At 38.1% G+C, this 130,382-nt stretch overlaps 1 protein-coding gene and 1 long non-coding RNA gene across 2 annotated transcripts; both read left to right on the top strand.

Moving 5' to 3' along the window:
* Positions 1-4,368: 4,368 nt before the first annotated feature.
* chst3a (carbohydrate (chondroitin 6) sulfotransferase 3a) lies at positions 4,369-17,968 on the top strand. The gene is made up of 4 exons (XM_041790304.1): positions 4,369-4,792; positions 8,076-8,241; positions 9,049-9,600; positions 12,334-17,968. Exons 2-4 carry the CDS (start codon positions 8,162-8,164, stop codon positions 13,028-13,030), a joined length of 1,329 nt encoding a protein of 442 aa, XP_041646238.1. The 5' UTR covers positions 4,369-4,792; positions 8,076-8,161; the 3' UTR covers positions 13,031-17,968.
* Positions 17,969-42,038: 24,070 nt separating this feature from the next.
* LOC121511330 lies at positions 42,039-125,459 on the top strand. The gene is made up of 4 exons (XR_005992035.1): positions 42,039-42,271; positions 56,905-56,937; positions 95,111-95,165; positions 123,081-125,459. It is a non-coding gene; the product is annotated as an uncharacterized LOC121511330 (long non-coding RNA).
* Positions 125,460-130,382: the final 4,923 nt, after the last annotated feature.

Below are 130,382 nucleotides of genomic sequence, written 5' to 3'. Positions count from 1 at the left end.
ATTCTTTAATATTTTTCCATTTTTTCCCCACACAACTTAGCATTTTTCCCTTTGATATACACCAAAATGTGCTAAATAAAGTTTAAATTCTTGTCGTTCGTGCTAGAAGAAGCATGATTTAGAATTTAGGGCAGAGAATGACTCGTGCCCTCGTCAGTACCTGGCATAATTTAGGCACTCCAATGTTTTCCTCTGAAACATGTGGGTTTATGTGTATAATTACAGTATGCTGTTGGACTTAATGGCACGTTTTTGGACTTTTATCAAGACAAGATGTTGACTAAGAGATCTGCAAGTAGAATTAATTTTGCTCTAGTCCAGTCCACGTGAGGGTCTGTAAAATTAAACATGTTCACAACAGAATAGCAGTTAATCGCTAAGACATCAAGAACATTTGGGACTATAAGGCTCTCACACAAAAATATATAATAAATTATTTGTCCTAAATATCTATACACTGGCTTACAGTAATTGTTTTACAGCAGTTTGCATTGTACACTATATAAGTAAAACAAACAGAGTATCATGTTTTGTTTTCTGGATAAAATGCAGCCATGGCAGATCTATGTGATTCTCCTGCCCTCATAAAATGAATCAACGTCAGTCTATGAAAAAAGACAATCACTAGGTCAAAAATAGAAAAGGAAACTTTGGATCATTTGAGGTCTACAGTACTTGTGTCACTACTGGATCACTCTGTCTGTTCGGGCACCTGTTGTCAAGATACCCAATTCAGCTTTGCCATTTTGGATTATTAAGAATAATCTCCAGTGTGGGGTTTGCCAAGGGCAGAGGTTTGCTTTTAGTCCTGGTCCACTCTAAAACTAGGTCACTCCTTTAATCCCTGCATGTAGAGAATATTGTAGGTTAACAGCCTTTTCATTTGATAAAGCTCAGTATGATGGCAGAGTGAACATGAACTGAGAAAAATCTCAAAAGTATGAGATATGACTTCTGTGAGGATCAGCAGGGGCAGTAATGACCACCTAGGGGGCCTGTGGTGTTAGTCCTACAGCATGAGGCATCATACAATTGAACAATCTTTGCAACATACATGATGCACCTTAAAGAACATAAATTCACTGCAGATGTTGAACAAAATATACACATACGGATACACTGAAACTATAATATTCAAGCAAATCAAGACATCATATAAATCTAAATATAAGATGTGATTCTGAAGTGTCAAAAATTGCCTAGACGGAAACAAAGTCTGGTTGTGTTTGTCTTATTTTCAATGATTTACTTCAAATAACCATTTTACTGCTTAAACCTAGTTTGTGCCATGACAGTCAGTCCCGCACTGATGCAGCTCTAATACCCTAAATCCTCTACAATGCTGCCCCCAGGTGGTGAAAAAGTGGTGGTGGCTTTCACATACTAAAATGTTACTTTAATTATTTGTTGTGCCCAGAAAAGCAACAGGTGCTACTAATTATCACATTAACAATGACTCCCCAATCTTGAAATGTGCCAGTAAGTGGCCAAATGTTACACTGAAAATATCTGCACAATATTAGAATCATAAAATGAACGAAGCTCAGTGGGATTCAACCACGATACTTTAACGACATCCAAAAATCTGTTGAATATTTCCATAAATAGGCATAAAAGAGAGAATGCATGCCTGTTCAAAAGAGACTGGAGACTTCAAGGTTCTTCAGTTCAGTGCCAGAGGGACTGAGAAACTCAGTGCACATTTTTGGAATAGTTGTTGTTGTGTGCAGTGGTGAGTGTATCTGTCTGGCACATTCTAATGACAAGGGAGGTAAAGGGGTGGTGAGAGAAGAAAGCTGCAGTTTAGTCCAGAGTATACGCTGCTGACTTCACCTGTATGCCTTTGGTAATGGTGCTTTTACTGCATTTACTGTCTTAGCCTGGTGTGAATATACAATGTAACTTTTCTTCTAAGTTTAAAATATATCTGAAATCTCTCTTTAAAACTCACTTTTATTGCATGGCTTTTTCTTAACAGTTTGCTTTACATCTCTACCAGTCTTTGTTGACATGTGTTCAGTCATTATGTGAGTCTTGTTTGCATGTGTATTTGCTTTTATTTATTTATTTATTAATGATCTGTCTACTTGTGTATTTTTTCTATTATTTTGCCCTGTTCCAATTGTATAGCCCTTGTACCTTAAAAGGGTTATATCAATGTAAAAAGCTACTGTATTATAAAACAAGCTATTTCATGTTTAAAAAGAAAAATTAGTGGCAAAAATGTTGAAAATTGAGTAACAAGATCAGAAAGTCATTCTAAGTGTAATAAAAGTGCTACTTTTAACTTTTTTTAATGCTTTAATTATCTCAAGATAAATATGTTTCTTTTTTGTTTATTAAAATGAGATGTTTATAAAGGTCAATGGAAATTTGCAAAGTACATCTTGACCTCAGTAGTGATCTGACAATAGGGCTGGGCAATTATGGCAAAAATCAAAATCACGATTAATTGAACTTTTTACCTTGATTACAGTTAATGAATGATTATTCTACCCCCAACCTTTGACTCATTTTGTTCTGTAAATCATTGTACAATTTCAAAACAAATAACTGAAAGGCACAGCCACAAATGAACAATTTATGGTTCTTTATTGAAACAGCTGAAATCAAAACACACTTCAGCTGAAATGAAACTAATGTTCTTGTGTTTCAAATACATGGGCCAGATGTAGCCATCGAATAGGCTTGGTGGATCTGCACTGTGTAGTTCCTAGAGTAGTTTCAGCAGCTTTCAGCAGCTGTTGTTTAAAAAGTAGAAAATAAATCTGCCGCTCATGTTGCATAGTTAGTTGAGTTTTAGCAGAATGGATGGAATGATGTCACATGACTAGTACTTCTTCTTCTCTTGGGTTTCCAGCAGGCTGCATGCCTTGAAACACCTGGCTTACTTTTTCATTTCAAGGTCAAAACATACATCCCTTTATCACAGTCACAGAGTTACTCTGATGACCAATTAACAGTCACAGAGTCACTCTGATGACCAATTAACAGTCACAGAGTCACGCTAATGACCACTCAAAAGTCACAGAGTCATGCTGATGACCACTCAACAGTCACAGAGTCACTCTGATGACCACTCAACAGCCACAGAGTCACTCTGATGACCACTCAACAGTCAAAGACTCACGCTGATGACCACTCAACAGTCACAGAGTCACTCTGATGACCACTCAACAGTCACAGAGTCACTCTGATGACCACTCAAAAGTCACAGAGTCACGCTGATGACCACTCAACAGTCGCAGAGTCACTCTGATAACCTCTTAACAGTCACAGAGTCACTCTGATGACCACTCAACAGTCACAGAGTCACTCTGATGACCACTCAACAGTCACAGTCACGCTGATGACCACTCAACAGTCACAGAGTCACTCTGATGACCACTCAACAGTCACAGAGTCACGCTGATGACCACTCAACAGTCACAGAGTCACTCTGATGACCACTCAACAGTCACAGAGTCACGCCGATGACCACTCAACAGTCACAGAGTCACTCTGATGACCACTCAACAGTCACAGAGTCACTCTGATGACCACTTAACAGTCACAGAGTCACGCTGATGACCACTCTGCATTCACAGAGTCACTCTGATGACACTATATGAACTTATGCATACCGTATATATAGTTTAAAAACTTCTCTTTTCTTGATACATTGTTTGCATTTGTGATTTCCTTCTGTTAGACTTCTGCTCCTTGTTTTTGGTAAGGTTGCTGCTCTCAGTGCCTTGAACTTTCCCCCTGGGGACAAATACAGTTTTTGATATTGAAGTTCATTTAATTAAATTTATGATTATGAACTCATATTATAAACAAAGATAATCATCAAAACTAACCAAGTGCTAAACTTACACACCAGTGCATGCTTTTACCTTTGGCTTTCGCTTTGAATGTTAATCTTTAAAACATTATATTTTTTCATATTCCCAAGACAATATCACAAAATTCCGTTAAAACTGTAGCTCTTACATGAGAACTAAAGGAGATTACAGTACAGTAACAGTGTTCAATGTTAAAGGGGAAGAGGGAGCATGAATGACTGATGGAGTTACTCAGAACCTGTTTCTATCAGCGTAGTAAATTTGTTCCAAATAAATATTACTTTTACCAAATATTATTCGTATCTAACCTTATCAAATCATTTCAGTAATCTACAGTGGTCTATTGGCGTCACAAAAATTAGGCTACAGCAGGTCTCTTAAACACTTGCAGTGACTAAACAGTATGTAATGTATAGGCAGCTCCTCAGACAGGGGGGTCTTTATACAAAATTGCAGGGTGTTTGGGGATCACGTGACCTCCTCGCCGACACAGGATGTCCCACACACGGGAGCGCGGTGACGTGAAGTGTGGCTGCAGTCAGCTCGCTCATGCAGAGGTGGACTTCAGCGAATTGGAAAAAGTTTGACAAAAAGTTTTGAATACACAATACTTTTAATTTTAGGGATTATGTACCGTTACTTCAAGTGAAAAGACAGGGAAGGGATTTAAAACTACGTGTACCTCCTGACCGCTGTTTTCTTTATCAGATATTTTAATTGAAATACAAACATTTTCCTCGCTCGTGCTCCCTTCGGCTCCCTCTCATGTGGAACTTTCCGCGCGCCGTCCGTGCCTCCGCGCTGCCTCTCATTCATCCTACAGAGGAGAGGAGCCCGCGTCCGAGGATACAATGAAGCAGTGTGTCCATGTCCGAGACAATGCAGCAAGATGCAACGAAGGGACCATACCGTTTCTCACAAGAACAGGAACATTTTGTTCGATGGCAGAGGCGGACCAGCTAAAGGTTTGTTTCATCCGCTACCCGAACACCTCAACATCTTCTGTAATGTGGCAGGAAATGACTCAAAGCGTAGAAAACAACCGTGTAGATCCACCGGCGCACGGTAGAGCTTGTAAACATGCTGCTGCCACGCGCGTAAAACACTACACACGATGAATAATGCTAATATCTTTCTCTATTTCCACTGCCGTCTAATGATTCGTGTGTTTTCTTACGGGATACACTATAAATGATGATCTTGCCACGATTGGCAGTCCACTATGATCAATAATTCTTTCTAGTAGCTATATAGACGTGACTTGGCCATTAAACCATTATTCTAGATTTACTTTTAAATGTTTGAGGGGATCATTTCCTCATATCAGAGCATGAGGGATTAATAGTATGCAGAAGTATTCATTAGCTTGTATTCATTCTGGTTCAGTGAGGGGGATGTTAGGAAAAGCTCAATTGAAAGCCCCCTCCCCCCTAAATGATTGCATTAAGTGGCACCACACTCACATAGAAGGGGGGAGTTTTCTCTATTTCCAAATGGCAAATGACGTCAGCACTAAAAATCAATCAATCCTACAGCAACCTCTATCTGCACCTAAAAACATCTACTGTTTTTAATATCCCCTCTTTGTTTACTCTCACACCCCTGAATGAACAGCAAAACCTTCAGTGGGAATTTAGCTTCCATCCCCTCCCTGAGATGCTGTTTGAAGGCTTTGAAGGCAGCCATTAATGTAATTTGTAGTGAGATGATAAACAGAGTGATGTGTGTTTCTGCTTGAGCAGAGAGTCAGATTTGCCAAACGCTCCAGTAACTCTTGAATATGTAAAAGTGCTCGGCTCAAGCGCTACCAGTCTGACAGTTTGACGGCTATGGCGTATTAAGCTCAGATAATTGGGTGATATTTACTTACAGAGCACACAATCACTCCACAACCGCTTGGAAACGGTGTCTTTTTCCCCCCTTAATGATATACTTTGTAGAAATTATTCACTTTCCTGACAGCTCCAAATGGCATATGTGTGTATTTCTTTTTCGGTAACAGAAAAAGTCACAAGACGAGTTAAAAAGTCAAAAAATTTGCTGTGCTAATTAAAGTTTCCAAATTTAAAGTCAAAATAATTAATTTGTTCAAAAGTATTTTTGGAGAAGCAATTTGACCCTCGTTGTTGCATCACTTCATAAATATGGGTCATATTCCTAATTGATCGCCTGAGAAGTCTTGAGCATAGCATTGTAACTCAGTACTCCCAGAGGATGACAATTATACAACACATGATGCACGTTTGGTTTAAACATGATCAAGCTCTGCTCTTTTTTATTGCTTATAAATGGTGAACATCACCACCAAACATAAAGTGATTGTCATGTGCCTCAATAATGATTGTATGTTGTTTAATCAAAGAATTACATGCAATTTTCCATATATCATTTGTGCAACTCAGCAAAAAGTCAAACTTTCTCATATCTGAAAGCGACCTTTATGACAAGAAATGATGTTAAAGTCCCATATAGTCCTGGCTGTACCCCCTGCTCTCAGTACCATATGGAAGTACTCCACTATGTCCACTATGCTGGCATTTAAAACCAGCCCTGTGCACATGAACTCCTCCCAGTCATTTGCTTTTTTTCTTCCACCCTTAACCTCAGCCCCTACAACAGCTGGTTTATTAGTGGTTTTAAGGGATGAGGCAAACAAGTTTACTACACGTGCATCCCATGAGGTTTAACAGCAGCAGATGTGATGATGTTGCTACTTAAGTTAAAGGATGTCTCTTATACTTGGGTGGAGGTTAATTTCTCTGTTCTTTTTGTGCTTGTGTCCAGTTCTATTTATGATAGTCTATGTAAGAGGTGTCCAAACTTTTTTCACTGAGGGCCCCATACATAACCATGGAAAGCTGACAGAGCCACTTTGATAAAGCTTACATTTTGGTTTATAAAAATTAGTAAAATTAATCTAATGTAGGTTCAGGTATGCTTAGTAACGGAATATGCTTAAAATGGCAGTAGACCGTTTCATATTTCCATTTCATGGATATATTTTACTCTTTAATCCGGGAAACCTCCCATACAAAGTGTTAGGGAAGGACAGGACTTTAAAAAGTGAGTGGAAGAATGTTCTGTCACACTCATGATGGGCTGAACAAGACTAAATGAGGTAGCAGACATGCTCAACTCCAGTGCTAACCTGAGCTACAGTGCTGCTATGGCTACATCCGAACCCATTGTACATGACTACTCACTCGCAAACTCATGCTGAAGCAGGTCGGCAAAAGAGCAAACACATCCTTTGTGTCGCGAAAAGCTTTCAGAGCTGTTCTTTGCTCTTTATTTAATACCAGGTCCAGCTCTGGTAAAACTGCTGCCATACTATAGCTACTATCAAGGTAACCACTTCACCGGAGGCAGCAGTTGCTAACAGGTCACAGTACAACTTAACTGCGCCGTAGCTACCACCTTGGAGCTTTTCAAGATGGGCTTGCCCGATAAAAGTCTGGGAAATCCATCTGCTCTGCAAGGGGAGCCTCTTAATAACTGATAAGGCAAATAGCTAATCATTGTTAAAGATTTTTAGTTGGACAACTAGATTTTCAGGAAGCCCTGGTTATTGCTGGATACACCCCTGGTTCTGACACAAAACAAGCAAAGTGCACAAAGCTGCTAAACTTCATTGAATTGTTGGTGCCTGAGGAAGATTAACGATGATGATTTGTAAACTGAACCTTGAGAAGGAGTAAACTACAAAGTAAAGAAGTGCCATTTGTGCTGCTATTTGCTGCCATGATCCTTTTGTTTTTATATATCAGGCTTTCATGAATGGAGATTTTATTACTTTCGTTGTCAATATTTATACCCCTTACATTGTTGTCTAAATTAATCACATAAAAAACGTGTCAGTGAATTCTTGTCAAAATGTTTGTTTACAGAATCAGCACATCCGTCTGCTAAGTATTACAACTAGGAATTACAATATAGTCAAGCACAAGCGCCAAATTCCAGGTCATATGTGATTTTAATTGTAGAATTTGCTACAGACCAATTAATATGGCCCCTGGACTGCAGTTGGCCCTAGTCATAGTTTGGATATCCCAGTTAATAATCTAATGTAAACCTTTTCTGTTTGATTTTATGCTTGTTTTTGATTGTTAACGCCCTTTTTTTCACCTTCAGAAGTTTTCTCAAGAACCAAATAGAGTTAAAACCAGGATTGTGATTCTATACTGCTATTGTAAGTCATTAACATACTCTGGTTTTACTGTTTTCACAAGATTACCTTTATTATTACAGAATGAAGCTTTATCCTCTGCCTGACAAGCTATGACCAACACACAGACTAGACTCTAAATGTCCAGTGACAAAGCCAGGGCTCAAGAATGAAGACCAAATATGCAATTGTCTTCATCTGCATCGTGGCTCTGGTCATCATCGAGAAGGAAAGCAACATCCTATCAAGGTAAGAGAATGGAAAACTATAGCTTGACTTTGCTGTAAAAATGCTGTCAAAGGGATTCATAATACCTCCTGACAAACCTAAGGAGATTACTCCAGGACTGAGCTTTGCCTTTTGTTTCATTCAACCTTTCTCTGTTTTGCTTGATTTTGATAAAAAAAAAATTCTGTCTGAAAATCTTAGGTTTTTAAACATTTCTGGTACTTTTGACACCACGGACCATAAAGCAATAGAGATGCTGCCATTTTAAAACACATAGTATTTGAAAGTATTGAGGAGTTTAGAATTCTGACAATCTAAAAACAGACTAAACTTGCATTATGATTTTTTTAAGCCAAGGGTGAAACATCCTCGAATAAAAGTTATTGTAGATGTAAAGGTTTCAATTACCACTGTTTTGTAATGTTAATCAGTAGTAGTGGTAGCACTGTAATACAAAATTCTCAAAGCCTGTTTAAAAGCCATGAAAGAAAAAAACTAAGAAAAAACACAGAACAGTACAGGTGCTGATGGTGAGGAATAGGTAGAGCAGGTAAACCCTGTCATGACTGAATTATTTTACTCTTCACATACATTTTGACAAATTTAATGTAGTATGACCAGGGTCCTCATCGGCCAGATATTGGCACTGGTAGGCTGGACTTGGCCTAAGTGCCAACATTTGGGGATCACTGCTTTGAAGGGAAATTAATCCAGGCTGAAATCTTCTGAAAGTTTCTCACACATATCAGCTCTATGTAAACATGTCAGCTAAATGCATCTAATCTGTTTTTAATGATGTCTTATAACTAAGCCTCTATATCTCACCAGGGTCTCTGATAAGCTGATCCAGAGGCAGACTCCTCTACAGACCCCACCGACCCCACTGGATTATAGCAACACAACCCAAAATGGCTCCCTGACGATGCTCAAAATGCTGCTCTCTAAACTCACGGGTACTCAAAGGAATTACTCAAGTCTCTCTGAAGAAGAAGAGGAGGAAGAGCTAGATGATTTAAACTCATATAGCTTCAGCGGTGGCCGTAAGCACGTATTACTCCTGGCCACCACACGAACAGGCTCCTCGTTTGTGGGGGAATTTTTCAACCAGCAAGGAGAGAACATGTTTTACCTGTTTGAGCCTTTGTGGCATGTCGAGCGCATGCTGACCATGGCTGGGGAGGCAAACAACGGGACAGTGTTGGCAGGGATTTACCGGGATGTGCTCCAGGCGCTTTTCCTGTGTGATTTCTCCCCTCTGGAGAAGTTTATCTCTCCTCCACCTCAGGACCATGTCACTCCGGCTCTTTTCCGCAGAGAATCTAGCATATCGCTCTGTGAAGAATCTGTCTGCAGTCCTGTACTCAAAGATGTTTTTGAGAGGTATTATCAATCCAATAGATATATATTGTAATTGATCACGCTTACAATCCTGGTATGAAAATTGAGTTAATGTTATGCTCTTACATATTTCAAAAAAAGAGAGGCTGTTGGTTCTGGAAATTTTTTACCACTCTCAAATGTTTTAATTTCAACAAAGAAAGCTCAGTGACAGAGTGTTAAAAATATGTTAAACAGAATTTTACTCCTAGTGGCCACTCTACCTGTAACAATGAGTATTTAGGTTGTAAAGAAGTCTATAGTATGACGACCCTACTTTTTTGCTATGTTAACACTGCAGGCCTTAATGCTCAATTCTAATCTTTTGTGATCTGATTTTTTGTTTCACAGCTCACATTGCGGTCAGATTTCAAAAGATCAGATATGTATCTGATTTAGTACCACAAATGAAAGTGGCCTGAATCTGATGTAAAAAGATCAGATTCAATGGGACTTGTGATGTTCACACTGTCAGAAAAAGATCAGATCTGAGTCACATATGAGCAAGAAAACAAAAGAAAAACAGATTTTGGTCCCTTTTAATTAGTCAGTAGACATTTTACTAATGTGTGTTTAGTCCAAATCTAGTCTGAAACTATGCCTCACACAGCCTTAAGTTATTTATTTTTTCAGATATAGCCCCATTAAGAACTAGAAAAGGCAGCTCAGCCCTATCTCCCAATAATAAAGAATCCTTAAAAAAATCCTGGATCCAGACGGTGATCCGGATCACTTCCAAAATCTTATCAGTTCTACCTTATGCCATTTCTGACATTTCCTGAAAATTTCACCAAAATCCGTCCATAACTTTTTGAGTTATGTTGCTAACAAACAAACAAACAAACAAACAAACAAACAAACAAACCCAGCTGATCACATAACCTCCTTGGCAGAGGTAATAAAACAGCATAAACTATACATAACATGGATGTAGTTTCAGTGAGGTTTCTAAGGCAGACTTTTGAAACCATCAGTGTAGCTCATATTCCATATTGGAATGGCTGTCTCAAACTATAATTAAGTAACCCTAGGAACAAGAAATAAGCTGGAGCTGAGGCAGGCCTTTGGCTTCTTTTCAAACAGCCATGACGGACCAACCTGCAGCCACATCAACCATGCTCCTGACTATGCACAAAGCATGCCCTAAAAAGTCCAATTGCATGAGTTATTGCTTTACTGTACATGAAATCACTCCTCAAACAGTGATTGCAGTTAAATACATGAGCTATTCAGAATCAAGTTGTTTTTAAATTATGCTGTAAATATAAGTTGTTTTTCTTTTTTGCTGTGAAAATTTGCATTGTTTTCAACAGGCTACTCCTCACTTTTGAATTTATTTATTTAAATTTGATATTTAAATGCAACAAAAGATCTAAAATTAACCACTCAGTAAAGGCTTCTTCAATCAGATCAGGCCATTTTACACTCTTCAGGCTTGGGTGTACATGTTTGTCAGTCTGCTGCTGTCCAAAACTAAGGAGATTTTAGTCTTGAATTTTATTTCATTTTGGTTAGTTTTTCTAACCACAGATTTAAGTTTTAGTTTTTTCTTTGTTTAAAGATCTATTTTTGGGCCTTTTCATGTTTTTATTGGATAGAGGAGGACAGTGGATAGACTCGGAAACAGGGATGAGAGTGGGGATGAGACATGCGGCAAATTGCCACAGGCCAGATTTGAACCCGGGCTGCCTGTGTACATGGTGTGCACCTGAAACCACTCGACCATCTGCGTGCCTCTAGTTTTTCTTTTTTTGAAAAGCTTGATTTCTATTTAGTTTCAGTAAACTAAAATGATTTTTACAGTTTAGTGTTAGATATTTAGTTAGTTTTAGTTAACTTTAATAACCTTGGTTCCATTGCACATCTATGGCAACGCCACTGTTTGCCAAATTTGTCACTTCACCATTTGTCACATGGTGACCACCAAAATGCAGTGTCACCTTTGCCTTTAAGCCAGTGTTACTCACTCTAAATAGAAACTCATGGAGCTACTTAAAATGGCTTCAACTGGTAACAAGGACTTGAATTAGGTTTATTTAACTCAAGTTAACAAGTGCAAATCAGGCTAACTTCATGCAACTTGTTAAACTGTGTTGAATAAGCTTAACTCAGTTGCTAGTTGGAGCAATTTCCTTAAGTACATTCATGATTTTCTTTTTGAGAAGTTGACAGTCCACAGAGTTATTGAGGAGTTGTTCTTCTTGCCCTTTGTAAGTCTGTTATATCAGTATTGTCCTTCAACATATAACAGAGAAGTTCAACTTACTGACTGAATAGCACAATTTTATTGCTTTGAGTTTTAATTATACCACACCTCACTGTTGTACTGTCTATTAAGTTCATTAGCTAAATGTTTCTATTTTTAGATTTATAGCATGTTTTAATTGCAGTGGAGAACAACACACGGCAGGAAAGTTATTGGTTTTGTCTAACAGTAACTCAATAAAAAATGCTTAAAGTAGTTTTACGTTCAACTCGGACAGCTGTTTAATCATGAGAATAACTGTTAGAAAAAGTAACCGTTTTGATTACAACCCTGTAAATGTCATAGACTTGTCTTAATGTTTCTTTTGAAAATACCTAGCTGAAGTTAAATCTGTTATCCTCCTTCAAGTGTATCTCTAGTTCTGAGCCTTTGTTAATGGAAAAAAATACAGTGAACAATACACTGATTTGATTTTCTGATCACATGTTCAGACTCATTTTACGAAAAGGTGTCTCTCACTCTTGCCTCAGGTATCACTGTAAGACTCGCCGCTGTGGGCCCCTGAACCTGACCCTTGCATCAGAGTCCTGCCTTTCCAAGCAACACCGTGCCATTAAGACTGTCCGCGTGCGACAGCTGGACACATTACAGCCTTTAGTAGAGGATCCTCGCCTGGATATCAGAGTGATCCAGCTCGTCCGAGATCCACGGGCCATCTTGGCGTCCCGCATGGTGGCCTTCTCTTCCAAATACCAGACGTGGAAGACCTGGGCGCAGGACGGCCAGGTGCCAGAGGATGACGAGGAAGTGAAGAGGCTGAAAGGAAACTGCGACCACGTTAGGATCTCTGCAGAGGTGGGACTGAGCCGACCTCGCTGGCTGAGGAGACGATACATGTTGGTACGTTATGAGGATATTGCTCGCTATCCCATGCAGAAGGCAGAGGAGATGTACAAGTTCACGGGGATACCTTTTAGTCCGCAAGCTAGGGAGTGGATTCTGAGGAACACCCAGACCACACAGGAAGCAAGAGGGATTTACTCCACGCAGAAGAACTCCTCAGAGCAGGCAGAGAAATGGAGATTTAGCATTCCTTTTACACTGGCACAGGTGGTGCAGAGGGTGTGTGGACCCACCATGAAGCTGTTTGGGTACAGATTTGTAGAGGATGAAAAGACACTGACCAACAAGTCCATCAGTTTGCTTGAAGAGAAACTTTTCCATTAATCAAGAATTGAACTGTGAGTCTGTAAAACACTGCACATGACAGGAGTCAAGAAGCCATTATTGCACGGACCAAAACATGCAGAGTTGCCATAAAAGAAATTGCCATTTAAAATGTCCATATTCACCAATGATGTGCCTCATTGTGAAATGAAGAGCAACCTTTTAATGTATTTATTGCAGACTGTGTTCACAGAGAAGCCTGGTACTTCAGCTTTATGTCATGCTCTGTATTTTATATTTAAAATGAAATAAGCAGATAATGTCAAGCTTGACTTGTGAGAGATGATTATCTAAAGCTGTTTTCACACATTCACTTCTGAAAACTTCAGACAGCCTGCCTGTGAAATCTTCCTGAGTTGACTATTTATACATTGCTCTCAGCAGACAGGGAGGGCGCAGTCTAAGGATGCAAGCTGTGACTTAATAGGGATGCAACACAATGACAGAAAAGCAGCTGAGTCCAAGACTTTCAGTATATTTAAATATGTGAATGCTGCATTTAATTGTATTCATGGTATTAATAAAAAAAAGTGAAAAAAAGAACACAACACAAAATGAAGCAGCTTCATTACATGAAGATGGCAGTGGTCTTGTGATAGCAACAACCCTGCCTCTTCCCACTCTCTTGCAACTAATTTACACAAATATTTCCAGCTGTGTTGATACATCAGTTAAACCCAACATTGGGGTAAAAAAGTTTGTGTTCACACATGCAGCTCAATTTAAATTTTCACAGATTTTTAGGGGAAATTTCCATTTGTGTGAAAATGGCTTTAGATTGCATTCAGTGGATCATATTATGATTCAGGGAAAAGTACAGTGTTGAAGTTGTCTGTTTTGTTTGTGTGTGAGGGAAAGAATGTTTCTGTTCATACCATTTATGATGCAAGCGCTTAATACTAGTTGTAAAGCAGGCTTTAGATCTGCATTAGACTGATGGAATCACTTTAGATTCACTTGAACCGTCGTGCTCTTATTGGCTTTACAAATCCAACTCAGGTGACATGAATGTAACATTTTATTTTATGCCGTCCTCATGAAGAGTATGCAGTCCTTCCCAAAAGAGTGTCAGAGGTATTTTATTTGACAAAATAATCTCTAATGAACTCAATCAAATCTCATTTAGAACATGTATCTAGTACTTTTATTGCTAAGTTGGAACAGTGCAAGATAAAAAATGACTAATCAAGGTTGGCTACCCACGAGACAACTTTAAAATGGAGATCCTTCTGAAGTAAGGATAGTTTGAACAGATTTTTGCATTAGAATTCTCTGAATGGACACACACTAGAGGAATCAGCAAGTCCATGAGACCACACCTGCAGTTTAGAATAATGACTTCACAGATGAAATTCCACAGACATGAGATCCCCAGAACTTCACATGATCAAACGTGACTTTAGAAGATAAACGTATTTAGAGCAACCAACGTTTTATCCCGCTGTCTTGGCATGCGTTCTGTTTTGGAAAAAAAAGAAAAGTAAAATCCTGATGAGAAGAAGACATCGCTTTGTTTATATTTGCTGACATGTTTGCGAGATGTAAAATATGCAACATGTTGATGCTACCAAATATGCTTGCTCTCATTGGCTGCTGGGGAGTCAGCATGACCTGGCATCGAGAGTATCAAACATGCTTGATATTTATGATCCAGATTAGAGAGGCAACCATCTTGGTAGTCTGCTCAAATGATGCCTGGTCTCTTTCTGGGTGAAAACTTGGGTCTTTAGCAATTTTAAAGCTTAACATACATAACCATACAGTTTAATTGTTATTGAGAACCTGAATCCAACAGTAGGACTTTACCTTTGTCACAGAGTGATTGCTGGCTTAACCCATTAAGACCTGAAGCTAAATGCTTTGCAAGGTTAATAAACCTTAGGATTATATGAAAAACTGCACATTTACAACATTAACAAATATCAAAACATAAGGGAGCTTAGACCCTTGATTTTAGCTGTTAATAACTTTCTTTCTAATGTTTAACATTTTTTAAATAATCAAACCAAAGCCATCAGCATCCTCCTCTTCAACCATGACCCTAACCCACTGAGCCTTGGATTGCGGAGTACTTATATTTAAAAACTCGTCATTCTTCAACTTTTCTGCGTGGCTAAAGAGGCTAAAATCGGATATTTTAATCCCATCTGCCTCACAGTAGGCATTTTCCAAAACATCATCCAAAATGCACTGACATCATATCAGGTCCTCAAGGTAGAAGGACACAAATGTTATATATTCAGAGGTGTAAAATAACGTATTACATTTACTCATATTACTGTAAGTGAGTAGTTCATTTGGGTACTTGTACTTTTTTGAGTACATTTTGAAGTCAGTACCTTTACTTCCACTGAAGTTTTAACCAGAGTAACTGTACTTGTACTTGAGTATAATACTCTTGTACTATGTCCCCCTCTGTTGACTACACAGTAGCACATAGTGAGAGAATGATCCCACATCACATCCCAAAGCAGCCATTCTATTTCACTTTATTATAAAGGTGGGGCTTTATCTGAACACCCTGGTTGATGATCCATATTCTCTTGTTATTTTACTTGAGTGCAGTAGTCCTGTACTTTTTCCACCTCTGGTTAAATCAGGTCTAAATGGGTTAAAGTCAGTAGGAACACAACACTAGTCCCACTTTTGACCACCTTACTTCTCCCTAGTTTCTGCCCAACCCCAAAAAGTTCTTCTTTAAGATTTCTTTTACTTAATGGCTTTTTTTAGTTACTTGAAGCACAGAATGCAACACAAATAGTGTTTAATTGTGTCGCCAAAATCGCCATTCACTCTTGGGGCTTGTTCTCACCAGAACAGGACCGTGGTCACCCTGAAGAGCTGGGATTGACGTTGGGTTGCTCCACACTTGAGGATTATTTGGCCAAGCCTCAAATCGGGTCACTGCCCTCTAATTGTTGTTTGGGGTGAAGGTGGCCTAAAATCAGGTCTTAAATCATCTTGTGTGTAGCCAGCCTTACACAGACATAAAGTACTCATACGGTTATGTTAAATGAAAAAATAGAAGAATTTATTTATACTTGATATACTAGCATGTGTCTTAAACATGAATATGTTTTTAAAGATACAATAGCCATAGCTGTAGTGTTTCTCAGTCATGCTTATACTGCTTCTCCTGTGGCAGGACACTCTGAATAGTGCAGTGTTACATCAGAGCTGATCTATTGGTTTTATACAGGTGTGTTCATGAACACACAAATGAAACTATCCAGAGCAGTCTGAAAAACTTAATAACTCAGCAAAATAAAATACTAAGACCTTCAAATTTAAACAGAGCTATAGATTGTGAGGTTTGTGTAAGTTTATGATTTGTGTTTATTCACTAATATATAAAATGTCTATTGAGTTTGTGACTGTATTAATGTGGCCTATCACTTTAAGTGAAACCCAGGTGCTGTTGCATTAACTGTCTCTCTTGATGGTATATAAAGGTATCCACTGTGACTCTGCTTCAATGGCAGCATTGTGTTCAGCTTGGCTGGGGCACAGCTGAAACTGCCACGCTGCTCAAGGAAAGGGATATGCATTAGAGGTACATATAGTAGTGGGTTTGTGCTAACTTGGTATTTAAAATATAAATATGAATACATTATAAATAGCTGGCCTCAAGTTTCTCGAGGACTTCTGAGAAATTTCAGCAGAACTACTGTGAAATACCAGGCGCAGCTGAACGAACGGGAGGTTTTAGTTTGGGGTTTTTAACTACTTCATACACAGAGGATGGCAATAATCATTGGGGCTGAAGACCATAAATCCACCATAAAGATTATTTTTTCACTTTAAGAATTTGGTGCTTCATCCATTATTATCAGGTTCTCTAGCTTGAATGTTGTGTTTCAGTCAAATGATAAAGCCTAAATTTAAAGTAAACAAATACATCCCACTTCACTGTGAAAATGTCTGAGTCAAAACTCTTTCAGTTATGTGGAAGTCTTTCCTTCCTCTGAAAGCTTTCTGTTAAAAAGCCATCATACCTTGACATCTTTTTCCAAAGCTCTGTCAGTACAGATTTCTGGATAGCTGAGATGTGTCCTATGCCTAATTTCTATTCAGGATGTATCATTCTATATGGCTTAATTTTCCAGGTAAAAATCTGCAGTATATTGCTTGAATGTCATAGTGCAATTCTTCAGCTAGTATCTTGCCCATTTTTTTTACTTTAATCAGGTACAATCCCTCGGCTCCAGTCAAAGGAAACTCCCCCTTCCCTTCTTTGCTCAGTCTGTTAATTGTGCTGCAATAATTGCAGTGCTTTTATCACCCTTTTCAAAACCGATGACAACTGGCCTTCAGTTGCTGAGCACACAGATGGAGAGTGAAGTGATATATTTTTAGGCTGCAGGTGATGTTGGAGAAATTCTTGCATGCCTACATACCTGAGGGTTATCCCATTGTAAATGAGATTAATCCAAGCTGACTCCACTTGTTCCCTGTGAAGCAGCACTCTATGAAGCGCAGTGTTTCCAGAGAAAAAATCGCTGTAAAGACTCAAACAGGGGACAGGTTATGTATGTATGAACTGCTATCAGAGTTATGAAACAGTTGTTTTTCCTGTTACGCTCTTGTTGTATTTACAAAGGAAACCAAGAACCAAAGCACAGATTCTGCTGTAGCAACTACAAAAATATCAAATGTATGTAAATGCCAGAGTTACTTTTATTAAATGACAAAATGTAACTTGTGTTGTAAAATTGTATTTGAATTGATTTTCAATGTGTAAATGCCCTCTCTCAGACAGAAAATCATCTTTGACATGATTTTCATGCAATCTCATATGACACAAAATAAAATTCCTCAAATATTTCCTGCATTATGAAAACAACATCAGCTGTCCAGCAGAGAAACTAGATGCTTCCAGGGAATTAGCATCAGGAGAGCCGCATACATTAACCACATCCATTTTTGAGAGGGGCGGAGTCAGACAGCTCAGAAACATTTAAAGCCACAGACACAGAAATGGCTCGTTCTGAGCAGAGCTGAAACAGATAGGTTTTTAGGCATGCAAAAATCCAATACTGGAGTGTTTTTTCAGCAACAGATTTCACAGGCAGGTTTTGGGGACCTCTGAGTCCAATATAAACTTGTCTTAAAAGGGTAAAATATGTCCCCTTTAAACCACTGGTTTATAGCATTCGTAGTATATGCTATGGCAGTGATTAGTGTTTACTTGTCATTTATGAAGTTATCAGCTATTGTGTTGTCTGTAGACTTATGTTTATATTTGAAATATTTTCCTTTTTTTATTCAGACTGCCTGTTTGGTCATTTTAAAATCTGTAAATACAAAGTGCATCTTAGGAGAGGTACACACTACAGGATAATAGGGCTCATTTTGGGACCCCTTTGATTGGCCCATTCTGACCAAGGTCAGCAGTCAGCAAAAACCGATCATCTGATAGCTCTTAAGATGATCTTGACTGATTTCCCTGTGGTGTGGGGTGTGCTAAGAGGGATTTTACCGTCCCTAATCTTTTTGGAAGATGATCTACTGCCCAGATCTGAAATCAGAGATGTTGAACATGTTCAATGCCTACACTCAGAAATCCTGTTGTGTGGGAGGAACACAGATGAAAAGCCAAGCACTTACTTAGTGAATTGTAATGTGGAACAGCCAATCAGGAACAAGCTGATGATAAAAAGAAGCACAAACACAGCCATGGTGATAGTAAACATGAAGGATTAAGTTAGATGGACGTCTGAAATGAGAGACCAACTTGTTGATTTATTGTGATAACATGTTTATACAATATTCCCAGTAAAAAATACTACAATGGAACTGACAATAAGAGAAATTTGACCTAAATTACCAGCTAGCCACATTTAGATTCTTTACCTTACAGTGGCTTTTGATGGCATGACATTAGGAGTTTTGAGGGTGGAGACTCTCTGGTTGTTGGTGAAGGAAGCTGTTAAGCCTGGCATGCACTAAAGATTTTTAAAATCTGAATTTTTTTTTAAATGTTAGAGACCCCACACACGCTGACATACAGCATAATGACAGATTTAAGCTGCTCTTATGGTGTGTGGTATTCAACAAGACACCCAACACAGCAGACCACACACTAACAGTCATTTACCAGAAACCAGTTGCCACTTTTCAAAACTCCAAACATTTAGCAGTCAAAGGCAACTTGAACGTAAGCTGAGCGTGCTAGCTGTTGGCTAACAGCTTCAATCACTGTCAAAGCATTCAGTCCAGCTCTCTCCCATGTCAGTTTGTTAGTGGTATTATTACTTTTTTTACAAGATAAGTTTTGTAATTTTTATTTTTTTTTATTTTCCTGATAATCCACCAAAATCAATGAATACAAAGGGGGGGGGGGGGGGGGTTCTTTGGCTTCACTGTAAGGTGTGTCTTCCCCTCTGGCTTTTTTCACTTTCTGCAGTCTTAACTTATACCCTGTACCCACAACACCATCTGACTGGCTTGATATCGCACAAATACCAGCCAATCAGCACTGTGCAAAGAGTGGCACTGACATAGTGAGTGTACAACATTACATCCTGTATCCTGCTGGTATGGTGTTGCTCTGTGCTGTTTCTCATGTTGACAGAACTAGGGCTCAATTGTTTATTTTCCTTATTTTTTTTAACATGAAGTTTTACTTTTTCCACATTAAGTACATTTTGTTTTTCATTACAAATACATATCAGTCAGATGCACTGTGAACAATCGGTATTGATGGCTGTCCTAGGAAACTAATAACAGTCAACCCTTAATAAACACTCATGTTGTTGCTACAAATCAACAAGTTGGTCATCCTTTTCTGACATCCATCTAACTTTATGCTTCATATTTACCATTTCTGCAATAGCTGTGTTTGGAGTGCTTCCTCCTTAAGACAATATCCTCCTTGATTGACTATCGCACACACTTACCACACCACACATGACAGGATAATCTGTCAAGATAATTTTTAGAGCCATTCAGTTATTGGGCCTTTACTGATTTGATAGGGGGAATCGGGCAAATCCTCAGCACAATTATCTTCTAGTGTGTACCTGGCTTTAGTGTGTGGCGTGCTGTGTCACTCATCTAGTTGGACACCTCGCACTAAAACAGGGGTGTCAACCTCATATTGAGTCCGGGGCCAGATTTGCTCCAATGAGACGTCCTGAGCGCCAGACTATTTAGGCCAGGATTGTGAAAGTCAATCGCGGATTCTGAAAAACAAGAAAAAAAGTTAAAATCATAAGTTTAAGTCAGAATTGTGAGATGCAGAATTGAAAATATGAAATGACGACATTAATTTTTTTTCTCACCTTCCTGACTTTTGGGCCAGTTATAATAGAAAGAGCGTATGCTCTTGCGAGCCAGATAGGACTGTACCACGGGCCAGATTTGGCCCCCGGGCCTTGAGTTTAACACCTGTGCACTAAAAGAACAACGCTGTGAAATCTATCATTAATTGTGTGAGGTCTTACATTTTCCAAATTGGCAATGGTCTGAACAATCTTCTAGTGTGTGCTAGGCTAAATATCTGCATTTTCTTAAAGAGCTTTCCAGTGAAAAAAATCAACCAAACCCAAAGGAAAAAGAATGAAAAAACAGCACACAAGGTCAGTTCTTTGGTATTCCTCCTCCACAGATTCTTCAGCTGACATTTCTGCCTTCTTGTCATTTTTTAAGTATGAGAATATATGTGGGTGAGGACAACATGGATAACATGAGGATTAATGTGGGAGTGTTTACTCAGTTGCATTCTCTCAGCTCCAAATTCAAATGCATGCTGTTGCCAGGGATCCCCAAAAGGCTGAGTGGGAATAGTAAGAGGAAAAAGGCAGAAACAGGGACCCCATTCAAGTCTACATTCTTCTGTTTGTTTCTCGCCTCAGCGTAGAGAAAGCACTTTGGAGTTCACAGCTGTTTGCCAAGCTGATTCTGTCCCAGATCGTTTTGCTAATGCCGATAGTCCTACCACAATGCAGCAGATGTTCCCATCCTAAAAAAGAGGAAATGTCTTGGTAAGCCCCACAACAGCCCTGCCTGGCTTGGTGTCAAGGTTTCTTTTGGTGGTGTTTTAAACTTGGGCTGATGCTGTGAATCACTGAGCTTGATAAGTGGGAGTTTTACCAGCACATACGCAAGGATGCACATGTTCACTGTGGACTGAAATTACATTACACACTGCAGACAAGGGTAAAGGGGATGAGAAAGATATGGAGGTTAATGTTAAGGTGTATAAATTAAAATCTATCACTAAGAGTTTTACATGGCCCTGTCCAGACTCTGACAGGCAGACTGGAAATCCAGTCTGTCAGTCAATGCAACTCATAAGTGGATAAGAGTCTTTTTGAAGAGGCAACATGAAAGTAAAAAACACTTCCCTTGCAAGCACAAGTCGATTCAGCTGAATCAATGTCAATGCCTTCTTGGTGATACAGCCGGACTTTAGACCTGCACACATGTGGTAAAAAAAACAATGGACAGGCTGAAGTGAGGCTGTTCACAGCCAGGCCAGAGTTTAAGCAAGCTGTCGCTGGGAAAATAATGTCTTTAAAATACAGAGTGATGACTTCAGCCAAGGTCAGACCATGCAATTTTTTTCTGTTATGATGCTGATTCTCTGAGACTAGCTGGAACATCCACAGTTTTGTGCAAGCAGTGCTGCAAAAACACTACTCCCCTGACTCTTTTTCACATCTCTTGATAACAAAAGTGACATGGTCCATATTCTGTTAATGAGAAAACTGACCCAGCTAGGAATAACCTGGCAGGTATAGCTGACATGGCGTCATAGTACACAATTAAACTTTAATTCATATACTTACATTTGCTGCTTGTTGAATACTGTCTTCATATTTTGCCTTCTTCATTTTTATTTAATCTTGTATTATTGCCATGTACTGAACTAAACTAGCAGTTAGCATCGTAGACAACGATTTCATCCAAAGGATTAGAACCTACCACTCAACATGCAGCCAACGTCAGGATCTCTTGTGTCACTGAAACATTATTCTGTAAATAAAACAATAAAATGTATGACTTATTTTAGCTATATAAATCCACGTCTATGTATTCTCTTTATCATATTAATCCATTCTTTTAAAAAGTGCCTTTAATTTTCCTGCATCTGCCAATGTTTAAAAGGCAGGTGGTACCAACCGTTGTCTCCCCCTCCTTCCCCCCTCCAAGTGGATCAGTCCAAGAGATGTAAGAGGTCTGGCGGGAAAACCGTTATGATACCAAGAAGTGCTCACTTGAGTGAAAATACAAGCAAAACATGTTAAATACAATAAGGAAATCGAAAAGAGTGAGTGGGAAAAGAGGGAGAAAGAGAAATATGAAGAGGCCGACCTTCAAAACAGTTTAAAATTACGTATTTATGAGTCAAAATTAATATCTCGCTGATGTTAGCAGTGCCAAGCACACCTTGCCAGCTTAACAAAACAAAGGTTAAAGGACAGAAGATGCGGAGAGCCTGGAAAGGTGATAAACAACAAAGAAAAAAGGAGGCCAGAGCAGAGGAGCATCGAGCAGGTGACACAGGTAGGCCTACAGAAGCAGAACAGCTTTCAAATAAGTGCATTTCTTTTCAGTGCTGTTGGCTTTCATTGAGTGTACCTGAACTGTAAGCCTTGACTTTTGAAATAGTTAAACCCATATTATATGTTTTATATATATATACAGTGCTTAACAAATTTATTAGACCACCTGTCATATTTGTCTCAAAGACCATCCAGCATCATGAAGTGCTTTAATGCGGACTCTTTCATTTTCAGTCAGCTCTCCACGTTTTACTATTTTAAACAGGAATGAGGGATTTCGAACTGAATTCACCCTATTCCTTGTGCTAACATGTTGGACATGGAGCATGAGTTGTATGACTTAGAGCAGGGGTCATCAACTTCATTTTCACTAGGGCCAGCTTTTTCTTGACTAACGCTGTGGGGAACGGACAATGAAATAGCTCAAGCTACAAATGCTGTGGTGTGTGTCAACGGTTTACTTGCTTCATACTTGTCTCTGTTCAAATACACATTAAATAAATATATAAATAAACGGAAATAAAAATAAATGTTTCTAATTAACATATAATTGCAAAAACATTTTCTTCCAAAATCAATGCAACTTTAATCCATTAAAGCCTGAAAACACAAATTAAAGCCAGAAAATTCTCATTTTTTGAAACTGAAATGTTTATTTCACTTAATACTGAAATTCAAAAAATCCAAATTTCCATAAAATTTAACATATATATTTTTTGTCTCTCATTTGATGCATTGGGTGTTTTTGGTAGCTGATAATCCACTTGAGGGCATTATTATCATTTATCAGATTGTATTCAGAATTTTTTTTTTTGGTAATTTATTGATCCTATTGATGAGATAGAGGTATCATAAAAGTATGCATCAAATATGATACAACAGGCTTTAAGGGGTTAAGCCTTTAATGGTGAATTCAGTCCTTAGATCAGTCAGCCATAAGTGGGTGATTGAGATATTTAAGATATTTTAGCCACATATTTCTGGAGCTCTCATGTTGTTTAGCACTGAGTAATATGGTGGGACTTGATTGGCCAAAAAACACATGCAGGAAACAGATCTTCTGTCAAGATTCTCATATGAGGAAACTGCACTCTCAAAGAGCCTTATGTGGAAAACTGATGTGAAAAACTTCAGCTTTAATCAAGATAACAATAATAAGCATGTGTTAACCATGGCAAAATTACAGAAATACTAGTGTGCTTCTTGTTTGAAAAGTCGACAGGTTGAAGGTTTTATTTAAACATCAAGAAGAAAGGTTGAACAATAGCATGCCATATTTTTGCCCTTTGAAATTTTCTGAATTTAACAATCCTCTGGGGGCCGGATGGGCAGCCCTGGGGGGCCTGATGTGGCCCCTGGGCCTCCAGTTGATGTTCACCGACTCAGAGGATGTGCATACAGCCTGGATATTGAAATTCACTGACTTTGTGACAGTTTTGTACTACTGTTTCCATTGAAAAATCAAAGGAATTAGCTTACAGTGCGGATGTTTTAAAATTTACGAGGTATTTCTGTGGTGACCTTGATTTGGTCACTGTTGTGCTCTTTTTGTCTGCATTTGATTTGTTGAGGCATAGTTATTTTGACCATACAAACATTAACTGAACAAATCTTTGCTCTGTCTTAACCATAAATCATATGTGTTAGTGGCTCTGGTTTTATACTATGAAGTTACCTCTTTATATTGTGCTGCATCCCAGTGTTTTGTTCTTTGTTTACTAGGTCTAAGAATGGAGGCCTATTTTTGTCAAGGCTCCCCTCTTTATGGTCTGAATGAGATGACTCATCTGCTCTTGTGCCCTTTATTCCCAAATGTCACCTAGATGCTTTGCATTTTTGTTGTTTAAGAAGTGAAAAGTGCTGAAACTCTGCTTTAGAGTTTTACTTTGATGTTTTACGATGCTGCACTACCTGAGGAATTAACAGAAACCTTTAAATGTGGTGTAGTAGTCTATGCTGTTGAAACCTTTAAAACAGCATGAAACCATGATAATTAAAGCTGTACGGTGCAGTGGATCTGTTCCTGGGGCTTTTGGGCTTTTGTGGCAAATGACCTTTTTTCTCAAAATGTTTGCAAACTGAAGTTTTTCCTTTTTATTTTTTGAATTCTCTAGACAGCAGAAATCATGTTGCTGCAGGCTGGGAATGTACATCATTATTGGCATGATATCAGAAGCGTCAGATATGAAAATTCCTGCCAATTTATGCAACTGATATATTGGCTATAAATTTCTGTGAGTATGAACACGGGTTAGACGAGGTTTTGGCTGGACCAACAGACCTACATCAACTGAAGTCCTCTTTATTCATCATCATTCCTTACATTTATAGTGTGTTTAAGGACTGGAATTTCTCAATTTGTTCATCCTCAGACCTCTGAACTACTACACTGAAATATTTGTATCAATATCAGCTATTGGATACCCTGCTACGGATGAATCCATTCACCTGCAACCTTTCAAAAGGCGAATAACTTGCTTTAGTAATAAGTGAATATTTGGCAAGGCTTACTTTAAGGGTGACACAGGTTTAGACCACATGCTGTGAAACTGTGTGCCCACAAATACACACAGTGTCCTTGTATGCACACAGAGATTGAAGGACTCTGCTTGTGCTTTTAAGGGAAAGGAGAAGGCTGAGGAAACAGGAAACCCTCCCCCCTTATCAACTTTTTTGGCTCTCTTCCATATTCCTCCTCTCTTAAACATCCCCTGCTGTCTTAACCTTGGTCTCCTTTCACTCGGTGATGTTGACAGTAAATAGTTGTGGATTGGAATGATAAACAAATGCAGGTTTTGTTGATTTTTTTTCTACCTGATGGAATGTGTGTTTTTAGGGTGAGTGACTTGGTTTCAACATCTTTGAGATCATGACATCCACTTTCTATCTTAAGCTATCCAGTATCGCACAATCACTGCACTACTCAAGTCCAGCTCTCCACCCCTCAAGCAAACACACACACACTCTTTGCAGCCCTACCTTTCTCTAAGCACACTCCATCTCTTCTTACTGGCTGGCCCTCACTGGAAGGTAAATAAATCCTGTGGTTAGGGTGGAACACTGAGTGCCCTCATATGCCTCTGGAGCAGCTCTGCCTGAAAAGGGCCTTGTGTTCGGCTCTGTAAAGCTCCTCCACTCATCCGTACCCTGGTTGAGCACTTATAGGCTACTCCTTGGAGCACCCAAAACTCCAGTCACTTTAAAAATATGGCTTAAAACTGCTAATGTAAATTAGATAGGACAAAGTTGACCTGAACTGATCTTTTTCTGTCTACATCGTAAGATATAGCTGCTTTAGTAGTTACCCCTGATGATGCTTTAATATAAATCTCCCCCCAAAAAAGGACAGCAGAGATATGACTTGGAAAAAGGCCTGTTAATGCTTGCAGCATGTATTTCTTGTATGTCCTGCAGAGGGCAGTAGACCCCACAGGATAACTAAGAATCCCATGTCTCCTGTCTGTGTGTTGTTGTATACAGAGAACATATAACTCTGTACAGTGTGTTTTCCGTGTGCACAGGGGCATGCAGAGATGCATATATGTATCTTCTATATGCGCACAGACATATGTGCATTTGCATATGTGTGGGGCCCCTCTCAGGTGATTGCTCACATGTGCAGTGGTAATTGTTGTGCCGTTTTATCTTCCTCATTACAGGAAGTTTTCCTGCAGCTCGAGACAAAGCAGAAAATGACTCCTGCTTATGCCCGTTCTTCCTCAATCCATTGTTGGTCTGCCGCTGTACCCTTCACCGCATCTGCAGAGCTCAATGGGACGGAAGTGTGAAAGATGTCCACATCAAAGAGGGTGCAGGCCAGGACTAATCCACAAATAATGACAGGCATGGACTTAACACACATGTCTCCTCACTCACTAATCTTGAATGGTGTCGAGCAGTCCAAACACCTGCACTATAGACAAAGATGAACTGGAATAATCATGACACAAAATAATAAAAAGAGACAACTTAATGTTTATTTTTTTTTTGTAAGGAGGAGGACTGTAAAGAAGAATTTTTCAGATCACAAGTATCAATTTTCTCTCCATGAGCTGACTCGGACCAGAGTAGTGGACACCCTCTAGTGGGGAAGGACCAACTGTTTATAAACTGGTAGTCAGAGTACTTTGATACCAGTTGCTTTAAAAAATAAACAACTTTCATGAAATGTTGAGTGGTATTAAAATATTTATTAAATCTTCCACAAAAGCCCCCACCTCTGCCCCCTAAGTCCTCTGCTCTTTGTTTTGTCCATAGAGCCCCTCGCAGAGGCTTTTAGAACAGACCCTGACATCAGAGGTATTAAGGTGGGTCAGGAAACACACACAATAAACTTATTTGCAGATGATATCTGTTTACTTTTGTCATATCCAGCACTTTCACTAAGAAAACTTCTTATACTGCTGGATAAATACAGCTCATTTTCAGGATACAAGGTTTACATGGAAAAAGTGAAATATTGCCTTTAAACAACCTAGATGATATAAACTAAATTACCCAGCATTAATTCAGAAACTAGAGAATGACTTAAGTCAAAGGACTGACCTCCCATTATCTTTACTTGGAAGAATAAGCTGTATCAAAATGAATGTTCCCCCAAGATTAATGTATCTTTTTCAATCTCTGCCTATACCCCTATCTAAACCTTTTTTCAAGCACCTGGATAAAATAGTAAGAAAATTCATCTGGAACAACAAGACCCCAAGAATGGGATTAAAAAAAATTAACATGGGATTATAGACTTGGAGGCCAAATTTCAAAATGTATTATTGGGCATCACAAACTCAGTTTGTTTTCTCCCTGTTCCTAACAAACACAGCCCCCTCATGGATTCAGATAGAAATGCATGATTTGGGTGAGACCCTGGCAAGTAACATGATTTACAAATGGAACCCTAAAACTTTTCCTGTTAAAACAAAGAACCCCTTTACAATACACCTAGAAAAATCTGGTATGAAATTTGTAAATCTTTTAGTCACCACACAGATCTGTCGCATAAGTCCCCTCTGGCAGAACATGCTCTTTCCAATGTTTTATAACAGTAACATTTTTAAACTTTAGTATGAAAAAGGAATAGCACATTTAGAGACCTGTTACACAGGGAACACACTGATGTCATATGAGCAACTTAAGGGTACCTATAGACTCTTTAATGAACATTTTTTTGCATATCTTCAACTAAGAAACTTTCTCAGAAGTACTCTTGGGATCAAATGTCCTTGCCAGGCCTTTTTTCTGTTGAACAACTGCTCCATGACAATCAATGCACCTCAAAATTCATTACCAGAGTTTATTCAGTGTTGATGCAGAATTCCCATACATCACATACAGATAAATCCAAAGAAAGATGAGAATCAGATAACATAAAAACAGATGTGTTGTTGTGGCAAGGCTTATGCAAAGATAGTGTGTGTGCAACCATTAACTCAAGGTTCAGAACAACTCACTACTATTACCTTCATCAGCTCTTCTACACTCCTCAGAAGCTACATAAATACAACAACTTAGTGTCTGAAATATGTTTTAGATGTGGCATCACAGAAGGAACTGTTCTACATGGCTATGTATTAAACTTAAAAACTTTTGGAAGGATTTGTGTGATACTGCGTCTTCTATTATGGGGTTCCTTATCCACTTGCTCGGATATTTTACCCATTTCAACATTAAAAGTAATTCTGCAAAATTTAGCAAGGTTGCACTTGCAGTTGCAAGAAAATGTGTAGCATTAACCTGAAAATCTGACTATACTTTATCCCTGTCAAAATGGTTCTCAGAAATGAATAAATGTATCCCATAGGAGAAGATAACTGACAGTCTAAGGAACAAATACCAACAATTTGTCAGGATATGGAAGCCATACAGTGATCACATGGACACTCAACAGATAGACCCAGACTTGATGTAGTTTTACTGCCCTGGAGGAGACTCATCAAAAGCCTCACCTTTGTCCTTTATTGTTATTGTTATTATTTTAATTTATTGTATTTTATTTGTATGTGTGCGTGCTCTAGTCTTGTTTTGTTTTGCTCACCCCATGGATGTGTCTGGGTAGGTGGGAGGAGGAGGGTTTAACCCTGTCTGAACTGTCTAACCAACTGTTGCTGTTGTTGTTTTAATTTGTAAATATAAAGTATTAAAAAAAAAAGTTAAAGAAAAGTTTCCACAAAAGCCCAGATTTTCAGTCATAATTTAACCAAAAGCTGCCACAAGAGGAAAAGAGAACAGTGCCAGGCCAAGTCTCTTGGATCCCAGAAGTTACTACTTCTCAACTTACTCAACCCCTTTTCAACCAAAGAGCACAATTGTTGAACAATACATTTGCAAGAGTCACCATCTAAGAAGTAAAGAGTGGCAAAAAAGGGTTACAGTGGCAATAAAAATAAGTTATTGACCACAAAGTGGCAAAAAATGGGTGTAAAGGGGCAAAATAGGCCATAAATTGCAAAAATGGTCAAAAGTGTCAAAAATATAGCAAAAAATTAGTGAAGTCTGACTAAAATGGGCAAAAAGCAGCAGAAAGGTGGGAAAAATAGGAAAAAGCAGAAAATAGTTGCAAAAATTGGAAAACATTAGCATGTAATGGCAAAAAGTGGCTTAAATGGGCAAAAAAGGCAGAAAAGGGAAAAAAAATTGCCAGTAGCGAAAAGCAGGTTTAAAGTGGCAAAAACTTGGCAAAAATGGCTAAAAGAAATGGCAACAATGTGTTTAAAGTAGCAAAAATTGATCAAAAGTGGCAAAAATGGGTTAAAGTGGCAATGAAAATAAGTCAAAGGTGGCAAAAATGGGTTTAAGTGGCAAAAAAGTCTCAAAATGTTTGAAAAGGGGCAAAATAAACGTAAAATGGCAGCTTAAATGGGCAAAAAAGGGAAGAAATAGCAAATTGTAAAAAACAGGTTTAAAATGGCAAAAGAAAGTGGCAAAAATGTGCTAAAGGCAGCAAAAATTGATTAAAAGGGGCGAAAAAAGGGCCAAAAAAATGCAAAGAAGGGCAACAGAAATAAACAGACAAAAAATAAAGATTGACAATTACGTTTCACAAATAAAGCCTGCTGTAGAAGTGTGGTAAACAAACTGATTAATGTGACATGCAGTGGAAAATTTCTGTGGTCAAAGTTTCCTTTCTTAAAGGTATTCTGGGGGAAAAGAGCCACAAAATCATCACAAAAGAGCCACATGTGGCTCAAGAGCTATGCGTTTAGTAACACTGATTTACAGTATAAAGGATTTTTGGTAAATATACACAAAAATGACCAGTTATTGGACATCTCAGACTTATATTTTAGTTGTTGTGGTATTGAAACAGGTATTGGTATCATTTGATTTGTACTATATTGAACTAAGCTAAAATTGTGGTAGTGCAACAACTTTAGATCCTGCACCATAAGTGAAACAAAGCTTGTATTTTTGTAGTGATCGCTACAATAAAGGCACACACATACACAGAGCTCTTACCTGTCAGGTGGGCAGCCCTGGAGGGCAAATTCTCCCAGACTCACCTGTACCATTGTTTCCTGAGCTCTTCCTGTGTGAGGAGCCTCTGTTGTTTGAATACAATGGGGTCAGGGAAATCACAGCACCTGTCAGACAGACACTCCATCATTGTGACACAGAGTGGACTGTCAACAAGTGGCACAAAAAAGCCAGCCCCGTTTTGTGTTTACTCACTGATTTTATGGTGGAGCCATTACAGTAAATTGTGTCTGGACCTTAATTTGAAGAGTCAGTGTTTTTGTTGTTTTATCTCTGAATGCCACACAGCTTTGCAGTATTGTTTCTTTCAACTCTTCGGTTGTGATTCATTGATGATGCTAGTGCGTGTTTGTTGGGTCAGTAGCATTAGTGGTAGTGTCCTGGCTAACAGTTACTTCATTTGGAACCCAAAAGTGTGTCTATTATTGGGTTCTGATATTTAAATTAATCATCTGTGCTTCTTTTTAACACATTTCACAACTTTTTCTGGCCATTATTGTCACTTCTTTTTTAGTGTTTTGACTCCTTTGTGCAGCCTCCTGCTCATAATTGCCTCTTCTGTTTGCTGCTTTATCCTGTTTTAGTCACATTTTTTTGCAACATTTAACTAATTTTACCTCTTTTTTCTCATGTGTACAATTTTTTGCTACTTTTAACCAATTTTTGCTACATGTAACCAATTTTTGCTATTTTTCTTTGCCACTTTTAAACTGTTTTTTCTTTGTTTTTTTTTTACCCTATCTTGCCATTTTTAACCTGTTTTTGCTGCTTTTTGCCAAATCTTTGCCATTTTCATTTGCCACTTTCACTCATCTTCCACTTTTTGCAAGTTGATGCCAATTTTGACCACTTATTGCCCATTTTTGCTGAAGAGTGCATCAAACAATTATTAGGTTCCGATATTGAAATTATTTAATAATGCTACTTTTAACCTGTTTCATAACTTTTTCTAGCCATTATTGCCACGTCTTTTTGTGTCTTTTAACCCATGTTATAGCTTTTTGCCCATTTTTCCCTTCTATTTTTGGTAATTTATCCTTTTTTGCCACTTATACCTCATTAAACCAGTTTTTGACACTTTTTGCTGATCCTAACAGACATTCCCCCTTTTGCCTCTTCTTTTTGCCATTTTCAACATTTTTTCTTTTTTTTTTTACCTTATTTTTAAATATTTTTAGTTTTTAATTTTTATTTTTAACCCTATTTTGCCACCTCTAACCCTAAAACCATTTTTCCTGCCTTATGCCCGTTTTTGCCACATTTTGCTTTTTTTTTTTTGCCACTTTCACCCATTTTTGCAAATTTATGCCAATTTTTTTTCACAATAATTCAGTTCTTTTACATTAAGGTTGTCTCAGTTTCTTCCTTTTTATTTCCTGGCATCCTGATGTTTGTGCACATTATGGCCTAGTTATGAGGTTGACATATCTTTACCTTTCTTAGTTCAGTTTGCCCATCCACATTGTCAACATACCAGTAAAAAGGGAATTCTGTTTTAGGGGGTTTACATTTTAAAGAAGGCTGTATTGTACCAAACCATGAATAAATTAAACTATTTTTTTGTTGCTTTGATACAAGTTGCTATTATTCAGGATAAAAATTAGGCTAAATATGGTTATCACAGCTTAAACAATGGACCATGATTTTGTTGACCTTCATGGGCCCCCAGTTTGGCTAAACCTCAGAAAGCTCTCCCCTTTATCCCCCCTCGTGGGCGGGCTTGTGTATGGGCTACTGAACATATTATTTTATCATTTTTAATTCAATTGATTTTGACAGTATATTTCAGTATGTAAATGACCTGAAACTGACACTACAAAACAGACAGCAGCAGCATCTTCAACATAATATGACATCATGACATTGTAGCATGGAGTCAGTAATGCAGAGCCCCCCCATTTACTCCGTAATCTCCCTGTGAACTTAAGAGAAGCAACCAGGTAATGTCCAACTGACATGAAACAGAAGGAGTGCATTGTTGCAGCTAAAGATCTTCTAGCTGCCAAACCCCATAGGAGAGGTCTATCTATACGTCAAGAGTTGAGAAAAAATCCCACTGGGAATGTGGGCTTTGTAAGAAGATAAAGTCTGATCAACAAACCTTATTTAGATATTAGAAGGCTACCAAACAGTGGCTTTTATCTAACTACTGCGTCGGTATCTTGTAGGATTGTCATGATACCAGATTTTTAACGTTTTATATTATACCTAAAATACTTAATTCATCTTTTTAACTGCTCAAAAATACAGGCATGTGCTTTCACACTGTCTAAACTGCACAAACACTTCAGTAGCTTTTCTTTTTAGTACCATTTAGCTATCACGCTTCATCCAAATTGGTTTCTTTTTTGCAAAATACTGCAATGACATCTATGCCTGAATTTGATTATGTGTTAGCTAACTTAGCAATCATATGTTATAATTTAGCCTTTGATTTTTAAACTGAAAGGCCTTTATTTGTCTAAAGCTGGGTACAAGGAACTAACACTGGCATGCTGTCGTCATTCTTTCCTTTAATTTTGCTGGGGGTTTTCAGTTTACCTCTGTCCTATGAGTGATGGGTGAACCCTGTCCAGATCAAACCATATGAGCCCCCATAGAAAAGTCTTTAGAATTCCCTGTTACCTTATCCTAAGTTGTCTCCTCTGCACCCCGCTGTCCGTCACTCCACTCGTCCAACCTTCTCAGGTTGCATGAGCTATGATTAGCAATTTCTACCATTATGTATCCTCCCTGCATAATTTATACCCCCAGTTCTTTTTGAAAGTTCCCTGGAGAGAACACGAGAGGGGAATCCCACCCTGTTCTAACAAAACCCACAGGGCTTGTCTAGTGGTGGGAATGTAAAAGTAACGTTGCATTTTTAATCATCCAAACATTGGAAGGATTTATAATTGATGAGGAGATGATCGAAGGAGCAGGTTTGCCCCTCCACCACCAAGGGGATGAAATGGTGTGGAAAGTGTTGGGTCATTAGGCCGTTAGGGATCGGGTGCTCTCCTGATCCTGAGACCAAGTATGACAAAGCGGCAGAGAGGAGATCCCATACACTGACCAAAGTGGAGCAAGCAGTTTCCCTCGCCTCATATCAGCCTGCCATTGTCCAGCTTTGTTATTATGCTGAGCGACAAGGAGGTCTGTCATTGAAGAAGCCCACTCTTGTTCACTGCAGGACGAAATTTAAGAAATTTACCCCTTGGAGAAGAGTCAATCACTAAATCATCACAGATGAGAGTTGGCTTTTAATAGTTAAAATATGTGGGCCATGTCAAAGTTGAGACTCATTAAGCATTTAGAACCATTTAAAGATCTTAACTCTGCAAAACCTAGTTAAAACAAAAATCCAGTTTTGCTGTCACATTAGTTCTTCAAAAACATGTAGAAATGGTAGATCATACTGACAACATGTTCCTCTTTTGGTTTATATTTCCCAGCCTCCACACAGTAAAAATGTGGTAATCAGGACATTTTATTGCAGCCTTTAACACTTTGTTTGTGTCTTCTGAGACTAAATCAGAGTTTTTACTCGGTGGTGGCTACTGAAGGTTTTTCTATGTATCAAAGTTAAAAATGATCATTTATATTCATGATTAAAGTCAGAACCCTCTGGTAGTTGGCATCAGCATTACTAGTTGGTTACCTAAATCTTAAAATTTTCCAATTATTGTCAGTGCAGACAGACAATCCTGGTCAAATGCTCTGTCTAAGCAGTCACACAGCTGCCTGCCTCAGTTGCCAATGTAGCTCTAATGCCTTGATGCCATAATCCTCTTTCACCAGATGTAAACAATGCTGAACTGATAGCACCAGTAGAATCTCGAGAAACCAGAACACTTTAGCACTTTTTAATCTGCAAAAGGGTGATAAAGATGTATGTAGACAGTGTCAGGTTATACTGCTGGTAACATTCAGAACAGGCATGTGAATGTGAAAAAACCTGGTTAATGCTGTACTGTCACTAAGGATGTAACACACTTTCCAATACAGTTTAAAAACATATATAAATATGGACGATTTTAATTGATTTGACAAAATACCTGTTGTGTTAGTCTTTTCAACCAGCAGAGGGCACTGTCTCATTTTGCCTGATATTGTTTGGTTTCACTAGCTGAAGCCTTTGTATTTAACACTTACACTTTTGGGCTGGGCTGGTAGGGACAGTGTAGAGTGAAGGTAATAGATTACAGAGGCTGCACTCGCAAAGGATTCGACATGAGCAGTTGGCTGTAGGTGTGAATGTGAGCGTGCCTAGTTGTCTGTCTCTACGTGTCAGCCCTGCGATTGACTGGCGACCAGTCCAGGGTGTGCCCCGCCTCTCACCCAGTGACAGCTGGGTCAAGCTCCAGCCCCCCATGATCCCCAACAGGATAAGCGGTATAGAAAATGGATGGATAGATGGAGATTAATTTCATTAATAGTGATTAGTTAAGGCCCACAGTTAGTGCGCTGTTTTTTAATTGCTATGAATTGCATGATTTATTGTCTCTTTCAGCACAGTTTGGTAAAGCCACTGCTACATCATACAGCTGCAGTGATGTAGAATAGGTACACCCCTGCTCCTTTATTTCTCATTTTAGTTTAAAAAACTCACCGACAGCTCAGTGATCAAATCAAAAGTCATCTACACCTTGTGTTATCAAACATTTACCTTTTTACTTTTCCCTTTGAATTGAATTTTCCTTTTAAATCCATAATAAGTTCCCTTTTCCATGGTTAAGTTTGTTGAAATCTCCAGTCTAAAAGCAGGTCTGTAACCAAACAGGAAGTCAGTCACCCTTTGTTTAAGACAGGAGAAAAATCCAGAATGATGGAAAAACAGTTTTGAATGCATTGCAATGCAATATAACTGCAGTTATAATTGTAATGTTTTACAGCAGTAAATTTACACAATGCAAAATTGAAAAAATTACATATATTACCGAAGAAACATAAGGAACAGGGAGATTTTGCAATTTAGTTATCACAGAATTTAAATCAAATCTTAATTGTTTATAAACTGACTTTGATGTAAAGTCTTTTAAAAATGTTTGTATTGTATCATGAGCTGAGTGTATCATTACATATGTAATAATCACAGAGCTAAACTTCCTCTGGTGACAACCAGTACCTGAACACCTCTGACTAAACTCCCACAGTCAGCCTTCTCTGATACTCAGTGCTATTGGATGTCAAAAATCAATCTCAGAACTTCATCGTGGCTGGGGGTAAGATCCTTGTAGCTGCCATAATTATATTCCTTTGGTTTGCTGAATTAAATTGTTTTGGCTTTAATCATGCCTAATTCTCACACAATGTCAGGAGGAGTTTAAAAAAATAAACGTTGAATTAAAAAGAAATATCTGATCATATTAACTGCTTAGTATTGTTACATTAAGCTTAAATTTCAGGGTTGTAAGTTTTTTGTAAATCTGTGTTTCTTAGTCACTGTAACAGATATCCCACAAGTGACAAAAAATGAATATAAAATTGGACAAAGAAATACCCAAAGTATTAAGTGAAATTGTTCCTGTCTTTGAGGGCAGGGGGTTATGGGTAAGCACTTTAGAAATGGTCATGTTTTCCTCCGAGTAATTCTTAATCGCTGTGTTTTCATCTCCAGGCAGGACAGTAATGACCGATTCTGAGTGACTGACCATGGGAATGGGCACAGGCTTAAATCCGCTCTCTGTGTGTACTTAAGTGCAGCTCCCAAACTCCACACACACACATAGACATGCACGCACACACTCAGGGTTACAGAGTTGAGTCTGCTTTATGGTGTAGCCACCCTTTGATTCACCGCTCAATGAAACTTGTGACTGTTTTAATTAAGGGGAAAATACACTGACAGTGTAGCACACGGAAATCCGCCACCATGCACATAAAGGGCGCTAATGCTTTTCTTCCTGTCGACGCAAGGCTGGCCCCCTTTTGTCAGACTGACCATTCACTTCTCATTCATTTTCTTTTCCTCTCTTTCTTCTCTTCTTAAGTTTGGCATCGCATGAGGTCTGCAGCTAATGACAGGAAAAACATATTCAGGGCCCAGCCAGGTGAGAGGGCTTCTCTGGGCTAGTCTGGACTGATGTTTCGTAAAAGCCCACACATTTGTTACGCTGTTTTCTGTTCTGTCTGTGACAGGAGTGCTGCAGGGGCTACCAAAGGAACAGGGAATACTTTGCCCTCTTCTGTTGTTTGGTGTGCCTCAGGGCAGGAAGAGTTCACCTCCACTGTCCTGCATGAAAAACAACATTAAGTTTTCTGATGCTTTACATTTTCAGAATAATTGAATACTTTCTTATATGATAAGTACTACTTTTGGGCCCATTTGTGCTTCTGAAACTTCCCACTCTTTGGAAATTGTTAAATAATGGAAAACATTTGTACTCTTTTGCCATCAACCAGCATTCAAAGCAGCTGACAGCTGTCTGTGGGTTCCCATGTTAGTCACAGAGGTACAGTTCTCTGTCGTCTTGCTATTTTGACAGATGTTTCTGAGAGGTTTGTGTATGCCGGTGTGTGACAAGTCCTCTCTTCCTCTGGGGATCAATGTCTGTCCTGTTCTCTCGCCGATCTGATGTTTATCTGCTGGTGATCAATCACAGCGGTGACAGCATGAGGGCTAATGTTACCTTCCCCACTGCCTCTGAGTGGGCGTCAGAAGATGGAATACAAAGGAGAGGTGATACCTAATAAGAACACAGTTATTAGCTGAATATAGCCACTATTTGAGCCTTCATGTAGTTTAGTTTATGAGGATGGAGAGCAAATTTGATCCCACTTCATGTCTTCAAAGAAAATGCTGCTCTATTATTAGATTTTATTTTTGTTTTCATTCGCTTTATGAATGAGTCTTCTGTATGCAATATTCAGTTTTTTGATTCAATTAAATAATGAGTTTCAAAATGGTAAAAGCTATTATTGTAGTCATTGATTCCATCAAAAAGTACTGATACTTTGAAAAACGAGATTTTCAGCAGTATTTTTAAACAAAAGCTGCTGTAAGCCAAAGAGAGAGCACGGTCTTGTTTGCATGACTGTGTTGGTGATATGTTAAGACAGCACGCTGACATTTTCCTGCATTTTTGATGATTAAAAATAAGCAATTCCTAATATTTGGTGCTAAATACTTGTTTCCTTTGTACAGTTTTTTTAGATTTTTACTATAATAGTATCAAATCTGGTAATGTGCAAACCACAGTCGATTCTATGAAGATAATGTTTCACTACTTGAAAATATTAATACATAGATGACATTTCTGTAAAATCCAGAAACAGACAAGGTTTTTAGCCCTATAAAGAGATCAGGGTTTAGACGACTGTGGTGGGATTCTAGCAGAATTGTTCACTAGAAAAATAGAAAAGCCGTTTAATACTTCACAGGCCAAGTTTCTAGTATCCCAAGCCCCAAAATAAAGACCCTACAGTGAAAATGGCCTCTCCACACAAATGATTGATGATGACTCCCCACTCACAGCAAATAGGCCCAAGTCAGGATTTTCATCCTTAATGCAGGTGTCAGTAATCCTCCTCTGCCTCTTCAAGTGATGTTTTTAGCCTCGGGAAATGCTTGACCAGAATCCTCCCTTACCGCGTAGAAACAGTGTAATCTCTCAGTCCTTGACACAGCAAATAAACACAGCACAGAAAGAGAAGACTGCAACTTTATCCTTTACTTCCTTCCACATTGTCTCGCTGACAAGTTTCAGGGGGGAACCTCACTGAAGAGAGAAAAGGGGAGACATATTTCTAAGGTAACAAGCCCAAAGGGGCTGTGGCTGGGGACTGAAGGTTAAGTGCATGTACTAATACTCACAAAAGAGAACTTAACACCTTTGGTTATATTAACGATGCTTATACTTCCTTTTTGGTGCTCTATTTTTTCACTATCTCTTCCCTAGAAAGAAAAGGTGCCTTGTTGCACAACAAGGGAAGGGAAATTGAAGCTAAGATCCCAAAATAAGAAAATATACACGAGTTATCTTTAATTTTATAATCTGGTGAAACAAATTTTTAAGAAAAAGGTGATCCAGCTCCAAGAGAATCTTCATTTAGGCCCTCTTTGAGTCCATGACATCACTCACGTTTCTGTAGCCACAGCACCTAATTGGAGGTTAATGTCTTTTAACCTCTCTCATAAATTATTCCTTAAGATACCTGAACTCCTCCAGTTGCCCACCCCTCATCCTAATTGGACAGGACATCTTTTTCCCAGGAGATGACCGTACTGAGGCTTCAAACTTTTAGCTGTAGACCTTTACGGTGGGACTGGGTCTCATTTAGCTGCATGTCGTACAGCTAGACATCTAAGGTCATCTTGGATGAGACATAATATGAAAGTATCATATAAAAGTAAATCCATGGACTGCATACTGGATAATACCTGGACAGCCTGTAGATACTGAATATAGCTTATAGATGAGGAGTGGATACAATAGGACAACTCGTAATACGAGACAACACGACACAATATGATACGATACAATATGCTATGCTACGATACTATACACTAAGGTATGCTACGATGTAATACAATACATGGCCTACAATAACAATAACGCCACAATGCAGCAATTCTGTGACTATTAAGAACTGTACGAGAGTAGATTAGATTAGAATGAAGCATTATCTGCTGAACTGAAGAATAGGAAAGTGCAGGACCAATCTCCATAGTTCTACTGCAAGGAGAGATGAAGAAATGACACGCTGTGTCATATTGGAAAATAAACATGTAAAATATCAATATTTGATGCTAGAAATATAATCACTGTATTGCATGAGTCAGGGCAATGTCATATTGCTGCATAAATATTTTATCCTACCCCAATTTTACATACTTAAATCAGGGAGACAATAGGGTGCAGCATTCTGAGTTTCTCACACCCTTTTTTGAAAAGGTCAATGAATGTCAGAATTTAAATAAAGGCTTTGATTTAAATGAATGAATGAAAAACCTCCTGAGACAAACAAAATATAATTTAGTGATTGATTATAACAGGATGTAAAAAAAAGAAAGCAACTCAAGAAAATAAAAGAGGAAAAAAGGCGAGTGTACTAGTTTTTAGCACTAGATATGTATATGTACTAGATTTGTTCATATCCTGAACAACAGTGCTGAATTGAAGAGACAAGAATTGAATTGAATGCCTCTAGGTGTCAGTGTATAACACAGGGCTTCCCAATTTTTTCAGCCTGCGACCCCAAAATAACAGTCCTAGAGAATGGGGACCCTCACCATCCCTTGCGGTGGTTAAAGTGTACAATTTTGGACAAAGCATCAGATTTTTACATTTCAGGGAGTTTTGTACACAATACTAGATTTAAGCACAGATCTCACCCAATAACTGGTTGTATTTTAAATTTTACTCATTTTAAAGGTATGTTGTACAAAATGAGTTAAATATACCACTTTAAATCATTTGAAATTTCTGTGTTTTTGGGAAAGCATCCCTCAGTGCCCCTTCAGTGTCTAGCAACCCACTTTGGGGTCCTGGCCCCCACTTTGGGAACCACTGGTATAACAGGATACATCAAAGTTACAAGGACACACTTGCATACAGTTAAAAAAAATTACATGGACACATTTCTTGAAAAGAAATAAAGAAATCAGCCCACAAGATCTTCTATATCATTCCCCACCAAAGTGAAACCAGGTCAACTGTTATCATGCTGTTGTTGAAAAGCTCCACCTCAGATCTTGAAAGCTACTTTTTCTGCCCTTTAGCTGTTCCCAAAATATGAACTTCACTCTGTACTAATACATATTAGATAAACAGGGTTCCTGCAGATCCTTGAAAGTCTTAAAAGGTCTTAAATTGGACTTTTTAAATTTCAGGCCTTAAAAAGTCTTATTTTTACTTGTGAGAGATCTTAGATTTTAGAACGCACTTTGGCTAAGTTGTTTCTTTATCGAATCTTAATTTCTAGCAACATTTATTAGATTTTTTTGCGTGAATGCATGTTGCGTATGTTATGATTCATTTCACTGTCTGTTATATTGATAGAGGAGAGGCATTAAATGTGCCACAAATAATCAAGTTTGGGTTTTATGTCCCAATAATGTATCAAATCAATTGTGATTTCACTAACAGTGTATTAAATTAGAAAACTCAGCTCTCAGGTGTACTGAGAAGTCTCGCATGCCTCTTGATTTTGACTGCTGACCAAAAAGTGGTATCAATTTTTCTCAGCTCAGGTCTTAAAAAATCTTAAATTTGATTCTTAAAAGTGTGTAGGAACCCTGGATACAACAGCACTTCTGAAATGTTTTTCTTATTGTACCCAGTTTTATGAATTTAAAGTACTTGCGTGGCAGGACTTAGAGCTCAAATGTCAGTAAGTCACACAATATACTAAATATAATTGCTCTTGCATATGGAGCTAACAGCTTTCATGATAGACAGAGACCATACAAACAGGTTTACAGTGTTTAAGTCATGCCAAAGATAATCATCCTTGTGTTTCTGTTAGTATAACCTTTTGTTAGTATATCTGCGTCAGCTCGGATCATGACTGACAGCTTTAGCTGATTGAAGTGTGATATATCCTGTAAATAGACCCTTAATAACTCCTCTTTTCTAAATATTCAGGATTTTAATTGTGGCTTCATACAGGAGCTAATTTTGTCAATCGCTTTTGAAGTGACATTTTGTGCATTGCTAAAGAAGTAGCTAATTTTCTAAGAGAAATTACTTGAAATTTATTGATGAAAATAATCTTTAAATGATGCCATTAGAGGATACGAGCTAAAACTTTTAATTTGGTTCATGTTGATTGTAATTCATTTGTATTAAGAGGAGAATATTTTGCAGTTACCCCAAATTGGTTTCATTACAATCTTGATTTAGTTCATTAATGGGAGGTTTTATTTTTTGCCTTTTACAAATGCAGTCAAATTACTTTCTATTTTAATGTCACTGAATTAAGTTTCTTTTTTTAAAACATTAAAAGGGGTGAGAAATGTTCATTTTGATGCCAAAAGGGTGTATAAATGTAATGGACATTATTTAAGTTAAACAGAAAACTGCATTTTCATCTTTGTAGCTGTGCTGCTATGCTGCCTGAGTATTACCCCTGTAGGCACATTAAAGCAGTAGTTCTGTTAGCTGAAACACAAATGTAACTGTGAAAGGACCCTGAGGAGGTTTCTGATCTGATCTTTCTCTGTACGACCTGTAAACAAGATTGTTTACCTCTGCTCCCAAGAAAATAGATTGGAGTTGAGCAGACAAGGCATGCAGCAGGTTTGATAGAGACACAACAGATCCTGAGGCCCAAGATCAGCAGCACTAATGGGATTAGATCTGCCACGCACACACCAAACACCCAGCCTGGAGCTGACTGATACACTCAGGAACAACACAACAACTTTCACTGGAAATCACAATAATCCATCAGTGTTATTAAGTGAAAAGTGAAGAATATTTCAGTCTTTTAGAGTCATAAAACAGATATAATCCTGTTAAATAAAGACTTCCTTCCATACTGAGGGGACTACTCAAATTCTTCTCTCTCTTTCCACCCCTAAGGGGCAGCAGAGGCCTGCTTTTACAGGCAGGTCATCTTTGAGCTGTGACTGTCAAGTGGGACCCACAACCAAGAAAACAGCAGCGGGGAACAAAAGAGCAAAGTTCACACCAACTAAAAATCACAGTAGGCCCCATACAGGTAAATGTTTTCGATCTTTATTTGTACTTTTTCTATTAATTTTGACTAAGGCATAGGTTTCAGCGAGAAGACAAGTCAGATAAGTTTAAAGGAAAGAGCTAATCCTCCCCTGCAGACACTTCACACACATGCACATACTCACACTCTTCATTCGCCGAGCTCGCTTTCCGTCTTTCAGCAAACAGGTTGATACGGTGAGACAGGGCTGCTGGGTGGGCTCCTCTGCAGGATAGTGGAGGACCCTCGCTTCAAGGCTATCAAATGAAGTGTTCTTTGATAACGGAAAAAAAAAAAGAAATAAGGCAAAAGTTTAGCGATAAGTGAAAAGCGCGGCTGGGGCAGAGCTCAGGGTCGGGCTGTGGGATGCGACAAAGATTAATAAAGAGAGCAGGTCTGAGGAGGGAGAGGGTGACGGTGAGGTTAGCCGGAGGGCCAGACGGCGCGAGATGAAAGTGGGAACTCTCTCCCACAGCTGTCAGCAGTTTTTAATGCAAACTTTGCTATTGATTGGCAGAGCCGGCCAGGTTTCCACCACCAAACTTTTCTAGTTTGGCAGCTTTTGTTGTGCTTTCTCCAGTGTTGGATGGATTGTGTGGTTAAAGGAGTCCAGTGTCAGGTTTGTCATCTTGAGAATGTATTTTCACTACAGCTGGGTTTGATTCTACTAACAAAATTCCCCTAAATCATCATGAATTTACGTATTTACTTAAAAGAAATGTATTACTTTATTTCTGTTGTTACAAAATTTGAGCTAACTGGAACAATCCTGAGTGTTTGCTTGTCCTCAGTCTATTTAAAGTGCCTAAAATCAGCTCCTGTATTTATACCATATGTGTACAAGTGAGGTTCCATGTTGAATACAGTAATCTTTAGCCTTTACACAGCACTGTAATTGAATCAAGCCATGATCTTTCATCCCTGTAGTTATTTTAAGACATGAATGACACAACAAAAATTGAAATGCGCCCCCCTCCCCCCTTTCCCATTTCAACAAAAGGTCAGAAATTCAATCACCACCGCCGCTATTGCTATAATAATATATGTATGGGAAACAGCCACAGTTACTGACCGCCAAATTCTTGGGCTGCCTGTGGTCATTTTGTCTTGCTTAAGAACAGAGGCGTCTCTCACTGGAGTTATCCATTAATCCCAGCAGGCTGTACAGGCGTACCACACTGACTGATTCTTTGATTCTTTACTGTTTGTAATGAGGTTTGGTGCATTTAAATCCCAATACAAGCTGTGAGTAAGAAGTGAAATTATGATGCTATTGTATAAACTCTGTCTAATTTCTTGACTTCAGTATCAAGAATTATTTGCAGTATTTCTAAATGGAAATAGCTGTTTTTATTGTGCATTATGATAATATAAAGGGGGATTTTTACGTCTTTTATGCACTTTTATAGGGAGTTGTATCACTTTTTGATTTAGCAGAAAAACTTGGCAATAAAACATACTTTGCGTAAGATAAATAAGCACTCACAAAGGTCTCATCTTGTTTCCTTTTACACACAGACCAAATGTAACTTTCTGCTCCTCCAAAAAATAATGTGACTGCAAATCCCAGCAGCTACAGTGTTTCAAGGTAAAAAATTCAGCATAAGAACGAGCCAGTAAATATAAAAGTATTTCTCAGAAGTCAAAGATAAGACGCTGAAGGAGTGGGTGTAATGTTAACATCATGATAAAGTACGCAGGAGTGAGGGAGGAAATGTGGAGAACAAAGTGAGTGAGGTAAACGCAGGAAGTGGAGTCGAGCTGAAATAAGCAGCCTCATTAATGCACTGTCACAGCTTTCATTAGCCTCCAAGAACAAACTGCACCGATGTAAATCAGACAGAAAGAGACATAAAGAAATAACAAATAGATTCTCCTAAAGACAAAGCAGATTAGACAAAGAGATCAAAGTAAATCTCTGCTGTGTTTGGCTGTATGATTGGAACTGAACTGTTGTGTTTCTTAAACAGAAATTAAGTGAATCTTTCAGAAACTTGACAGCATTTTTCTTACAAATTAACCGCCTCCTTACTGACTCTTTGCTCAGTCTTCTTCAACTAAAGGCAAACAATAGAGAAAATATGTCTCATTTTGTGTCTTTAAGCTACATTTTGCAGAGCAACCCCATCATAAGCGTGCAAAATTAGTCATTTAATTTTGAAATAGGCAGATCACAGATTAGTGATGCATAATGCTCAAAAGAATGACGAGTATTGGTTGTAAAATGTCATTTTTTCTTTTTTTAAATCTACATTTGTCCTCGTTTTATTTGGAAATCTATTGCAAACACGATATTCCTGTTGCAAAAAGGATACAAATGTTCCCTATTGTGATGCCTTTTTGCTCGTGTGCTGGCTGTTTCTTGCAGCAGGCATTTTTAAACCCTTGCATCTATTACCTTTCACCGGGTAAATACCTAATGCTGGAAACATTTGTCAATGTATGCAGCTGGCTGAACAGAATAGATTATTAGGAAGTGAGGGGAAAAACACACTGCTTCTCCAAACGGCACAGAGTGTGTCTGCCTACCTCAGACGTAAAGAATCCACGGAAATTGCAACAATTGGTAAATGTGGAAATGAATTGGAATTGATGCTAACTAACTTGGCTTTTAACAAACCTTAAAGGGCCGAGGCATAAAGAGCTCATTTGAATTGTATTCATGTGTTAGATGTGTGTCCTGTAGGTGCTATGTAAAGGCTTCTTTTTTTTTTTTTTATTATTGTTTTAAGATTTATAAGCCTGTGCGCTGCAGCCCCTTTGATTGGAAATGCAGCTGGAAAGGCTAAAGTGCCTGCAAACTAATTGTGAATTATTGAAGAACTATGGAAAAATTATTAGTAATACTTAGGAGCAAACTGTGGTGATTACTAGAAATGGAAGCTTTGTGAAAGATCTGATGACTGTGTACACTGGTTAACTGAAAATAAGATCTGAACTTATTCATTTTTTTGCTGAAAAAGCATTTGAGCCACTGTGATTCAAGTTTCTGTTAAATTTAAGTCTATGATGTGTGCAAAACAGCAGTTAAAAACTAATCATTATTTCCTCTTAAATGGAAATATAACTAATGCTTGAAACAGCAGGAGAAAACAGAAAAAAAAGTGCTACATGCTGTTTGAAGCACACAACAGGAGCCACACAAGATGCAGAGATATTCTTAGAGCATTTCTAAGCATCTAAAAATATTCCAAATGCTCAGCCACCAGCTCTAGTTTCCTATAGAGGCTCCACACAGCTAGAGAGTGTTCTGCAGTGGTAAAGAAAATGTAAAAACATCAATAGTATACTGGCCTCCTGTTTGGCTCCTGTGGCCAGCGTTGTGCAAACAGCAGAAAGTTGCGGCGTGTGAAGGGTAATGGGACATCCAATGCCAGGGGACAGCAGGCGGCAGAGTCACACACCGCTGCCGAAAGAAAGATGAAGTAATCTCAGGAAACAAGTAGACACACTCCACTTCGAATTTTGCCCCAAACAAGATTAAAGTGACATTATTCTATGAGAGTGTGGCAAGAGTATTAATCTTACACATAGAGGCAGAGGCTAGACAAACACACGCGGGCTGCAGGAGTATGGGAGCACATTCTTTATTTTGTCAGGGTGTGGGGAGCTTCAGAAGTGGGCGAGAGAGAGAGACATCTAGTTTTCAGATGCACTATAATAGCGACAATTACTATTGTTTTGAAATTGTTTTGATTGCAACTCTTGTGTGTAAATGTTACAAAAACTTTGTTCTGTTGTGCATTTACTGCAATTTTATATCGGTTTAAGTTGACAGATTCTCTTCTTCTTAGTTTTCTCTCTAACAAAGATGAGATAGATTTTTCAGAACTAAAATACTCTAACATCAGATTGTCATGAAACAAGGATTTAAACTTTATCACTGCAATCGCAGTAGTTAAATGCTTTTGATAACTGTTTCAATACCAAACCAACATAAATACAAATCCTTGGCATCCAATATTTGGTAAAATGTCGGCAAGCTCCAGCATGATGTTGAAATTTCACAAATATTGGTAGTGTCTCATAACCAAAACATTACTGATTTATTTGTGCAAGTTAGAACATATTATCAATCATAGTCCGTGGTGAGCCAACCGGTAAATTTAGTCAAACTGCTGCTATTCTGTTTTTCTCATAGCAGCTCTAGATTAAAGCCTGCTTGGTGATCAGGAGTTTTAAAAAATTTTCCAAACTGCTCATTTCTGCATATGAACTGCTTTTAATGTCACTGAACCTGAAATATTTATTTTTACTTATTAACTTTAAATAGGAACCCGCTTAAACAAATTTTCTCCACATTGGAAGAAGTACACCAGATTACCAAATGTATGGTCCTATTTAATCCAAAAACACAATCACCTTTAAATAGCATGCATATTTGTAGCGTATTAACCCTTTCTAAGTCCCAATAAGGCACATAATAATGCCTTGTCCCTAAAAACTAGGAATGCATGACTGTGGATTTTTGCCAGTGTCTGATATTGCATATTCGTTTAGCCAATACCAATGTATAAATGAAGCTCAGCCTAGGGATGCACAGATGCATCTCTTTAACGCCAGTATTGGCTGTCATCGGCCTTTTGACAAACATCGGCCATCAGCAGATATTGTGGGCATGAACAGTTGCAGATGTTGATCTGTTGGGTGTTAACAATTTAATGGCAGCATTTGGAACACCTAACATCTGATTTCAGAGAAGATTTGACCTGTTACACTGATAGAAACAATGAAAAAAAGCATTTAACCACAGTATTGGTATCAGCCCTGGTTTATACAGTTGGGGCATTTTTAATTAAGACCAAAACTTCAGTCCTTAGAACACACTTTAACGTTATAAGAATGAGAACAAAAAAAACTTTTTTTCATCGACTAAAGCTGTGACTATAAATGTTTGTCGACAGTCTTTTTTTTCCATGACAAAAACTAGACTCAGACTAACAAAAATAGATCTTTGATGACTAAAACTGACAAAAAGTAAATTTAGTTTTTGTCAGGATGACTGAAACTAGACGAAAATGTAATTAAGTTTTCATCGCACATTCAAAATCTGTGATATTTCTCCACTGTGAGTAAATCTGTCCAAAAACAATGCATCTGTATCTCTTCTGCCTCTCAGCAGTAGAAAGCAGGGACCCCAGGTTTGGCAGAGTGCATAGAACCCACTACCATGACTTGTACCAGATTTAGACAAGAGAATAAATACTTGGACAAAAAGTAAAGACTCAAATGTGAGGACTTTTTATGGACTAAAACTAGACTAAAATATTTTGAGTTTTTGTTGACTAAAACTAGACTTAAACTAAAAAGGATAGAAATGACTAAAATGTGACTAAAACTAAAAGATATTTCATCTAAAGACTAAAATTAAAAATAGCTGCCAAAATTAACACTGCAATAGAAGACTTCAACTGACATATATCTGTTGGTCCAGAGTATATAAACTTATTTGTACACAGCTGATATTATCCATCCGTGTGGAAATACTACCCCTTGTACTTGAAGTGACACTTTATAACATGCTTTATGAGTCATGCACTTCATTCAGCACAGTTAACATTAATTTTGTTATTGTGTTTTTGCACACTGTTAGCGTTGTTGTTCTGTCTCTTTATGTGTTAGGACTATGCATGTAAATTAGCAGTTTTGCTAACTCTGACATGTTTACATTTGTCTTTTATGCTTATGTTCATTAATGTGCTCTGTCCCATTTTAATAAATAAATAAATATTTACAGCTGATATATCGGTTGTCAATTTCGGCAGAAATTTCATACTTGCCAATATTGATAATCAACTTTTAAAGCTCCTATCTGCTGATATCGTGATGATTTTTTGCTTCCCACTAAAAACACCCAAATCACTGCTCATTCATGGTGAGAAATAATGCTGTTTTACATCTATTAGGATCTTTTTCTATTATCACCATGCCTACTCTAACCCATGTATGACCCAGACTGAGGAAAGCATTTTTGGTTTCGTAATCACATTTTCCTAAACGCTATGAATAATCAACTATTAGGAGGCAGCACTGAGAGAAAGCTCCAAGTTAGAGATTATTTGTTGTAATGTATTGTCAAGCAGAGTAAGGCTGCTCATATGATTAATAATGACTTATAAAGAAGCAGTATCTATGAAAAATATGCTTATAAGCACAAATAGTGAATTCTATGTAAGGAAGCACAATATTATCAGCAGATTTCAATATCAATAGATGTTAGCTAAAAATTTTAATAATACGCTGTAAATACCAGCCATATTTACAAATCATTTGGTTGATTTATAAGATGGAGCAACAGACCAAAGTCACCTGAAGTTTTATTATTTGTTTATCCTAATTCCTTGATCCGTAAAGAACTGAAATTTTAGGTGGTCTGTGTAAGTTTTGCTAATACTTTATCTTTAAGTCCATGTAAGTTAAGCTAAATTTCCTTATGTTTGGGTCTGTGTAAGTCTGGCTAATACTTTATTTTTGGGTCTGTGTAAGTTTGGCTAAACTCTTTATCTTTGGGCCCATGTAAGTTAAAGTAGATTCTTTATTTTTGGGTTGATGTAAGTTTTGCTTGGGAACCAAAGAATCTCCACCCTCGCAGTTTAGGAATTCATCACTTTCAGACCTACTAAGTGAGCGTTACATTGAGGTTTTGTTTAGAACCTGTTGCATAAATAAGCTGGTCTCTAAAAACCCCACTGAGAAAGACAGAGCTTTAATGAGTGGGGTTTAAGCCCCTCCACCCATCTACTCCACCACCCTCAGCTTGGTCTCCTAATGAGCCATCATCATGCAAAACTGCCAGCTTGATACACATTAATTGGATTTTCACTTTTTCACCAATTAATTGACCAGCATTGTCATGTTGGCCGGCCTCCGAGGGCTTCAGAGAGAATGGGGCAGCTTCCCCTTTTTCCTCTCACTGACTCTAATAGCCACTGACTGCAGAGGGGAAGCATTTTTCTTTTCTTTTCTTCTCTACTACAGAGATCAGCTATCTCATTATAGGCTTATGACATTTGTTGGAGCCAATCCCTTTGTGGAGAGAAAACAGTTTGTGTGCTGCTCAGTTGAAGCCTTTACAGTTTGTTAACCTGCTTCTGCCAGTGCCAGGGCCCCCGGGGGGAAAAGCCTGATGTGCAGTGAGTGACTCAGATTCCTCGCACCCTAGAGGACAGACCACAGGGTGAGGGAGAGCAATCCCACGCAGCCTTGTTCAGCAAGCACCAAAACAAGGAGTGAATGCAGCCGTGGCATTTCACAACGGTTATTTGATATGTTGACACATCAGTGGTGTTTCAGATTCTGCCAGGGGCCACAGTTGTCCGCATGGATCCTTGTAGTTCAAACCCACTTGGTCAAAGTGCTGTAGAACTAAAAATTTTAGGCACCCTGGTGGATTTAATATTAGGAAATAAAAGAGCAAAGAGAAACGGTTAATCATCTACCCAAAGCTGATATTTGGATTGCAGATTCTAGTTACCTTGTTGAGATTGTGTCATGACTTTGGTTGTTTAAATATTAACAGAGACTTAATTCTGTTTACAGTTGAGCTCAGTGGTGAGAGTCTAAAGGGAAAGTACCACTGACGAGTTATCGCTGTTTGTTCTCAGAATAAAGAATACTTTAAAAGAAATAATGTTTATCCCATGTAATTTGCTTCTAACTTTGATTACACCCTTTTACAGAAGTAGTTTTATTTATACACACAAAGCCGATTGGAGCCACTGCAACTTAAAAAGGTTAAAACTTAAGATGCCTTTATACAGTTCTTGACACAATGTGTTTTAAAGTGATGAAATTTAATTTTTTAAATCATCAACAGTAGGGATGCATCAGTTTATCATTGGTAATGGCTGATAAGCACCAGCCATCGGCCAAATGATGTGGCATTAACAGGTATCAGTAATCAATGTTTATCTGAAATGTCCAATCAGTTTTATGCTGGCATCTGGAATATCTAGCTTCTTAGTGAAATACGAGATTTTTTACAGGGCAGAAGTGTCCTGTAGGACAAACTCTGATCTATTTTCGTGGTCAAACATGAGAGAAAATATCTTTATTATTATGTTAAACATTGGTTAATTTTCACAATGGGTGCATCTCTAATCAACAGCAGGTGTAGGAATCTGTCATATCTCATGATTCAGTTTGATTCTGATTCTGTGGGCCATGATTAGATTCAGAATCGATTTTTGATCAAACAGATTCCTGATGCACATCACATTCTCTATGAAGGCGGTTTATGCCGATCGTTGTCTAGATCAGCGTCCATGAAAACACTCCATCTGATCGTCTCTCCCTGTTTGGGGGGATTTTTGTCTTACAGCACATGTCTGCCCCACGTATCATGATTTCTTTCTGCTTTGTTATTTTCATAACAAACGGAGACATGGCGGGAACAAAGCAAAACTTTTTTGACTCAAAACTTCTAAGAGAATTGTTGATCTTCTAGTGTATCAAAAAATCTTTGCCCTGAAGTGCAAAATACAACAGCAGAAAACTAAACAAAACAAGAACAGCAAAAAACACAACATTATTCAAATGGAAGTAGATGCAGGAGATATGCCCTTGGCAAATTTTTGGTAAATGCTACCAGTGGGACGTTACGGCTCATGTCAGAGCAGTTTTATTCAGATCAAATCTATGATACATGAACACGCACATCTGACTTTGATCGCATCTTTTAGCGTCCATGTGAACAGAGGAATTTAAATGTCTGATCAGAATAAATGTAATTGCATTGTGAAAAAAAATGCTTATGTGACTGCAGCTACTGAGAGCTAGCACTGCTATTGTTAGCAGCAAGGCTAACAAGCCAGCAGTGACAAACTTCTGCGTCGTCCGTATACCCACGAATATGGAGACAGAGCACGGAGACAATGACAGCAGCAGGTTTGCTGTGTACAAACTACCTGTGCTGAAAAATATGATTAGGATGGAATAAAGTACAAAAACTATTGATTATTGGGCATTTCAAATTGAGTCAGAACTGTAGAAATTATTTGTGATTTTGATGTGAATCGACTTATTTTTTCATATCTGATCAGGAGTATCAAAAAGTGCGTAAACTTCAAACAAGTGTTCATCTTGAGTCATGTTTTAATCAAATAGTTAATTTACACAGAAGAGAAAGAACACCATCTAACATGCAAAGGTTTGCCTACAGTTTTGCCTTTCCAAACAAGAAATAACTTAAAATTGTTTTTGTATTTTTGCAGCAGGGAATAAATAAAACTCACAGGAGAGATCAGGATGTTGCTGATCATTAATCAGATTTTGCTCATATAGGGGAATTCCTAGGGGTGATCATAGTCTGACCACATTATACGTTATTAAGCCTGATGATCAGCTTCAGGTCATGATAGTTTGAACCACTGATTGGTGCATTTTGTTGATGCATTGCTTATATAGACAAACACCAGTTATGCTGTGATTACATTTCCAGTCAGTATATTTGTGAGAAAGCTAAACATGATTGAGTGATTTTACAACAAAACAATACAATTCTTATATCAAATGCACCTTCATGCTCCAAACAGAGGAAATAATTCATATTTTATATTGGCAGCACAAATAAACAGGGTATTATTGTGTTGAGTTACAGGATAGGAAAGTTTTTGCATCAGTAGCTTTCAGAGAACAGTGAGTGTTATTGATCCCTCACTTCATTTTGACAATTATTTAATGTAATAGTTGTCTAAATGGTTGCACCGTGATGTTTTAGCTGCCCATTCAACCTGAGGTGTTCAAAAACAATAAGCTGCTAAAGCTCTCTGGGGTCAATGAAAGGACACTTTGTCAGCACATGTTTTTAAAGGTAATGTTGTTCCAGTAGCTGAAAATAAAGCATTCCTCTTCGATCAATATCCTTCCAGTCAGAGAAGGTTGAAGGTTAGAGGTTGAACCTGTATAAAACCTTTGATTGGATAATCAAGGGCAATAGCCTTAATTAATCGATTGGGTGCTCATGAGGGGGAGTGGTTTATAACATATAATGTGTTGGTTTCCCTAACCATGAAGGATTCCATTATTTATCTAAGAGTGTCCATTATGTCACTTTGGAGAGAAAAACTAGGCGTTTTTTTTTTTTTTTAATGGCATCAACATTTAATCAAGCAGAACTTCATTAATCCACATAATTAATTGAGCAGGCTTCACGATGCTCCTTTTGCTACCTTTACTTTCTGGTCGGACGGACATGTTTCACCATTATTGTTGTCCCATCCCTCCAAGGGTTGTGAGTTAATCTGCATGACCCAGCACCTGTCACATACTAATAAACACAGAACTAATTGACTTTGTTGGCCCACTTATCAGCTGCCTCAGTCAGAGCAACCTCTGAGATTTTAGTTTATTTACAGCAGGACAACCAGGTGTGTTTCATCAGCTGAGAAAAAATAGGGTTTATTACACCAGTTTTATAGGGTCATTATAGGAATGAACCATGTGTCAAAAAAGTTGGATAAAATAAGATAAGTTCGTCAAAGTTACGGCATATTTTACACTTTGTATCCTGGATGTCATCTCCTTATTGTGCTGTACACAGACAAGTTCTCAACCAAGGAGTACACACAACAAAACCAAAAAAATATAGATGCATGTGTCCATAAAATACACCCCAACATATGGATGCACATGTCCTTATTATATACCCCAAAATAATAGTGCATGTGTTCATAAAATACACCCCTAAAATATGATTTCACGTTCTTGCAGCACAAACCAAAATATGGATGGATCTCTATTTAGAGTAAGCCCAAACCCCAGAATAATGCTGCATGGAATGTGCACTTAAAATACACCCCACAATATTGATGAAGAGGGGAAATTTAATAGGACAATCAAAGCACAAAGTTTAGAGAAAGGACTTCCTATTATTTCTTTACTTTACCATATCAGCTTCACAAAGGGTTCCTTTCCAAAATACCTGCCATTATCTATTTGTTTATTTATTTCAGAAATATGAACTGGGAAATTGTTACAGAGTTATTCCAACACTTTTGGCTTTTTACTAATTCTCAAGGCATATTGATATCTGCTTGTGCCCCTGTGACGAATGAAATTTGCCCAACGAAAGGTTATATGAATTGTATTTTGAATCTTAGTATTTTTGAAAGAAATAGTAGACATATTGCTGGATTTTTCATGATGTAGTACACACACTTTACTACAGTGGGACTTTCTTTGGACCTCTCAAGAAAATCTGTCCTGAAATATAGGGATTGACCATTACTGGTTTTTCAAAGCCAATACAGAGTATTAGTAGTTCATGAGACCGATAACTGATATTTGGAACCAATATGTATTTGTTTTGATGTACAAAATTCACTTAATGTGCCAAGAGTAAAATTGCATGATAAATGAAGGAAAATAAACAATTTAGCCCTAGCTCTATCAGCATGAGTAACAGCACAGAGCACCACAGTAGCTGCAGGAAAACAGGAACAACTTACCTTGCAGTGGAACCAAAGTAATGCACATTTTGATTATTTAACTTTATAGTGTATGTGTAGAATAAAACACCCTTACCAATAGTTGGACGAATATCAGCCTGATAATAATATGATAATATAATATCGGGTCAGACCAATAATTGGTTGACCTCTACTCTTTCACATAAACTTAGTTGCAGCCTTACTATGAAATGTCCTGAAATAGAATTAGTTTACTTTCATGCAATGTTTTTGATACCTCAGTACTTAGATACCACATGTTGTAAAAAAACCATCTAGCTCTCTTTAAATTTTGTTTAAACACAGCATCAAAAAGTACATAAGCACAAAAATCCCTCAGCATTTCTGCCTGATTTTTTCGTTAAGTGTTTTTTTGTGTGTATTCTTGTACTGGGGCATAAACATATGTAGAAGGTCAAAATATATAACAATAACAAGGTTTAATGCGTAGCCAAGTTACACCAGATTTTTATGCCAAATGATAAACTGGAATTCATCTCATAGAAACAATCTTGCTAAAACTGCAAGATGAAGGTAAAACAGTGTAGTGAAAATAGTCATGTTGTAATGCACATGTACAGTTCATCAGTTTAAGTGAAAATTGCATTATCATTAAATAAAGAAAATTTTCTCAACTACATTTTCATCTTTGGCACGGTGTATTTGTCGACGTAGAACAATCAAAGCAAAAGTGTTCCAAACATTTCTGGAAAGGCTACGCTTGTCATTTGGTGTCTTGGGTGCATTCAGGGTCATGACTATCGTGGGTGTCATCGAGCTGCAGAGATGGAGGCCTCTTCTTTCACTCAGGGGGCTGAATATGCTGCCAACAAAGATGAGTGCTGACCACGTAAAACTACGGCTGAGTGTCCTACTTATCCAGAGACACAGCAGAGGGAGAATGAGCCAGCTATATAGAGAGAAAGCACATGCCACAGTGTGATCCTGCTATACGCTACTCTCTCTCTCTCTCTCTCTCTCGCTGTTGCTCTTGTTGTCTCTTCCCCTTACACACTTACATGCACTCATGCAAACGCACACACAAAGGCCGTTCAAAGTTTTTCCAGGGTATTTCTCGGTTAATTAACAGATTAGTGGTGTGGGGCAGCTCTGAAGTTCACAGGTCAAGACTAAACCCTCTAACTGGGAGGATAATCAGTGGCAGGTGGGTCCACACTTCTCCTGTTGCCCCTCACAAACCCCCCCCCTACCATCCTGACTTGACTTGTGGCAAAATAACCACCCTCCCCATCCTCCCTTGGTACAGGCTACCAACACTCTTGATTTCAGTGGCTGTTAATGCACCTGACAGAGAGAAGAGAGATGGTGTGAGGGAGAGTATCTGAAAGAGCTGGAGGAGGAGAGTCCTGCATTGGATAAGTTCTGGAAATGTGCCATCCTTTCATACACACTGCCAGCACCCATATTTACTAAACTGACCAGGGGGATCCTCTGAACACAGTCTCACTGAATGGAGCATGCACTATAGGACCACAGGCCTGGGTCTAATGCTATAAAATAGAAATACAAAAGACAGACGGGTGCAAAGAGAATGAGAGCTTGAGTCTGATTTTTTTTTTTGTCTCCATTCACTCCTCCCATATTCCATTCCAGGTTCTGCTTGGTGGAGATCTCCATTGTGAGCTTGTGAATGGGAGACTTTGGGAGTGTCTCTCCTTCTATTAATTAGGACTGGCCAGCGTTTCCGCTCCCCTGTGAGCCCCTTCATTATTATTTCTTCACATTCTTTTGCAAAAAGTTAACCCCATTCCTTCTTTCCCACTTCAAAGACCTCTGACAAAGATGCAGTCTAGGGATAGAAAAGTGAAATATTGAATCTCTAATTTTACAGGATCCGAGAGCCACATTTAGCAGAAAATGTTTATATGACACAACATCAAAATACTTGTGCAGAAAAGATAATCCAATTCTTCTTCTGCATTTTCAAGAACCATGACAAAGATGCAGTCTAAGGAAATAAAATAAGCAAAACTTTGATCTGTGATTTGACAAGATCTAAAACTCACCTCAGTTTTCTACAAATATATTTGATATATACAACAACCAGAAAAAAGGCCTTTTGTGTTGCAAAAAAAACAAACAGATTCCTTCTTTTGAACTTGAAGGACCTCTGACAGAAATGTATTCCTAGGGAAAAAGTAAGATTTTAATTATTTTAGTAAATCTTAAATGTCAAATTTCTCAACATTTTGAAATTATTAGTGCAAAAAGGGGGAAAAAATCTACAAATTTATTTGGAAGCCTAGTAGTGGTGTTAAGATAATCTGATATGGATCGTCAGCGGTCTGAGTGGATCGGTCCACAGAGCCCTGGATCGGTAAAAACGCAGCACGAACCAGTTTTAACGCAAGAGATCGGTTCATTACGGTTCCGCCATGCCCTGTCTCAGCGTTTGCAATCTCACGCGACCCGTTGTGACCTTTTACCTTTAAATGAGAGTTCCATTCGCTCTAGATGCTTGCTAGGTAGCTGGATGTGTTCCACCAGTTGTCGCCAAAACGGCTTTCAGTTACAGTTCTGCACCCCAGGAAAAAGTCATGTGGACTTCATATGAAGGAAGGATAACTTTCGAAATGTCTGCCCATCTGTACGCTAGAGAGAAAAGCAATTAAGAACTACAGCAGCTCATAAATCTCACCTGTTGAGATGGCGGAGCTAAAGTTTAGCTAAAATGCTAACGCTGACCCGAACATAAACACTTTCCTGAGTTGAAACTCGGAGACCGATATCTGTACCCAGTGTAGTTCAGACCTAAGACTTCAGTCCTGAAAACACAAAATTTAAAGGTTAGGGATGAACAAATTAACAAAATTCAGTCCTTAAAACTCACTTTTAAAGTGTAAGTGATGATGGTGAATAAAGAAAAAGACTTCAACTGAAATAGGTCGGTTGGTCCAGCCTAAAACTCCACTTACTCATTTTTTCTTACAGCCAATAGCTACAGCTGATACAGGCAGTTTTTTATAGGCAAGTTTTGGACGTAGAAATCTTCATATCTGCGATACGATAATTCACTTTATAAGCTAATATCTGTCGATACTGATATCATCGTTGTTTTAGGCTACATTAGTTCAGCTCATGTAGCGTTACCTGTGTAACCAAAACTTTCTGGGTTCCCTGGATTAATGTACTTGGTAAGAAATAAGAATAAGTCAGAAAAAAATAAACTGTACTCAGAGGTACAGCTGTAGCTTTGACTGTATTGACACAGTGTGTCAAATTACAGCAAGAATAACTGCTTTATGTCACCTGTGGCAACTCAAATGGGATACATTTGACAAGCAGAACAGTCCGTCACATAAACACCACATGAGCTGTTAGCAGGAAAAGTGACACCTGGAAGTAAGGTACATTGATTGAAAGAGTACATATAAACTTACAGAAATACCAACATAAAATACACCCACCGTCTGAGCTGAAGAAGAATATAAATTCACAAAAAAAAACCCAACGAAGCATTAAAAAGTATGATTATTCATAACAGGTTTAAAAAATACCATAATGACCACAGCTGTACAAATATGTGCTATTAAGGTGCATTTATTCTTTGGGCAAATAGGCACGTATAGAAATACCAACCTAAAATACACCTCCCCTACATCTGTGCTGAACATCAGCAAGTAAAGAAGTCCTGGGGTGCATTCTACCTCTGCCCAGTGGGCATCCATTTGGAGGAAAAAAAATCACTTTGCCTCATTAGCTACACACACTCTTAGTTTGTCACAATGCCTTTGCGTGAGTCCTGCTAACAGAGACCCCCCCTCTCTCTCTTCTCTTTCTCTAGGTGGAGACTTCAGGGGCCAGAGGCACAGTTTGGGTGAGTGAGGCCTTTTCTTTCTAGCCCTCTCCTAGCTGGTTTAAGGGTTGTAATTATCTTTTGCTGGGGGAGGCTGTAAATTGGATTAAAGTGGAGGGTCTCGGCTGAGTGGCGCACCCCCCCCCACCTCCACCCCACCCAACTCGCTATCCCCCCCTTCCACCACCTTCAGCCCTCCACTTCCCCCGCCATCTCACCACTTGGTGGGCCACACGCTGATAAAGTGCGGAAAACCGGATTTGGATTCAGCCTCAGTATTCATGGCGTCCTGCCGGAAAAAATGAAATTTTCCAACAGAAGGGGCCAGTATGCCTGTGGTATCTGTCCGTGTGGTGTATTTCATCTGGCCTCACTCTTCCAGAAACACCATTACCTACGTTATCAGTGTGAACCGACTCAGCCTGACTGGACGAGGAAGCCGGGCCAACTGCTACCTATACAGTCTCTGACCGGCTCAGTATTATCGTCGCTCTGTGCAGTGCTGGAGGGCTGAATTATACTTCATATTATTTAATGGGCATTTGTTTGCTGCAGAATGTTCATTTTTGAACATATGACTCTTAACATCTCTGTAGGCATTTAAAAAATATGCCATCAAGTATTTATGGTGGTTACATAGGCATTTAACATCAACATTTTGGGGGTATTGTTAGAAAAGCTGGTAGGGAAAGGATGATTTTTAGGGACTTGTCGTTGTGATGGTAAAATTCTAATCCCGTCGAGGAATGTCTCCTGGTCTTTACGGATTGCCGGGAAACTGGTGCGTGAAATGGCAAGTCTACCTTTCCAAATGATGTGAACCCTGTTTTCATTGAAACTGCACAAGCTTTTACAAGTCGTGGCAGGTGCAGCATTTGCATTGAATGGACGTGTCTGTGGAGATTGGTACCCATGACTATATCTGAATCCTGCAAGATGAGCGAAACTTGGCCACAACTTTTTTACCCCTGCTCTATGAATTCATGATGGGCCTACAAAATGTGATAAATGTTTTTGTTATCCCTTTATCTTCAAAGATAGCTGTATTTAAAGTAATTTAAGCTCCTGTGAGGAATTTTTGTTAAGTCCTAAAGCATCTGGGATTAATATTGGTGCCTCTTTGTGAGCTTCAAAAGCAAATTACTTTCTGATAAAGAATATTTCTTTATACTGTGAAGTGCTGTCATGGTGAAGGTGTCAGATAAAGTGATTGACAATGCAGAAACAGATCAAGGTTGTTGACGGAAATCAGAGTGGAATATTTTTTTGTCATAAAACCTTCAAATGTTTGTTGACTACCTTTTTTAAATGAGAAAAATAATCTAAAAATAATCTTTAATGACAAAAACTCAACTCAAACTTTCATCACTGAGACTAAAACTAGACTAAAATGTTGGTGCTGAACTCTTTGACCTTACAAAGTTAATGTTATTCTTCCACTGTGCATATCAGGTGTGTGTGTGTTTTCATCAGTGCATTTTAAATTAATTTGTAAAAAATAGAGCTATATTTACCTTGTTTTAGCTAATATGTATGCCCACTTAAGTAGAATATACCACTGGAAAAATAAACACAGTATTGTCAGACTTGTGATTTTTGCTTTTCTAAGTAAAAACCCAAGTTGACATTTTCTCACCTTTAAAGAAGGTTTTTGTTATTGTTTTTCCCACTTTTCAGCTATACAAAGAATTGCAGTTTTTAGGGAGATATATGAAGGTAAAAAATTGTAAAGAAAAAGTTGCAAAGAAAAACAGGGCTGTGACAACTTGGAATGGACATTAATATGGTAGTGCCGTATCCTTGGATATTTAAAAATAGCCGGGGTAATGCTTTAATTACAGTAATACAGACAGTACTGTGTTATGTGCACACATTTATAATAAATTCCTGAAGAATACATGTCTGTTTCCACCCACAGCACAAATAGCTGTGTGAAGATGCTTTAAAATTGATGAATGAACCCCTGTTAATGATGTCAGGTAGGGGGAGGGAAAGAATTGATACAGCATAGTATCGCAATATTTTGCGTGATGATATTTCGTATCCTATCTTTCACCAAGTATCTTTTTTTTTTTTTTTTTTTTTTTTTTTTTAAAATTTATTGCTCATATGAACTGAAGTCCATGATACTGGATAAATAGCATCAGTTGCTTTTCTGTCCGTCTGATAATGCTGTTGCGCCCTTTGTCCAGTGAGGTCGGCAGAGGTGACGGTCATAGAGCAGGAGAAAGTTAGTACAACCAATATGGCCGCACCAGGGAAAGGACATTAGGAATGCAAGCAGGGCGCAAACAACACGGACATGACACATGAGGTCTGTAAGGAGTGCTGCATGACAATAAAATACTGTGGTTGTACGATAAAAATGAAGGCAAGGCTAGTGCTAACTCAGCTAAACAGTTGAAAAAAAATAGTATAGATGGCAATATATTGCAATATATGGTATCACAATACTCTATGTATTGCGAAATGTTTCAAATCGCAATAATATCGAATCGTGGCATAAGTACCGTGGGGACACTAGGGATTCCCACCCCTAATGTCAGGCCATTTTTGGCAAAAGACTAACGCACACATGTGTACCGGCAAATAAATACTCGCACACCATGGCTTGGCACGGTGCTGGCACAGTAATGGTCTTCTCTAAAATCAAACTTTCACCAATGGATGTTAAATTCCAGCGCTCCTGTAAACACTGCCTTATAAATGTGACTTTTTACATTTGAGGAATTTTGATAAAGGATTAAATGAAGAGCTGTAGAGGCGTGTGCTACAGTTGCTGTGCTTTCACTAGCATGCCGACAAGTGCTTGGATAATTTGTTTTTTCAAAAACCTGGCGGTACTACCATATATGACATATGATATGATGGTATTAAAAAAATAGAAAAGCACTCGGAGAGCGCAGACCTCCGCCATTAGCCCTTTCTCCCAATAGTGAAAAATTTCTGGATCTGTCCCCATGTGCCCCCCACCACGATTACTCCCTCCCCAGTGGGGAGGAAACACGGTGAGGCAAAGCATTAGCTTTGCTATGAACTGTCATGGTGGAAGCGTTGCCTGCTGCTGCCAACAGACGCACTGACAGTCTCACCCATGGTCTTACTAGACGACTGGAAGTCATGGCAGAGGGTGAATATTCCTCTATTCCTCCCAGCATTGTGAGTATTGTCGCTACAGTTCGCTGTCTTTCTCTCTGTTACGCTCTGACTCGTCTCCTCAACTGGGCGTGCGTCTTTCAAACTCTATAAACTCCAAAACTTTGAATAGAAACACCCCAAAATGCTGCTGGGATCGAAGTTACTCATGTCCGCCATCTCCTGGTGTGAAGTGGTAACAGCGCAGAGCTCCGCCATTAGCCCTATCTCCCAGTAGTAAAGAATCCTTAAAAAAATCCTGAATCCAGACGGTGATCCGGATCACTCCCAAAATCTAATCGGCTCTTCCTTATGCCATTTCTGACATTTCCTGAAAATTTAATCAAAATCTGTCCTCAACTTTTTGAGTTATGTTGCTAACAAACGAACAAACAAACAAACAAACAAACAAACAAACAAACCCACCAGGTCACATAAACTCCTAGGTAATAATGAATACTACCCAATCCTAGTGACAGCAGATAGACAGTCAACACAGCGTATCTGCCTGGTATAAACACAACAGCAGCATGAGCCCAAGTTAACATGCACTGCAGCTGTCATGCCGGAAACACACCCTGTCTGAAACAGGCTTAATATATATAAGAGTCTATTCTGCAACATGGAGAACTTTTGATTTTGTAAAGAATATGATTTATTCTTCCTTTTACGTAAATAACCCCTGAATACAAGGCTTATTCAACCTAACATAAACCTTAACATCAACCGGAGGCCAGGTGGCCACATCAGGCCCCCCAGGGCTGCCCATCCGGCCCCCAGAGGATTGTTAAATTCAGAAAATTTCAAAGGGCAAAAATATGGCATAGTATTGTTTAACCTTTCTTCTTGATGTTTAAATAAAACCTTCAACCTGTCGACTTTTCAAACAAGAAGCACACTAGTATTTCTGTAATTTTGCCATGGTTAACACATGCTTATTATTGTTATCTTGATTAAAGCTGAAGTTTTTCACATCAATTTTCCACATAAGTCTCTCAGAGAGTGCAGTTTCCCCATCTGAGAATCTTGACAGAAGATCTGTTTCCTGCTTTTTTTTTTGGCCAATCAAGTCCCACCATATTACTCAGTGCTAAACAACATGAGAGCTCCAGAAATATGTGGCTAAAATATCTTAAATATCTCAATCGCCCCCTTATGGCTGACTGATCTGAGGACTGATTTCACCGTTAAAAGCTTAAAGTTCCCTTGATTTTGGAAGAAAATAATATTTTTGATTAGACAGAAAAACTGATTTTTATTTCAGTTTTTTTTTTAAATTTAATGTTTAGTTGTACAGGGAAAAGTATGAAGCAAGTAAACAGTTGCCACACGCTACAGCATTTGTAGCTTGAGCTATTTCATTGTCCAGCCCCCACAGTGTTAGTCAAGAAAAAGCTGGCCCTAGTGAAAATGAAGTTGATGACCCCTGCAATATGTGGTTAATTCTAAATTCATTTTAGCCAATATTGATACCATTATCTAAATATAGCTCAGACTACAGTTTAATTTAATTTGAGTCACAATTTTGACCATCCCACAATCAAAAGGACACAATTGTTGGTGAGTGCTTTTTTAGTCTACAGTGTTTACTGTTTCGTTGAAAAAATTAATCAGTATCTGCCTTATTCCTAGTCCCCATGATTCTTTGTGTAAAATATGGGTGCAACTTCCGGTCCCTTTTATCTAAATGGGACTTTGCAAACGAGATGTGAAATGTGATTATTAGAGCAATTTGTAAATTAAAATATGTAACGCTCGTCTGCTATACCTCAAATGGGACAATATTACTTTTTCTCCGCCCTCTACTAAAATATTCAAAGTGACGACATTACCTCTGATAACCTAGACAAGCATATTTAGCTAACTTTATTAGCTTCATATCAGTATAGTAATAGACAATCATTTTTTGTTAAAGGAGTTTTGACACCAACTTCAGATAACATTTCTAGTTTGTGGGGTCGCTGAAATTCTTATTCCACCAACTAATCCCTCTTAACACGTGGGAATTATATTGATAAAATTATCCATGACTAAAGTCGTCAGCTCTTCAGTTTGGTAGATGTCAACTTTTGAATCAATGATGAATTAATTTTGAAAGAATTACATACCAGATGCATTTAAACAGTGAACAGCATGTTTAAAACACTGTTGTTAAAGACATATATTTAACTTTGTCACGTAATTAGTACCACAAACAAAGCAAGAGGTACTGAGCATTACATAAATTATAATTTAAACATTCAGCTCATTTAACTTTGTTGATTGAACAAAAATGAACCGGTGTTTATTACAGCAAATATTTATTTCAGAACAACCACTGTTGACGCTAAATCACTTTAGTAAGGTCTTGGAAGAATCGTGTTTTGCTATTATTGTTACGGAAGTTCCATCCACATCGATAGCTACAATAGACCCCCAGGAATAAGGTGGTATTCACCTTATTTACTTACAGCTTACAATACAACTAATATGAACATGTGATTAAAAAAATATATCAATATTTACAAATTCGGAGTGAATTCCTATCGAAACAACTGTCGTTCTTAGTTAGCATCTATCGTTAGCTGCTGTACTAGAATACGTGTATTTAATGTACTTCCGCTTTAGCACTGGAAGTTTCGCCCACATTCAGATTTACAGTAGCGGCCCCAGGAATAAGGTGGGTAGACACTGAAATAACTCACCTCACATTTAAACAGTTTTATTCCACTGTAACGTGATCCGAAAGAATTGAACATTAACTTTTGTTTCTTTTGCAGTATTTAAGGCACCGCTATAACTGCTGATAAACTGGAAGTCCTTTGTCTTTCAAACTAAGAGCAAACTGGAAGCAAAATAAACTCTCATTCTTAGATGAGGATTTATACTGAACACTAGGATGTATTCTTTAAAATTCACTAAGTACTTGGTCTCACACTGGGTGACCTAACAGTGGAGCAGTGGGGCCACTGCTGTGCCATATTTGACCAAATTTAGGGTCCATATTACCAGAGCAGGATTTATGTCTCAGTCTAGTCCTCAAAAGAGATTAGTAGCAGGGAGGTTTCAAAACAAAAATATGCATTGAAAAAAAGGCATATGAATGAACAACTGATCGTGCAGCCCTGGGTCAGATCTAAAATTTCATTCCTTAAAACACACAATTTAAAGTTTGAGGATGAACAAATTTACAAACCTCAGTCCTTAAAACTCACTTTAAAGTGTAAGGAATGATGGTGATGAATAAAGAAAAGGACTTCAGCTGACATAGGTCTTTTGGTCCAGCCTAATACTCTCACTAAATGACTATATACTGGCAGAAATGTTTCATATCTGCAAGTACTGATAATTCACATTTCAAGTTAGCATCTGCCAAAACCTGTATCATGCTAATATTGTGCATCCCACCTTATCTTATAACTGATATTGTACTGTACATGTGTGAATGTGTTAAATGAAAAAAAACAAAAAAAAAAAACATCCTACTTTCTTTTTCCACGAAGCTCACAAAGAGGTGTCTGTGTTAATTTCAGTCCGTTTAAAACAGCTCAAAACTGCTTACAGGAACTTTAATAAAGATTTAATCTAAATGTTCAGAAAATCTCAACAAATCCGCTGCAGTGTTGGATTATAGCTTTTAATAAATCTGTTATAACTTCATAGTAACTGCTGTATTCATGAAAAAAAATTACAGCATGCATTATCAGACATCATCTCTCCAAAACTCAAGCTAGTAAAATGATCAATGATGCTTACACCCAGAAAACATCCTCACACACCCAAATCCTGTCATTGAGTCACAAGTTTATGTCTCTCACGTCCGAACCAAATTTGTGAATGTAGTGAGTGAAGTAGCATGAGGGTTTTCTCAGAGGTAATACCAAACTAGGTTGAGTGGTCCCCTATTGCGGGTATAATGACCTGAAACCTGAAGAGCAATGAAAGAGAGTCTATTGAGGAGGGTTTTTCCATTCACGCAAAATGTCAATGCATTTTCCAACAGACACTTACAAGGGATCAGTGGACCCTCAAGTGTTCATGAAGAAAATAACCTTTCACTACTACACAGGGATGCTACTCGCCAGAGCCATTCTACGACCATAACACCTCTAATGACTTAACAAAATAGCTTTGGCATTTTAGGGAAGAAAAAAATATAAACACAGGAAAACATCAGCAGCCGTTCAGGGTTTACTTATGCCTTCAAGCAATCTGCATGAAATGATGGAGCTAAAGGCCACATAGAGTGCAATTGACTATCTACAATCCTGCTTCTTGGGTTTTAGTTACCAGCGTGGAGTTGTTTTTTTTATACGTCATAAGAAAAACAGAGCTGCAGTATTCTGTGATGCTCTTCTTTTGATGTTTTCTCACCCGCCCGGCTTGTGCTCTTTTCCTGCCACAGAGATAAATGGGAGGGAGTGTTGTTAACAGGAGATTCTTCAGCACAGTGGGAGCTCAGGGTTGTCACTATGAGTGTTTGTCTAAGATATGGGCTGTTTGTAGTACTCCCCACCACTAATTCATTTATTATTACACACAAGAAATATGCGCGGGAAAAAGTGTCTTTTCTTCTTTGTACATCATGACAACAGAAAGTCCCCTTTTTGGTTTCAGGTAAAGAAATATGGCAACAGCTGTTCGTTTATTTAAGAATGCCCAATTTCAGAAAACGAAATATTCTGAGGGCCATGCAAACCTTTAATGTCTTAATTTATGATCAACTCAAGATTAAGATGAAGTTGTTTACCTCACATTTGTAAAACAGAAAAACTGTGTTGTAAATTGTATTTGCTCTAAATTCATAACCCATTCACATGCATATGTAAAATGTAAAATGTATTATTATTATTATAAAATAAGCCCACTGAGTAAATTCAGTGGTAGAAATCAAGAGCTAAGAGTTTTTATTGTAAACAGCTTCATGCTGCCAACCTGCAGTGCATTTTTTATAAACAACAAAATTTTTTATATCTAAAAGTAAAAAAAAAAACAAATAAAAACATATGAGTAAAATGCAAATTTAATCCAGCCAAATTCACAGAAAGATTAAAAAAAAGAAAAATAAGGGTGTCAATTAAGTTGCAAAATGAATAAATAAAACCTTTATTCCTTTTGGTTGTGAATGACCTCATTGGTCCTAACTGCAGTACCTCTGGTGCCCACCAGTGGGCCAGGGCATATGGCTTAAAACAGGTGATTTGACTGTTTCCTAATTGATACAAATACATTTATTTTTTATTGCATTCATAAAACATTCAGTGATGGATAAGGTATGTAATGATTATGTAAGTTAGAAGACATACAATTTGACATATCAGGTGTTTATAACTTCAGTGTGATCCAAATACTTTGAATTAAGCAGATTTTAATACCAGATTTTGAACCTAGGCACAATTCTTGTGGCTATCAGACAATATTGATACCTATTTTGATACTGTATCAACAAAAATGCAAGCCATAAGCACCCATTATTGTTTTTTTTAACCAAAATTTGCATGCAGTCTCTGTCAAACTGTCTGACTTTCAAAAATGTTCAACATTTTTGTACAGTTCAGACAGTACTCTCTCTCTCTCTCTCTTAAGCAGCGTTGGTTTGAAATAATATTTCTCTTAAAAATTCAGTACTTTTGCATAATATAGATCAGTAGTTCTCAACTTGATTAATGTTGAGTGAACAAATTATGAGTTATCGGGCACACTTTTGATAACTTGTCAACTCATTATACTGTGTTTTTTGAATTTGGTAAGGTATATTGCAAGGGAACTTAACGGTTTAAGTTGAGCCAACATTTTGAACTAAAACAGTTTTATAGTATGTCTACTAAGTGGCAAGATGAAGTATGAAATTAGGCCCCTCACCTTAAAAAAAGGCTGCAAAATGTGTATAATGTATGGAAGCCATAAGAGGGAACATATCCAATCATTTTATTTTATAATTTCTTCATGGTGGCAAATAAATTTGTTTTTTTTAATCTCATTTCCCATATATAACGTATAAATTTCCCAAAATCAAAAATGACCAACATTTGACATGTTTATCACTGGGAAATAGAGCATAATAAGACACATATAGCCTACTCTTTTATAATCATGTGTTTTCAAAACATATCCGTCCTGTCATTATTCTTTGTTTAGTTACATTTTTTCAAGGGTCCAAATCAACCTTTTTCACTTTATACATTTGAGCAATATGATTGTTTTTTTTTTATTTTTAATTTTCCAGAACTTTGGGTTACAGTGTCTCATTACAGAGGTCATGAGGCTAGACCTGTTGAGAACCACTGCTATAGATCATTAGATTAACAGGGATTTAGGACTCAAATGGCAGATTTACAGAGACTACAGTCCTTGCCACACTGGTTGCAGGACTGAATCCTGATTCTGGTGCTGTTTGGTGCATGTCTTCCCCCAGTCTGTCTCCCCATGTTTCTCTTCAGCTGTTCCATCAAAGTAAAGACAAAGCTCAAAATATGTTCTTAAAAGAAAAGATTAAATGAAATAGCAGGGGCTGTAGCATCATTATTTGTTTTCCCCATATATTTATTTTCTTTTAATCTTTATTCAACCAGGGAAAAACTTAACCTGACACACCAGGTGGATGTATTTCACTCATCCATCTGGAAAACCACTCATATACAGCGTTTGGGAAAGGGCAGAGGCTTTGGAAAAAAACTTGGAGGGTGATTGGATGAACGTTCTGTCTGTCACATCTTTACAGGCCAATCAGATCAACAAAACACTTGACTCCGAGGAGTAAATCATAGAGAACTGCATAACACGAACCGTGGCAACTGTAGACATGTCAGTACATGACTTTTGTCGTTTTTGAAAAGAAAACTACTCACTGCTGTTCTTTGTTCTTCTTTAAACGAAGAAATGTGGTCAAGTTCTGATAAAACTGACACTTTAGCAGCATCCTAGCTAATGTCTTCCACCATTATTGCACTGGTCTCTTGTTGCTGCTTGCTTATGTCATGACTTTGCCATGCCTGGAAGTACTGCCCCTCGACGCTGATTGGTCCTATGACTTTCTAACCAGGCCCAAATGGTTCAGATGGGAGGTTTGCAAGATGGATTCACCAGTCAGAAACACAGAAACAGGCGTATCCATCTGCTTTGCAAGATTAGGAAAAAGTTGATGAGATATAATTAAAATCTCATTCAAGAAAGGCAGAAGCACACTGAAGTTTCAGACAAGCATAGCACAGCCATTAATGATCATACAAAAATATTAAGACAAGAATTTTACATTAAAGGACATGGAATAACGGGCCAAAAACAAATATTTGTAAAAGTCCACTTCAATCTCGATAGATTTAATTAAAACAGATACTTTGTGGAAATTTCTGCCTTTTAGTAAGTGAAGTAAGATGAACTTTGAAGACATACAAGCTATTTTATACAGTGTCAAAAATGCAGTGAAATATTATGTGAACACATCTGCAATAAGTAAAAAGCATTATCTTTTTTGCTATTATCTTTTAATGTTATCTCACACAAGTTCATAAACAAGAAAAGTTGTGTTCAAAGATTGTAAACTCAAAGTTGACAGACCAAGGAGGCTGCTCTTTTACAATACCGTAAACAGAAATCACTAAACTAACCCACGTCTGTGTGCACATCCCCCAAGATCCAGTTTATTATTTAGACCAGAAGCATGGGAGCAAATGAGAGCATTCTGTCTCTGTGTTTATCAGACAGTAGTCAGAACCTCCCCTTCATCTTTAATTTCCTGCCGTGTCATCTGAAGACAAAGATCAAACAGGGGACAAAGTGACCCTCCACGCTCCAGGCTCCTCTGAAGAGAGAGAGGAACCCCCACTGTTCCCTCGCCCTGACCCTATCTCTCTCTCTTCTTCCTCCTCTCATCACCCTCCTCCACAGGACGTCCCTTAAATGGGGAAACTTACAAAAACTATTTGTCTGCCATCTACCCTGGGTTACTGATTAGTGATTGGCTTGGGAACCACTTGAGTACTCACAGTTTGATTCTGTCATTGATAAATACTTTGCCACTCTGATATTTAATGATCATTTTGAGCAACCAGGAATCCATCCCTGTGATTTAATCTGCTTTTAATTTGTATTTTTACTACATCCCCATCTCCTTGGTGTTCACCCTTCAAAGAGGCCGTTCAGTGAATCTCTCCCTTCATCAGAAAAACTTTGATTGCCAATCTGTGTAATCCATGTCAATCAAACATCTGTTCGCCATTTTTGTCCACTTCTGCACCTGCTGACCTCCAAGTGACCTGCAGAATAAGCAGTGAGGCGGGAAACCACAGGAAGCAATTTACTCTCCCAAAGCTACCTTGGAACAGGCCAACCAATCAGGGCCCTGCACAGAGCGTCCATTTTTTGATTAAATGTACTCCAGACCAGGCTGCTTGTGTTTGATTTTCTTTCTTTTTAACTGCACCCTCAGTGTTACATAGGCAAAGGGGAGGTGAAATTTCTCCCTTCCAAATGGATTGCAATTTCCCCCCATTTAGCACCTGAAGGTAATTAGCTTGAAGAGATTGCAGAGTGAGAAACACGTTCATGGAACATTAACTCTCGCACATTCTCCAGTTGCAGGGAATTAATAGGAAAGATTAAAGTTTAAAGAGAGCAAATGCCATTAGCTCACAAACCCTTTCTCAGGGGCTGCAACCAAGCCATGCTAAACCAATGCTGCTTTTAAAATGGACTTTTTTTTTTTCAACAAATTCATCATGCTACATGCAAAGGTGCAGAAGCGTGCACACTTTGATGCATGTGTATTTGCTGCATGTCGCCTCCAGCTTTGTATTGTCCCCTTCATTGAGTTTTGTATCCTCTTAGCTGCTCCTGCATTATGTTAATGCCTGGAATTACTTGAACTACATTCAGCAGCTAGCAAGAGACAATGTAACCATGTAAAACAATGGAGTTGGAAAAATATCAGTAAAACAACATATCATAATCCTGATTTGTATGATTTTATTAGCAACCTGCTGATGCAAAATACTGCTAGTTTTCACTTTAAAGACCATAGAGCTCTAAACTGACTTTTTTTTTTTTTTTTGCAAATTTGACCCACAAAGTCATTCAGTACTTTTACATACAGTTAGAAATAGTCAAATGATTAAGTCTGATTTAAATGGGACTTTTAAATGTGTAAACATGTTAGTCCGACTGAAGTTGCACTAAATTGACTAAGTAACCAGCTGAAGCCCGTGGTACCTACCATAGCGGAGTCCAGCACACAGTTAATTGGATATACATTGCTGTTTGTTATGATCAAAAAGAAAGGAGTCAAAATATAATGAAACTATAATCATAGCTAGACTTAACTGTGCATCTGAATGTACAGACTGTTTCATGACTGCCTGCTGTTGCAATTACGTACTGAATGAGGAAAGCTTGAATAGAAATTAATTAGCCGAAGAAGTAAACAAGAAGACAGCAGGATAAGTTTTAGACACAGAGAGATGAAGCATTCTAGATGAAACTGACACCACATATAAAAAAAAAACATTTATCCAGTATCTTATCATCAGTGTTGGGTGTAACGCGGTACAAAGTAATGCGTAACTGTAATCACGTTACATTTGTCTGTGCAGATGCAGGGGTTAGCCTCACAGAAAGACAGTTCCTGGTACACTGCCCTGTCAGGGCCTTTGGTGCAGAGTTTGCATGTTCTCTCCCATGCATGTGTGGGTTCTCTCCAGATACTCCAGCCCCCCACCCCCCCACCACCACCACCAAAAACATGGTCTTTAGGTTAATTGGTGACTCTAAATTGGTTGTAGGTGTGAGTGAGAGCATGCCTGGTTTTTTGTCTCTACATGTCAGCCAAACAAGGGACTGTAGCCCAGTCCATGGTGTACCCCTAGCTGGAATGGCAGCAACTGTCTTGTTTACTTTATTAACACAACTTGACTTAACATGACACATGACAGTCAAGCTCGACTGCCGGCTAACTTCTCATGGAGCACGTATATACTAAGTCAAGTCTTAAAAGATCAGTCACATGTGCTTGAACCTTTTACTGCATGAAAAAGTGTGGTCACAGAAGATCACAGGAGTAATGCCAATAATATAACTAGTAGTGTAACTAGTGACTTGAAGCTGTGAGTAACTAAATAATGTAACATATTACTTTTTGGGAAAGTAACTAGTAATGAGTAATGGATTAATTTTTTGAGTAACCACCACAACACTGATTGTACTGTATTGAATTGCATCATTTCATATATAATCAGATTGCATCACGGCTTATTCAAGGTACCCTATGATTCCCAACCCTACTGTACAATGCATTAAATCATATTCATTGATAATATCATTATTATTGGTCAAACCCCTGGTGTCATTTTATGTAATATCTTTTCTATTTGATTGTCACTGGTTACCTTGATTTTCCTTTAATGATAATCACCATCAGTATGTTTGATCTACTTTTGAAGGCTATTTCTAACATATGCCTTTTTGCTGTGCCATCTGGGATGTTTTAAAGTCTATCTGTATGTGTATCTAATCATTTATTTCCATCATACACTGAGTTTTCGTTGGGTTATACTTTTCTCCACTTATTTGCCCATTTAGCTGTTCCATCCATCAATCTATCTACCTTAAGGGGATAGAGGAGGAGACGGCAATTGGCAATGAATTTTTAGAGGCCATCCTACTCACAGATTCCATCATAGCCTGAAAAATTCTGTGAGGTAAGAAAAAAAAAATGAAATTGAGACATGGTAGAATTTATTGCCCAGAAAATTCCATTCTACTATCTGATTTGAAAAGTCCAGTCCTCCTAGCTTCAGAAAATCTATTTCCCCACATTTTAATACCCCCGCGTAGCAGTCCTCATAATTCATTCGGGTGTGTTAAGCTCAGTTTTATTAGATCTGAAACAAATTTTGGTGGGGATCCTATAGGTCATTAACCATGGAGTAATTTTATCCTTGTTTCCCTAATGATGCCATAATGGTGAGTGAATTTCTTAACTAAAGACCAAAGAACATTGTGAAGGTCAGCTTCATCTGCAGGCTCCTTCAAGCGCTTCTCGGAGAGATTGGAAAAGTCGCACATTTTTGAGGAGTCATTAATAACCTTAAAGCTGAGAGCCTATTTGCGTTCTCGCTCTCTACCTTTTAATTTCCCTGCTTTGTCACTCTCTCTCTCTCCCTCTCCCTGTCGTTTTTTTTTTCTTTGATTGCCCTCGTGCAGAAAGAAAGGAATGCTGCGTGAACGTGTTAGTGGGAGTCAGAGGAAAAAGAGAGGGAGAGCAGAAATGGTAGTGTAGTGACATACAGATCCCAGATGTGATGCTGCTATAATTTGAATTTTATGCCTTTGTTATCGCTTTAATCATTTTCTTTATTCGTTTTGTTTCAGTGGTCTGGGAGAGACACCTGATAGGGTAAACCACCAAGGGACCCATTTTTATTTGGAATGTGGTGCAAGGTCTAATTAGAATTTGAATTTTGCTGAGCCTTGAAATGGCTGGTACTTTATCCTGATCGCCTTAGATATTGTTCCAAGTCAATCATTTGTCATCGCAAAGCATGCTGGGAAGGTTCTGCTAATGAAGCCTTGGGTTTCTGTCTGCGTTTTTTGCTGCCCTGGCATTTTTGTCCATTTAGGCAGCCTGATGTAGGGACGACAGTGGTTATATATCCACGTTACGACAGCAGCAGGAGCTCCGTGTGGTTGAACTGCTGGTGTCACATCCATCTGGACTGACACCATCCAACATCCACACTCTGCGGGGTGTAAAGGATCTGAGACTGTCTCTTTGGATATGCATTTTCTTTTATCATGGAGTTAGCTCTTTATTCACGCTCTACATAGAGCTGTAGGAAGTGAATTATGCCATTTTAGAGACACCACTTTAGGTCCTTTTATCGACTATATCACAGCAACTTGACTCAGCATTTTCATCCAGGTCCCATGCTTGAAGAGATTAAATGTTTTTCTTTTTTCTCTAGAATTAAACCACTTTTACTGGCCAGGTATGTGTGCTCAGACAAGGAACATGATTGTGGTTAACTTTACTCTCTATGTACAAGCATTAGAAATTACAGTAAAATTTGGAATATAGGTCGCAGTCTTTGTTTTGGAATCTCCAGACTGCTTCACAATTTCCACCATATTCAGTAACATGCAGTTTCTATGCAGCTGTGTCACTTTTTAACATCTGTTTTTGCCATGTGGAGCCTGTTCATCTACGAGCTACAGTACGGTGGTTAAGCTCTTAATACTTTGGATTATTATAAGACAGACCAACATCCCACAAGTGGCTCTGTCCACCTCTGCTTGGCACTAGTCTTTACTGAGGAGTTATTAAAGACCCTTTAAAGTGAAATCTAGTTTTTATCTCAGCACACTAGATATGTTGGAATATGGTTGTTGTAAACATGTGAAAACACTGAGATCCACATGTGACTGACTTCTGGATTTAGACCATTTAAAGCATCATAACAGAGATTTAAGTCAGAAAACAGACTTTGTCTCTTTTCTGGCACAGAGTCAGGCAGCTGCACTCTGACCATAAGGTCAACATTCAGATTGTAACATTTTTTTTAAATCTAAGAGGATCATATTTTTCCTGAGTGGGCGTGGCTTCTGCTCATTCAACAGACACGCTCACACCACCCTGGAGCAGATTACTGCCTCATTTTTTATGATTTTGAAGCTTAATTTTATGAACTTAGAGATGTTTTATTTGACTGAAATTTTTCGAAGGGGTTCTTAACACAGTACTCTGTCATACAACAAACCTAAATACAGATTCATTTTCACTTTACAGGGTCTTTAAGTCAAAGCAGCACTCTACCAAATGTATTTACCTAACAGTTTAGTCTCTGTTTCTTGTAAATGCACGGTTATGACCTAACAAGGGAGAAAAGCAGTTAAAGGTGGCACCAAACCTTGCCAGTCTGGTATGTGTCATTATGTATTCCAGCACATTCTGAGCAGTGAAGCAGCCTTCATAGGCATTTTAAAATCCTGTTAGGTCTTGTGCATCTGGGGCAGTTACTGTTAATGACGTTGTGTGTCTCAACACTTCATACCTGTTCACAAGGTGCTCTGGTCTACAAGCTGCAGCCAACTTTTTGGATGAAAAATAAGTTAGTAAAAGTGCGGCTAATGTAGTGGATTTGATGGTTAATACTAAACTTTTAAGTATTTTAGTTTTGTTTAAACTTAATGTTGCAGAATAGGTAGCAAACTTTATTAATGACCATAGATTGGTTTTATGCCACCAGTGGTTCATTTCTTAACTCTGTTGTAATGCTGATGACAAGAGCACATTTTACAGCTTTATATACTCATAAAATTTTAACAAACAAATTATAATATGTTTTTTTGATACAGTCTCATCAGTAATGGAGTCATTCATTGATTCCAAGCTCCTTGAGTCGCATGTTAATATATACTTGGGATAGACCCAACACCCCAAATATATCAAATTTACTCCCAGTGGTTACTCTCCACATTTTATAACTTTTTTTTTTTTTTTTTGCATTTAGAATTGTTTTTGTTCCATTTTGGATTTTTGTGCTGTCATATAGTTGTCCCTCATTGTATACTTCTGTACTAAATTCTAAATACTTGAGCACTTAAGTGTGGGAAGTGCATTCACACTGAGGAGAATGCTCAAATACAGTATACTCACACTGTCATAAAACATCCAGGATCTGAGTGTGGAATGATGGACACTTCCCACCTTCAGTGAACGCCATATTGGTAATGTAGCGGATATTGTACTGTTAGCATGCTAGCGCACTGACTGAAAGTCTATTGGATTTTTGACCGAGTTTTTGGTTAAATGCCGAATCCAGTCTGTTGTGAACACACGCTCAGGAGATATTAACTTTTTTTCTACACAATAAAATACATCTGTAAAGCGCCCCGTTTTTGTGTCTTAAAAGAGAGTTGCTAAAGGGCAGCTAACTGGGACTACAGACTGCAGACTCTTAACACTACTCTGCTCGCACGGGACACCTGGGTGATGACGCTGAATTCAGTAGACTGTGTTGTAGCTCATTATAGCATGACATTCACTTCTACTTTCGTCAATTATATTCATAAACCAAATATGATGCACATATTAATTTATTATTTATTATCTTTAATAGCAAAACATGCAAGTTCCATAAACTTTTATTGGACACAAATCTTATTTTCAGCAATGATCCAAAAACCCATTAATAATTCCCATAGGGAATGTGTTGCTAACCTCTGGGTTTGCCTACAAAGTCATGTCATCTCTGTAGGGAGAAGAAATGGCTGTCAAATTTAACCGCCTAACATGTGTTGGCTGTCTGTTTTTTAAAATAAACAGAAGAAGAAAACATATATGGTTAAACTCGTCACTTCCTGTTAGTGTAAAACAGCAGTGTGTGACATGAGACAATACTAATTGGCTGTGATTAAGTGCTCTACTCTGCGTTTAGGTGAACTGTATTGCAGTATACCAACAGAAATATGCAATTTGAGACACTAATAACTTAAGTGTAATTTACTTCCTGTATGGATACAGACCTGTTTTTGTTTTGAAAGAAAATAAGAACAGCTTTCCGCTATGAAATAACTTTATGAATGGAAAGGGAAATAAAGGAAGAGTAAAAAAGGTAAAAGTCTGAAATCACAAGATATCCTTTATGTGAGTTTTTTTTTTTTTTTTTTGAATTGAGACATGAAGGAGCAGTGGTGTACTTACTCTACAGTACTTAGCTGAAAAGGACTATTAAGCTTGCTTTTAATCACCAATAAAAGTTAATAAACATTTTTTTTTACCTTAATCACGATAAATGCACTAATGCTGACAGTCCTAGTTAAATCTAATGTCTACTTAAATCTAACGACACTGTATCGATATTTTAAAATGCAGTGTCAGTATTTTAGCAATGAATGGTGTGGTAGTTTGTGGTGTAATTTTACCCCCTGACCGCTAGTTAGCAGCAGGTACCCCTCGCTGGAAGCTTGGCAGCTGTACCATTTCTTCTTAATTGGTGAAAACTATGTGAAGATTTTTCCCCTCCAGCCACAGTTAAGAAGATGAGCTCATCACACAGTATCGCTTGATCAGTATAATTAATTCTTTTAAAAAGTAGAAATGAAGACGGATGAGCACAAAATGTGCATGTTTGAGTAATTTTAGAAAAACTTGTGTTCTGTAACTTCAAAGGGATTTTAAATGCAGGATTTTGCTAACTTTGGATCTTTTGTTACTCCATAAGACAGAGTTTTAAATATAGACAAAAAGTAGAAGCTGAGCAGCAGCTCTTTTGTAAAATATTCCCAGTAATACCTGCGTTTCTTTGCAGATTTAAATTCATACCTTAAAGTTTCCTGCACCCTTGTTGAAGGAATGTGGGACCATTTTTCTGTGTGTGTGTCTCTCATTCAGATGGATTCCTCTCGGGGACAGGCCGACTCGTAGCTGTCCTGTACGTCGCTGTGTGAACAGGAGAAGGTAATGGTGTTTTGTCACAGCCTATCTGGGTTAACGTGTGTCCTCCTCTCAGGTCCCCTCCAATGCATTTTATTTCCCGAGCGCCTCCTTCGGAGAGATTGGAGCTGACAGGCGTTAACATTTAGAAATGTACAAATAAATGGTGTTCATGGGTGCTGATATGCCGTTTGCAGGTGGTATATGAAGAGCAATGCAGCAGCTTTGTGTGTAACACTGAAATATTAACTTCAGCTTAGTTATCATCTATTAATTATGATCCAGTTTCATGAATTACACAGGCTGTAGGAGTATTTCTTTTATCATTTATGCAGGATGTTTGGTATTCAGCTGAATTGTTTTCCCTCAGATGTGCTTGAGTGGGCAGCTATCTCTCGACCATACAGCCAGGACTAGACTTTTCTGTTAATTGTGTTTAAATCTAATTGGAACTGAAGTAAAAAGTCTGGAAAGGCCGCTTTGAACTCCTTTGAAAATAAAATAAAATTCTTCTGACAAGATGATGGATCACCTGTAAGTCTACCTGACACTGAAATTAGGGTTTTTAATGACATGCTGCCTCCTCCTAGATGTGAAATTCAAATTCCCTCCCTGGTCTCCCTCCCTGTCGTCACCTGTCCCTTTGACTCGCGTACGCCAAACACAGGCACTTTGTCTTTGTCACTGCGAGCAGGACAATGTTTTTCACCAGCAAGCTTTTGTATTAACCAATCTCATATGGAACTGAGGACATAGCTCATTGAGCACCGTGTTGTTGTTACGTGAGCGTATTTTTCCTTTCATAGGGACCAGGCACAGATTTCTTGTACCTCTCTTTTTATCCGTGCTGTTGAGGCCCTCTTGTTGTTACATTATTATAACTGGACAAATTTCTAGGAATTCATGGATAAGACGTAGAAAATAGACTTACTGTTTAGAAAATATTCACAGATAGAAGAAATATCAAGGAATGCTTTTGAGGAAAAACCCGATCATCCACAGATTTTCTTAAAGTGATTGATCATGGTATTTGAGCTCTCCTGGCACAGCTGATGACGTTGGTATGGTGTCACCTGTAATCAGGTGTGGCACCTCTCATGAACACCCGCACTGGCTCCCCCTGTCACCCAGCAATGCCGTGTTTCACCGATGGCCACAGTAATCCATCCTGAAGCATGAAGGAAAGGCCTGGGCCGGCTCTGGGACTGGGGGCAGTGAGAAGCAAATGAAAAATCAATGCTTCTGTGACACATTAACTTTTCCTCCAATTTCATAACTGGCATTAGGTGTCAGGAGAAATCTGCAGTGTTGAGGTGGGTGGTCGGAGCCTTATTGACTTTCATGGCCACCACGCGCTCTCAGCTGGTGGAAGAAGTGGGCCAAAGTGGAGAGTTGGAGAAAAATAATAGAAGACAATGAAAACTCAAGGACTTCATCAGATGCTGGGCTCAGAGAGAGAAACAAGCAGTGCTGGCTGCCCTTTACACAAAGCTTAGGAGAGGTGGACTTCTGTGCTTGGTAGGCATAATTTAATGTTGCCAGTGGAAAGTCTTTCCTCATGTGTCATGCTGAATGAAGTGCAATTAAAGTGCTCAATGTTCAGTTGTATTTTAGCTACAACTCTTGTTGTATGTCTGTCTGCTGTATCTTTTTTTTATTCATTACTAAGTTTTAACATATTAAAACTGAGTCAAAAATGAAGCCAAAAGGCTTTTTTTTTTCACAGCTGCATAGGCACTAAAAAATATTAGGGCAGCTGATGGCTAGCTTGAGCTTAGTCTATTACAGATGGGTGTAAAAGCATGGCCTTTATACCAATGGATAAATATGATGAGTGAAAAAGCAATGCTTGTTTACACATAAGAATTTTTTTTTACATTATTACAAAAAAACTGCTCTATAGCAGCTTTGCTAAATCTCAAGGGATACATTACTCAAAAAGCAAACAAACAGCAACTATGTGTGTTGGCGCCATCTATTAGCTGAAAAGGTGATGTCTGGAAGTACTATGAAAGGAAGATGATAATTTGCTTAACAGCTGTTTTAAGTCCTATGTGCCAAGTTGTTGGGATGATACCAAAGTGGAGAAGGTAACTTGCTAATAACAAAAATTGTGACTGAAGTTTTGCTTAAGTTTTGTGAAAGGAAAAGGCTTCTGTGAGCTGGTGGCGTTCGTCTACTGCAGTGAAAACCACCATGACTGCCAACAACAGTATGTCAATGAAATGGCTGTGAGGAAAAAATGAAGAGCAGATCTCTCTACGAAGTCACATTTGATTGTAAGCTACTTTGTCCTGGAGTCACTAAAGCTCTGTGAAATTTAAATCGGTCCCTGGTCAAAAGGAGCAAATTGCTCCCTCTCTGGTCATTCTGAGCAGTTCCACTGCCCGTGCTCTGGTTCGCCTCCAGCACATCCCAGAAGTGCCACTCTCCTCTGCTTCATTGGATACACTGCTGGTCAGTTGGCCGCTGCCAAACCGCGTCAAGCCACATAGAGCAGATCAATCCAAACAGCCTGAAAATTGTGCAAAATATCTGGTCAACAACAAAATACAACACAATGCACAGACTCCTGATAATAAATCATAACTATATTACCATTATGTCTCATCCTGCAGCACAAGCAAAAGGTCATCAGGAAGTCAGTGGGCCAGAGCTACAACAGCGCCATTGACGAGGAAAAGTTAACTTTTGAGGTAAAAAAACAAACAAACTGAAATTTACATGAAACCACAGATCCTTTGAAGCAAATATTAACCTCTAATGTCATAACGTACTCACCCCTGGCAGAAGCAATTAAATCATAGAATCATGTTGTAATGATCGGCAAATAAACCCCCAAAAGGCGAAATAATCTGCTGTTGACAAACTTCCTGCATGAAATCCTGTTCCCCTGCGATCTTACAGGTCACAGCTTGTCCACGAGAGTGTTTTGGAGTTGTTGGATTGTGTATTTGATGAGTTTGATGAGGGGAAAGCAAAAAATACCATCTGCTTCCATAGCGTTAGCTGTGCAGCTGGTATATCGGTCCTCCCAGATCTAAAAACAGCTTGCACCGACAACTAAAGGAAATTCGCCTATTACTAAGACTATAGGAATTATGGCAATAGGCGAATTGCCAAAATGTTGAAGTATCCCTTTAACCTTGCAAAGCAGATGGATACGCCTGTTTCCCTGGTTCTGACTGGCGAATCCATCTTGTAAACCTCCCATCTGAACCATTTGGGCCTGGTTAGAAAGTGATAGGACCAATCAGCGTTGAGGGGCAGTACTTTCAGGCGCAGCGAAGTCATGACATAAGCAAGCAGCAACAAGAGACCAGTGCATTAATGGTGAAAGACATTAGCATGGATACTGCTAAAGCACCAGTTTTATCAGAACTTGGCAACATTTCTTCGTTTAAAGAAGAACAAAGGTCAGCAGTGAGTAGTTTTCTTTTCAAAAACGACAAAAGTCGTGTACTGACATGTCTACAGTTGCTATGGTTCGTGTTATGCAGTTCTCTATGATTTACTCCTCGGAAGCAGATATGTCGAGTGTTTTGTTGATCTGATTGGCCTGTAAAGATGTGACAGACAGAAGGTTCATCCAATCACCCTCGAAGTTTTTTTTCAAAGGCTCTGCCCTTTCCCAAACGCTGTCTATGAGAGGTTTTCCAAATGGATGTGTGAAACAAATCCATCTGGCATGCCAGGTTAATTGTCCCTAGAAATGATCGTAAATTCTCATCTAAAGTACAAAGATCTGATTTATATGAGACTGACAGATCAAGTATGAACTGAAAAAGTTGAATGAAGAGTTGTCACAATTCAAGAATTTCAAACTTTGATATGATACAAAAGAGAAAATCAGAATTTTTTCAATACAAAAGTAAAAAAATAGAAGTCTTTGGAGTCCAGTATTAAAAACTAAGACACTAGACTGCATTAAACTCTTGCAACATTGAACATTTTTAGTCAGTATGCTGAACTTTGCCTGCAATTTTAGATGGTTTTATTCCTCTCCCCAGGTACCTGTCCTATGAAACAAACTATGGTTTTGAAAGTTTTGGTGCTCTGTGATATTACTGATAATTTAACTGTAAGAGATGGAATCATTTTAAAACTTGTTTAAAAAGCCCCCCCCCCCCAAAAAAAAAAAAAAAAATTGATGACATTTTTGGTCATTATTTTCTACTTAAGGATTTTGTAAAAATAAATTAAGTTAAATTGTTCAAAACATAAGAAACATGTTACTTGTGCTTGAACCAGGATATAATGAGGACAAGTCTTGTCTGAACTTAGTGGATCTCATTTTTAAACAACTTCCTTACTATTTGAAAAAAATATATAATTCAGGTGGTATTTCGTTGATTAGAAAATACATGTTATTAGAAAATTAAAGTTTTAAATGAATGTTGGGGGGGAAATGGATTGGTTTTGTGTAAAATGTGATGTTCATAATGTTAAGTATTGCATTTTTATTCAGGAACCCTTGTTCAGATAGAAATGAATCGCTAAAGGACTTTGAGGAGAAATGAAGGAGAAATGATTTAAGAAAATGACACATTTTATCGCTCTCTTTGCCTTTGAAGTTCCTCTTAATTCAAAATAAGCCCGGCGTTCATCTGTCACATCATAACAATAATAATCTACAGCAAGTCAGTGGAAATGGTGGAGAGAAAAATAGCCTTCACTCGGAGAGCCAGCCTAATCAGTACTCTCTCTCAACTGTTAAATGTATTTAAACACTAAATTAACAACCCATAAAGGGCCTCTGGTACACTACATTCAAATTAGAGCCGCTTCTTATTTACTGCCACAGAACTGCAAAAGTGACACTTTCCCTGATCACATTAAGAAAAGCAACGCTGTGACCTTGGAGTAATGGAGGTGGATGAGATACGAGCGCCTCCACCCTCATCCTCAAAAACACACAGATCCTCTGTATCCTCAGCCAGCAGGCGGAGATGAAAAAAAGAGACAGAATGATAGAAAGAGGATGACTGTCCTCATCTACAGCGTCATTAAATCATCAGCTAATGTTGTTAGCATCAGTTCAGCTCCTAATGCTGTGAAGAAGCGCTGAGATTTATGGGAATGAAATATGAGAGATAGAAAACAGAAGAAAGAGAGAAACACTGGAGGTTTTAGTTTCAGAAAAAGCTCAGCCAGCTCCCATTTCACCTCTAAGTTCTGTGCCGGGGGTGTTGGTGTCATCTTGTTTAGTGGGAGTTGATCGTTCACATATTTAATGCTTTAATTACACCTCAACAGCTGTGCACAGTGATTTAAGTTTATGGATGTGAAAGCTCTTAATTATGAAGCAAAACGCATAAAGTCATTTCTGATGGCGGTTGCAGACAATTAAATTTATTTAAGATTTTCTGCAGAGGCAGAGTAAACGGCTCTCTGAAAATGACCCTTACTGAAATGCACAATATGCTGTAATGTGTCCTATAATGTACGATCAGATGGAGCAGAAGGCATCAATCAGGAGGCATCATGGGAAGGAATGAACAAAATCTTGTTTTTAACACATACAGCATGCATAAAAACAGTTTCTCCAGACGATAAAGGACATGAGAAGGAATGCATGTAAGCCCAAAAGGGATGAACTCTCCTATTAGTAGATATTTGTGGTTTGATGAGCCCTGACAGATGGTTCTTATATGACTTCTACATAAAAACAAAGAGGGGAAAAATCCTGAACACAAACATTCAGAACAATAGCAAAACTCTCCAAGTACATGATCTTATCATCAGTTATTTTAGCCCCACATTTATGAAAATATAACTGAGCTATGAAAAATACAAAACATTTAGTATTTTAGCATTTTGAAAGGGCTGTTACAATACTAGATTTGTTTAAATACAATATAATTCAAAAGATGGGGATACATTTTCCTATTCCGTATCAACAAAAGAAAGAAGTCCTTGTGACTTTTGTTAATCTCTTTTTTTATTACCCAAAACTGTTGAGGTAGCTTGAGGTTTAAAAAGGACTATGGACCATTAAAATTAAAGGTATTGTATCATTTCAAGATAAGTTTTTAATAATTGTATTTAGACTTAATTTGGCCAAGGGCTAATTTGGATTAAAATTCTCTTACAAATTACCAAGACATGAAGCAGCACAGTTAAAGTGTCTGACAATGAACACCTATGCATACAAACATGTTGTAAAGTACATGGATACATTTAAAGAAATTAGATTACAAAAGAAATGGCCAAAAACAGTCACAAATATATCAAAATTGTCTACAATTTTTTACAAATTTCACCAACAGTTTTGTTTTCTTACAATCATGCAACAAAATAATTGAGATTGAATGATCACTGTGCCACATGTGTTGTGCTTTTTTTGTCCGTGGCTTTTTCATATGTGGTGAATCTTACAGTGTATTTATGATTTGGCCACAGGAGTTCAACATAGATGATTCTTTGTTATGCATTTATCATTATGATACAATTTAATTTATCATATTTAATAGTGCTGTAGCAATAATGCATAAATCATAATGCAATTAAGGTCCACGATAAGTGCATCTTTCCTTTAATCATGCATTAATTGCATGTTTTAAGTTCCCTTTTAGCACACTTTGGTTTAGCCGATGCAACATCTCCTTGCAACCACAAAGTGATAAAAAGTGAGTTCAACACTGCTCCTTAATGTCTCATTCCACTTAAAAACACTCACAGACAGCTCAGTGGAGAGGTCATAAGTCATCTGCACCTTGATGTATTTATAACTGATGTTTTGGCTGTAAAAATCTGCCTAAATCAGCTGTAGATACAAGTATGAACAAGTATGAACAAGTAACAACAACAAGAATTTTTTTGGCTTGATTGATCAACACACCTACATCAGCTTTACTCTTTTTCTTTTATGCGTATTCCTTACTCTTTGAAGTGTGTTTTAAGGACTTGAATTTTTTGACAAACTTGAAAATGTACGTTTTAAGAACTGAGGTTTTAGGTCTGAACTTGGTTTAAACATCAATATCAGCCGACATTATTATGATACCAGCATATCTGACATCGACAGAAATCCAATCCCGCGTAGCCATTGCTAAGTCCTGTTTTCATGGTCAAGTTCATATCCTAGTCTTGAATCTACCCGAAGTTCCTTATTTTATTTCAAAATAAAAGCACATCTCTATCCAAACAGCAGGTCGATAATCCCTAATAAAAACAATTTTACATGCAAAATAGTGGAATTTCAAAATTTGACAATTTTGTGGTTAACTTAGGAAATTATGAGATTATCTGTGATTTAAAAAGAAGATTTTGGCATCATTTAACAGCCTTAATATTTGTATCGTGTTATAATGAGTCTGCTATAACTGAGCACCCCTAGTTCATTGAAACATATTGTCATTGAACCTTTGTTTTTAGATTAAACCCAAGTTCAGTAACATAGTATGGAAAGAGTAAATATTTTCATATTTAACAGTATTGGGAAAAAGGTAAGATGAATTGAAAACCTCATGCTTTGTTTCAAAGATTCTGCCTTCTATTTTATCAGAATCATCTAATATGAGTCCATTTTAAATCCTTGAAAATATCACTGAGAACCTCAAAATCCAAATGCATGCATGAAGGAACTGAAGCATCTGAAGCAAATGTCTTCAAAATAAAAGCATTTCTCATGCACAGACTTTGATAGTATCACATGTTTTTGTTGTGTGTGCATACAGTATGCATGCAGTTATATAAAGAAGGCTGCAGTAAGGGTTTACTCTGCAAAGAAAATGAAGGTCAATTTAGACAAGCATCAAACATCACAAACACATTTACAGGGTTAATGCCCTGGCTTCAGTAAAAATGACTTTTTCTTGCAGAGCCAAGCTTAAAAAAAAAGAAAAGACCACCACTGGCTGTAAGCCTTTCAGGATAATTCTGTAATTTGTCAGAGGAGATATATTTGTCGTGTGCTGGTCACTGACAGTCTTAGCCGTTAATGGTACTGATGTGCCTCTTCAGTCAAGTTCTATTCGCATTATTTGGCAAATTGACTCATGAGCAGCGTTTGGTATCAGCAACATAATGTGGCACATTTTTCTTCTTCCTCTCTTTCAGCACTGTTTTTTTTTTTTATTTCCCTTTCTCTCCCTCTTCCAGTCCCTTTTCCAGTCCCTCTTCCAGTCTCTGTCCTCTATTCTTCCTTCTTAGTGGTTAAATCCTGGACTTGGAGTGATGATTTAAAATAAAGTAATTCCCTTAAATGTTTTTTAAAAGCTGCAGAAGCCCCGACATCCTGGCCGTTATTGATGACATCATTATTATGTATAGGATCTCTCAGTGAATAATAACCCATGATCTGTCATTTTTCCTCTTATTGGCGCTGCAAGTTGTAAAGGTTAGGTAATTTATTTTAATGTTTAATGTGTCAGCTGGTATCGCCATGCACTACTGTCCCGATATATTCCACACTTAAAGGCATTATTGTTCCATTTTACTCCGGCTCACAATCCTGGAAAAGTACTTGTCAGGAATAATCCACAAAGTCTTATTTAATTGTAAAGGCCTTTTGTATAGGTCAGAGTCAAACTGAAAACCAGTAATAGATTATCGCAATGTAATTTCTTTTTTATAACACCACCAACTGGGAACTACCACACATAACCTCTTCTCCTTTTCCCAGAAACTCATTTTAAGGTAATCATTTATACATATTTTGCAGAAATCAGCCCACAAATGTGCTTGGCAGTGAAATAAATTTGCAATCCTGTTGGTTATATTTCCTTTAATTTAAGTTTTTTTTTTTATTAAACCATGAAAAATAGCTGGACAGATTCTACAGCAGCAGAAAAAGGGCCCCACATACAAAGACATTTCTGTACAGCATATTCCCCAAAGATGAATAGCTGTTTGGTGGTATGGTCGTGCAGAACAATGAGAAGGATTTCGGGAAAATGGGCTTTGGGGTGGCATTGTACGCATACATTGTGCAGAGAGAGAGAGAAAGGGGGGGAATCAGCACGCTTGAGCGCATTTAAATTTACACAAACTCTCTAGGAATGACAGTGATAAATGTTACACTCTATTCTACAATATGTTTAATGCATAGGTCTGAGGAGTTAAGTTTTCCCCTCTGGTACGAGGCTGCTGTTGTAGTTACCACTATATGTTACATCAGATTCCCTTCCATTAAAATGCCAAGTGGCACAGTGAAGACAGCAGGAGAATATGACACTGAATTTGTTTACCTGTCACCTTCCTCCATCCTTCATTTTTTTCCCCCCTTTTGTGTGCACGTTTCTGTGTATGTGGCTTTTGTGTGTGCATTTGTAAGAGGTCAGGCTTGACATATGTTCTCTTTTAGCTCAGATCAGAAGAAACAGAAATATAAAAAGGAAAAAGGAGTCATAATTTGTGACATGATTCCTCTCTTCATACAAATGCTGCATTTTGTGTGTATTTTCCCCTTCTGACAGAAGCTCAGTAAATGCATTTCTGTGCTGTATGGATGGACTGTCAGGCCTCTCTGAAGGAAAAAAAAAAATCTATCCTTATCACTGAAGAAATTCAACTGTGACTGGACACATCGCGCTGCATTTCCTATGCTCTGCCTATGACTGTCACAAAACAAGCAGAGCACTGCTGTCGACACACACGGAGAAATCCTTCAGCCCTCTGCCTCCCTCTCTCTTTCGTACACATACGTACGGAGAGGCACTTGTGTGGATTAGGAGCGAGTGTATGTTTGAGTCTGTGACCTGCGTTTGATCTCCTGTAAGCAGGGTCTGCATGAGTAGCTGAGTGTACTCCTATACTGTACGTGCAGCACTGTAAGAGCTGATAAGATAGCGTGCAAGCTTGATCTCTCTTAAGGATAAGTGTTTTGACTCACAGTACACCTGGAAAGACACGGTAACACCTGAGTGGAGGTTTTTAAAGTGTAGTGTATACCAGGGTACTACTGTATATAGCAGTGAACCAAGTGAGGATTATACGCACACACACACTGACAACTTTTTATATTTGATGTGGCCTGTAAGTTCTGTAGAAATGTGTCCCTGAGGTCTGAACCAATAATTTGTTGTTTTTTTAATCATACTGTGCTGTGAGATGATTTTTGCACTCGTCACCTACAGCTTCCCTCACTGTAAGTTAACAAAAGAGTACTGGTAGCAGTGTCTCCAGCTGGTTACAGGTTATTTCAGTTATTTTCTAAGGATGTATGGACCCAAAAAATTCTTTAATGTCATAGTGAAAACATATTTCTACTAAGTAATGCCAATTAGATAAAAATATGTACTATAAAATAGGTGACTGCATACATTTTCACGCCCCTCCAAGTCAGTATTTATTGGATGCACCTTTGGTTGCAGTCACAGCACTGAATCTGTGTGGATAGGTCTCAGTCAGGGTTTCACATCTGTACGCTACAATTTTACTCCATTCCCTTGCAAAACTGCTCCAGTTCTGTCAGGTTGCATGGGGATCGCTTGTGAACAGCCCTTTTTAAGTCCAGCCACAATTCTTCATTGGATTGAGGTCTGGTCCTTGACTAGGCTACTGCAGAACATTCACCGTGTTGTCTTTAAAAAATTTCTGTGTCAGCTTTGGGTTATTGTCTTGCCGAAATTAAATCTTCCCTCAAGCCGTAGTTCTCTAGCACAATGGTTTTCAAACTTTTTTTGCCCAAGGCACACCAAAAAGCAAACTGACGTCTCAAGGCACACCATATTAATGTCCTTGCAAAATAGCCTCTTTACCATGTGTAGCAAGTAGCAACATGTCCCAGTCCCAACTGCATGCAATGTGAGCAAGTGCCAGCTACATCAGTTTGATTACAGAGTTTCCTTTTGTAGCATCCTGACACTCTGCAAGCGATGCACTGCAGCTCCCCAGGTTTATCCCCAGTCACCCTATTCCTATTTTCTCTCTGTCGCTCCTATTAAGATAGACAAGTAACAAGGGAAGAGGTAGCACAAAGGATGACAAGACACCAGGAGTGTCCCACCAGAGGATATTCTTAATTTTCTTCCACTTTTCTCACTCCTGAAACTTGTTAGCTTGTTTTACAAAGAGGAGTGTGTTGCATGGATATTCTCCATATCCATTTATGAATTTTTATGGTCTGACTTGTGCTAACATGGAGACAAAATTATGTGGCTCACAGCTGTTAGAGGCACCATACCCCCGATTTTCTAAGTAAAAGCATGAGATGTCATATTTTTACATGTAAATTTACATTTACGTATTTAACAGATAACAGATGAACAGTGAGCATGCCATGCTATATGATGCAATGCAACGTGTAATGCTTGCATGCAGTAAGGGCATTGGTTATAGTCTCTTTAGCTGTTGCGTAGTTGTAGTACTTATGTAAAGTCAGACAAATTTTCAAGGCACACCTAGACTTGTCTCAAGGCACACCAGTGTACCACAGCACGCCATTTGAGAACCACTGCTCTAGCAGACTGAGTAAGATTGCCCTCCAGGATTTTCCTGTATTTTGCTGCATTCATTATACGCTCTACCTTTATGAGCCTTCGAAGCGGGCTACCAAGAAGCATCCCCACAGCATGATGCTGCCACCACCATGCTTCACAGTGGGGATGGAGTTTTTGTGGCGATGTGCAATATTTGGTGTCCTCCAAACATACCGTATTATCTGATGGCCAAAAAGCCTCATTTTGATCTCACTAGACCAAATCATTTCCTTCTACTTGATCGTGGAGTCTCCCACGTGCCTTTTGGTAAAGTCTAGTTGAGATTTGGTATAAAACATGACAATGACTTTCTCTCTGCCACTCTCCCATTAAGCTTTGACTGGTGGAGAACCCAGGTAACAGTTGTTGTATGCAAAGTCTCTTCCATCTCAGCCACTGAAGCTTGTAGCTCATTCAGAGTAGTCATAGGTGTCCTGGTGGACTCTCTCACTAGCCTCAGTTTGTGAGGATGGCCTGATCTAGGCAGATTTACACGTGTGTCACATTCCTTCTATTCCTTCATTTGTATCCATCCCCTGACTTATACTTTTCAATAACATTTTCTCTGAGTTGCTTGGGGTCTTCTGGTGTGTGTTGATGGTGTAATAGTAGTGAGGAATACTGTGCCAGCAACTGGCCCTTCCAGACACAGGTGTCTTTATACAACAGTCACTTGAGACACATTCACTGCTCTCAGGTGATCCCCATTTCAATAATTGTGAGCCTATTGACACCAATTGACTGGACCTCTGTTGAATTAGGGCTATTTGTTTTAAAGGGGGTGAAAATTTATGCAGTCACTTATTTTACCGTGCATATTTTGTTTGACATTACTTAGAAATCTGTTTTCACTTTGACATTAAAGATTTTTTGGGTGATTTTTTGGTCAAAAAAGCCAAGGGGTCTTATCCTTTTGATAGGCGCTGTATACAAATTAATTTTGCTAGTAGCAATATTGATACTATTACTGTAAATTAAATCAACGGATTGAGGATGAACATCAGGTCAACATCATGCTTTGAAATGATACAGAGTACTGTATATGGGATGTATTATGAGTACAAATTCTTAGGCTTGTTATCAGCACTGATATTTGATACTGTTTTTTTTGGCTTTCATCCTGCGTGCATGGGGTGTGCCTTAAACACTAGGCTGTCTATGCACAGTGGAGGACTGTCCTGGATTTTGATTCTCTACAATCCAGCACAAACATTTTCGTCTCCTTGAGGAAAACTAACATTTTTTTTGTCAGCTTTTATCACCAAACATCTACATTTAGACAGTTTTAGTCTAGTCTTCCTCATGAAAAAAGGAAGTTGCCTCAAATTTTTTTGGTCATAGTTTTAGTAAGCAAAATTTAATGATCCTCTTGTTTGTGGCACAGTCTCTTTTAACCCTTTAAAGCCAAATGTGTCATATTTGATACACAATTTTGTGAGGCCCCTATCCAGTCAGCATGATCTATAGTTTACTTAAAAACCTTTTTGTATTCAATCTGATTAATTATAAAAAAGCCCTCCAATGGATTATCGGTTGCTAAAAATGCCACATATCATATCTGATACAAAAAATCTCCATATGTGAAAGGATATTGAAACTTTTCTTTTTTTTTTTTTTTTTGGATTTTGTTAGAACCAAATAAGGACATCTCACGTCCTAAAAAATAAGATTATTTTGTCTATTATTTGAGGTATCAGGCTTTAAAGGGTTAATAGCCTGATGTTGCTACATGTTTTCTCAAATACAGGAAAAACTCAGGTAGAGGCCCCTTGGTATTTAGTTTGTGTATCAATAATAAAGAAAAGACAGCGAGACACAAAAGGAATGTGAAAATGTAAAGCTAACGCATTTACTTCACAGATCATACTTCACTAAGGGATCGTAGCTAAAGGTGTCAAGTTGTGTAGACCCAGTGATGTATCATATGCCAGATGATTGACATTTTTGTGTGCTTTTGCTGTTTGATCTGTATAAAAATGTATAACAAGCTGCTAGGTTTGGTGGATTTTGACAATGTATTAATTATTGGAAAACTGTTTTGCATGGTCTTGACTGAATCAGCAGTGCAGTGGCTAATAGGGATCCTAGTAAGTTAAACCAATTTGTCCTTCTGGCCATGTAAGTTAAAAAAAATTCAAGCACATCCACAAAATGCAGCAGAGAAAAGTCCTTTTTTGCCTGGTGTTGGTTCCTGTAACACATGGTTCCTCTCATCTGAACAAAAGTGTATTACCAGAGAACAAGTGCAGGAGTGGCTGGTTCAAGCTGCATGCAGCCATTATATTCTTTAGCTTTATGACCCGTACAATCGCCCGGGCCAGGCACAGCTCCTTGTGTACTGAAGTAGGCCCACTGTATAGCCTGTAATATGTAAACAAACAAGCACAAACTTTCTCTGATTTACTACACTATAGCAGGTCTTGGCCAGGGATCCTTCACCACCTCCAACAGGCCCAAGCCAGCCGGCAATTCCAGTCGCAGACAGCTTGAGCACTTTCGATTTTATACCTCAGCAATTTTTATAGCGTCTTTAGCTCTGCACGCACAGAGCCCACCGCATCCTGTGGAAAGAGAGAGGCTGCAAGCAGAGGGGAAGAGGCAAATAACAATAATGCACACACAAAAAAAAGAAAACAGGTGTTGATGAAGGATGCTAAGTAGCTATAGGTCTAGTGACTGGTGCTGGGATTGGACCCTGATGCAGGGTGCAGTAGCGTCCTGGCTTGTGATTGAATTGGCTGATGGTACAGCACTGTCTCAGTGCCTCCCGCCCAGATTAAGTAAGGTAGAGTAGCCAAGCCTCTGAGGGTTTTAGCATCTGTGCAAGGTTGCTGTAACTGATACTGTGAAGTTATAATTAAAGGTTCCAACTGAGAGAGCCCCGCATGATGCAGTTCACACCTTCCCTCTCTCCTGCAGGATAACTGGAGGAGTAATGTGGGAGGTGGGGTGGCAGCCAAAAACTGCATTTTAAGTACGGTCTAGAAGCTTTCTGTGACAGTGGAGTAAGGATGTCAAAATGTTCAATATTTGGGTGATTTTTTGTTTCTCTGCTATCACTTTAATATATCTGAAAGTACAAAAACGGGTGATTATAGCAACTTGGTTTACCTGATGCAATACAGTTTTTTCTAGATTATATTTAGGGCTGCACGATTAATTGCAATTTTGTCTTTGCTGTGATATGTGCATCGTCAATAATTTACTTGTAAAAGTATGAATTTAGCACATTGCAAATGTTTTTGATTCTGCGTGTTTTAAGCTAAATAGTCCCCATTTTTATACTGACTGATAGAACCTAAAAGCAGTGGCTCTCAACTGATCACACCCCCGTCTCCTATAATGGCAACCGCAGAAGAATTTCAAGCACTCTTTTTTGTTTGTTTGTTTTTAATGAAAAAATGAGTTTTTTAATAGTGGTACATAATATCACAGTATCTTAACTCTGTGAAACTGTATTGTTTAATTTTCACCCAAAATGACAGGCCAGAACAATATTTCTCCACAAGTTCATATGGTCAGCAGTCTTTTTTTTTTTTTTTTATCTTAACTAACTAAACTAAAGAAATGTGCAAACCAAATGAAATAGGGCTCATCACTTCTCAGTCCTAATTTGAACTTAAACCCCTACCCCTCATTTTAAGTGCTCTCCCCTCGCACCAAGAGAAACGAGGGTTAGTGGTGAAATCCTCCCCTAAAAAATGGGCTGACCTTCAAACTCCTGATGCATCATCAGTAGTTGTTGACAGTGTTGTTTTACAATGCTTGTTTGAAGTCAGAAGGACCATAAAGTTTTGAAAAAAAAACATTGAATATGATTTTAGATTGCAGTCATAATAAATCTTGCCAATGATTCACAAGGGTCTGGGAGATTTCACATAACAAAGCATACTCATTTTGGAGTTTGCCTCCTGAAAATCTCCTTTTAAGGGCCAAATAGCCTTAGAACATCACCTTACCCCTCCATTCCAACAAGGATGGATACACCCTACCACTAGATGTAAAGCTGCAAAACAGTTACAAGGCTACTTGTTAGGGGTAAGGGGTGTATTGGGATTAAGCCCATGTTTCAAGTATATACAATGACTGTTCATAAGATTACCCTACCAGGGGTTGCATACTCAACAACACTTTTTGCCACTTAGCCTTTAGTTCTAGGCAACCAATGGAAACTGTGACACCTGCGACACACTTTTTTGGGTTTAGAGCCAATGTCCTAAAGGACTAAAGCTCTTTAAAAAACTGTTCTTCTTAAGCCAGGTAGAAGTGTACAGCACTGTGCAGAACTTTAAGACATGTTTGGGCCAAAAATTGAGGCTGAAGTAAGGTGCAGATGTGGCGTTGAGCTGCCTGAAGGCATCATCAGCTTGGGAGGAGGACTAACACAAACACGGTTGTGCTCTGGATGTCCTTGAATATTACCAGGGGTATGGAAAAATAATCTGTTAAAAAAATAATAATGTCCACACCTGTAGGGAAGAGTAAGGGGTAGATGTGGTGAGCATGGCCTAGGGTACTGTCTGGGCAGGGATTGGGTTGTCACAAGCCTCTGGTTGCGCTGTGGATGTCCCAAGGGTCTGAGCATATTACCAGGGGTGAAAAGGCCCAGACAAAAGAGATGCCGCAAGCTTGACCTTGGAGGCCAAAGACACACGTGTCAAGCTTGGCTCTGGCTGCCCTAAAATTCATGCACAGGTCTGTTTTTTTAATTTTTTTTTTTTTTGGCTATTTGCCTTTGTTTTGATAGGACAGCAGAGACAGGAAATATGTGATGAAAGCGTGGGGAAAACATACACCAAACTGTACTTGGATCGGTAATCAATCCTGCAACCAGTGTTCGGAAGACTTTAGCCTCTGTATGGGTGCCTGCTAGGGGTGTGACAAGATCAAAACATCACAGGATGTCTCGTCAAGGTGAAAATCATCTCGCGAGATTGATATTGCCCAGACACCAGAAGCAGCAGCTCTCCTGGCAGAAAAAAATACCTAACTGGAAGTTCTAAAATATCTCAAAGATGCCACTATAAAATTGTTCGTTGGCCAGCTAATGAAGAAATGAAGCTGATCAGTGACCCATTCAGTCACCGCTCCATCCCCCACCCCCTCCTCTGCATGTGCTACTCAGACCTTACATGATTAGCTCATGCATAAGAAGTTCATCATAATGGTGTGGAATGATGAAATGCAGCTACTGGAAACCTATGCAGTCTCCGTGAGTTCATGTATGCGCGTAGACTCGCTCATAGTGCCGGTATTAGTGACTTTGTAACTTTGATTCAGTCGCTGCTTCGTTATGTCTCCTCCTCGTCTCATCGTCTGTCGGTCACACATCCATCAGCCTTCTGGCTGTGCTATCATCAATCAGAAGCTTAACAGGAGTAGTGCAACGGTCCGTTGTATACTGCAGCGGTAAACTTAGCAAAACAAACTCTTTGAGCACCATCGAGTCCACTGTTAGCTCCAGAAACTGGAGTTCTATCCCCAGTTGAATGCGCCCTGTTTGTTGTCTGACAGCAGAGCAGAGACACACACATGCTCATCTGTGCGTCTGTCCAACATTGTCAAAGCTCATATGAAAAGAAAAGACCACAAAACGAAAAATGATCTATTTCTCTAAATTACTGTAAAAACAAATGAACATGTTATTGACACAAATATTTCTTTTGAGTGTTTTAAATATGGATGCACTTAAAGAGGGTGACAAATAGCTTGATTTTACTGATACAGCTCTTTATATAGGTCTGTTGTAAATAGTTTTTAAAATACAGATGTGTTAGAATAATAAAATGAAAGGTTTCATTTTTCGGGGCATTAAAATGTACAGATTGACTCAGAGTTAGACAAGACAAACTGTGTGTAAGCATTGATAGCCTATTCAGCACAAGAGGAGTTAGTTTAAAATTTCTGAATAGAGCTGAATGCTTCAAGGTTATGACTTAGCTGTATAAAGGACAGATTTTTCACTCATATATTTTTTTCCAACATTTAAAGAGTGCAAAAGCTCGTCTTGTCTCGTGGGCCCAAATCTCGTCTCATGAGATAAGCGTCTCGTCACACCTCTAGTGCTAGCTCTACCAACTGAGCTAAACTGACCCCCTTCAGTCATATTTGTAACCACAAGCTGCTCTGAGAAAGGGAGCTCACTGTCTGATTCACACAGATATAGTTGCAATGTTTCAGTGCTGAAACCTTTCAAACACAAACACGTATGCACAGTTTGATGTTTTAGGTACTGAAACATCATGACAGCCCTGTTATAAGGTTTACAATATGCTTTGATTACAAAGGCTACTTCATGAAGATGGCAATATAAACCAAATTATGTCTTTAAAGACAAATCTGCTTAATAATCACAGTTAATAGAATTTGTGAGGTTTTTCTTATTTAAGTTTCTTTGGCCTTTTTTTTAAGATTTATTTTTGGGCTTTTAATGCCTTTATTCCATAGTGGAGGACAGTGGAGTCAGAAACAGTAGAGAGAGCAGGGAGTGGCATGCAGTAAGGGGCCACAGGCCGGATTCAAACCTGGGCCACCAGCGTACATGGGTAGTGCCTTAGACCGCTACGCTATCTGTGCACCCTCTTTGGCTTTTTTAATAAATGAATCAGTTGTTGTTAAAATGGATAATTAGTACATCGACAATGTCAATATTTGGAACTTTTGATACCATTAAATGTCTAAAACAAGACAGTCTGTGGTTTTATTGATCATTTGATGTTAATGCATAACAGAAATTGCTGTTCATGGCTTAACAGAGTTAGAATCACAGTTGAGGTTATTTCAACCAAAGAAACAGTTTCACAACATTAAGTAACATATTTCTTTTCTTAAATTTAGAGATAGTGCGCTAGTTTTTTAGAAGCCCAGCTGCAGTTGTGTCATCGGTCAGGTGTTGGAGGTCTGTCGACTGAATAAATTTAGCTCAAATGATCAGCGAATCAAGAGTGCGTGCCCCTCTCTCACTTTCTTTGCACTCTAAAAGTGAATGGAAGAGGACGCTAGGATGCTTTGGCTGTAAAGAAAAAGCTTTGTAAGAGATATTGCATGTTTTCCCTGGAACTTTTACTAATAACATCTGATGTAAGTGATCTGAAGAATTATTTTCTCAGTTTTGTTCTGTAAGCCAGTGGTTCCTAACCTGGGGTCCTGGTGCCCCAGCTCAAAGATCTTGGGGGGGCACAGGACCCTGTGTGCTCTGACATTGTCAAAATATGTATTTTTGAACCCTAACCCTATTTTAGAAACCATTATATACAACGACATATTAGGGACAATTTAAAAGGTAAAAAAGGAAGAGAATAGGTACTTTTTTGAACAAAAAGTCAAAATTTTGTTTTTTATTAAGTCGAAAAAAGAAAACAAAGTCAGTATTTTAGAGTTTCACAGTCAAGAATTTACATTAAAAAAAAGTCAAATTCCCAAGATAAAAAATTCTTACATTTTGACATCAGAAACTCAAGATTTTAGATTTATAAATTAACAACAGTGTCAAGTCAAAAATAATGAGAAACCAAACTAAAATTCTGTTTTGTCTCACGTACATTTATGGCTTTTACAGTCCGACATTTATATTTTTCCCGTAAATTAGTTTCTTAAACTTGAGAATTTTGAGTTTACTATTTTTTGTAGATTGGCCCTAACACACTGTCATAATAATGGATTGGGTCTGCATGTTATATTGGCATGATATCACAATCTGCAGATGTAAGCCTGAAAGTTGATTATTAGTGACAACTTCTGCTGAAACTTGGAGCCAGTTTATCTTCTGGAAGTATCGGCCTATATCGACTGAATAAGTTTGTGGAGTCTTAGGCAGGACCAGCTGACCTACATCAGCTACATTCTTTTGTTTTGATCTTTCCTTAAACTCTAAAGGGGTTGAAGTTTGAGGTCTGAACTACACTATTTATTGGTACTGATATCGGTATTGGCTAAGATGAGTATGGAAATATTGACATATCAGATATCGGCTAAAATATTGGACATCCCTATTAAGAAAGGAAGGACTTAACCCTTGTAGACCATTTATACCAGCAGCTGTCTTTAAACTTTCTCCATTCTTTTATCTAAATGTTGCTCCATATTTGGCCTGTCCTTATTTACTTGTCATCTCTGTGAGATATTTCCCTGCATGACTGTTAAAACCACAGTAAAATCATGCTATGAATAAGTGCCACTTAGCCTATAATTGCATTTCAACTTATTATTATTCTTTATTCTCTTATTTCAGATTGGGAGTACTGACATGCAACTCTGAGTCCATATTTCATCACCTCGTGAACAAGGTTAGTGCTTTTCGATTGCCACACACCGTCTCCCATTTTTCATTTACCTGGCAGAAAATCAGATGCGACAGTTAAATTTTGACAGTAGAAAAAATCTACTGGCTGCCATTAGAGCTAATGTCATGTTTCTGCGCTAATCCCTCATCATTTTTGGGCCTCATTGCCTATTTTTCTCTATGATATTAAGTATTCAAAGCTCATTTACATTCTTATTTTTCAATTTGCTGCTGCAGTAGTTTAATTTATTCCATATAATTTCTTTTTCTGAGAGGGACATTAATCATTGACTGTACGTTTTAGTGCCTCTGGGATTTTTTTAATCAATAAAATAAAAGGGATAAAAGCCTCAGTGCTGGGCTGGCTTACAAAGGCTGTGTGGAGGATTTGTTTCCTTCAATTCCTGCAGTTTTTACCGGATCTTTATGTTTGTTTAAAGTCAATTACGAGCCTTAGAGCACCTTATTATTCTGTCTTTTTGATAAATGTGTCCAACTTGATTATCTTTTGTTGCTTTTTTTATTTTTATACATTTGTAGATGGAGCTGCACCTGCAGAACTTTCCTAAAAAAAGTCATTTCTATTAGTCTTATTTGGATTTTGTTTGTAAAGCGTTGACAAAAGCATGTCTCAGAAATAACACTCATATCAATAAGGGCCTCCCTGTAATGCTGCTGGTAGTTCTATATTTCTGCTCTGTTAAGCTGGAGGCCTAACCACTTTCATCCTCTTTCTTCCACCCTTTTCTTGTTGTTTCTTCATCCTTTCACATTCATTTTATGCTTGGCTATTCCGTAGGCTATCAGTGTATTAATGCCCGGGCTTAAGCCAAACAGCCTCCGCGAGATAAGCCTCCGGGTCGTCATGTGGCTGTTCACAGTTCATACCCTGCTTTCCCCCCTTTTAGTTGGAAACCCCAAATCATTTAATAATATTAATCTGTTTTTCTGTGTCGCCTTTTTGTGCTTCTGAATTTCCTCCAACTTTCATTTTTTAATTTTCTCTTGTCTGCAGAAGCATTGCACATCTTCATTAGTTATTGACTTGTTTGAGAGGCTTGACCTTCCAAAGGTGTGAGTGAATATGGAGGGGGGGTTTGATCGCTGGTTGATGAAGGGGTCTGCAGAGATGGAGGGGTGGAGAGGGGGATCTGTAAACTCTGATACATAATGCTGTGGGCTATAATACTTTGTGCATGGCTGCTCGCAGGCCTGCTAATCACAAGGAAAAGACCCCACTGTCTCACTCCATAAACTCGGCCCCCAGTAAGAAGACAGCCATGGGGGCACAATGTCACTTGTAAATCCCAAATTAAACTCAACTGCCCAGAGCTCCCCAGCGTAAAAAACACCCTAACACCAAAACCTCCTCTCCGTGGCTTCCTCTCAACGGAAGGGACAGAGCGCTGATAGGTGTCCAGGTGTCAACGGTGTCAAGGTTGTGGAGTGGTCAATTTGTCCGCTTGTTGGTCACGTTTGGCTTTATGCATGTATTTCATGCCACAAAGCTCCTGTAGCGGCTCGGCCTGTTCTCCACCTTCAGCCCTGAGCTCTCTGGAAGTTTACAGAAATAAAACATGAGAAAAAGTTACATTTCTTCCAATTAATTCTTGTCATTTCATAGATTGAAAAAGAAATTTCTTTATATGCATAATGGCTAGTTTGAGCTTGCTATAGGGGAGGGGAAATGGTCTCCTTGAAGGCAATCTGTTCATTAAGATAATGTGTTAGTTCCAATTAAACTAACATTAAAACGGTCCCCATAAAGAGTTGGAGTCAGCGTTTTTTCCTAACTTGCTCTTTTAATTACATCGTTCCTCTCCTGTCATTAAGGATATTAAAAATTCATTAACAAGAATAGTACTGCGTCACAGCTACAAATCAGAGAGACTTTCATCTCATGTTGTCAAAAGATTATTGCCATTAGTGATTTCATCTGAAAGGCGTAAAGTTCCCCGTAAGTGATGTTTCAGGACCGAGGTGTCAACAGGTTACTGCAGCAGCGATCTGTCAGGTTGTTAAAGCCTCACATTTATTTGCAAGGTGTTTTAATACGGGCTTTAATGGAAAAAGAGGGAGACATTTAAATGATGAATTAGTTTTGGCAACATAGGGCTTTACGTGTTGTATTTATCCATTTATTAAATGTACATTTATTTGCGGCAGCATCCAGCGTCCCTCACTAATGTGATTCCATTGCCGGCTGTTATGTTTTCCGTCAGTTATATTTCTCGCTCCTAATTTGTTTTCATCAAATGTGTTTATGGCTAGCTGAAACTGTTTTACAGCTTCACTATCGAACCGTGCCGCTGCTGCTGCAGGAAATGAGTCTGTCCATGAATAACATGAGCTCTGCCAGTGTGTGTGATCCCTGCCAGAGAGAAGAAAGAAAGGAGACTAAATCTACATCTCTTTTATATCAAAACTGCAGGTTTATCCTTACGCTGCTGCACTGGCTCAAACAGATAGTGTATGCTGTCTGTTCTAATACACACCAGTGTTAGCTCAGGCTAACCCACCTAATAAGGATGAAACAAACAGAACAGACACACATGGGGAATGTAGCAGGTGTTAATGTGAAAATAATTACAGTTTTGGCATGAAAATGAAGAATAATTAAATGAATAAATGTAAAACAACAGCTTTGAAATGTTTCCTTGGCACTAAAATGCTTGTTGTGTCCCAAATATTTCCCTGTAGGTTTGTGAACACCTTCATGCAAATCTTAGTCAGTATTAAGAAAATGAAGCAGAATTATAAGAGGAAATGACTGGTAGAAGATGTGAATATTTCTCCCATTGACATGTGTCAAGCATGGATTTTTAATGGTCTAAAATAGACACTTGCTGTCATAGGCACATCGTTTCATATTTTATGTTCATTTTTACAAAGTTTTGGAGGGTGAAATACCTCATAAGGCTGGGTAAGGACCTGCCTATTTATTCAATAGATTTAAAAAGTTGAAATATATCAAATTTATTCTCACAGTTCTAAAACTTCACATTCTTTTGCATAATTGTTGAAACCAGATTTAGACCGCTTTTCCAACATTGGTGTGAAAATCATCTTTAATCTTTGAAAGAACTTGCTTGTTTTACACAGATTTTTTTCTATTTAAATGAACAGAAATTCAGGTTGGATTTTGACAGTATTTAAACTGGCTTTTAGAAAAAAAAAAAAAAGATCTTTAAAGAAACAGATGGAAACTTAAAGTGAGTTCAGCACTTTGCACAACTTCCTGAAATGAACCGCTCTGGGAGAGAGCACTGTACTGAGGTGTACCGCCTGTCCTCATCATTATATTAAATCTACATGCATGAAGAATATAATATGTCAAAGCAGAAATTAGCAGGAGTCCTCAAAAGCAAAATGGACCATTGTAGCATCATGTTTTTAATATCTTTTTATCTAATATTGTGTTTAATGCAGATCTCATGTAATATGTCTTATGCAATATTCTGTGTGGTGTATTTTTTCATTCATATATTGCTCCATGTGTGCAGTTGTTTATGGCTTTTATTGATAAATACTTGAGGCAGATGGAGGCAGATAAATCGTACCATATCGTGTCATATTCACTTTTACTTTGATTGAAAATTAGGGGAAATATCTAAATAGTGTTGCATAACTGATGATTCTGTTATGAGTCTGTTTAATTGGATTTAATTTGTTCAGTATTATTCAGTTTACTATTTTCATTGGACATAATGTTTTGCGTTTAAGGGTTCTACTGAAAAGTCTAGTCAGTAGTGACGTGAATTTGTTATTAATTTGGTTAATTTGATTCATCATGTGGTGAAAAATGCAATAAAAAATGTATGCTGATTAATCGCACTCTAATGCCATCACACAACCGGCTAAAGTAGCTGTGTAACTTTGATTGGAACCATGCCTGATATTAGTATCGGTAGATATTACCTTTAAAAGACAATTATCTGCAGAAATGTTGATATCTGCTGATATTTAAAACTGATATTTTGGCTATTTTGACCAACAGACTTATGCCAGTTGAGGTGTTTTTCTATGTTCATTCTCAATCTTTAAACTTCAAAGTGTGTTTTAAGTACTCAAGTTTGTTCCTTTGTTCATCCTCATGCATTAAATTGTGTTCATAGGACTGATGTTTTAGGTCTGAAATACATATTTGAATATCGGTAGCGATATTGATGTCAGCTACAATTTTTCTGTAAATATGCAAATAACAAAATAAAATACAATATTGTGCATCCCTGTTTGGGACTAGGGCCGGGCAATTAATCAAAAATTAAATTAAATCCCAATGTGGTCTGCTGCAATTTTCCAATCGCAGAAGGCTCAATATTTCTTTAACCTGAAACTGGTGTCAAAATACCAATTTAAAACATTTTTTGCAGCAGAGATGTTATGCATTACTTATCATGCAATCATTCAAGAGCCAGTTTTTTAATTAGTCTCCAAAAAATCCTACTTTCCACATCTTTGTACTTTTTTCTTAGTAATTATAAGAATGACAAATTATAACCAGTTCAATACAACAATTCATATCCAATTTGCAATAAGAGTCAAAATCATCACAATTAAATATTTTTTCCAAATTGTTCAGCCCTTGTTTAATTGTTGTTTAATTGTGTTGGTTTACTATAGAATGATTAATTGCTTATGTTTGTTGGAAAATACATAAGATGAGGAACGTATGGATAGTCGCGTGTCAAATCACAATTGCAATATTTGGGAAAAAAAGTTGCAGTTAGATTATTTTCCCATTGCTATCGTTCAGACCTAATTGGAATACATGTAAAAAATTCTCTGTTCTCTTGTTTTTTGTAATCTTATGGATAAAATCCATATTCTACGGATAAATAACATCCTACATTGACTAGTAAGTGGATAATTTGCCCTCAGTCTTCACTTATTCTATGTCAAAAGTGAATAAAACTTTGTTTTAGTACTTTTTGGTAACACATCGTCCAAATGCTGTTTTGTTTAAAGTGCACAGATCAGCTGTTCAGATCTGCAGGCTTCAAAAGAGATTACAGATTTAAACTAGACTATAAAATGAGTGATTTAGACAGACATAAAGACAAGCAAAAAGATGCTCTCATAAACCGACCTGGTTTCTTGGAAGTTAGTGGGAAAGTGAAGCAAGGTAGATGCAGGGGTTGTTTGAGTGGGAACACAATCATCGTCACAAATAACCGTCATCCTGATGAAACTGAGCTCTGAAAGGGTTTGAAACCACAAACACAGTGGTCTAAGCTGCTGATTATACAGAACAGGACCATAGTCCTTTGTGACGATCTGCGTTTTCTGAGTGCCCATTTAGTTTAGCTTGTTTTATTTTGTCAATCAAATTAATAATTTCAGATTTTTTCTTTGCTCCCTCTTGACAAATCACCTTATTTTACCTTAAATACGACCAAAACACTCCCTGTAATACCAAGTAAAGGTTCTCAGTTTCAGGCTACTGACGGGGGCAAGACATTAAGTCTAATAACTTCCTAACAGACACCGTGACCGGTCTATGAACCCTTTTCCACATGCACACCTTCAGTGAAAGCTGAGAAAAAGAAGACCATAACGTCACCACATGATTAATATTCCATTAGGAGCTGTTGTGAATCCTATCTCGGTGCAGCCACCATTGTATCATAGAGCACTGAAATATTCATATCCTCCTAATTAATTGGCATCAGAGGGGTGCCTTGTTTTGTTTCTTAAGTCGTACAAGAGTAAAGTAAGCCAAAGATTAGACTGAAATATCACCACAGGAGGTAGGTGATGGGATTAGTGTATAAGTTATGGAATTAAAGGAAACATTATACTTTCATTATCTTGTATAAAAGCAAAAATAAAAGAAGCATCCATGTATGAAAGCTTTTATTTGTTACTTCTGGCCAGGTTAACACGTCTCTCTAAACCCCAAAAACATAATCAGATTCACCTATCACCTCAGACCACATCCCCTCCCACAAATGCAGTTATTGAATCACATTACTCTGCCCTGTGGGGCTCCCATTACTCACTCTGACTAATCTGTAATGACTGGCTATCATCAACCAGCCGAGCCAAAATGGACTCTTCATTGATTGTACTCAAACTGAAGAAAAAAACACAACAGAAAATACTGATTATGAGAAACTAGCTTCAATTCTCTCTGAAATCACTTACTCTATAATCTGAATCCACCTCCTCTCCCAAACAACAATGTTATTGATCAGGCCTGTATGCATGTGTGCTGAGTCCTGGATGGACAGCTCTCATAAGCCTCTGTTTTTACATACCGACCCTGCTCTTATTGGCTTCGGTCTGGGGACCCATATCCCAGCTGTGTTGGAGATCCATCAACCCTGACAGGTCTATTGTAGCAGCACTCCTCACAGGCTCTGACCAACAGCTCGCACTAAGATATCACTTTCAATTAGAAAAACATTCATGAGCGGGGATGAAGGTTGATTTGAATTGACTAGAGCAACTAGAGGGACTCAAACGAGGCTGCAAATTTAAGTTTGTTGCATTAAATAAAACAGCAATAACTAAAAAGAAACGGTTAACAATTTTACCTGCAAAAGTTGAAAAAATACCTCTGCGGATGTCTTTTAGTATCACAGTAATGATATGAAGTGTTTCAAAAATAAGATAAAATAAAAGATGTTCACTAAAACTCACTTTCTGTTTACCTGCTGTACTTCATGATGTACATACAGCTGTGTTTGCAACATTTCTGCTGAATCCAAAATAAATCCCAAATTCTTTTTTTTTTTTTTTTTCAAAGGAGATGCACTAAATGTTAAAAATTAGGGTTGAAATCGATACCGATGTTTGATATATGATGAAGCCAATTCAGAGTTTGTCCAAACGGTCACTTTGTATGTCTTATAAAAAAGATCTCAAATTAAGACTCAGAGGTAGATGTGCCAGCAGCGGCTGGGTATTTATTTGAGTTACAATTTCAATCGCAATTTTAGTGTCCCATGATCATTAAAACAAGATAGTCATGGTTAAACTGTGCTACATGTGGTTAGATGGAGAGATAGAGCAACGGAATTGATCCCAAATTAGGAAATTGTGGAAAGTGGATTTGTCATGTGTTTAAAGTTTCAGCCTTTTGGTCATAGAGTAATTCCTTTCATAGATTGTTAAATATCACTCTTTCAATTTATTGGTGGTATTTTCCCCTTATTTATTTTCATTAACTGCTTTTTCAAAGTGTTAAGAGTGTCTAAGTCTCATAGGTCCATGTGTTGCAGATGTTGTAAAATCAGTGAGTAAATGTGTCTTTATAATCATTATTATAATACCAATTAAATTAACTGTAATTATGATTTTTGCCCCAGTCAGGCAGCTCTACCAAACGCCAGCATAGAATTGACTGGACACAACAGATAGACATTGTTGACCGTTTATTTCATACCATTTAGCTGTTGGCTGATCTTTTTAAACCAATACATCATCTTTTTATCCCTTTTTTAACCACTAAATTAATCTGAGAGTAGCTAATAGAAATCAGAAGCTTTATTCAACTGCATGGAAATGGTGTGGATGGGTCATGTAAATGACCAGATACGTAAATTAAATATTCATTCATTCATTCATTCATTCATTCATTGTAAATACTTATAATATGATTATCATATAATCAGGATATCTTGTGCAGCCTTGCAACTTTGTTACCTCATCATTAGAGCTGAACGATTTGGGACAATAATCTGATTGCAATTATTCCCAGCATGCATTGTGAATGGGCCATATACACCACAGACAGGCCTTTCCCAATACAAGAAGGTTAACTGCTCAAACTTTGTACCAGTGGTTTCCAGTGGGTGAGTCAGGACCTAGAAGTGGATCAGGCGGTAGTGACACCTGAAATAAAAATGTAAACAAAGTATGTAAGGTCCAGAAATTTGGACTTATTTTCTGGACATCTTGACTTGTCTTCTTACCTGATAAAAAAAAAGTGAAACTTGTAATAATGAGCTTTAAAACATGCTTGTTTTGTTTGTTTGCATAGCGTGTCCTAACTATGAGGCATTTACATAGTTTCAACATCATTTCTTAAATCTTACATCTCCTTTTCCAAGGTGACATGTATCCCAGCATGCACTGGGCAGGAGGTGTGGTGCACAATGAATACAGCTATCATAGTAATGCTAATAATGCTGTTAATATTAACAGTTAGTTAACTGTAATTATAACTGAGTCTAACAGAAGCCATTATTTTAAGCCTTACATTTGAGTATTTTTCCCAGGTTTACTTACAGAGTACGTCATTAAGGTGAGAAACTGCAGTTTAATGGCTCTGGTGTAAAAGAGCCAATAAGCTGTGCCATCAAATGTATTTTAGAATCAGTGTTTGTTTTCTAGACAGAAAGAGGCTCCTCTCTTTATTCCTCCTGTTAAGGCACATTGTAGACAAAAGTCTTACAATTTGGTCTAAGTACAAATGAAAATCTTCCTGGGTGATTTTAACTCCAGTGTCCATGAATCAAAGAGACAAGCCCAGTCCAAAACTAAACAAATAAACAGGCTCTTGATGGTCCTCAGAGGCCCGGGGATCCAGAATTCCTGAAATGAATGGGTATTTGAATGATTGCTGCTGTGACAGGCTTGCTGTGATAGAATAACACATTCTGTTGAACAAATAGGCCCTTGAGTGCCGACTGGTCCCAGGGGTCTGTCTACAGCCCCGAGGCTAAGGCTTTCACAGAGATGGGCTGCTCTCAGCACGGCTGTAGCCTGACAAACACTGAGTGTTTCTGTAATGCTCCCTATGTGACAGCAGGTGTATTATTAACATACTTTACTGTACTGCAGACACAGAAAGACATGCATGTTGATGTTCACATGCTGAGTAAATAAAAATCATAGATGGAGTCATAAGAGAAGATATGGTTTAATTATGATCTTTTCTGATGCATAAAGAAGTATGTCAAAAAGAAAACTTTTGCAGCTGTTTTCTCTCAAAGTTTAAGATGCTAAAATCAAAATTATCAGAAGAAAAACTGTGTTTCTTATCCAAACTCTCCTGGTTTACCTTGTTGCAGCAGAATGTTAGAAAACGCTCCAGCAGGGGGTAAAAGCACTGGCGCTCAGCGTTGTTCACTGGTGCCTTACGAGACATGTTGCTGCTCTTGTAATGGCACGAATCCTACACTGCAGCCCCACACAGCACGCTCTTTGATGATGTCACAGGGTTAGATAGGCGCCATTGTAGATATGGGCTTCCAGAGAGCAGCTACACACTGCTCTAGCATCTGTTGAAAAAGAAAACACCCTTCCTAGTCCCTTTGACATAGCTCTTTTTTTTTGTAAAGGAGAGCTGGACAAAAGCCACAGTTTCTTCTGTGATATCCTGTTAAGGCTGTTCTGGAGCCAGCCAAGCATGGCCCTCCTTCACAGAGCTGGGGCAGCATCATTCAGCTTCCTCCGTGTGATCCAAGGCACACAACAAACCCTGTGGTCCACAGCTCAGTGGACAAGGAAAAAGACTCGCACACAATGTCCCATACGCACATTCAGAGGCATGCACATTATGCGTTGCCCGCGTTAGGGCATGTGCTGCACAGCACGAGCGCATGCAGGCACACAAAAACAAGGTTTTAGTCCCATAAAAGTGCTCTTTTTATATTATTTTACTTGTTTTTGCTACCTGTCCACCATACTGCTGGGTAACTAATGGAAATGCATCTACTTATGCCTGTTTATCTTCCAGCAACAATCGCAAAATACTTTAAGTGTGTTCTTGAATGGTCTTTGCATCGAGCAACAATAGAAAACAAAAGTCTTTGTGCAGTATGCTAAGAAGGAACATACATGTTGCCCCTCCAATAGACCCTCTGTTTCCACTGGGCTCAATTACACCACTGCTAACTCTGTATAATTAACACCCCCAACAGAGTAATCAAACAGAATCTAAATTATCGCCATGGCAATGTATTAAGCCAGGGGTTTGAGTGGTGGGGGTGGACCAAACACAGAAAGCATATCTCAAGGGCCAACATGATAGAATTACACAATGAGCAGCTTGCAAACTGTCCCAGCTTTGATGAAGAAACATTTAATTATCCCCCTGGTGGAAAAGGTCCCCTATTGTCTAAAGCTAATTTGTCCCTTTTGGCTACTTCCCTGCCCCTGAGGCCTGTCTGTCTCAGGTTACCCCCCTCCTTCCTACCAGCCCACTGCCACCCTGGGTATCAGCATCTCCCAGCTCCAAAGACACCCATGAGTTAGGCTCAGACAGTATTTTGTTTGTTAAGTGTAGCCCAAAGATCTGGGCCCTCGGGAAAAGATGAAAGGACGGGTGCCGCCTCCCTCTCAAGGAAGGGATCAGGCAGGTCAATTTCCTCTGACTTTGTCCTGTTGAGGAGTTTGTATTCCCTCAGTCCACAAAGGCCACCATTGGACTGGACCGGAGGCTCACCCTCTCTCAGCTGCCCCGTCTCTGCCCCCATTTGATTCACAGAATAATAGATGGCAATGCACGCCTCCTAAGCACAACTCCTTTTTAAGAACGTGAAACAAGAGATAACACTCCCCAGAAAGAACGGGACATCCAAATAGAAACAGATACAGTATAATTCAACACAAAGGACACTTTGAAAACAAGACCACTGAAGGAAAAAACACTTATTTTTCCATATTTCATTTCGGATACTGTGAAATCACCAGTGCCGTTCCTTTTTTCCTATTTAGCCCCAAACAATTTCTCATGCTTTCCAGATAATAAAATTAAATACATTCACATTAGGCCTGACACCGGCTCCAGTTCACATTTAAATGCAATTTAAAAGGGGCATATATTTGCATAGTGAATTAAAATTAACACCTAATTATGCAAATAAATTATCAAATGCGACAGGGGATGGTTTTCAATTCAGTTAATATCTCATTTTGTGAGACAATAGTTACTTGATAGTCCAAACAGCATTGCAGCCATTTTGCTGCAGAGCCAATTCAACGGTGTTAAATATTCAGGTGGTATTTAATTACAACAAAAGTATAAGCTCATAAATAACAAGCATTGCTTCTTAAATACACTTAGACAAACCTCCCTCTCTTATGAAAAAGGTTTCCTTCATGAACAGACATTTATTATTTTGCATAGTTTTAAAACACTGACACCAAAAGAAGAGAAATTCTGAGTGCAACTGGAGTTCAAATGATGCAATGTTAGAGTTAGAGTTAGGGCCGTCATGATTCAAGAATTTAAAACTTTGGTACAATACTTGTAAAAATGAATACCTGTTTCCTTCACAGATTAGAAGAGTTACCTTAGATAAAACCAGCAATTAAAGTAGGGGTAAACCGATTATGGGCCTGGCAGAGTATTGAGGCTGATTTTGACATTTAGCCAATTATTGGCATCAGCATTTTATTTAACTGATAATTGCTGTAATAAATCAACTTAAAGGTGGGCTACTTTGAGTCTACAGCAAGTCGTGTTTGCCACTCTGGCTTCTTGCGCTCTCCACAGTCTCACGTGGTATTGATAGAAACAGTGCAACATCGCCTCCCTCTCTCCAGAGTGACCACGCCCTGTCTGGGCGAATTCAAGCTCTGTGTCTGAATGATACTAACGCAGCAAAGCAATTAAAGGCTATTGTGTTGCATTTTGAGCATCAAACCATTAAAAAGCCATAATTTACCATATAGTTTTTTATCTTTAATTGACAGGGGAGAGAAAAAGATCTCTGTGTGAGCAAAAAACTAGAGAGGAATAAAGTGGTCAAATGTGGGACCGTTGCTGTCAGGGATGCATGATATTAATTTTTTTTTTTTTTTGCTGATATCCAATATGCCGATATTTACAGATTCATTTAAGCCAATACCTATACAGATATCGATACCAATATTTAAATATGCTTTTCAGACAAGAAATTTCAGTCCTTTTGGACACACTTTAAGGTTTGAGGATGACCAAGGAAACAAACTTTAGTCCTTAAAAACACTTAAAGTTTAAATAATGAGGATAAATAAAGAAAAAGATTTCAACTGACACAGGTCTGTGCGTTCAGCCTAAATCTCCACTAATTTATTGGTACATATGGACAACATTTACAGTCAATATATGCTGAAATACACAGGCAAAATATCGAATGTAAATATCAACAGAAATTTTTCTATCTGGCGATACCCTACACCACAATGCATTTTGTACAAGGCATTTGAGTAGTCGAGTACTTCAGAATTCAGAATTTTTCAGTACTTTTAAGGGTGCCTTGACAAAAAAAGGTTGAGAGATGCTGGGCCAGATGTCACACTACTGCCAGCCAATCAGTCTTGAGATCTGGGTGGCACTGACAGAGGGAGTGTACACAATCACTTTGTGTTTTCCTGCTGCTACTGTGTTGCTGTCTCTTATGTTAACACTGTTTATTTTTTCAATCATACAATTTTCTTTTGTCACAATGATTAAATGTAGTTTATCATAATATATTGATTCAAATATCAACATCCTCATGAGCTACTAATGATTGGTAGCTAGGGATGTCCCAATCCCGATCACATGTATCGGATCGGGGCCGATCCTAAGCATTTTTAATTGATTGGAGATCGGCAATTTGATCCGAGCAGCCCAGCCGATCTTTACATCAGTTGCCATAAATGGAGCATAATTTACGACAGGCTGTAAACGCGCCAGTAACAACAGAGCAGCGGTAGCATATTAGCTTTCATGTGCTAAAAATGTCAGCGGTGTGGAAAAACTTCAAACTTGAGAGCGAAAACAATCCAACAACCACATGCAGCATCTGTAACACGACCGTTTCACGAGGTGGTAGCAGCAGAGCTGCATTTAAAACTACAAATTTGATCTGTCGTCTCAGATCAAAACATGCAGCGTAAAACGGTGACTTTACAAGAGCAACATGCAGCTTCACCGAAGCAACACACTCTGGACTTTAAGAGAACAGACAAGTACCCTCGAGGGAGCGATAAGGCAAAAAGGGTAACAGAAAAAGTGTTCAAATTCATCACTTTGGTCAACCAGCCCGTCTCCATGGTGGAGAATTTGGACCCACGCTATGCCCTACCATCTCTACATTACACTGCTTTACTGGAGCTGTACAACAAAGTACGTGACAGCATACTAGAGAAAAGCAACTTCACTGCCGTTAGCTTCACTACAGACATTAAGAGCTCAGATGTTTGATGTCACTGCTGAGTCTCTGAGAAAAAAAGTGAGGGGAGGGGGAGTGATGTAGAAGCTCTGGTTGCACTTTAGAAATTGCACTGTAATTACAAGAGTGCCTTGTATTTGGGTTTTATTCCAGTGTTTTGGTTTACATCTCAGAATAAGCTGCTACATTTTAATAAGGATTGTTGTTTTAAATCTGTATGATTCATCTGTTTTTGAGCCTATTCAAGTTAAACTGTTTACACCACTATAAAGTGGAGTTGGGATGTTTTTAATTCAGTTTTTAGTTCAGTTTTTTGTTGTGACTAATAGAGTCAAGTGAACTTTTAAGTGGTATTCTAATATTTAAAATTCATTTATTGAATTCCTTTGTTATTGTGAGTATTGACTCTGTTACACCACCTCTAAGTGAATCTGTGGTTACTTGAGTTCACTTTTTGACTGCTATGGTCATTCAGCTGACCACTTTAAGTGGATTTTGATTGTCTGATTGAATAGTAAACACTGCACTAACTGAATATGTAAATTTATTTTTTGGCAGATAATTAAAGTGAAAGAGCTATTACACCATTCTGAGCAGAAATGTAATTTTATGTTTTTTACTACAATATTGGCTCTACTGAGTTAAATGGAATAAGTTTGAGATATCTAGTAGTAACAATTGAAACTGTAATCTAGGTCATTATGAGTATCGGATCGGGACTCTGTATCGGCCGATATTCAATATTAAAAGATCGGATCGGGACAACCCTATTGGTAGCCCTGAAAAACATGTAGTAGTCGACCCTTAAATTGAAGCTTCTGTTTCTCATCCCTTTCCTTACTGTATGTATGCAGTTGCACCCTACTTTACTCTACTGTATGAGCTCTCACAGTCACATTTTTGAAAAGTGTATGTCTGGACATCATGAGGGAGAAAAGCTGTTAAAAATGGTGCCAGCAGTGTAGTCCAGGAGCTTTCTCCCAAGTTCTGACTGATTAATTCCTTTCTAAGTATTTTTCTTGTGTAGGAGTTTTCAATATTGAAGAGGACACTTCAATACTATTGATCGTTTTAAAACATGGTATTGAAAAGTCAAAGGCTTTGACAGAAAGTTGTGTACTGTAATAAACAAAGTGAGTTGTTAAGATACATTTTACAACTATTTTTATGTAAAACACACTTCTAACCTCACAGTTAACAGGGTAATTTAATTACGAAACTAAACTCCAGAGTAATTGAAAAATAATTTAACATGTAAGAATGTTAATGTGAGTAAACACTGTTTAAATATTAATTATCAGTGGGGAGAGAAGTGGAAGCAGAGTTAAAGAGCAGCGCTCTGATGAGCAGGACGTGAAACAAAATGAGAAAGCCTTCAGCCACAATCAAATGAGCAAAGATATCCACATCATCATTCTAGCTGTGACACACAGTGAGCACAGAGGGTCAGCACAGATAAGAAATCCTGCACTTTACCTCAATATATAACAAAAATGGGGGGGTGAAACATCATTTTCAGGCAGATGATGCCTCCAGCGGGGGTTCATAGAAAGAAAGCAGTTAAGGACCATCTTTTTGTCAAAGTCTTGATTTTTACAGTAATTTAAAACATGCATGAATAGTCTGAATCAGACATCCATTTGCTTATTTAGCTGATGTATAAAGAGAGGCAACTGTGTGTTTAACTGAAACTCTTGCTTAAATTTTAATTGTCCCCGGGACAATTGGGAGTAAATAGCATGGCTTAATGGCTGAACATTCATCTGGTTACAGTTTTAATTTGAATACCAGTAAAACAGAGTTAGAGTTAGTTTAGAGCACCTGTAGGCCCATATAAACGTAACATTATTTACTCTCCTCATCATTCATTGGATCATGTTCCTTTTTGCATGACTCTAGCTCAATAAATACTGTTTTGCATTTGCTCTCCTCTGAATGCACATCACACCCGTCCAATTTATTTCTTCTCTTTCAGAAACCAATCTTCTTTATCAGACATAATCAGGTTCCTCAACTATGACTGATCCACATATCAGGAATAATCTAATTCAAAAAGAAAACCCTTAAAGCCCAGTGCATTTGGTAAAAAAATGAATATGATGTGATTAGCAGTGTAAAATTACAATTTACCCCAAAAAGTAATGTTCTCTGATCTTAAATGTGCAGTTCTCTCTATCATGCCATGCCTCCACGATAGAATATGATTGCTATGATCTCTCAAATAAAAGGAGGTTTAAATTGAAACTTTCTGTATAATTAAAGACTTCTGGGCATGTGCAGGGTGTCCTCTAACTGGTGGACTGCGGTTGCATTGCTACGGTAAAGTGTCCATCAGTGAGGTACTGCTCTCTAAGCAGTGCATAGGCAAAATGGGTTATAATGTAGTTATATTAGGATTGTGTTTTTTTTTTAAATAATTTACAATTCCCGTAAGCCCTCTATATGAGGGATTTTTGCTGGTTTTGAATTGGTTTAGATTACCCTATGTGACCTACGCAAGCATTTAAAACCATCAGGCTTAAATTTCCTATTTTTAGGGCCTGTTTCCACAGGTGTAGGGTAGGTGTCTGACAAATGCAGTTACAGCAAATGCAGAAAAGGCTTTTATTTACACTTTCCAGAGTAATATTGATAATTATGATCACAGAGAGTCATATGTATGACTGTTTAAAGCATGCAGAATGGGATTTGTTATTAGAGAATATTATCTACAGAATGTTCAAGACATGAAGTTTGTTGTAGTCAGCATCAGCATCAGTATTTTTTTATGAAGTGTAATGCAACTTGTAAAGTCATAGGTGGTAACCACTAAAAAGTCACATGGAAATTTTCCACAAAAGCCAGCAAAGACACAACCATAACTACTTGGCACCATGCTAAATTGGTTCCAATCATGCCTTAAAGACAGAAACCACTTTGTGTCTGTTGGTAATTTCGAATCAAAGTGAAAAGAGATGACTTGTAGAGTTCCCCAAGGGTCAGTTCTAGGGCCCATTCTTCTTAATATCTACATGCTGCTGCTTGCTCAGATTTTAGAATATCATAAAATATCATTCCATACATGTGCAGACGACACGCAGCTTTACATTTCAGTGTCCTCACATGACTGTTGTCCGCTACGCTGAGTAATTGTCTCCAGGAACTCAATGAGTGGGTGTGCCAGAATTTCTTACAGCTTAAGAAAGAATAAATCTGAAATACTTGTCTTTGGCCCTAAAGAGTCAGAGTCAAGCTTGGCACGTCAACATACATGTGTGGTGCTCAGCAGCCATGGTCAAGCTCAGTGGCATTTCTTTTGCCACATCCACCCCTTACTCCACCCTAAAGGTGTGGACTTGAGTACTGTTGTTTGGGACTAAAATTACCTCTGGACCTCTGACAATTTATGAATTATCTGACGTCAGTGTTCAGGTGCATTCACACAGGATAAGAGGAGTCTGTATTGTACTCAAATTTACAGACATTTCTGAAGGAAAACGTAATGGTGCTGCATGGCTAAAGCAATTAAAATTCACAGTGAATTTTCATCCCTAAAGGTCATACAAAAAAACAATGTTGTGTACATTGTGTTCTGCAGGTGACATTTCCTTCATTTGTCCAGTCCATACTGTTAACCAACATTCACTGAAGTATTTTTTCCCTCTCTATGTATAAATACTTCAACATTTTTTAGATCTGTGGCAAGCTGTCCATAACTAATAAACTTGCAAAATATCTCCTCTAACTCTCCCATGATGCACTGAGGTTGCATAGGCCACCTGTACGTATCTGCAGCTGATCAGACAGAGGAAGAGAGAAAACCGAGCATCCTCCTGTTAATACATGAGAAACGTCTAATGTTAAACATAAACCTCTCTGTTATTTTTAACAGTTGTTATGCAGGTTATACTTTGAATATTATTCTGCACTCTATAAATTTGATATCATTAAGATCCCACATCTCTCCTCACGCAGATTAGCTGGGTTAGCCTAACCACTGAATATTAAGTGACACATTTCAAATGGTAAAATGCACTATGCATGAAATGTACTTCCAAATAATACTGAAATAAGATCAGGCACTTGCAAAAAGAAACTGTAGGAGGCAAAGTTGCTGTGTGTATTAAGATAGCAGCGGTGTACACACATTTGGAGAGTATTTAAATACGTAAGTTAGGTCAAATAAAGCCATTTTTACACAAAACCTGACATTAACTTAAAGAAGTATATTTATAAACTATATTTGTCAAAACATTGTTTACAGTTTTTAACATTTTTTCAACAGATTATTTAATGATATGCAAGGATATTTATAGCACGATTTGGGTTGTGTCAATCCTCCTTCCTGCCTGATGGTGCCCTCAGGCGTACTTGCCATTACTCAGCTTTATTTAGCGTAATTTCTTGGCCCAAACTTGCCTAAAAGTTCTGCACAGTACTCATGTACATGTGATGAAAGATTCTTTGATTCATTCATCTTGACCAATGTATTATTTGTCAGGATGAATGAATCCTAGCATAGACCTTGGCAGTTGGAGCCAAAATTACCTATTTCTGCTCTACATGCAAGGGATGAACATGAGCCCTAATGACTCTGACCTTTTACTCCTAAAATCTAATCAGTTCATCACTGAGTCAGAGATGACATTTGTGCAAATATTGAAGAAACGTATTCAAAGCCCGTAGAAGACAGAAAGATAGACAACCCACTGAAAAAATGTCTTTAGCCTTCACTGACGCAGGCTCAAAGGCAAAATGATGTAGACTGAAGTATAGGTGTTTCAAAATGACATAAACTAAACAAAATTTCCAAATAAGATTTAAAATTTATCAAAACTAAGCAGAAGTTTAAAAAAGATGCAAAAAAGTGAATGAAAAGTCAAATAATGATCATGCCAATAGTTCAGATTAAATTGAACCTTGTTACCCTGTGTTTACTTCTGCTTTTCCTGTATAGAGCTGACAGCTAAGCAGGTATGTGTCTGTTCTTCTGCAGGTTGTTTTAAACTCTCCTTTATGATGCGTCAGATGTCGTATAGTCAGGCAGAACGTTGACGGGAGGTGTTGGATGAACAGGTGGAAGGTAATGAAGAGTATCACGGGTAATTGATGACCCTTCCTCAGCATTGGGGAAATTGTTGGGAGGCTTAATCTTTGTCATCAGAGGTAGAAAAAGAGAGAGAGAGAAAGTGAGAGATTGTGTGTATAAGATGGAGGGCGGAGAGCTTAGAGGCTTACTGTGTCAACTTTCTCTCTCTCTCTCTCCTGTGGGTCAAGTAAACAGCCTTGGCGGGGACAGCTCAGGGGCTGGTGTCTGACCAGCCAGGCTGAAAATGGCCCTTGTCCATTCCTGCCATGTAGCATTTCTCTCCCCAGCTGTTTGTCCTTTGTCATGGACACAGCTTGTAATAAGAAGAGCCAACATATTTATGGAGTGGCCGACCTCGCGGTACACAGGTCTTTTATCTGCCGGGCACAAAACAGCTTTGTTACTCTTTAACAATTCACAAACCCGCACAGAGGTGGAGAGCATTGAGGGGAGCATTTAGGAGCATACAGCAGGATAGTCCATGTGTTCCTTCGTGGGTGCGCAAGTTTGTTTTAAAATAAGAAATACAAGAAATGGATACATTTTTCCGCTTCAGTCACAGCGTTGCAAACTTCACTTCAAACCCTTCCTCGCCTCTGACCTTGGGGCCAATTAGGATGTTCATGGCGAGTGATTTGTTTTGCCGTGCGCGGTGGCCGTCCACTCAGCAGTGTTTATGAGTGATTAGTTAAGCTTGGCCTGAGCTCTGTGAAGAATCAGCGTGGAGTGACAAAGCAACATTCAGATGGTTCTAGTAAGGAGAGTCCAGGGTAGGCTTAGGAGTGAACTTTGGAAGCAAAAGAAATGAATGATGGAACAAACAAAGGGGTCCTTTGACAGCTCTGGTCTGTGAGGGGGGGGGTGTTTTCAAGAGGCAGGCAGGGGATTCCCATTTTAGTGAGTCAGTGGTAGGTTAACAAGTTACATTAGAGCTGCAAACAGCAGTGAAAGAACCACTTAGATCCTTTCCTTAAGGAAAAGTACCAAAACTTTTTGTTTGAAAATTCATTTTATTTGATTTCTATTTAACCTTTATTTAACCAGCTGTTGACAATACACATGTATAGAAAGTGATGAGTTGTACTTACAGTTGTACATATCACGTGTATAAACAGTAATATCATACAGTACTGCAAAAATGAATTATAGCAAAGTGAATATGTAAAAGCACCCTGCAAATGTAGTAACAGTTTCTATGCCTTTTGTGCTCTTTCTTGTGTTTTATACATGTCTTTTGCAACTTTCCCTCCCAAAAACAAAAGCAGAAAGAAGTTCCTTTCACAATGGAGCTGATGCCAGTTAAGCTGAGGAAAGCCAGGATGAGGATCATTGCATCAAAATGGTGCAAAACAAGGCCATCACACTCACCATCTATTCAGCAAAACCATACACACGGCAGCCCCTGGCCAAAGTGAGGCCCCAAGCAGACTCTGGTATAAGGCCCCCTGCACTTTAATAATAAAAATAATAAAGACAGAATGTGTAACAGCTTCTTTCCACATGCCATGAGACTGTTAAACAGCCTTCCAAAAAAGAGGCTACCTCTTTGTATTGATTTTTGTTTTAATTCTCTCACTGTTTTCACTCTCCTGAACATGGCATTAGGGATGCCCAATATTGTGATTTGCCAACATCTGATATGCCAGTATTCATATAAATGTGGTATGGATCTAAAACTTCAGTCCTTAAAACTTACTTCAAAATTGAAGGGTAAGGGATGATCTAAGAAAAAGACTTGTGAGGAACTCTTCAAACTTATTTGTACATATGGTCGTAATTCGTTGACGTTTGACGTCAGAGTGATTACGTTGTGGGACATTTTTTTAGTGCATTATTTTTGTGTGATTAATTAATCAAAATTAATATGTTATTTTGGCAGTGATGGTTGTGATGCAAGTTGCTGTTGTGCTGGGCTCAAGATGAACCATCTTGAGCCCAGCTTGTGTTAAAGCCCCAGACGGGCTGACAGAGGCGCTCACTCGCTTCATGTTGCTGTTATTACAGATATCAAACTAGTGGAGGAGAGAACCACAGTGCTTCACATTAATCACATGGGCACAAACAAGTGGCTTTTGTCTCTCTGGCTGCTCTTAAGAGTCAGAAAGAAACTTGCTGCTGACTGCATTCAGACCAAGCTGCTGTCTGTCAAATATCACTCTCCTGCACTATCAGAGGCATTGTTTATGCCTCGTATGTGCACTTCAACATAACACTTGGGTTTAAACTGGTGATAACAGTTCTGAAAAAATCCATTTCATGGGAGAAATTAACCCGTGATAGTACTAATACTTGTTTACCTCCCACCACTAGTATCAAGTGAAATCCCTCCATTTACAGTATCAACAATGATTGATATTAGATTTTGGCCCTTATCCATCAGTGTGTAAACATCTTATTATTCTACTTTTTTGTACTTATCATAATTTTTCAAGAGTTTCTAATCTTTGGGGTTAAGCCTATGCATAGAGTCTACATATCAGTCTGAGGGGTTGTAGGAGAAGAAGAAAAGAGGGACTTCACTTACAAGTAAGAAATAAATAGTTATTCAAAGTAAACCATTAGAAAAGTTTATGGATAAAAGTCACGTTTAAGTTTGATGGTTTTGAACCACAGATTTAATCACAAAACTGAAAACAAAATACTGTAAAATAAAAAGAATGATTACTTTTATAGTATTGAAGTGTAAGAAACATACTGTAAACGGGAAATACCCAAGAAAAATACTTTATTCATTCATGAATTAATTTATTCATTCATTCATTCAAACAACTGAAACTGCTGCCATTCAGACATGTAAATGTAGTTTTTTGTCCTTGTTCAAAAGCGTATAATAGCTCTGAATTCTTGTTTGTTACAGGATTTTATTTAATAAAATCCAATCTTACAAACAAAGAGTATAGTCTTCTTTGGTTTATATACTGAATTATGAGCCCCTTCTGTCTTTGGATTATATATTCAATGTATTTGACATCTCAATTCCAGCATTTTTATCAAGGTTAAAGAGTGAAAATATGACCTCTTTAATCAATTAATAGTTCATATCACATAATGGCAGTTGTCTAATGAATACTGTTAAATAGCCTAAATGCATTTTAATCCTCTCCATCAAAGCGTGATTACAAAAGATGGGTATATCAAGTGGTCCTTTCATTTGGTTAACATGATCAAATTGACTCCTGTGTCGTGAGAGATGACACCAGTGGTAATTAATTTCTCCATTAAAGGCTGGACGATGTGACAGCCATGCAAACGGAGCCGAGTGACAGGGAGGACACGATAACTTCAGCAAACTGAGATAAACCCAACCGGCGAGGAGGAGCAACGTGTAATCACATTATCCGTCTGTGGGGGAAAGCATTGTTCATTAAAATAAAACAACACAATGTATGTCGCTGCATCATCTGCATATTTGCAGATCTGGCAGATTTGGACGTGGATATGCATTTACATATAGTAATGAACTTTTTAAAATTCATTCCAAATTAGTCAAGTGAGCTATTAGAGCCTGTGGGTATTTCCACTAGGGGCCTCACTCACTTGTAGTTCCTTTTTTTATCCTATTAACTGTTGAACAAATGAAACAGAGTGATTTATTATATGAAGACGGAGGTGTTGTGATGATAAGATGTTTATTTAGATGTGCATCAGAGGAAAAGGAGAACTCAGATCAGGGCTCTGGGCTTATGAACTGATTGAGTTTACCTCAAATCTCTCTTTCAGTGGATTAATACACAAAGATAGATTTATATAAAGATGCCTGAGAGACAATAATCCTGTGTATATTGAATTCTTTTATTATGGATTTCATAAATCTGTGGCTCTGTTTTGCACCATCTTTCCGCTCTTTTCCACCTTTTCATCCAAATCATTTGTGAGTAACATACAGCATTTTAAACAACCTGTATTTTTCTCATGGATGTGTGTTATGTGAGGCTTTAATGTGTATTTGCCTGCAGGCTGTCCGGTCACCTACGGGGGGTTTTATAAAAAGTGAAACCAACAGTTTCTCCTCCAGCAGCGAGACCTTTACCCCAGGGAGGGGTCGATTGTCCAGCTTTTTCACCACAATGCTGCCATATGGAGACCAGAGGGATCAGCCATTGGCTCCCTGCCAGAGCAAAGGCAAACACCAATCCACATATGCATAGAAGTGGTCATTTAGAGCCACCACTTTTTACCATAACAACAGATGAAACACAGGAGTCATTTTGTTTCCTCTGAGAGGCATTGTTCCCACAGCTCACCGCCCCTTAAGCTGGCTCCGTATGAGGCAGGATAAACTTAGGGGCCCGGGCCGCGGTGTAAATAACAAAGACAACCTCACTTACATGCTTCCTAAATCCTATCGAAAGATGAAAAGAAAGAAGAAAAAAACACTTCATTTCCTCATCTGCTGGAAATGAGCTTAACACGAGACAAATGAATTTATTGAAGTGGCTGTCCACAGTGTGTGTTTGTGTGTGTTTTGGGACTCCATGCTATATCATTTGGAAGACTGATAGCTTGAAATGCTCCAGTTGTTTTACAATTTTAATTTTAATCCGCAATAATCAACAGCATGTAATCATATAAGAGGGTTTTAGCTGCAATTATGCTCGCAACTGTCGTGATGGACACAAACTAAATGAGCACTGTCCTAAAGGAGCTGCCATCAAATATGATTAACTGATACATTTAGGGATTGTTTACAGATGAATTTTAATTCAACAGCATTGTCCTAATGGCTTTGTTTGGAGAAAATGGGTTCACTTCCACATAAGATGTGAGTCGAATTTAATATGGTACACATGGAGGCAATTTCCAACTGTAATTTCTTTAAAATTATGAGGACAAGTGCTATATTTTTGTAAGTTATAAACAAATATGCCCATTATACAGTATGTTAGCATAACCTTCGCTTACATTTTCCAGACAGAATAATTAGCAGTTCATCCTTCTAATATAACAGGCTTGAACTGATACAGCTGGCAAAAAGACACACGAGATTTCATTTAAAATGCCACAACTTTATGTAGACTTTATGTAGACAATCAACTTTTCATTAGCAGTTGTCAATGTTCTCCTTTTTGTGGATTCATTCTTTTTATCACTAAAAGCAATGAGCCAACTGGACATTTTGTACAGGCTTGAAAGTGGTTTAGTGTGAATTTCCGAGCTGGCCAGCCAGTCAGGGAGCTACTTAAGAGCAGCAATATTGTAATAATGACTCGCTGATGGGAAGGTAGCAATGAAGCTGAACTTCTTACATTCCTCTGAAGCTGCATGATTATGACTTTCAAGGAATAAACTGTAACTGCAAATAATCTCAGAATCTTAACACCTCTTAACAACCGGGCTAAAAAAAAGAATAAGAGGGATAATTGTCACATACAGGAAGCCTAACTGTCGACAAGTATGTGTACATCTTGGCCAAATGAGTCATAACAGTTTTTTTCATCAGGTTCTGGTCAATCTTTTGTCGCTATCTTTATATAAAAAAGGCTGGGTTTCCCATTATAAAGGCTTAATTTATCAAACTGTTAAGAAACTAAGTAAAATATCCAAGATTAATGGAAATAACCAAACAAAACAAACAAAAATTAACTCATTATCAAGGAAAAGCTAGTGTTGCTCTCTAAAGATAATGGCATGAATAGGTTGAGATTTAGAGATAACAACCACAGTTTATTCATTATTATTGGAAATGAATTATAATGAAAAGCTTGAATGTGTGTCTGCTTTGGGCTTCCATAGAGAATATTTGAGAAAAACACATCCTACTTGATGTTTTATGAAGATCGACAAGTTGTTGTCTTAAAAAATTACACTTCAACCAAAATTATCTGATTATAATTGAAAACAATGAAACTAAATTTATGGATGCAGGTCTGCTTTGGGCTTCCATAGGAAATATTTGAGAAATACATAGCCTACTTAAATCTTTATGACTTTGGATAAGTTGCATTCTTACGGTTGGCAATCCAAACCAAAATGTTCTGAGTATTACAGGAAAAAAAAAATGAAATAAAATAAAATGTTCTGATTAGGGCTGCAGTAATCGATCCATTTTGTAATTGAGTACTCTATTGATTCTTCTTTCAATAGTACTAGACAATTAGAAAAGAAGCTGGGCCCCTTAAATTAACTACTGTTTTTTTTAATTAGTAATAACAGATTCTCTAAAGAAAATATATTGTTCAAAGTGCAATGAAGTTAAATAATCACATAAGATTATGCCATATTTGGGGTTTTAGGGATCCTCTCCCAGGAAATTTTGCAGAGTTTTTACAGAGTAAAATAAAAAAAATGTATGCATGCATGTCTGCTTTGGGCCTCCATAGAGGTAGTTGTCATTCTTACAAATGACACACCAACAAAAATGTACTTGTTTTCATGGGTAAAAAAACTAAAATAAATTGTGCAGTTGTGTTCAAATTTGGGCTTCCTTAGAAACTATTTGAGAAATTCATATATTCGAAGCTTTTTGGGCTGTTACAGTCTTACAAACGACACTCCCTCAACAGTCTAGCCATCATAATGTGAAAAACAGTTAGATATAAAGCATGGATACATGTCCACTTAGGGCTTCGGTAGATGTTTAGTCATCCAAACATAACTTAAGATGTATGTAATTTTAAATGATGTACTAATTTATGTTTGGTTAAGAGGTTACGTAAGCTTATTCTGTTGTGTGTTCAGGTGACTACAGCAGTTTCAAATGATAACCATAATAAACATGACATAAAAGTAAAGATTTTAACTAGCATTATCTTGTGGGCGAGAGAGTAATATTTGAAAACTTCCATGATTTAATTTTGCCATCAGCTCTCTGTTTTAAAACTTTTGTGAAGGTCACTAAGGTGGCCACAGTTAGACTGGAAAAGCTTCTTTTACTGTTTCCATTAACTAAATAATAATACCACACCAGACTATGGAGTTATCTTTATAAAAAGGATTTTGCGTCATTGACGTGATAAATGTAAAGTTTATTACTAGTATATATTGATGTGTGCTGTATATACGTTAACCAGTTGAATGGATTGATTGTTCGTCTTTGATACTAGAAATAGGAAAGTGTTATGGTCAAAACCAGCCAGAGGTCATTTTCTCCTCCTATAAGTTCAACCTTGATTTTTAATGTGAGCAGGTTATAGTAAATCATGGTTGCCAGCCAAGTTTAGTGCAGAAATGTAAGACTCAAACTTGGTGTAAGTGTTTGTCAGGGGGCTCGCTAACACTCTGTGTTTGAGCCACATCCAATCTCAATGAAATATTATCCAGTGTTTTAATATCCAGAGGGTGTCGGGTTGGAGCGAGACGCACTCAGCTGCTTCAGTATAACCAAATGTTACAGTATAAAACAGCGTGTCGCGTCGCTATTTGACATGCTGGAATGAGATTAGATGGAATTCATTTCTAAGTGAGGGGAAATTACAAGCCTGTTGGTAACCCCCCTCCCTCCAAATACACACACATGACAGCAGCCTGCGCTCACCCCCCACCAGTGGTCCAACAAGGGAGGGTTAGTCGGGCATGAACGCTGACATGAACAGGGAATGACCCCACAAACCACATCCGTATCCACCTTCAGTTCAGCAGGAGGAAGCTGTGTTGTTTTAAAGGTCAGATCAGCCTGAGGTCGCACAAGCATATGTCTGCTGCTCACAATGCACAGATACAATGTAGGCAAAGTGGAAAACTTTGAAATGGGAATTTTTTTTACTTTTAAGGAAAAAGACAAATATAAATCTGAAAACAACCAAGGGAGAAAAAAAAAAAACCCAAAAGCATAGCCTGGCTTCCCCATCAGTCACATCACTTAAAGTAAAAAAAAAAAAAAAAAAAGAAGTTTAAATGATGTATTTAATGAAGAAATTAAGATGCAAATTAAGTTAACAAAAAGATGCATTAAAATGAGATAAAAACATACTGTTTAGAATAATAACAAAATGATGAAATTTTCAAAAATATGAAAACAAAAATAAAGATAGGAATCAGTGTCTACATAAAATGAAGGAATATGGTAAAATGAAATTTCCAGAAATAATAAAATTAATTTAAACTAACAAAACAATAAAACTAAAAATAACAGAAAAAACTAAAAATTAAGTTTTATAATGAAGAAAAAAGAAATAAAAACACAGTGACAATAATAATAATAGTAATGAGAATGAGCATAATAATATTTATACTCACTTTAAAGAGTTTTTATCATATTTATTACTTCTTTAATTATGATTATCTTCTTGTTATTGTAGATATAAGGACGTTAACGTTTTATTAGAAGCATTTCTAGATGTATGAAAATAAAAAAATTAAACAATAATACAAATGGTAACAGCAACCTTTTTAATAGTAATTAATGGCCTCAATTTTTTATACTTTTATTGTGCTAATTTTAAGTGGTAATTTTAAAAAAGTTGAACTTTTTTTGAGCTGAATAAATGCCACAGATCTCCTTTTTTAAATTTAACCTTTATTTAACCTGAAGAGAACTGCTGAGATTAAGATCTCTGTCACAAGGACCTGGCCAAGAGGTCATTAGCACACATCATAATAAATAACACAAATCAAAGACAAACAATAAATTAAAAACAGACAATTAAGGTGCAGAGATTTGAGATCACATTAACAATTTAAAAAACAAAGGCACTGTTCCACGGTCTTGGGTTGTCTATCATTTTAGATGGAACAACAGGATCCAAGTGAAATGAGTTCTGACTGTTTCACATCAGTCTGGAGAGTACTCCATGTTAAGGGGACGGCAAAAGTGGTTTTCAAGTAGTCTCGACTTAGGAGTCATCTCCACCTCAATGAAAATATGCAACCCAAACTTCCATAAATGTCAAATTTATTTCATGAAAAACATTGAATTTTGGACCTTTGGTAGAACAAAACATCTGACTGAACAAAGAATTGGGGCAAAACAGACAAGTTTGAAAGTGCTTCACTACAGAAACCTTTTTAGAACATGCATTTTATTCTACTCAGTTTTCTGTGGTTACGTCAATGTTGCTTATTTTCCTGAGATCTTTAAAAGAAATTCACCAACATTAATGAGAAACCTGGCTCTCATATCAAGATAATGAGATAAAACCAAAGTTTACTTGTTATCACAGCAAACTGGAGTGAAATAAAATGTCATATGTCCTCTTAGGGCTTCTGTATCATGGAGTTTACGCCACATTTTTTTTTTGCCAGGCACTTTCTCACGACCCACTTGTAACAGCCCCGTGACCCACTTTTGGGTTCTGACACACCCGTTGAGAACCACTGCACTAGAGCACTTGTAGTCTTTCAAGCTATGTTAATGGGCGTTTACAAGCTAAGCTGCATCACAGACTCCTAGATGGATGTTTTATATCACATAAAACTCAACAAAGAATATACCTAACGACATAAAAAACAAGTCTAAGACCAGTCAGTACAACAACGATATTTTTAGAAAATAAAACACTCTAAATCAGGGAAAACAAAATCAGACTACAAGCTTGAGTCTGCTCTAGAACAATCTAAGCCTGGCTTTGAAAGGTATTCAACACATTGATGCTTTGAATAGAAAAAGATGATTGGCCAAGTGATGATGTACAAAAGTGCCCCTTATCTGCCCACTTTTGTTTTGCTCAGTGCTTTTTAATGATAACTTCCGCTAAGCACAAGTCAACAGGGAGCCACAATAAGTGAAGTGTTCCCTTCAATAAAAACTCTTTATAATCCTCCAAACAAAACAAATGCCTCCTGTTAAGCCACTGGACTTTTCTGCTCATTGTTCTTACAGGGCTTTGACCACAGAGAGGCCCTTGACATTCTGATCCTTGAACACATGTCTCGGGCTTTCCAGCACATCAGGATGACACCTCATGAAAGGGGAACCCCACCTTTGGCTTCTCCTGGAGAACAACACGTGTCAGCGGCCCCCCGTGCGCCCTGTCAGGGGGTGAAGAGGTTAGGCGCTCTGTGCGGCCGCACACATCCCGGCCTTCTTGAAGACCACCATAATGACTGCTAATTACGCTGCCATCTGTGGGGTGGGCTGTGTTATGTAGACACCTGTTCATTAAGTCGGAGAGGGAAAGTTTTCTCTAAGAAGCACTTGAAAAAGACTCAGAAACTCTCCCGCTTTCATGATACAGAATCTTAAAGTGATTATTTTAAGGGAAGAAACCACCCAGGTCCGCATTAACCCACATACTTGTATCAATAAAACTCCTGAGCATGCAATAATTGAACACCTCTGCGCCGCTAATGATTGAATGAACTCTGTGTGATACCTCTCCAGCTTCAGGAAGCATCACCAAGGTTAACCAGGCCATCGGGCAGCATTAGTGGGAGGGTGTTTGGAGGGGAAGCCAATAAAAAGCTCTCAGATATCTGCTGAAGGGGAGCACAGCCTGTCAATTCTGTGGCCCTAAGAGCTGATCTGCCATTACCGACTCACAAAAGACTAATGAGAGCCATTCTGGTGCCAGCACCTTGAATAATATGTCGATACTCATTCAGCCTACATTGAATGCTACCTTTTTTATTTTAACTTGATGTGAGATGGATCCTCCCTTATTTCTTTAGAATATAAAGCAGTTGGCAGACTATGTGAGTAACTAATGACATAATGATAATAACTCAAACAGGCACTGCTTTAGAGGCTCAAGGCCGGACATGTTAAAGCCGTCTCCCCTGGACACATCCATCTGATCCCTATCTCTTACTTAAAGATTTACACAAACAGATGATTGCAAAGCATCACATATTTCAACATTTTATCTGTAAAGCTTATGACTCCATTTAGCTTCAGATCCTCCTAGAGCGAGCCGGCACAGCAATCATAAACCCAGAGGCCAATTAGGATGGTGACGGATTGATTTTGGAAGATAAATTTGGGATGTAAAAGGTTGACATAGCTGCTGTGTCTCTTTCACTGCATGTGCGGCTCCCAATTAAGTGAGAAGAGGCATTTTTTTCCCTTCTCTCTCTCTCTAGGATCAGAGTGTCTCCCTGACAGATGAGCCACTAATGAGAGCAAATCTCACTAAATCCTCAAGAAACATGATGAATTGAATCATGTTCACCCCGTTCATTTGTTGTGTTCACAGATGAGACAAAACGCAACATTTATCTAGTCAACAAATAGCAAATGAGTAGGTGTATACATCGTTTCATTCAGTGTCTTGGCTTCTTAGTATGATATTAAGCTCGGAGACTCTGGCTGAGATTTGTACTATTCCTTACACTGTTTTTCTTTTAATCCACCTTATCTGTGCAGAAACATCATATGGAGGTTGAATGCAGACATATGTTAAGTCCTGAGGCCTCAATCTGCCTCCCTCCCTAATATTTACAAGACAAATTACGGCGGCTATCTCTCTCATTATCTCACTCCAAACCCTCACCATATGTATCCCTATTATTAGACAACGAGCAGAAGATGGCCTATTTTCAAATTTAAATTACCAAGTCTAACCTTAATTGGTTAGAAACGTTGTTTAGTGGATGGTATCAAAGTCGGGCTTATGAGAGAATCCGACAGATGGCTTAGTCTTATGACTTGTATTAACACCTTCGAAGTTTAATGAACTGTTAATTGCTTTTCTAATACATAATGGGACCATTGGAATACAAGCGGTAATGCAAACAGATTAGTATGTAGACGACGGGTAAACACCCGTCCTGTTCAATGTCACCTTTAAGTACCTTGAAAAACAAAAACAAGCTGAAGGACACAGACAAAAATACCAGTCTTACAGCTGATGGAGGTATTTTAAGGTGCATGAATCATTTTTCACTACAAAATTGACCTATTTTAATACAAACTTAAGAAGAGAATATGACTTTTTGATATGAATGTGAATAAATATGGGGCTTTTTTAAACTTGAAGTACTTTTTTAAAAGAAGTATTTGCTAGTTTCTAAAAGCATGTATTTTTGACCCACTTTAGGTACACTGTCACTGTATTCTAAAAAGAACTAAAGTGATAATATGTGCCAAAGTATTTGCCTGTTTGATTTTAGGTAAGTTGCAAAGGTCAGGTTGTGTGACCAGTGTTTCAGGTGGTGAAACTACAGGTATCATTTAGGGCTGAGCAATAAAGTTTTTCGCAAATCAAGATTTTGACAATTGAAAATCAAGACTTTCTGTTAAACTTTACTGCTGTTATACCAAAGTAAAAGCTACTGAAAGAAGCTTTAATTTTATGCTAGTTCTGGTAACCCCATAAACCAAATAATCTATTTTTTCTTACATATTGCTAATGTGTAACCACAGTGTTCTCAAATAAAGAAAAAAAAATCCTGCTCAGTTTTAATAATCATATTCATTCTGAATACTTTCAGTAGAAATTGAAATTAAAAGAGGTTTTGGTCTGCTTGCCAACATTTTTACCTGACACTGGTTCTGTAGCAGAGATGACGAGAAATCAGATACAGTAATGATCCATATTCCTCTGATGCTCTTGTTTACTTGCCTACATCATGCAGAGACTTTAGCATTACTTTCTGTCTGCTTCTTAAGCGGATAAAAACTTTCAGAGTCTGAATGTTCGTGTAAATAACCCTCTGTAGTGCACTTTTGAAGACGAGTTTACAGCACACACTTTGACCTTAAAGGAACATTCAGTTCAATTTTGTTTCAAATAAACATTATTATTATTATTATTATTATTATTATTATTATTATTATTATTGCTAAAAATGAAAGAAACCGTTCAAGGATTTTTCTTTTTCATTTGAAAAAAAAAAAAGATTACAATTTTAAAATGAGTTTGGTGTGAAAAATCGGAGATTCAATTTTTTTTACCATATCGCCCAGCCCTAGTATAAATATATGAAATAAATAATATTATCTAGAATATCTACTTTACATATTCAGAAAACTGATTACAGTTTTGCTTCAGTGAGTGTGTACACTTTCACTGTCAGGTGGTAGAACCAAGGTTAACCTGCAAAATTTTACTTACCATAAAAGTCTTCATTTGATTTAAAAAATACATATATCCAATTTCTGATGAGAACAAAAGTAACAATAAAAATTTATTTACCTGTTTAATTTAGAATGAGTTGCAAATGTCAGGTGGTGTAATCACAGTGATGAAGCTCCATTGACCCATAGCCACTTTGGGCTCCTGTACAGAGAACTTTTTGTCATTCTTTTTCCTCTAGCGCACATTCACAGCCCACTTTTAGGTCTCAACCCAGCATTTGAGAACCACTTTACTCCACAGTTGCAGGGGATCCCTAAGTCTATCTTAAATGATAATGATGATTCCAACCCTTTGCACAGTTGACCCACTTGAATTTCCCTTGGGATTAATAAAGCATCCATCCATGCATTCATACATTCATTCAGTCAACTCTTCATTCATTCATTCATGCATGTATTTATACATTCATTTGTTCATATATACAGTATAAAGTCAAACATACAGTAATACATTCATTCATTCATTCAATAAGTCATACAGTCAAACATACATTCATACATAGACGGTCATACGTGCATTCATACATACAAACATATGTTCGCTAAACTATAGGCAAGGATGTACACTCATACATTCATACTTACATTCATAGCTACATTCATACATACGTATACTTATATAAACATACACTCGTACATATGCTAATTCATTAATGCACAAATTTATAAAAATGACCATACATACATGCATACCATTATATGTCCATTCATACATGCATTCATACATACACACATTCATACATACATAACATTTCACTTGATTATAAAGTGAATGTACTTGTTTGTGTTTATTCTGTGATCTTGGTTTTAATTTCCTAAGAAAGGTCTCAAAAACAAGAATTTCTTTCCCTCCCTGATCAAATCTCTGTACTTTTAAAAACTCCTAATTCTCTGCAGTAGTTCATCTGTCTGTTTTAGCTGTGCTTGTAATATGGTGTGTGCATTGTACTTGAGCACCCATAAATGCACTCCTATCTCCAGAGGTAGTGCTTTATTAAATTAGGACTCTTTAAGGTCAATATACTTCTGTAATGAGTTGTCTCTTTTGATCATCAGAGGTTAGATTGTACTTTGATCCTCACTCTCTTTTAATGGTGTTAGCATCACAACACCAACACTGATGTTCTTCATATTTCAGCTTAAAGCTAGCGCATGTAATGCTTTGCATGCTTAAAATCCATTTCCATAACTAAGTGTAATTTCCCCTCAGTTTGTTGCTGTTTAATGAGGTGAAGTCTTGTTTGTGTGCTTCCCAATGTCACCAGAAAAGTCATTGAAGCGGCGGTGTCAGAATTAAATCAAATTAGCACTACGACACTGTCATTTTAAATCAAACTGCTTGAGTCAAAACATCCAGTCAGTCAGTTTTATATGATTTTTTTTTTTTTTTGTCCGTGTCTTGCTTTTTCATTCACAATCCAAGGAGGGGTCTTAATGCTGGAATGTGAGGGCAGTGAGGCAGGAGGGGGGAGAAAATGACCAACATTGATTTATCCTGGATGTTCTCTTGTCTGGTTGGTGCCGTCAGAACACCTCGCTGCATCCCATTCCCTCCCATTATCTCCCTGCGATCGCCGCAGTCCAACGAGTTTCCTACAGGGTCATAAATACTTCCCCCAGACCCCATACTGCTTCCACATCATCCTCCAGACACCGCCTAATGACAGCGAAAAGACAGACAATGCATCCTTTCTCTCGTGACTGCCTTGCGCTGTTCTCTCTGTTCATACACATTTTACAGTGGCTGAAGAACATATACCTACACCGCGAGAGGCCGGCAGCAGCATGTCCCCCAGACTTTGCATTTAAAATGGTACATTAAAGCAACATGTCTGAAAATATCGCACATGATTGATGTTAGTAATGACAGTGTTTTCTCAGTGTGAAAGTCATATGTGTGCTTTTCTCTACAGTTAAGGTCTCCAAGAAGAGAAAATGCTATGGCTGTGAAACAAACAAAATAAGAGAAAAACAGGAGGAAAGAAAAAGCTGTCAATAATGGGCTCACTTGGAAAAGAAATATGGAGTGTTTTAAAAAATCCAACACCCCTTAATGGGACTGAGACAATCTATCAAAGACAATAAATCAAATTAATTATTTGGACTCGCTGGTGGGCCAAATTAATTAGAGAGCAGCACAAAAAGAGCTGCTAGCATAAACAGAGTCTTTCCCGCACAAACATCCCCACCAACGGCCCTATTAACAGAAAGCCACATTCATAAACGGCTAACATGGCTCTATAAAAACAAGGAAACTCATCTGATTCAGCACAGCCATGAGGCCAGGTCAAGTGGGTGGTCAATTGTGTCATTGTTCCACATGATCAATTGTTTGTACAGTAAATTGCAGACAACTTGCTTCTTATTTACCAGTTTACTGAGGGAAGCAGCAGACTCCGGACAAACTAATGACCTCTGACTGAAAATTTGGCAAGTTGTCGGACCTGAGAGTGCACCCGCCAGTGAGACTGTCCCAGTTTTGGTTTTGTGCTCTGAGAGACGGTTTGCAAATTAGTTATGCAGACAAACAATCAGGGGAACAAACGTTGGATGGAAATGGACACCAATTTTATTCCAAACTGGCTTGAACTGGCTTTTGCTGAGAAATCAATATAATTATGAAAGCAGCGCTGTTTGTTTAAACTGTTTAAGCCTTCTTTTAAGGCCAAAATGGTACACATGGTATTTTCCAGTTATTGGTTATATATGAAATTGTTATAGGGACAAGCACATGTCAAGAATGCATACTGTGGAAGGTCTAATACTTCTACTTCTGCTGTGACAATGCACCTAACATTAGTGTACTTTAAACTGCAGTGTTCTTGGAATCATTTTTATAAGCCCATACTAAAGACCTTTTTCCCTTCTATGAGGCAGTCAGTGAGTCAGCTGCAGGAGCTGGTGTTTTTTTTTTTTTCTTCACACAGGGGTAAACTGTGTTAAACAATGAAGCCAATGTGGAACTGAAAACTGCAGTTCCTTGAGTGTCCACTTGAGGCTGGCTGCAAGAAGCCCTGGGCGTCCCATAAACACCCATTTTAAAATGTCCCTTTTTACAGCAGAGATAGATATTCAGATAAGATATTCCTTTATTAGTCCCACAAGGGGAAATTCATGTTTATAGACTGGTTAGAGAATTGGTTTGATTGGCTCGTGCCCAACAACACACACTGTGCGAGGGATGGGCTTAGCTAATGTGTTTTGGCAGTAATAGGGCTAAGAGTTCTGTGTAATTAGGGCTGCAGCTGATCTGACTGATGAGCACATTATATCTGTTTGCAGAGATGCTGAAGGCTCCTCTCTGCTCCACCTCTTTGCATCTTCCTAGGTTTAACAATAGTTTTTTTTCCATTATTGCAACCACCATCAACAGAAATCAGTGGATGACATCACTACGACCATTTTTATACAATATATGGCAGAAGGCCTCACAGCTGATAATGCATATCAGAGCAAAAACCAAGCCATGAGGTCAAAGGAATTGCCCTCAGAGTCCAGAGACAGGATTGTTACAAGGCACAGATCAGGGGAAGGCTACAAAAAAATATTTGCTGCACTGAAGGTTCCCAGGAATACAGCAGCCTCCATGATTCTCAAATGGAAGAAGTTTGACACAACATGGACTCCTTCAAGAGTTGTTCCACCAGCCAAACTGAGCAATCAGGGAGGAAGGGCCTTTGTAAGAGAGGTGACCCAGTGGTCACTGTGAGTTCCTTAGATCATGTATGGAGATTGGACAAAGTTCCAGAAGAACAACCATCGCTTCAGCCCTCCGCCAAAATGGGCAAAGTGGCTAGACGGAAGTCTCTCCTCAGTGAAAAATGCACAAAAGCCTGTTTGGCTTTTATTCGTTTTTTTTTTTTTTTTGCAAACTCCAATCAGGTTTTGGCTACAAAGTAGCGTATCTGTTTAGCCTAGCTTATCCTTGGCTTACTTTATATTCATGTAATTTTACTAGTTAGCCTAGCTTGCTAACTTTTGCTTTCAAAGTGTAATGTAAGTAGTCAAATATTATTCAAATGCTTTGAAAATAGCTCGGGCATCTGGTCCGGATGCCTCCTGGACGCATCCCTGGTGAGGTGTTCTGGGTAGGTCCCACTGGGAGAA

Source organism: Cheilinus undulatus, linkage group 6 (genome assembly GCF_018320785.1).
Source record: "Cheilinus undulatus linkage group 6, ASM1832078v1, whole genome shotgun sequence".
NCBI lineage: Eukaryota > Metazoa > Chordata > Actinopteri > Labriformes > Labridae > Cheilinus > Cheilinus undulatus.
This window is presented reverse-complemented; position numbering and strand designations above follow the sequence as displayed.

What these genes read in the sequence shown, in the direction of transcription:
- chst3a (XM_041790304.1), top strand. Translation starts at nt 8,162, where the DNA reads ATGAAGACCAAATATGCAATTGTCTTCATCTGCATCGTGGCTCTGGTC. An exon ending in GAAAGCAACATCCTATCAAG is followed by an intron (nt 8,242 to 9,048) that starts GTAAGAGAATGG and finishes ATATCTCACCAG; the next exon opens with GGTCTCTGATAAGCTGATCC. An exon ending in CTCAAAGATGTTTTTGAGAG is followed by an intron (nt 9,601 to 12,333) that starts GTATTATCAATC and finishes CTCTTGCCTCAG; the next exon opens with GTATCACTGTAAGACTCGCC.